General features: G+C 36.7%; 1 protein-coding gene across 5 annotated transcripts; it reads right to left on the reverse strand.

The window, feature by feature from the left end:
* Window positions 1-14,838: 14,838 nt before the first annotated feature.
* LOC118274055 (limbic system-associated membrane protein-like) lies at window positions 14,839-81,011 on the reverse strand. Of its 5 annotated transcripts, none has more exons than XM_050705078.1 (10): window positions 80,868-81,011; window positions 79,376-79,745; window positions 69,924-70,051; window positions 56,164-56,371; window positions 36,783-36,956; window positions 26,011-26,139; window positions 19,169-19,307; window positions 16,149-16,297; window positions 15,599-15,655; window positions 14,839-15,027 (listed from the first exon to the last, which is right to left on the reverse strand). In XM_050705078.1, the coding sequence occupies exons 2-10, from the start codon at window positions 79,446-79,448 to the stop codon at window positions 14,930-14,932; spliced, it is 1,155 nt and encodes a 384-aa protein (XP_050561035.1). In that variant the 5' UTR covers window positions 79,449-79,745; window positions 80,868-81,011; the 3' UTR covers window positions 14,839-14,929. The 5 variants fall into 5 exon arrangements, with proteins under 5 accessions (XP_050561035.1, XP_050561033.1, XP_050561032.1 ...); XM_050705076.1 differs by having other exon boundaries at window positions 80,847-81,011; XM_050705075.1 differs by having other exon boundaries at window positions 79,376-79,723; window positions 80,828-81,011.
* Window positions 81,012-144,179: the final 63,168 nt, after the last annotated feature.

Genomic DNA, 144,179 nt, shown 5'->3' on the forward strand with positions numbered 1-144,179 from the left:
TGAGTTTGTAAGTAAACGAAACGAGAATGCATTCGGCGCTCTGATAGGTTGGTGTATTCGAGCCGGCCAATCAGAGCTCCGAACGCGATTACTTTAAACGTAAAACAAAATCGTACTAAGGATACTGACTAATTTCTAGACTTTATCTTAAACACTATCTTAGGACAGTCGCACGACAAATCGCAACGCTACACCTGCTCTAGCACACAATTGCACGCATATCCGCACTTGCCTTGCAGCTTTCACCGTGTCATGTATGAGACAGGCTCGTTTGAAGCGGAACGGGATTAAACTATATGTATGTATCGTGCTAACGTGTTGTGTTTCTCGAATGTTCTGTATTAATAGTCTTCTCTAGACGTCTGATGGTTGCAGGGCCTAGGGTTTGCTTGTTAGGCAGTATTTCGAGGTAGATTTGTAAATTAATGGGGATGTGCTATATCACAGTTGTGAGGTTGATTCTTAGAATATTATGGTTCGGGAATGATTGGTTCGTAACACTAGCTGATTGTTAGTTGAAGATTCCAGAAAACGTACAAAGATACCATAAGTTGCTTCTTTTCTCTTAAAAAAATGTCGCTTATTTTAGAATTTTTCGCCACATTCATCTTTATCTACTGCAGGTAATAAATACTCCACGCTTAGACTTTATGCATCCTTTGTATTAGAGAGTTTGTGCAAACGTTGCCGTACCAAAGTCATTTAATGGTTACTTAACCCAGTCCTTACCAATTTTTTATCGATACAAAATCGTTACTAAGAAATAGTTTAAGTAATCATTAAAGGTTTCTCAGTACGGCAGTAACAGTTTCGGCTTGACCAGAAGATGCTACTGATCAACCTTTGTTTCACACATTATTTTAAAAGCCGTTTCTGCTATGTATCTTTAAGTTAAGTCATATAATACAGTCTATCTGTGATTTAAACTACAGATTCAAACTTAATTAGAAAAAAGAAATCCCAATAAACAATACTTAGAAAATGAAACTACATTTAAAAACAAATCTGCAAAGTATTATACGAGTATTACCTACACATAAAAATCCCACTCACAAACGATACACGGCAGAAGTTTCCATAATTGTTTTAATTCGTGCACAGTTTTTGTGCAACTCACTGTACGTAGAGTGGTGCAACGTCGACGTTTTTACATTTGCAAACACGTAGTTCATTTGCAGTGTATTCAAAATGACCCAGTTCTATTTAGTTTTTAAAGGTAGCCCAACTTTTAGACTCGCTTTTTTAATGTACTTTTCGTTAGCCATTTACATGTGTCTGCAAATGAGCTTTCTGTTAAAAGGGTTTTATGTTTTGGCTTTGCTATTAAAATGGATAATTTTGTTTAATTATTTTTTGACACCTTTTTTCGTTTGTCGCCGTTCTTGTTGCAGTTTTGTTACTTGTAGCGTCTATGTTAGTGTTAAGGCTGTGTTTATTATGACTGCATTATGCTATGTGGGTATTTTAAGATACACGAAATCACACTAATATTATAAATGTGAACATTTGTTTGTTTGGATGTTCATCCGTCAATCATGCTGAAACTACTGAACGCATTTTGATATAACTTGGTATAAAGACAAAGTTTGAGCTGACTTGGGTGATAGGATACTTTTTATGCCTTCAGAACGCGGGCGAAGCCAGGCAGAATCTAGTATTATATAGTTTAATGTTATTAGCATCTTTCTAAGACTCTAAAACTCAATGATGATTTGGTCTACATACTTATTCTTAATTCAACTACTCCATAAACAAGTCAAACCAAATTATATCATATAACGTACACATAAAACAGAATTCTCCCGCATCATACCAGTAGACAGTTAAGATTCTTAGCTGAATGTAAGTACCAACTTTTATAGAGTATTTTCTGCTCCGCTAGAGAAACTCAATAACAAGCCAGAGCTAGTATTCTTTGATTCAGTTTGCAGGCAATAAGTGTTTTCCATTAGGGAGTAATGTAATGAGATAGTAAGCCACTTTAGACATTATGCTGCTCTGGTCAGCTCTGCTAATTATTGTCAAAGGAAATTACTTTTTTCTTGTTGTAGGACGAGGTATTATTGGCGTTTTTAATTGTGGATTTTTAGTACTAACATTTTTTCTTGTACATATAAGCCGGTTAACGAAAACATAATCGACCGCTGTCCCGTGGTCACCCGAAACACCAAAGGGCGTTGCCGGCCTTTTGGGGGTTAGGAATTTAAGGGAATCGGGGATTGGGAAGATTGAGAAGGGGGTAATTGGGTCTTCGGTAACGTCACGCATACTCTCGCCTGGCCAAAGGCGAGAGAAGTCATTGGATGATTATTATTGCCTCCTAAAAAAAGGAATCATCGACTCTGCGGCTCCCGCAGCTTGAATGAGATTTAAAAAAAATGTAAATCATAGGTACAGATACAATTAATTTTAACTTTGGCAAATTAAATAATGTCAAGTTAGCTAAGTAATAAAAGTACTAATTAATAGTTCTAAAGTACACTCCTAATTTTTTAAGATAAAAAGAAAAGATATTATTATCTTAAAGTCTTTGAAGTTCTAAGATGGATAATTGAATCAATTAATTACATAATATCTAAATTGTTCGGTGTAGTCTAGGTTTTTTCTTTAATAACGTTTTAAGATCATTAATTAAGGCCTTAGTTGGCTTAATTTTTTTATTACTTTGAAGTATTTTTTATTAGTTTTAAGAGTATTTCTTATGCTGATCGTTTTTATAAGAAAATCTATATTAAGTTTAGTTTTGCATTGTTTCTCTGTGGCATACATTTTTTTTTTATTTAATCTTCTATTAGAAAGAATAGCGAATTTTATTTATTTTGTTCACTGTTTTAGCTGAATATTTTGACTTGGTTTTAAATAAAAAAGTGGTCCTTTAATGACTTCCAGAAAGGCCGAATGAATTTGACTTGCATTTTTTATGGAATAGAAGGCAAACGAGCAGATGCGTCACCTGATGGTAAGAGAACAGCGCCACCCATGGACACCTGCGACATCAAAGGAGTCACAAGTGCGTTGCTGGCCTTTTAAAATGGCCTGGAATACGAATTGAAGACGCTAGATGAAAACATCAAGCGTCTTCCAGTAGCCTTCATCAGGTTATCTATCTACCTGGTATTGAGTTTTTGGGCTGCACTTATTAAGTTTTAGGAAATTATAATTTTCGGTAATTCTTCAAAACAATCTTGCGGAGGTCATATCGTCGATTTAGGTAATCCCATACAAGTATGGGCCACTATTTCCTCTTAGAGCGAGCTGGAGGGAAGTTATTATTTAAGCCGGCGCTTGGCGCTGACGGGTTTAGCTAGGATACAAGTTATGAGCGACCAACTGGTTTATTGGTCAGTCATTTTATATACTTGCTCGATGTATAAGACGTATTGATAGGATACTTGACAAGTATTTTGCTAAGCATGAGCTTATAGATTTACTAGAAGGTACCTATTTTTTTTTATATCATTTTATTTGGAAATACCAAAGAGTTTAAAATGGAGATCAGTATATGGCAGACGTGTGGCATTAGAAAATATTTGTAATGAAAAAGCAGATCGTATATATTTATTTATAGAACTCTAATATTTATTTAAACAACATACGAATTTTTTTTTCATGTGACAAAATATCCTATTCATGGAGAAAGGCTGTACTAGTCGAGTCACAGAGGGACTCTTCATCATGAGCAGTGTGCACTAACGCGGCACCGTTGCGTAGCCAACTGACGTAGCTTTTCTCCATTTGCACGTGAGCAAACCGTGATTTTTTTAGTTAACATGGTGAATAACAACACATTATATATACTCATTCTTTCAAATCGTAAAGTTAATCGCTAAACATTCACAAATTGGACCATACACCAAAACTAGACGACAAATCCGTTCAAAAAGCTACAGTATGATAAAATGCAGTTTCCGTGCAATATGGCGTTTGAAATTACGGAATGTAAAGCTAATGTTTGACATTTTCTATACAATCTGTCATACGGAGTAGTTTATTGAGGTTATTAGTTACAGTTCTCAGTTAGAAACTAAGGACTGGCTTAGTTGGAGGGAGGTGTCCCATTCGTGTTCTTTATTGTTACCAGTTATGATGAGATTGTATTATACTAATCTTGGAATTTATACTTTTAATGTAGTATCTCTCAACATTAAATAATAAGCTGTGTCATATTAGAATAGAAGACTAAATAAGAATATTTTTTTGACTAATTGTATAAAATATGTATGTAATGCAGAATCCTCTGGTTAAGGGTGCTTTTCCACCAGAAATGTGCTATGTAGCTATGCTACGAAAATGTAATACCTACCTAAGCTGGGAAAATATGCCTCGTTTCCACTGCTATGTAGATGTGCAAGACAAATACGCAGGCCGAGTATGTGGCGTATTGATAGTAGGGAAGCCATCCATGGCAGACATCCATAGCAGACATCCATAACACGCATCTTTCCAAATAAAAACCATAGCTTAGCTGAGTCCGTTTCCACCAATGCTAAGCTATCTGTACCAATGAACATGATTGGTGGAAGCGAAACGCATCCACAGCAACGTTGTATGGCACATAATTTTCTGATAGAAAAGCACACTAAGACCAGCTGTTATTTACAGTTGATTCGTATAATTACCTATTTTTTTTTAATAAAATATGCCATTACCAAACTCTATTCTTACCACTCAAATAAGTAAAATCTAAAATAAATCACGACAAACCATACAACCTTCATAACCAAATACACGTTTAGTATTCAAAAATCTTGTAAACCGTAAATGGGAATCTATTGTGTCGAAAATCGCTTAGCATTTGCATAGGCCCGTACCTTCGTCACGCGTGTTCTGGCACAACGTATTGTACCGCGCAGCTGGACAGAAATCGCATTATTTTGGAACCCGAACTATACGTGGAAATCTCCACTGTATTATTATATTATATACTAGTTTCTACCCGCTGGTTGGGCTGCGTAGAATATTGACATTAGATATACCGGTTTTTGGTCCATTTTCTAAAATAAATTATACCGTATCTGTTGCCCATTGCCCAGGCCTATAAGCAATTTTTTTGTCAATACTTTTTTTTAAACATTGCCCCACATTATGATTTTCTCTTGCGTCGTAGGTGCGTATACAAAAATATAATTTCACATACACATGACACCCAGACCCGAAACAATAATTTGTGGATCACACAAAAAGTTGTTCCATGCGGGAATCGAACTCACTACCCGTTGTGTGGCAGCTAGTTGTCCAGCCACCGCGAGAACTGTGCAGAATTAAATTATATATTAACACAGAAAAAAGAACAAACTCCACTCAAACAACACTCACTTTGCTTCATAAGATAATTTAAGCGCTCAGTGTCAAAAATATTTTAGTGAAATATCACGAAATATTTCATCGAATACCTTATGTATAGAATGCATATTCGCAGAATACAATATTATTCACTAATAGTAACTCGCCTCCGATACGCACGGGTGCAATTTCCCGGATTTTCCGATGAATTATTCGAAAAATGTTTCATGTAAACTTTATACCGATAATCAGTAATGCAACACAGCAATCAGTCAAATTGCTTGTGTTGTTTTCATTTATGTGTGTGCTTATTTCATTCATTTATAGATTTTGACTGCAACATCATTTTGACTGCAAGTTCATTTTACACAGCTTTGGTTTTCTACTCTCGTAAGATATCTAATTGCTGCTTTCAATAACCGATCTCAATTTAATTTTTTTAGGATTTTAGACTTTGGGATTTAGATTGGTTATTGAATTTGGCAGTAAGTTATCCGAGTACTTTTTTTGCTGTCAAAATTAAATTGTTCTCCCAATCGCAATCGTTGAAGTTGAATCAATCGAAACAATGTAACCAAGGATTATATTGTGAACCTGATTGAAAAAGAATAACTTATAGTTTCTTGTTTTATTTTTTGGAATGAGCAACTAGAGGACTAACCGACAGACAGATATTTTTAATATAATTATGTTTGCTTTGACGTTCAAAAGTGCTTACTTGGTCTATTTGAAATAAATAATTCAGATTTTTTACTTTTAATATCAATGGCCTTCTATTATCAGTTCATTCAGGATAACAATCAAGAATCATGACGTTTCATTCGCCACTGTGAATGACTCGTCTCTCATAATTCTTGACTTTTCTTCTTTCTTGGTTCTTGACTTAGAGTCTGTATCAAACTTGTAAGATACTACAACTTACAAGTAACGACTGGTAAGATAGCATATATATAGTTTAAAGTGTTCTTTGAACTATATAAGAGTTTTGAGCTCTTAGCAATGAAGATAAAAGACCGCTGTTGGACTGGATCCTTATGCAACAGTAATTCTTAAGAAGAACTTGGAATAAATCTCTTGATCTATTTCGACCATCCTGGCAAGTCTAACTAGACTAGCCCACTACGCAGGACATTTTATAGTGCTTAAGTGTTTGTACAAACACAGGTACACTCTCTAAACCCGATAGGACGACAGACCGAACGGACGCAGATCAGGTGCAAAACCGTTTCACATGCTTTACGAGCTACAGGTGTAAAACACCGCCAAACTTCCTGACTCTGAGCTAATAATGATCATTCTACTCAGGTCAGAAAATGTAATTGTTGGTTTTTGTCCAATGCTGGATTCGAACCCACGACACGTTGTACAGCAGTACGCCAACCACTGCGCTAACTGTGCAGTCAAAACACTTGGAAAAACTTTGAAAATACTCCTAAAATATGTGTATGTCGCTTTGTAATGTAAAGCTATTTTTGGGAAGAATCGGTATTGCAATCCATATACTTTCTATAATGGTTTCTAAAAAAATACCTTTTTATTTTTGTCAATTACAAAACTAACAAACTACAAAACTTTACCCGTTCACAATCTACTATTTAATCTAAATCCCATTCAAAGCATATAAACAGTGAGCTATTGAAAACAAATTCGTTTATTGACACAAAATATTTAATTCTTTACAAAAATCAGTGTCATACAATTTCTGTAGCTTTATTTAACACGATTTTCATTTAAAGTTCAATATAAAAGTAAAATTTCGTTAAAACGTGTCGTTGTGAACTATTTTGAATACGTGGTCTAAGGTTGTGAGCACACAGGTTGAAAAATAATAGTAATACGTAACAATATAGAAAAGAGGCTATACTAGAGGAGTCAGCAAATAAAATTGGTTTCATTATTAAAGATATTTTATGTCATTATTTAAAACGCATTTCTACCAAACATATACTATGCTACAATAGGTAATGTGGATGCATTTGGCTTCTACCAATCATATTTATTGGTGGAAACAGTATCAGCAATGAATAGTAGGGAACTATTGATACATCGCATACTCGAGCTGCGCATTTTCTTCCTACAGCTACTTTGCTGTGCGACTAAGATGTGCTATGAAGATGCGCCTTCATAGCACATCTTAGTAGCATAGCTACATAGCACATCTCTGGTGGAAAAGCACTCTTAAAATATATTTTGCATTTACCATTTCTATAATAGAACGCAAATCGGCTATTAAATATCAGTTATCAACAGCGAACCGAATTTATATTATTTTAATTAAGATGACTTTGCCAATAGCGCTTGCTGCTACCACATAAAGAACTTTCAAGAAATGCCTACAACTACAATCAATAGCCAAAAAATACACCATCTAATTTCACTTTACTCGCAACACTACAAGAAAATTCACTCTTCGAAGATTACACCAGCCCATCCAAAGACAGGCTGTCACACATCGCCACAACGTATTGCCACAAAAATGTGTCCCAAGCCTTACATCGTCGCAGACATGTCACATCGGTTTGAATACATGAAATAAACGATAAACATTGTGTTTTCGAAGAAATCCCATCGGAATAGAAGAGGATATTTCAAAAGGAATTGAATTTTATTTAGATTCAATGTAATGAAATTGTTTTAAACTGTTTTAGTGTTTGGGATTGATTTTTTTAATAGAGTTTACTATTTTTAGGGGTGTGTTGTTAAACAACATATTTTAGCCCAATAGCACAAAATAATATGTGTTACTTTTTTATGCAATTAGGGCAAACCAACATTTTCTTTTTACCTGATGAGCAGTGATTAGTTGTTAGGACTTATGAATTAGAAACAGTGATTCAAGAGACACCAAAGGAATTATGAGCGCGTTACTTACCTATGGGTCTCAGGTAACCTCACCCACACGGTGAAATAGAAGGCGAGTGTGACGCAAGTTTTTCGTAAGGTTCTCTTACGTGAACCTACAAAATACCTTAAAAATTAGCTTAAACAATAATATACATTATCAAATACTATAAAACTAAGTTACCAGTTTGCACTACTTCAAACAACAGACAGGCAAAGCATTATCTATAATATTATTTTGACAAAAACTCGCCGGGTCTAGTTGCGATTTTGTCTCCATCTTTGTTAGTAAAGTAACAAAATTCAAACTGTCACGATTTTATTATAAATCTTACAGATAAGTGGCTGTCACCGCAACTCCTTGGTTTACACTAGTCATTTTTTTAAAAAAAAAAGAACAAAATAGATGAAAAGATAAAAGATGGTACAAGTTCTCGGAAGAGTTTTAAGTTTTCTTTCTTTTAAAGGGTTATTTAGCGTTTTCGTTTTGGGGTTAGCCGGTGGAAATTATTTAGTTATATTTTATTTTTGTGTTGTTGATCGCGTCGAGATCGGGTTAAGTGCGACTATTAAAGAAGGGGTCTTGGATTTGATTTACAGTTCGGACAAAGGGTTGATGGGTTTTTATTAAGTTTTGTTTTTAAAAATCGTGTTTATGGATTTAAAAAATAAAATCATTGCCCTACACTATAATTTTCTTCTGTGTCATGGATTTTTTTTGCGGGGTGAAAATCATCCAATAGCTTCTCCCGCCTTGGATGAAACGAGAAGGAGTGTCAGACTCTTACTGATTAAAAACCACCCCGTTCTTACTCCCGCTTTTCTCTCCAGAGCCCCCGGTAAACCCGTTAGGTAGTCCACATCTCTGGATCAGGCATCAGCCCTACTGGGCCCCATCTGTGGCTCTGGTCTGATGGCTCTTTAAGGCGCAGGCAGAGCGCGATACGCCATACCCTGTATCATGGGCGCGTTTACAAACATACAATTTCACATACACAGTTGTGCTCGGTATATTATTATGTATAGCAATAAGTTTGTAACTGTACCGTATTTAACTGATATAACATAACCAGTAAAAGTGGGTATTATACTCTATACTTTCACATAAAATATACAGAACAAATATGAACATAACAACCACAGCAAATGGATACAGCATTTATCAAGAATAAAGACACTTTATATCAGTATAAATTTACATCAAACCAAAAATAATGGATCAAAATAATTACAAGCATGTACCGTAATGATATAACGCCTTCAATGCCATCTGTCATGGCCGACACAAGATTGATGGAGACGCCCCAAGCAAACATGTTAGGTTGGTACGGAGAAATGTTCCAAACAATTAACGCTGCGAACATTACTCAGTAATGTAGCAAATTTATGAAGAAAATTGAGTGATAGTCTTATACCCCTTGATCTATTGTTGATACTTTTTGATGTATTCATTTTCGACGGAACAGAATCATTAATTTGTCGAATGGATAATTTGTTTGGTTTATGAAAGTAGGCTCACCTTTAGTTAGTTTGTAACGTGGGATTCTGGCAAATATAGTATTTTTTTTTTATTATTAAGGGTGGACAATCCAATGGCTTCTACCGCATTGGGTGAGGCGTGAGAAAGTGTCAGACTCTAACTGACTAAAAACCACCCCGTTCCTACTCCTGTTTTTCAAACCGGAGCCCGGTAACCCGCTAGGCAGTTCGTAGCTCCGAGTCCACATCAGCCTTACTGGGCCCCATTTGTAGTGGTCTGATGGCTGTTTGAGTGGCATAGCATGAGTAGAGTCGAAGTCAACGCAAGGATTACTATTATCTTCACTATAAAGACACACGACATGCGATGGAGCACACCAGTCCATAAGGAACCAATACACTCGCGCCTTAGACATATAAATGTTTTATTTACTTATAACAACTAAAGGAACATAAACCATTGTTCACATAACTAAGCCTATATAGAAACTAAAGGCCCCTTAACCATAGAATTGTACACAGATTAATCACAGTTACATCACAGTGGTAATGCGGTAATAATACTGCGGTAATATTTCATTCGACGCCCATGGGAATGTCTCGTGAATCGACGTATGTCAACTTGATTTACGTTAACGACTATCGCATTTGATACTAGTTTATTTTTATTTATCGCTTTTAAATTTTGTGGTTGAATGTCGGCTGATTTGATCGTTTAATTGTGAAAAGTTGTTATTTTTACTGCCAAAAGAAAAATGTTGAAGGCAAATCCTCCTTTAACGTCGGTCACCGGTGACCACGACGGTGTTTAATATGTTCAATGTCCTTTGTGTGAGTAAACACCATTTTTTATGGGCAGGGTGTTTTGTATTGTAAGTACAGTGGAAGACAGTAAAAACATATCAAACAAAACCCTATAAATGTCTTAACTAATAAAAAAGCCATAACTTCGCAGCTTAGTGACGTAACATGTGTAATTCCTTAGTTATTGCGTTTGATGTTATTCAACTACCTGCATCGGTGGTTCCATCACCCACCACGTGTTCATTCGTCAATTCAATATCATGAGGCGGGGCTAGGAATTAGATCGCATTAGGTGCAAGCAAACTTTAACTTAGTGGTGGTCAGGCGCATGTGTTACTGATTGATCATTAAAATAAACATACGATTTCACATGCACATGACACCCAGAGTCCCAGACCCGAAACAACAATTTAAATCACAGAAAGAGTTGCTCGGTGCGGGAATCGAACCTGCTACTATTACGGTGAATATTACGAAAATTGTAATTTTGAGGAACTGCATTACATCTTCAATTGTAATGGCAAATCAAGTAGTGATTCATTTTCAATCACATACAAAAAATATCTTAGTGAAGTAGGTAGGAATTACAACTCTATTTAAAACAAACACAACTGCTTAATAATCAATACATTAGCGATCATACACAGCCCCTTACCAAAGCAACCACATCAAAAGGATAGGTTGTGTACACACGCTTACACATTGAGCTAAACATAACCAGTTTATTATGGTCTTGCCTTCTACGATCTTTATACACATTGGACGGTCAGTTTACACTGGTTATGTATAGCTTGATGTGGTGTAAGTGTACAATTTGCTAGCGTGACCGAAACAGTCTTTGTTCATACAATATTCAAGTACATACAAGTTAAATATTTTGACCTCACTTGTGAACTATTGATAGCATTTTTCAAATATTCTGTTGGCATAATAATACCAACAGCATATTTGATTCAAACAACGGGGTTTCATAAATTGTATTGTAAGTCAATAGTCAATGAATGAGGCTTATTTTTTTAAACCGTTGAACATTGAAACGTATTCTTTAAAACATTTGGTATACAGTACCAGTTGATAAAACTCCATCTCTTTAAAAGTGGAGTTTTATGAACTGGTACTGTATACCAAATGTTTTAAAGAATACGTTTCAATGTTCAACGGTTTAAAAAAATAAACCTCATTCATAAAACAATAAGCGAGATGTTACATGCAGGACACCTGATTGGAACAAAGTTCCTTTCGTTTTGAAATAGTTATTTTAGAAGGTATTTTTTAACTATTTATTTTCCACGTATTTATAGTAATTTTTTTTTTTCAAATCGATTTGAATTATTGAATCACATTGTCACCTTCCCCCTTTTCTAAAAAAACAAATAAATGTGCCTATCACTCCCGGTTTTCGATTTTTCATCCTAGATCCTTCCCTAGCGCCAGTCACCTTTAATACATTGTGTGCAAAAAACATAAATTGAAATCACTGCATCCGTTCGGGAGTTATGATGCCACAGACAGACAGACAGACACGTCAAACTTATAACACCCCTGTTTTTTGCGTCGGGGGTTGCAAAAAAAAAAAAAACTCGATAGTATCTAATGCAAATACAGTAACAGAACTAAACAGTCCCAGCTGCATACTTTTACAACGTAGGGACTCGGAACAAAACTGCGCAACTGAATATTTTAGCAAACAAATTGCATTTTCTTCGTTTTGCATCGCCACCGTAGCTAACCACGACCGTGCAGTGTTATTATGATTATAATAATGCTGTAATATAAAATAATAATAATAACATTTTACTATGTACACTATAATTACACTAAGTTTATGTATCCTGCATCAAAAACGCGTGAATATAAAAATTAATAACATTTCATAAATCACTGAAATTGCGTCATTATAAAAACATAACTGACGAAGAGTTAAGGAAAATAAAAGTCTGTATTAATAATTTATAACTCATTCATTTTCTTTTCTGGAATATAAAATCGTTGAAAAACCATTTTTAATAATAGAACTTGACACAAAACCTTTAGACGTCGCCGTCGGCGCGACAAAAACAAAAGGAAATGTCTTGGCATTTTCTTAACGCGGTCACGTTCGGAAATTGTAAAGTATTCGAATGTTTCGTGCGAAAATATAATATTACATATATGTATGTAAGAGTGTGTATGTAAGTGTGTGTGTAGGTACTAGCTATTCTCGCGCGGATTCGCTCGCTGCTCGGCTGCTATTAGTCGTATAATGAAGTGTTAATTAAAATGTGACGCATAATTTGTTATTTAGAAATAGTCTGCATACTAATTTTTAGGTTTCAACCTAGATAATTGCGGAATATTCCATATTATGTATGGCAGAGCCATGGTTCCTGACTACTGACTGGAATGATACCATGGCCTCATAGAGAACCGATGTGAAACAACGCTTGTGTTGTTCTTCGTCCTGTGAATGAGGATATCGGAGACCCAATCATCTTTTCCTTAGTCATCCCTAATACTCAAATCGCCAACGCACTTATAAAGCCTTTGGTGTTTCAGGAATCTATGGACGGCGGTGATTGCTTACCATCAGGTAATGAGTCTGCTCGATTATAGGCTTATCTCCTCAAAAAACTTCTAATCCTTTTATAGAGACAAAAAGTAACCTATGAAATATACCCCTTCAATTGTTCACTTAAAAAATCACGTCAATTCAGACGATGAATAAACAGACACACACTTTCACATTTATAATAAATATTAGTATGGACAAGACACGTGAGGCATTATGTGTTTTAATGATTTCACTTTTGACGCTCCCTTCGGTGTGAATGTCGGCTTAATTTATTTTCTTTTCCGATTTGAATTTTTACTTTTTGTTCAACGATTATTCTGATTCGTTTTGCGTGTCTAATGAATTATTTTTTATAAGTGAGAAGCTTTGGTTCTTTGTTCTTTATTGTTTTCAGAATATTCTTTGCCAATTTATTGATTGTAGATAGAATACTGAATAGATGGAATCGAGCAGACGGATCATCTTTTTTATGATATAAGCCGGTAAACGAGCAGACGGATCACCTGATAATAATATTAGAGCTATTGTCAAATACTGACATAGGATCTAAATAATTCATAGACCTAAGTGAAGAGGTACCGCAAATATACCAGACACCTATCCAAAGATAGCTGACTTATTGACTCTCGTGTTGCGGTCCATATACGGCACTCACTTTGGACTACTTAGCGGATTACGAAGGCTTCGGCTGAAAGAGCAAGAGTAGGAATAGGGTGGTTATAGGTCAGTAAGAGTCTATACACTCCCTCTCGCCTCAGCCCAGGTGGGAGAAATTAATGGATGCTATTACCCCTTGAAAAAAAATCAGGTAATCCTCGTTTGTCCTTGCTTATACACCTTGTTCTATAAAACTGAGGTACAAAGCAAATCCACGACTAGCTAATTAATAATTTCATTGTTATTAAAAAGGAACTTGACATAAAAAAGACACAAAAAGGCAAATGAAACAAGAACATTTTAATACATTTTTTATTTGTTGTAAACAGTCTTATATTCGAGCGATGAGTTTACATTTTTTTTTTTATTATAATACATAAACAATATTTCAATTTGGCTGGTTTTTTGTCTAAGCGAATACACGATCTAATCTCACAATTAATTATATCGTTGTCTTTACATAAAGATACACCCTATATAATAATATTTACAAGAATTGAAACAATGTAATTGAATTACGGTTCACCAATTTTTCGAAGCGTTTCGCGTTTTTTGAATGTGATGTTGGTTAAAGAATTTTTTATCTAAACATTACATTAAATAAAATGATCAACTGTACAATTTTATAACAATTGAGAATGACTACCGTAGTCAGAGTCATTTTACTTCATACTTAACAAATAAAAATAAAACATAAAGTTACATTTTTCCCAATGGCGTACGTAAAACAGAACGTCACTACGACAAATAACAAACTCGCTTCCTCTGATTGTATTACTCATATCAACACTTAAACAATACTTACAACTTGTTCTTTTACATGACTAGAAAGAACAGAACACAAACTTTTTAACACTACTCAAAAAGTAAAAAAAAAAACTTACCGCTAAAACAATAAAAGAAATAAACTAAAAATAACGGTTTACTCACATAAATATACTGAGAAAAGCTCTACTAGGTATCAAACTGATTATCAACGCCGCTGGTAAACTTATTAAGCGTCGTAACTTCGTCGCACCAGAGTTAGAAGATAGCGCGCGTGTAGCAAATATGCGCAAAGGCAGATGGGCACACAACGTAAGCGCCAGCGCAAGGATTAACCAGTAGACACGACGTCGCCTGCTCATGATGAAGAGTCCTTCTGTGACTCCAAACTAGCAAACTAGTAGAGCTTTTCTCTGCATATTTACCTTAAACCTTTATTTAAGTTAATTTGGTATGTTTCCTACAGTAATTACAAAGATAGAAAATAGCTGTCTGCACCACCATCACACTCAAACCGCGCCCTAACAATTATGTACAAAGTCACAGTAACTACGATAACAACAGTAGCGCGAACACGTAACACAACACAACAGTCAGCGTTCTCTGCTCGAGAACTGAACCACTTCCCTTGGCAGCCTCTGTTAGACCTGCAAATAAAATATAAATATTGTACTAATTTATTCATTACCCTTATTAAAAGGAGGAAAAAATAGAACTAGAACTTTTTCTAACATTAGAATTTAACACGCCATGATCACGGTTGATTTCAGTTCATCCATGATAATGGCGCTTGCAACTGTGCCGAAATATCGGAAACTCGGACATAAATAAACATGGCAAATATCCCGTCTTAAGTACTAATGTTAGTGTTAGTGATCATGTCAGTTTAAACACATTAGAACTTTTTCCTTTATCGTGGATGCGTTTTTCTTTTCTTAAATTCTTGTTAGATACTATCCATTTCGCACTCAGACTACTATTGGTGGATCACATAAAGAGTTGTTTCATATTGTAATCGAATCCGCAATACATACCACACCAACCGACAGCCCAGCTAGTATGAACTGTGTGTTCAAAGTTTTTCTGTTTCCATTTAATAAACTTTAAAACACTAGTTTTAAAGTTAGGAGTTAGATATAATTATTCAAGTAAGTCCACTAGGACCTACTAATAATAATTATATCGTTCTGTTAACATAAAATAAATTCAAACACTCACCGCCCGCGACACTGATCTGGTTGCCGAAGTCCTCAGCATATGAGTTCAGTTTTATTTCTGTGAACAAATCGTTTAGTTAATAACTTAATACACATAATTATAGACATCGCTTTATGTGTGCACTTCTAGATGCCCATACCATGAATGACAAACAAACTAATGCAACGTCACGCCTTTTATTCTCCACGGGGTAGGCAGAGGTGCACATTACGGCTCGTAATGCCATTATGCAATGTAGACCCACTTTTCACCATTTGTATTATAAGTCCCATGTAATATGGGGTGAATCTATTGCCATATACTACCAGGCCAGTAATGATTTGCCCGACACGGGAATCGAACCCGAGACGCCTTGTCCGGCCGTCTTAATTGCAACTACTCGATACATCAATAATCTCAATAATTTCGAAATCATAGTTAATTAAAGATGTCATTCCAAACAGCGATTGTGACTTAATTGAAGATAAGAAGAATTTTCTGTCATGGAGTATACAGTTAAAATATCCGTATCTATTCAAGTTTAAGTAATAGTAGGCAAATTTTCACTCACCATAAAGTCTAAGAGTGCCCTCACTCTTTCCTAAGGAGTTGGTACTGACACAGTTGTAAGTACCGATGTCATTTCTCGAGAACTGCCTGATGGTGAGCCACATCGTCACTTGATATGACAACTTTTCTTCTGTTATCGTGTACTTGGGTCTGTAACAAATGATAATGTTATTAATTATTATGTTATTGGCTTAATCACGTAACTGTATCAAACAGTTAAAACTGATGGACCGGCTCCTCATCAAGAGGAACTCAACTAGTTTCAGTACAGTAGCAGCGCGACTATCGCTGCGTCGTGTGTCGCGGAATGCTGCTCATGAAAATGAGCCTCTAGCATGGCTTGAAACTAGTCGAGCTCCTGGTCCAACAGTTACGTTAGTAAGCCGATAACATACTAATTAATTTAGGATGTGCCACGAAAGTTATAATAAAGATAATGTTATTTCACAATCACATCAACAGCCTATATAAGTGGCCACTGCTGACCAAAAGCCTCTTCTTACACAGAGAAAAATTGAGCATTAATCACCACGTCAATCAGAGCGCCAAATGCAATCTCGTTTCGATTACTTTAAACGTAAAGCAAAGTCATACTAAGGGTAAACACCTAATTAGTTGTTTACTAACTCTGTATAAACTATGGTTCTTAGCTAAACAACCCACGACCGATTGATTGTTCTTCATTTTTTATACTCCAAGAGAATATTTATACACAAAAACAAAGCCTTTACTGGTGTTGTATTGCATAAGTCCATAGCCTCCCACAATAAGCTTGTTTACAATATCACTTCTAAAAAAATTCAGCCCAATTTCTGAGAAAAAGGATTTATAAACTGCCATCTTAATATAATCCCTGTCCGTTGACAGAGTCGGAGTTCCTTTTCTAGGAATTCGAAATACAAAGAAAATACTAACAGTTTTTCCTAGTCCCTTGTAACAGGAATAAGTCAGATATCTCTAAAATAACAACAATAACTTCAGCTTAACTTTTTTGTTCAATAAACTTTGCCACACACTAGAATTTTCTTCTGTGTGTGGGTGTGTTTACAAACATACAAGTTCACATACACATAACGCTGAAACCCGAAACAACAATTTGTAGATCACAAAAAGAGTTGCTCCGTGCGGGAATCAAACCCGTAACACGTTACGTAGCAGCCGGTTGTCTAGCCACCGCGCCAATCCTGCAGTCTTAATGTGTGCAATGGATAAAACATAATAGAACTTTTGGGGTTGAAATGATATATAAGATATATACATACATAGCCTGTCTGACATGGGGTAGGTAGAGACTATGGAACGCCAATAGCGACAATTATTACATAGTGTCTCTTTCGCTTCATCAACAGTCATCAGTCTTTTCATGCATGCTCCTCAGTTAAGGGTACTTTTAATAAAACGTATAGTACAAATACCATTTTCCAAAACCAACCTAAAAATACACCTTTAATGACAGCATTTCCTAATATTTACAGTACATCCAGCTACCGACAAGTACCACTTTACTTTATAAATATTTACGAAGAGTAATTCCAACAGAATGACTGAATGTCGATACATAAAACGTAATGTATGAGTGGGTTGTGTAAATATGCCTTAGGGTGTATTTATAAAACAAAACAAGGTTCTAAATTTCGAGGAGAGGTTTGTTAAGTTCATTTCTTTGATACACTCGAGTAAGTGTGAATTGTATATTGTATTATTATTATAAGATGAAGTGACGTCATGTCGCTTGCATTGTGGTTTGTAATTTTGGTTCTTACTACTCAAGCAATAAGAGGTAAATAAGTTGCTAAAGTGGACGTTAATGACAGTTTGTTTTTTTATCATTTATTTAAAAAGTTATGTCAGTTAATTAAAGCCACTTTTCATGTAACTATGCTCAAAGTTACCCTAAAAATCACGGTTCACTGATATACATGAAGAAAACTCTACTAGTTTCAAGTCACAGAGGAACTCTTAATCATAAGCAGTGTGCGCAGACCCGTGTCTACATGTTAGGATGTTTGAATGTTACGATGTTTGTCCGTCAATCACGTTGAAACTACTGAACGGATTTGTATGAAATTTGGTATCAAGACAGGGTATGCCCTGTGTAATTTTTTAACACAGAAACACCACTGAAGCCGCTGGTGCATTGGCTGGTGCATTATTTCTACGAATACCATCGAGCTTCATCACGTAATATTTGGAAAGTGTATTCTGATTACCAAATATAAACGATTACGAATATTTAGAGGAAATATCTAATACCTTTAATGAGTAATTCTAACAACTTCCAAACAAACTCACAAATACTAGTTTTACAAGGAAAATTGAAAATTAAATTGTATTGAAGCTGCTGTTTCCTATGATTTTCGTTTAACAAAACCCATTGGCAAGCTTCCTCGTTATCGACTGAACAAAATAATTGAACGTACGCTTGTGATCTTTTGTGTTGACACTTCACAATCATGGAAAACCAATGAATTATTTTAGAAACATATATTTCTCTTTTTTGTAACCAAATTTGTGGGATAATCTAGATTAGATTTGATATTTGTAATCGTGGTTTGTTGGTCGAGTCGATAGTGTGAGTGAGAAACAAGAGGCATTAGCTATCCATATAGTATTACATTTGATTATTCACAAAAACAAAACTTAATTAATTTAGTATGTCTCACGAATTACTAGCTACAATAAAAGAGGTTGTTCTCGGAATTTCAAAAATTTTCAACTTTTCGGTAAAACATAGATAATTTTTTTGACTCCTTAGGGATATAAATAACATAACCAGTGAAAAGAACGTGTAACAACATATATATTAGTCAATACATTGGAAATGTGCAGTTTTGATCATGGAATAAAGAGGCGTACCTCTGACGTCAATATCTCAAGACCTATTTCTACTTTAAGTTTTGTGTATGTTAAAGGGAAATCCAGTTATGACATTTCCTCTTTGTATTTGCTTCATGGTTTTCTGTATATAATTTGGAATTTCTTTATGATACTATTTTCCTATTTAAAACTATACCAACTTACCCATCAAGTAACATCTCTCCTCTATTCTTGATCCAATAGTTGATCGTGTTCGGATGCGCCTCCACGTAGCACTTTAATTTGACGTCAGTGCCCAGTGGAGCACCCAGCAACTGATTTGGCACTTTCACTGTAGGTGCAACTGTTGACAAATAAACACATTTATTAAAAAGTTGAAATTGTGGTGGTGCTAAATACTATTGTTAACGAGGATTCGAGCTAAGAGAGGTTCTGCTTCTATCATCATAGTATTCTTGGTAAACTAGCTGTAGTCTTCATAATATAACAGCATAGAATAATGTCACAGTATGTTATCAAGAATCTCTCCTGCAATCCAACGGGTTGATCGTGTTCGGATGCGCCTCCACGTAGCACTTTAATTTGACGTCAGTGCCCAGTGGAGCACCCAGCAACTGATTTGGCACTTTCACTGTAGGTGCAACTGTTGACAAATAAACACATTCTGATCTTACTCCTGCTTTTCAAGCCAGAGCCCTGGTAACAGGCTAGGTAGTCCGCATCTCGCAATATTGGGGCTAAGTTGAATGAATGAATATTTCAATAAAAAAAAAATGTAGTGGACTGCTTTATCATTGCTATAGTCATACTTTAAGTACAACAAGGTGATAAAAATGACTAAAGTTTTGTTTAAAACACAACATAAGACAAAAATTGACTGTCAAACCAATGTCCTCTAATACACATCCGCCATCATTATCAACTTCAAAAAAAGGACAAAATCTGTTTTCATTTTCCTCCGACCGAAGAGTAATGTTCTCGCTATAGGAACTGATGAGGGCACGGCGAGATCTTTATTGAGGTAACAGCTGTTCACATCGAGACATTGGGACGGATCCCAAAGGAATCTAGGAGTGTTAATTTTTTTATATTCTCTAGTTTTTTTTTTGACGTCCTGGTGAAAGTGATTTAGCGACATTGTTGCGTTATTTAATAATAGTTTAGTATTTACTTTAGTATCTTCTTTTTACCTTATAGAACAAGAATTTACAATTACTTTCTGCAATTCTTTCGTATTCTATTCGTCACGCCTTTTTCACCAAAGTTGTTGGCAGAGGTGCACATTACGGCACGTAATGCCACTATAAAATGTACACCCACTTTCCACTTCCTACGTAGGTAATAGGGGGTGAGTCTATTGCCATATGCTGGGTATAATTCCAGGCTCCGTGCTACTGCTGAGAAAGTTTTTTTTTTATGGAATAGGGGGCAAACGAGCAAACGGATCACCATCATGGTAAGCGATCAGCGCCGCCCATGGACACCCGCAACACCAGACGAGTAACAGGTGTGTAATTAAAGCGACCTGGAGTATTATTAACAGTGAAACAGGGAGGTCTAAAGAGAAGAGTAGTGAATTTAGTCTTATAATTGATAATAATGTAATTAAATCGGATGCAGAAGGCAGGTGACTTCTTTTCGGACGTTCCTGTATCCACTATAAGTCTTTGAACTCATTCCCACAGTTCAGAATCTTTACTAAAAGAAAATGTTGCAGCTTGCAATTTAGGCTTCTCTTTCGAACACATAGATTATACAGATATTGTCAAAACGTTCCAACCTTGAACAAGAAAAAGACTGCAGATCTGTGGGGTAATTCTGTGTACATTACCGGCTCTGTAATAGATATTGTAGCACCCGTATTAGCTCTAATCTTTAATAACTGTGTCGATCGTGGTGTGTTTCCTGATCTCATGAAGAATAGTAAAATAACTCCGTTATTTAAATCGGGTAGTACTTCTGACCCCACTAACTTTAGACATATTTCAGTACTACCAACATTCAGTAAAATTTTTGAAAAAATTATTCTATATCAGTTGCAAAGATTCTTTTATAGAAATAAATTATTACATGGAAACCAGTTTGGTTTTACAAGGGGTCGTTCAACAACTGATGCCGGTGTTGAACTTCTTAATAACATTTATGATGCATGGGAGGACTCGGCCGACGCATTGGGTATTTTTTGTGACTTATCCAAGGCGTTCGATTGTGTCTCTCATGAAACACTGATCAGGAAGCTATCCCATTATGGAATACGGGGCAGCTCTCTGGGTCTTCTTATTTCATACTTGAGTGATAGGATTCAGAGAGTCGACATTAACGGAAAAGTTTCCTCCGGGTCTATTGTTAGGATGGGTGTTCCGCAGGGGTCAATTCTCGGCCCGTTTCTCTTTCTTATTTATATTAATGATTTACCTTACCTTGTGAAGGATAACCATGGGATAGTACTGTTTGCTGATGATACATCTTTATTGTTTAAACTCAAACGTGGACAATTAGTCAGTGATCATGTAAATAGTGCTCTCTCAAAAATAGTACGCTGGTTTAGTGCCAATAATTTATTACTTAATGAATCAAAAACTATTAAATTTAAATTCACAACACCAAATGTTAGACATGTGAAAACCAGCGTGCTAATCAAGGGCGAGGAATTGGACCCTGTAGATTCAACTGTCTTTTTAGGTATAACTCTGGACGCTAAGCTACAGTGGGCTCCACACGTAGATAAGTTGTCGAAAAGACTCAACTCTGGACGCTAAGCTACAGTGGGCTCCACACGTAGATAAGTTGTCGAAAAGACTCAGCTCTGCAGCATATGCCGTTAAAAAAATTAGAAATTTGACCGATGTAAATACAGCGCGATTAGTATACTTTAGTTATTTTCATAGTATCATGTCATATGGTATCCTCCTGTGGGGAAATGCTGCTGACATTCAGTCTGTCTTTGTGCTGCAGAAAAGAGCCATTCGATCAATTTATAATCTTAGTCCGAGGCACTCTCTTAGGGAACTATTTAAAGAAATTAATATATTGACTGTTCCTTCTCAATACATTTATGAAAATGTAGTGTATGCTCACAAAAACATTAATTTATTCAAAAAGTATTGTGATAAACATAATATAAACAATAGAAGTAAAAACAAATATATTGTTCCCACTACTAGACTTAAGAAAATAAGTGGTTCGTTCAGGTGTCAATGCATACGCTTTTACAATAAAATTCCCAGCGATATTCAAAGTTTGAGCCTGAATAAATTTAAAAATGTTATTAAAGAAAAACTGTATAGTAAAGCTTTTTATAAAATTAAAGACTACTTAGATGATAGTCAGGCTTGGGAGTGAGCCGCTATAATGTCCACACAGGTCATGTTGACATGTTTGTAACACAAGTTACATTTTTATACAATTTGACATGATATACATTAATATCATTCGATATTTTTTTGTTTTCACATATTATTTTTAAAATTGTTAGTTTGAGGACGGTGCGAGAGTTTGCCTAGTCATTTCACTTTTAGTTAATTATATTCTGACAGTGTGAGCATTTGTGTGGCCTACCCAAATGTTCTTTTGGTAGGTATTGTTCGTCGGATCATTCAGCAACAGCCGTCAGCTGAGCTCATTGTAAACTGACACATGCGTGCTGCCATCTGAACAGGTCCGCTCAAACTGCTGTGGTTCTTTCCTCAAAAGACCACTACAGAATAAACTTGCACGGTTCTCCGACATCTTTAATTGATTTTGTCTGGACTTTAAAAGAGACTATGACCTCTGAGTTTGTTTCGGCATTTCTTCTCAGAGTAGTCGGATAGGAAATGCCGGCCTCATCTAGCTATTTGAAATATTGACGTGTAAAAGTGTTATTTTATAATCTATTTACAGAAATAAATATCATTTATCATTATTTATCGTTGCCAACTGCTGTCGGTTATATTAGATAAAAAAAGAGCGCATTCCTTTTAAAAAGGCATTCCTTTATTCTCCTTCTAGCTCATTCCATACAACATTGTCCTTGAAAAAGGTCTCCCATTTTTGTAACAAGAGCTTCGAAAAAAAAAAGACTAAAAGAAAACTTTTTAACGTCTGCAACTAAAAGATAATTCTCAGTGGCCTGTCTTTTCATTATACGTCATTAAAATTCATAGAATATGATTAAATCTCTAGTTTTATACTTGTTTGAAATTTTAATACAACTTCTCTAAGCCGTTGTTGGCTGCAGTTAATCTTATGCCGTCAAAAGTTCTTTCAATTTACAGTTTCAAGATTATTAATATATTTCTTGTTGGTGTAAATGTGTACGAAGTTTTCGTTAGTTTCATAACGTTTCTCATTTATCTTGAGACGACTTGCTGAACACGAGTTATTAGTACGAGTAGTGTTTGTTTAAGAAACTTTCTTTTCTGCTTTTTCTCTTAAGATTATTAAAGATAACAGTTGCAGTGTAGATAATCATCCATTGTTACTATCGCATTGCTCATAGTACTCATGATTATGAGCCCTTCTTGTGGCTCGTAACTAATCGAGTGACTTCTTTGAAGAGTTGGGCCACTAAAACTTCAGTGTCTATTTTTTTTTCAAGCGTTACTTCGCAGTAGGATTTTCTCTTGTGTTGTGAGTGCGTTTACAAACAACTCACAACACAAGAGAGAAAATACAAGTTCACATACACATGACACTCAAAACCGAAACAACAAGTTGTAGAAAGTCAATCACATAAAGAGTTTCTCCGAGCAGGAATCAAGCCCGCTACACATTGCACGCCAGCCGGTTGGCTAGCCGTGCAGTCTATTAGGCTAATAATAGGTATCAATATCAATATACTATCGAAAACGTTAAAACCCTACTCACATAATATTTCGCCTAAATAATCATCAGTTTTTGCAGCAATTATACTAACGAGCCACTTACCGGTCAGACTGATTCAAGATTTTGAAAAGAGCTTCACAGAAACTATTGCGTATGAAAACAAGCGTTTCGAAAATTGAAAGATAAATCTTGCATCTATTTCGAAGCTGGTATCCGTTGTGAAGTCACGTATCCTTGTTACTGCTAGAGAGAAACTTATATCATTTTGGATGCTATCCAAATTCGTGACGGTTGGTACCGTGAACGGATTATATTATTCAAAGTGACAAACAAAGAGGGGTGTTGTTATATTGGTTTGTGAGGGAGAAAGGTATGGTTGGATGATCCCCAAAATCAACCATAGTTGATACTCCGATGACTTCTCCCGTCTTAGGCGTGGAGAGAGAATGTTTTTTTTATGGTATAAGCCGGTAAACGAGCAGACAAATCACCTGACGGTAAGCAATTCCCGCCGCCCATGGACACCCGAAATACCAGAGGGGTTACAAGCGTGTTGCCGGTCTTTTGGTAGTTAAGAATTTTAGGGTTGTTGGGATTGGGAAGGGGAATTATTGTGTCTCCAGTAACCTCACTCAAACAACGAAACACAACGCAAGCTATGTTTCACGTCAGTTTTCTGTGAGGCCTTGGTATCAATTCCGGTTGAGCCGTCCCATTCGTGCCAAAGCAGGGCTCTCCCACACTTAGAGTGTCATACTTCATTCAATGACTTCTACCGCCTTGGGCGAGGCGGGAGGGAGTGTCAGACTCTTACTGACTAAAAACCACCCCGTTCTTACTCCTGCTTTTCGAGCCAGAGCCCTGGTAACCCGCTAGGCAGTCTGCTGTAATTTTGGGGCTAGCCTGATAAGACTGTGATAGAAATCATGAAAAATTACTGTCTCGTGGGTCTAGTGGCTGGGAAAATCAGTTCCAAACTTCTTGCACATTCTCTAATCCGTGATAGTGCCACTGTAATAAACTCTGTAAAATAAGACCCAAACTAAAATGTCATAACAGAAGATTTGCCGTCTACAATTTTCCTTACTTAGCAATAAAACTTATAAGGAAAGCTGATTCGAGTACCTACACAGTTATTATTCTAAAACTGACATCAGATTCAAGGAAAATTTAATCAAAATATCTGATATTAGTAGTTGGGAATAATCTTGATTATTATATATTATATTTGAAAACGAATTTCAACGAAACCGACGTAATCCTGGAATCAAAGTTGTGTTACTAAATACTTCAAAAATCTGTTGGTAGATAATCCGATTTTACTAGGAAATTGCGAGCCCCTATTCTCTTGAAAGGAAATTTGTTTGATTTAATATTAAGGGATCTTTAGATAGGGTCACGTTTCACTCTAATACTTTTGAATATAAAGAAAGTATTTGTTTCAATAATTATACTAATATATCCAACTGACTGCACGGTTCGTGCGATGAGGCAAAGGGCTGTGGCGCAACGTGTAGCGGGTTCGATTCCAACGGAGCAACCCTTTATGTGATCCACAAATTGTTGGTTCTGGTCTGGGTCTCATGTGTTTGTGAACTTGTATGTTTATTGACATACGAAAATATAAGAGTAGTGCAACATTCATTTTTTAAAAATCTTATAAAAGTGCACTTAGTTTTCATTTATTAACATTAATTTCGAACTCAAATAACGCGTAAGAAAAAAAGTACATAGAATAGCAACTTTGCCTAGAGGAAAATAAATATATTATAGATGAGAATCTATTGTGAATTTCTGAGTTAGAATAAAGCGTCAATTAAACAACTAAACAATCATAAGATCTAATTGATTTTCCGACAAACCGTAGAACGAGAAATACGGAGAATTCATTATGGTTGCAATCAAGTATTGGAAGATATTATATCAATAATTAATGAAGTAAGTATTTACTATAATAATAATGCCTTAAAGTAAATTAGCAGTGATTAATAATAATATAAGTCGCAAGTGCGACTGCCAGGCAAGAGGTCCTTGGTTCGATTCCCGGGTCGGGCAAAGTATTGCTGGACTTCAAAAATCTGTCAGCAGTAGCACGGAGTCTAGCATTGTGCCCAGTATATGGCAATTGGCTCACCTCCTATTACATGGGACTTATATTGACTGTACATACATTGTACAGTGGCATTACGTGCCTTAATGGGATAAAAGGCATGATGATACGATAAATAATATGTACTTACAGTTAACATTAAGTATGATCCGCTTGCTGACGGCGGGCGGCACGTCGTTGGCCGCGATGCACAGGAACGCGCCCATCTGCCGTCGGTCCACGCGCCACAGCGGCAGCGAGCTACCCACGTAGCTCTCCACTAAACAAGAGAAAATAACAAATTAGTAATTGTCGTGCTTCATTATAATTCTAAAAGTAACAATACATGTCAATATTCAAAGGTAAGTTAAGGAGCCCATTGAATGTAACCTAGATTTTTGCAAGTAGGGCTGAGCCCCGATCCGGAGCTGCGGAATACTTAGCGAGTAATCGGTGCTCTGGCTCGAAAATCAGGAGGAGGAACGGGGTGGTTTTTAATCAGTAAATTTGAGATTCCATCACACCAAGGCGTGAGAAGTCATTGCATGATTTTTGCTCCACAAAAAATCATCAGACTTGTGGGTTATAAATACTACAGCTCAACTGGAGTGATACCACGACCTCACAGAAAACCGACGTGAAACAACGCTTGCGTTGTATTTCATTGTGTGAGTGAGGTTACCGAAAGCCTAATTACCTTCCTAATCTCCCCAACACACGATTCCCCAACAACCCTAAAATTTCTAACCCCCAAAAAGCCGGCAATGCACTTGTAATGCCTCTGGTGTTTTAGATGTCCATGGGCTGAGATTGCTTACCATCAGGTGATCCGTCTGCTCGTTTACCGGCTTATACCACATAAAAGACCAGCGTACAGATTACAATCACAGACCTAAGTACGCTACAAAGTCGTTGATCATAATACCTAGTGCTAAAGCAGGAAATACCTATATTCTGTAATGGAGGTTTACCGTTTATAACCTTTGCGGAAGTCGTAACAGTTAACTGGGGGAAATAACTGCTTCAGTAATGAAAACATTTTATAAATAAATCTCAAACTAGTTGCAAGTATGAGTTGGTATAATAGACTAAGTTTTAGTTGAAGGAAATTTTGTTAGTTTTAGGTTATTACTGAGTTTTGTTTTTGAGTAAAGGTAATTTTTAGATTAATGTGGTTTTTTGATAAAATAGTTTATATTCTTGTAGTGGACCCTTTTTATAGAACAATAATAAAACTTATGTTTTAAAATGTTTGACAGTGACTGTACAGTTGGTGCTGCAACGTGTAGCGGGTTGGATTCCCGCACGCAGCAATTCTTTGCGTGATCCAAAAATTTTGTTTTGGGTCTGGGTGTCATGTGTATGTGCAATTGTATGTTTGTTAAACGCACTACGGCACAGGAGAAAAACCTTGCGTAGGGCAACGGTTAAAACAATCTTAGTGACTATGCCGTTCTCAGCTTGCCATCAAAACTTTGATTCAATTTCGTATACCTACTGCTTAGGATATTAACGTTATAATTATATTTGCATTTGTCTTGTCATATATCCTTTCGTTAACTATATTTATAAACCCAACTACTCTCACTTTTCCCATTCATTTACCTACAAAATAACAAATCAAAGTTCCTTTTAAACAAATCCATTATCTCACACTTGTCCTACATACATCATATATTACATAATGACCAATATTAAAGTAATTATCACAACGATAGCGTTTGTAATACTCATAACTTAAGTAGGTTACACGCGAGCATTGAACGTCGGACTCTCCTCGTTGTGAATGCAGTAAAAACTAAGTAACTTCAAGTTGGAATTGATAATAGTGGGTTCTGTGTGCAGTTTATTTAATTTATAGGTATAGGTGTAATTATCTATTTAAACCATTTTGAGTGTTCACTTTCTACAAATTTAATTACTATAAATACGTATTGTTATTGGATTTAATGGAGAAAAGCTCTACTAGTTTCGAGTCACAGAAGGATTTTTTATAATGAGTAGCGTGCGCAGACGCGGCGACGTCGCGCAACCGACTGTCGTCGCCGTTGCCGACGTAAATTTGACTGTCATTATATCAGTTCGTAAAATTCCGAATTGTGTCTAATTTTACTTTAATATTTACTCTTATTTCTAGTGTATGTATTATTATAATTTTCCGAAGTAAAGAAAAATACTTAGAAATATGTTTTTTATTTATTCTAATCGTTTTAATTTATCATTGCTAAAGCAGCATAATTATTTTCATTTTAAACTACAGAGAGGAACATCACAAAAACACAAACTTGTCTGAGTATAAGTGCTGAATATTACACACGTTTCAGTCATTCATTCAATATATAGGGTGACTGGTAATTAGTGAAAGATATTTATACACCTGATTGTACTCATGATTACAAACAACTTTCCCAAGGAAACATTTTTTGTATAGTCATAGTTTTATTTTTATCACTATAACAAAACAACAAAATATCAAAGGGAAAGTTGTTTGTAATCATGAGTACAATCAGGTGTTTAAATATCCTTCACTAATTACCAGTCACCCTATATAATTTTACTATACCGTTTCATATTTTCTCAAGGGAACCCTAAACAAAAGCATGTTTTACAATAATATAATATTTATTTAAAGCTATTTCTACTTCAAATAACGATAAAAAGAAATTTATACGTTGACAGGAATGCAGTATGCACGTGTTTGCAGTTCAAGCGTAAAGAAAAAGCATCTATTAATGTTTTGTATTTATTTTACTTAGAGAAAATATGTTATTAATGGAATTCCGTGTTTGTTGAACATGTAATTTTTATTTCACTTCGTTTTCAGTTTTCTAAGCTGACTTATTATTTATGGTGAAGGTAAGAACTGACGTTGCCCCTATTCTGTTTAAATCTTCAGTTAAAATGTATTTCTTTTAAACATTATTAGGTTTTCATTTAGTTGTTGTTTATTTACAACAACTTTAATAACATAACTAAAGTTAACAGTTTCAACAAATGTGATTTTATGGTATAAGCCGGTACATAAACAGACGGATTACCTGATGGTAAGCAATCGCCGTCGCCCATGGACAAAAGTGCGTTGCCTTTTGGGGGTTAGGAATTTAAGGGTTGTTTGAGAATCAGGAATTGGGCCTCCGGTAACCTTACTCAAGAGTTATTTCACGCCGGTTTTCTGTGAGGCCTTTGTATTACTCCGGTCGAGCCGGCCCATTCATGTCGAAGCATGGCTCTCCCACTCTTGCGATTTTGCAGTGTACAGGTCCTACGTCCAGTTTTTAATGAATAAAATACATAATAATATTTCATAATATACTTTTAGTGATAATTATGTAGAAAAATGTTAAAATCCCATTAAACAGACTGAAATCGTTCACAACAACTACTCTTACCTACTTAAATCTAAGCATGAATGTAAAAAAAACCTCTTATAAAATTCCTTTATTATTTTCTATTTACTTTAGCTTTCTAAACTTCATTACATAGTCAATAGTCAGCAAAGGAATAACTCAACTACTTATAACAAAAGAAATACCGACCTACGAAGGTTTAACCAAGTGGATTTATCACAATAGTCCATCTATTTAAATCTAGATATCAGTCAATAACACATTGTCCTATTTAAATTCAACGAGCATTCAGACCATAAAAAGATTTTATTGAAATGAATACAATAGATCCTCAGTATTAGATAAGGGTTGAATTTTTATTAGAATTCTTTATTTTATTTGTATGGCTAAAGGTCGTTTAAGTTAAATGGTATTAGTCTCTTGAACGATTATCGATCAATTGTAATAAGTATGAAATGAAAAAGCAATCTAAGAGCTCTTACACACGAGCGGCATGTTGCTGGTAGAGGTAACTGCAGCCGTCGCCTCGCCCAAGGAGGGAGAAGTCACAAGATGACTATCCCTTTGATTACATTAAAAAAAAATCTGTAGACGTGCCTTGACGGCAGCTGTCGATATTTCAACTCCGAAGATCTCGGATCTTACCTCTGCCGTTGGCAATATGCTGCTTGTGTGTAAGAGCTCTAAAATGACAGGAGAAGTAATGCTGACCATTTCCCAGTTAGATTGATCTCTGCCGTTCTCAGTCAAAATAATGTGTTTTAAAAGCATGATCAAATTCATAATGAGATGGTAGTTTCATCAATTGCTGCTCGTACTGTCTCAAACTGGTCAACAAATTTACATTAAGAAATATTATCAAATTGTTGTAGTATTCTAGAAAAAAGAAACATTATTTTTGTAGTAACTATCGTGTGACATACTAAATTAACTAAAAACAACGGTTTACTCACGTAAATATTCTAAGAAAAGCTACTAGTTGAGTAGGCTGGTCGACGTCGCCACGTCTACACACGCTACTCATGATGAACAGTCCCTCTGTTTCTCAATACTAGTAGAGCTTTTCTCAGAATATTTACGTGAGTAAACCGTTATTTTTAGCTAAAAAGAAAACAGAATCAAACATTCTATAAACAAACAATCTTCGTAGAAACACAAGCGAAACCACAAAGAGGAACTAGTCCCTCATTAATTCATGGATTCCAGAGTGGCACACGAGAAATATTGACTTAACCTCCTAAGAACTTCCCAGTAAATGGAAAGCAAACATTTTAGCGTTTCAAATAAGTTTCACATAAAATATAAAGCGATGTTAACGATAGGAAATGACTTAATATACTGCTAGGTGCCTCGCGTGACTGTGGCACATAATACCCGAAATTTGGCAGTACCGTATCGAAACACTGCCATTAGTTCAGCCTTTCATGTTACGATTGAATTATGAATTAGTATGCAAAGGACTTTTAAGTTGGTTGTTAAGTATGTATTAATACTTAAGGAATAGTTTTGATTGCCATGATTTGTATGGGTTTATTTGTGTATACGTTATAACATTGTTGTTATTTCTTTTAAAATCAAATAATTTATTATTGCATTCATGTGTACATTTGGATAATATATAATTAGGGGCATTTGTCTCAACATGAAACCCGGTTAGAGTACTTACTCATATGTAGCTTAAAATCTAGTCTAAAAGGGACGCTTCTTGGCATAAGACAGAAGTTAAAAAATACCTGAGCTCCATCTTAGTCAAAAGACTTGCATCATATTTTGTTCGATTGGAAAATAAAAGCTAAAACAGAAATCCTTTCCAAAAACGAAAAACAAGAGCCAAAACAAAAGACGAACAACATATCTACATAACTTATCACAGCTATATTGATCAACTTCATAACTTCATCAGAAGCAACTCGAAAGAACAATTGAACACTTAGTCTTATTTTCAAGACTTTGGTCCTTAGAGTACAGTATGGATAAAAGAAAATGCTAAGCTCTTTATTTTGACGTATCATTTTAACCGACGCCTTAACTTTCTTTTATCACCCCGTATAATCGCCCCCAAGGACCATAAAGTGTGTTCAACCCTTTTTATACGTCTCTTTTCCTTGAAGTTTTTGACATAGTGTTTTGGGAACTTGGTCTTTTGGTACGGATTTATCGTTTAATGGTTCAAAGTGAATTTCAATCATTATTGTTTTTGGTAAAATGTGTTTTAGATTTCCGGGTCAAATTAGATTTTGTTGGATGTAAAAGGGGGCTCGTAATTTTAGCACAAAGCTTGCAATTACTCTCAAATTAACTAGAGATAAATGAAATATTTATTGGTTTATGGTTTGGAATTTACTCATGAAAATTTGACGTTAATTACCCGACTGTGTTAATGAATACCTTCATAAAAAAAGTTCGTTCTTCCGTGGGTTCGTTTACAAACATATAAAGCAGTTCTATACTGGAATTGAACCTGCGACACGTTGCACAACAGCCAGTTGCCCAGCCACCGCGACAACTGTGCAGTCTTATTACAACATAAATGATAAATAGTGGGTGTTACTGCTAAATTTAGCAAAGGTACTACATATTCAGATTAAAATATGACAATATTTATATTCTATTGTGTTTCCTAGTTTCTACACCTACGTCTTTACCTATTTGCCATAGGTGAAGTCGTGGGTTGAAGTCTATTAATAAAACCTTCTCACTTACAAATTCCCTATCAATCAGTTATTACGCGAACAGACGTCATTTCTCAGTAGGTTTATTTCATTATACATATATTAGGGTGTCCCAGCCAACAAGGGCGAAAAAATTTTTTTCGATTTTAAGTACGCATACCCTCTATATTTTTTCTATTTGACCCTAATAACTAAAATAAAAAATATCATTGGTATCGGACAACGGGAACCCGTGCCGACTTGATGTCAAAGTTTCAAGAAAAATTTTGTATGGAGATTGTAAGGAAAATCACTTGAAGTTAGCTTTAATGTTATAAATTAATATTTTTAATTATTTTTAATATTTATTTATTATTAAAATAATATTATATATAAAATTTCCTCTTTAATGGCATTCTTCTACAGTCAGGATATTTCAATATGTGTTCCTGTGCGCAATGTAGTAACAACTGTTTTTTGTTCCTCTTCAAGTGTGATTTTTTTTGTGGAAATCTTGCATTAATTTCACTGCTACCTCATTGGCTGTATCATTAACGGCTTTCAGTATTAACATTGGTGCCTTTACTTGTAGAAAAATAACATTCTTTGACCATGAGTAGGACACTGTCATCAATTTCAAAATGATCAAACAAAGCCTTGCTTTTGGACGAGTTCCATATGGAATAATCGTCAATGTTGAGTCCAAGTGCCTCAATAGTGACCGCCTGAAGGACACGTTGGAATATATTAGTGTACAGGTGGCGGTATGCCCTGTATGGGCTAAGCACCGCCGTGTCCTCAGGATGTGCTCGGTGACGGCGAACTCTCACGTCCGGCATTGGTTCAATCCATGGTGCGGAGCGAGGGAGACTGGGATGCGATCTACTCCTTCGGTGCATAAGTGTCATGCTAGCTAAGGAAGAAGCGGGACGCGTAAGGAAACGAACTTCCTCAAGACCCAGCCGTCGCGAGAGGCACTCTGGGCATCGGGGATTGCGCAACGATCTCTGGCCACCGTAAGTGCGGGTCTGCGGACGGCGAGCAAAAGGTAGCTTGTCGTCCGACCAGAACCAGACCCGTGCGGCACAAAGAACCATCATACCACCAAAGATAGGCCCAGTAGGGCTGATACCTGATCCGGAGTTGCGGCCTACCTAGCGAGTTTACCGAGGTTCCGGTTTTTGTCCACTCCAGCTAAGTGACCAGGCCTGCCAGACTCTTTCTGTCGCTGCAAGAAGATCGTAGTGCATGATCAATCATCTGATGCATATTTTAATATTTTATAAAGAACATGTACTTACTTACAAAAAGAATAGTCAGCGTACCATTAATTAAACTAATTAATACTTTAACACATAAGTATTTACTATGTAAACTTCGCTAAGTTTCATTTTACAAACGAACAATATTTTTTGAACGCACTAAACTCCTAACTTGAGTTAGTAAGTGTTGCACGGAATTTGAACAAAATGATCCTCGCGTAACTCCGCTAATAATAGTTGCGTAATATAAACGAGTGATTTCAAAAAGTACCTTTACTTAGCGTTTTATAAGATTTGTAACTTTCTTATTGATTAGCATATTTCTTCTCAATTTTTTTATGACGTATGTAAACCCACATTTTAAGCAACTTGGCATAAAAAATGTTTTTTCCAAATTTCGAGTTAGCCGGTATAAATTGCTGGTGTCGAAATTTACCACCTATGAAAAAGTGTGGATGTGGCAGTTAGAGTATTTTGATACATTCTAAGACCCTGTAAAATTATCTCTGTGATAAAACAAAACAATAAATGTTTACTAACAAAATTTCTTGTAAACATAAACTGTACTTAATTTTAAACTCAGTTACCATAATTTCAAACCATAAATCCTTAAAATGACAAAGATATGACAATTTATAATTTTTGCAATCTTAAATTCGCTCTCCTGTAAAATTTAACTTTTTCAGTTACTTACTTATACTTAGGACGTGTCGGTTTGTTAATAACTACCTATTGAAGCCGCTTTCCTGGTAAGATAATCCATGACTCAGCTGTTCTTTTTTTTTAACTGTGTATACAACTAACTCTTCTGATATGTGACTATGTATGAATAGTAGTGCTAATCATTTATCAACAAGTAATCTGTCTGTTAGTTTGTCTCTTATACATTTTGTTTGCATAATGTATAACTCTAGGCACTGATAGTTGTCGTACATTCTAATTTCGACCTACATGTCGATATTACATTATATACTGTTTAGTAATGTTTTTCCTTTGAATAATTTCATGTAGTATGATTTCAGTAATGAGTTGAGCATTACCTATTACAGCTGGTACAAAAGGTTGCACATGGTGCTACACAAACCAATTTATCAAGGTCTCGTTTTGTATGATATTTTAGTTCATTCGACGGTCAGTTTATACTGGTAATGCATAGTTTGAAGTGTGCAATTTGTTCATCAGTAACAACCTGTTAGCAGAATCAAACATTGAAAGTTTGGAACTGTTTATTGTCGAACCTATTTGGTTGGCAATGTTTAGTTTTCATTATTATGTGCAGGTTAATTTACTGTGTGTTGAATTGTTTTTAAACAGCGTATTAGGTTGTTGAAATGTAAGACTTTTTTAACAGCGTATTAGGTTGTTGAAATGTTTTGAGGCGGCAACTCTCCTGGCTCGCTTTCCGCCGTTGGATATCCTAATATTTACGCGAAGGTCTACAACCTGTCTGCGTTCCGACTCAAAACGGCGGTTTAGAGTACCAAAGTGGCGTTCGTTTGGCTGACACGGCAAGATAGTTACACGCGCTCGAACATTGTGGCGTGATTTCGACGGCTACAACAGCCAGATATCTCATTATGTAGCGCGTTGTCGAATGCCATTTTGCCGCACTTCGATTGAAAATTTCAGGTAGCGCATTTCTTCAGGCTCACTCAGGTGCTGACCTATTACATGGCTGCTTCGGTACAGTACCTGAACAAGATTGGGCGAGACACCACGGCAAATTGCCACCACTGCGGAGGTTACCTGGATTCGGCACAGTACACGCTCGAAGAGCACCCAGCGTGGGTCTCGGAGCGGCGGGTCCTGGTAAGATCGGGCAGACCTGTATCTGCCAATTTGCAGTAGTACAAGGCTATGCTGGCAGAATACAGAAAACTGGAGGGAGGTGGCCTCCTTTTGTGAGACTTTATTGTCCCAATCTAGGAGGCTGCTGTACGGGAGTTTTCATTAGAGGGCCGATCCCGAGACACTCGTCTCCCTTGGATTGTGCCGTAAACAGGCGTTGCACCATTGGGGCTCCGAAAGTAGGTCTATTAAGAGGACCCGGTGCCCCTTACAGGTGTTGAGGGTGGCCACCGGGGTGGTTTTAGTGAGGTAACCGAAAATCCCACACCAAGTCTTTCTCCCCAAAAAGCTAGGCGCAAAAATTTGAAAATTTCCCCCGTGATAAAAAAAAAGCTTTTAAAAAGGTTGTTGAAATGTATTTTGAGTCAGGTTTACTAATTGGTTGATTGTTTATAATTTGTTTTAATGGAATCTCGAGTCGGCTTTTGCTGTATTCTGTGGTATCAAAAATTATTAATTTTGTTTAGAAATTGACAACATATTTAGATACTCGTAGATATGTTTAAATTAAATGTCTATTTACCCCGTAAAAATATTATATAATAGATATTTTCTACTACTTCGAAAAATCTGTGTTACATTTGTATACATTTACACCTCTAGATACCCCCACAAAGATTACAAGGCGTCACGCTACATGTATACGCCTGTATGTTATTTGGTATTTCAACACAAACGAAGGAAAACCACAGTGTGAGGTTAGCTTATTAAGCGGGATACGTACACCTATATACATACATAGGGAAACATTATAAATATGTCTGGCTAAGCCGGCATCTCCGCTCATTTTCCACTTTGAATTAAGAACAAGGGCATGACATAGAGCTACGAATGTCATAAACTTACCTTAGCACTGGTCCTTTGTTTGTGAAAGATTTAGTTGGCTAGATTAGTAGTATAATGTATGAACGTGAGTTTGTATGTAAACAATGTTGGGAATAAAATTGTATAGGATTCTTACAGCATTGCATTGTAGGTAACACAGTCTATAATAGACACATCAAAGACTGGTTACTAAGTATATTTAATTATTTATATTTCTAAGATACTTATAACTAAACCTCTTACTGTAAAACATCTAAAAAAGCCTCTAATTCGAAGACATTAACAAAAAAACAATCCAAGAGATCGAAGGACCAAATTATGGAAAAAGGACCAAAATATTTAGTACCCAAGATTTGTAATAATTGTAAGCTTAAAAATTATAAAAACCGAAAATTTACAAAGTTCATACAATTTTTAATCAAAATTGTATACTCTAATAACAGAATCAGAAACGCAGCACAGTACCTACAAACTCACCTCTATTTGTACCCCCGCTTAAATTTACCTTCGTACCTATCTAGTATTTTAGGTAGGCACCGAGCCATGTAATGAGAGCAACACGTTTCCTTTACCAACCAATTTGTTCCGCCACCTGTGCCCGGGTATCCCATACATGTCGCGTTTAATCTTAAGATTAAACTGTAAGATGTAAACAAAGTCGTGTTCACACGAACGCTTCTAGTTTCGACAGGGAAGAGCTTCTCTTGTGGTGTGTTGTTAGAGTAGGTGATTAAGGTATTTGTGTTGTTAGTTAAAGGTAGTTTGGTTTTATGTTTGAAAATTGAAAGGTTTTGCTTTTAAATATTATAAAAAAACTCAACCTTTACTTGGGTCGTAAAAAATATAAGTAAACGTGTACATGCATGATTCCATTTTAAATAAGTTAACTATATAACAATCTGTAGATAAACCAATAGTAATAAATTAAAACAATTTAAACGTTTGGTTTATATTTTTAAACAAAAATATTCTTAAAAGGTAAGGCCTTACCTTTATCAAAATCCCTGGACTGGGGTTTCTTCAGCAGTACAGGTTCGTGGTCCTCTCTTCTCCACGTGATCTTTGGAGGCGGATGACCAGTTGCCTTGCAGGTCAACGTCGCGTTCTCCAACTCTTGGACTGACACGTCTCCTGAAGTCTCGTCACTCATGATGTCTGGCGGTACTGTGGACAATACGATAGAGGTTATTAAATACTTTGCTTCGGGAAATTTTGGATTGGAATTCCTGGGTTTCTTGAGAACATAGGATCAGCATTAAATCTTAAATCATGGCAAATTCGTAGCTTTAATAATATTACCAGAAAATAGTTAGTGTAGAAAATGTATTGCTTGGATCCAAAATGAGCCTAATTTAGTAAAACTAGGTGAGTTAGAGCAGATTCCATGTCTGTAAGACAGTTATAAAGCCTACTACTAACATTTGTAACATTACTTTTTAAAAAGAAAGTAATAAAATTCCAAGTAACATACTTGTATAATTCAAGAGAGGAACAAAGTATTGGAAAATTAACCTAGACTATTGTTACAAAATGTAGTTATCTAGCCGAATGTTGTTAGAATACAATGCTAAGGTCTAGTTGGAAAAATGTCCAGAAGAAAGATTGTCCTGAATAATGTATCGTATACAACGTAGCAGTACAGGTAACTGTATAATTTATTCGGGACATATCTCGTTTTTAGTGCCTCGTTAATCTAGTGGTCGACTACTGAACACGGTATCTATTTGGCAAGAATGTGTTGGGTTTTCGTTTTCAAATGTTCTAGTTATATAGTCTGTATCTCTTTTATTGTACCTATTTTGTAAGGGGGAAAACATCATCCAATTACTTCTCTTTAACCAATTAATTCTCTCGTCTTGGGCGAGGCGAGAGGGAGTGTCAAACTCTTACTGACTAAAAACTATCCCGTTCCTACTCCTGCTTTTTGAACCGGAACTCCGGTAAACTGGCTAGGTAATCCAAAGCTCCGGTTATTGTACCTATAACGTTGCCATTTATTATGTTCAAAAGACACAGTTTCTGAAGGAAGAAAATATGTTTCCCTTCAAAGATCCCAAGGTGTTAAACCATTTCAAAGACTAAAAAGTTCTCCACAAACTCCCTTCAGAAACACGAACCGCCAAGTTAGGCATTTATACTTATAAACCGGATCGTAACACCTTCAGAACTTAAACATAAATAATGTACGTTATTACCTAAAACAAAAACTGGACCTATAAAAACGTACGCACGATCCACCACAAGAGGCTGGCAATTTTTAACGCGAAAACTTTTTGTGCCACTGCCGCGGGTAAAACCACGTCAGAGGGGTGAAAAAAAGGTGAAGAGGGGGGTGAAAAAAGGTGAATTTTCACAATATTGTTGTGATTTATCGTGGTGCGAGCGTTCTAGAAACTTTCGGCACTTCAACCGTTTTCGTTCGACGCCGCCGATTTGCATTTAAGCGAGACTAAAAATTTTCTAAGTTCGTCGTTTTTTGGTCTCGAGTCTTTGTGAATATCGTATATTCTTTTGTTATGGCTGTTGTTGGGTTTAATAAAATGATTGCTTGTATTTTATTTAGTTCTACTTGGAGACGTTTTTATAAGACTTCTTTCTGTTAAAAGTTATTGATGTGATAAATAATGTCTGCTTTTGTTTGACAAACCTATAAAGCCAGTCGCTTTCACTCAATACAATACAATTAAAAATAACTTGACCTAGTAACGAAACCGAATAAATAATTCCATTAATTTCCGAACCAAAATTATCAGGAATAATTCATAGCCACCATTAATTAGTTTTTAAAAACCGATTCTGTTTCTAATTATGAAAAAGGTGGGCAAGAAAGTTCTACCAATATATTTTTAATTAATCAATCTGACCTGATTCTGGGTAGCGTGACTAAATAAGGATATTCTGCACGCCTTAGTAATTTATATGCCAGTTACTAATGGATATAATATATCAGAAATTTAAAAAGGCTTGAAAGTTGCAGATTTATTGTATTAAGACGTAAGCTTGTTATGCACTGGAAATTTCCATTTTGAAGTGTTTAAGCAACGACACTTGTGTGATGTGGTAGTTTATCGATTTTGTTTTTAGTCTTCAGTAAGGTATAGTTAAGTTAATGACCAATAAAAACACAAAAATTACAATAATCTGCTTTCCCTATGTTAAAATAGGTATCCTTTTCGATTTTAAACCTTTCTCTCTCGTTCTCTCTCCTTTCTATATTTTTCCAAGCTAAAGTACTTGTGTTACTAGTAAAATAATTACAAATCAGATTCCAAAGCTTTTTGTTCAGACAACTATCAAAAACAAGGTTCATACCGCACCAATCAGAGGTGTTTATACATATGACATCCTCTTCTAATCTGCTAATACAATATCTATGCACCTACACTTGAATACAATACACGATTTGACTTTCAGTTTGAGTTACCTTGATGAACCTAAATGCGTCAAAATAGCTAGAACCACTTACAAAGTGCCATCGAGTAAAAAAAAAGTACACATTACAATAAACCGTAACAACACATACTTAAAGTCCTTTTTGAAGTAAAATCATCGATTGTACAGTTATTTCCGTAACTGTCGTGTTGCAGTGACCGGTCAATAGCATGTTTACGTATTCTGCACTATTTTTATACCTTCACCGTATTTATATTGTAGGACGGCAACGAGTCATATGAAACAAAAGGTTTTGTGGGTCTATTTTAATGTGACTAACACGATTCTGGTTTTGTTATTGATGAGACTAGAAATGTAATATTTTTTGAGATAAGTATGGTAAATAATCTTCATTCAAATTATGTTTCTAAGAGGTGAAGTTTTTAGTCTGAGTTGCAAAAATTATTGATCAATGTTCATATTTCTTATGATCAGAACGATTTTTTTATGGTATAAGCCTGTAAACGAGTTGACTTATCACTTGATGGTAAGCAATCACCGCCCATGGACGCCCGAAACACCAGAGGCGTTACAAGTGCCTTGCCGGCCTTTTGGACATTAGGAATTTAAGGGTTGTTAGAAAATCGGGGATGGGGAAGCCCATTTCCAATACGGGAAGATTTTCTGTGATTATGTGGGGAGGAATTGTCATACAACGAAAAACAAAGCAAGCGTTGTTTCACGTCGGTTTTCTGTGAGGCCGTGGAACTACTCCAGTTGAGCCGGTCCATTAGTACCAAAGCATGGCTCTCCCACACTTAACCATAACAGTCAATAAACGAAATACGCAACATTTATACACAAGACAAAGACTTAGACTCAATTTCCTCAAGTTAGACAAAGAAAGAGCGGGACAAAGATATTATTAGGTCGATAAACAGTCTAACATTATGGACATCCCCTACAAAATATGTCTACATTATCTGACTGGGACGACCTACAATTTTGGTCCAAATTATTCAAATGTCCTATTATTTATTAGTTAACCTTGTACTAGGATTTATATAATTAATTTCACTTCGTTGGGTTACTATTTACTAGGAATTCATTATGGGATTTAAACCTTTGATTCGTTTAGTGTCTAGGTGCTATAGAGATCAAAAGTCGAGTATTTCTATCACTTTGTAGAATATAGAATATAATTATATGCGAGACGAAAATTTAGTTTGAAAAATATATTACTTGTGCTTTTCTGTATACCTACATATACACAATTATGTCAAACCATGATTATTGACGGCTTTTATATTAGTTGATAAAGGTAAAGAACAATTTTATTATAACTTACGTGAGACATACTAAATTAATTATTATGTTATCGGCTTACACACACTAATCGCCGCGTTGTGTGTTGCGGAATGCTGCTTCTGAATATGAGCCTCTAGCATGGCTTGAAACTAGTCGAGTAACTCTTCAAATAGTTACGTGAATAATTCGATGAAATTTCAAGTCATATTGCATCAATATTGATCTTAGTACAGATTAAAAATCATATTCAACCGTTTTTCAAGGATATATTTTCCCTCAAATCTAACCAACGACAGATTCCCCCATAGTAACTGTCGTTTAAAAACTTAACGTGTCGTTAAAAACGTATTGAAACGTGAAATGGTTATAAGTAACATGCATTTGCAACCGCCAATCAAAACCTGACAGGGACGATCAACGTTTGATCAATGATCCGTGGTTTAAAATTTTGTGTCACTCACCAGTATGGTGACTAAGTTTTATTTGTATTTGAGACTATTTCCAGGTAAATAGATTTTTATTAAAAATATTCGCAATATATGATAAAAGTGGGATATGTTTTAATCTTTACATTTTGTTTATATGGACTGATGACCTATTTTTAAACATCACGATTGTTTTATTGCTTTACTAGCTAACCTGGTAAACTTCGTACCGCCTCCAACATTTGTGTTTTTCAGCTTTCAAACCTTCCCTGGACTTCCACAAGTCCTTCAGGACCAAAATTTGCCAAGTCGGTCCAGCGGTTCTCGAGTTTTCGCAAGACTAACAAACGGTAATTCATTTTTATACTTATATCATAAAATGTCAATTAGGTCAGAAAATCTTATCCAAAACTGTTGGTTTGTATAAAGGACTGATGGCAGAAGGTCTATAATGCTCAATTTTGTATTTAAGGTTCCCTTCTAATTCAAATCTAGTTGTGAAATCATTAAGGAATGTAGGGTCTGGTACAATATTCCCAGTTTAAGGATTTGTCGAAATGGTACTGATGGAATTTTCCTTTGTTTAATTTCATTAGGAATGCAATAAATTAACACTGAGCCTTTTTAATGAAACCCGCATAGTGGCATACTTTGACCCTTATAATTTAGGTTTAATTTCACTATCAGGTGACCTCGAATCCCTACAGGCTTAGCATAATTTATTAGTCTTTTAGGAAAAACTATTTTGCATAGTATGTATGATAATGATAATACTTGTGTTAACCTAGTTCTATGTTTAATAAAGACTAACCTATTGATTTAATGAGGACTAAAATTAATAACTTAAAAATAATAAATGAATTAACACAACGTGTCTGAGTGATTAAAATAAATTTCTATACCGCCCCAAATAAAACCGGTAAAAGAAGCATTTAAATCAAAAATAAATTTCACCTTAGCAACTGTTACTTCTACGAAAAACTCCTAAAATATCCTGAAAAAGGCTTCAAAGAATCCCATTTGAAATACTAAATACAAAGGGATTATTTTTTAAAACGATCTATACCAATAAAAATCAATAACAAAAACATACCGGCCGAATTGGCAACCTCCTCTTTTCAAGGAAGTGGGTTAATAATTAGCATAACTATAATCACATTATAAACATCGAAATCTCTCTTGATTAATTTAGCATAACCTGTCCTAATCCCAAGCTTAAACTATGGAAACCCTTCTCTCGTTACTCCCAAATTCGGTTCCCTGAGTGCAAAAACTGGTCGATCAATCATTACGGATTTAACTGTATAGACTGTGGAATTAAACCTTCATTGACACGTGACACGACGGGACAATCTTTTAACTATAATTTATTTAAAAAAACCCAACCATTTTAGTTACATTTGAAAGTTTAATCGAGGTTCAATATTCATTGTAGTATGTCACGTATGAAAAGTTGTAAGTGTTGTGCCGTGAGGAACAGCGTGTTTTAAAACACGATTAAAATTGGACTGAATGTTTATTTGCAATTGAGTGTCGGCTTTTATTTCGATCTGAGTTTAATGGAAATGTTACAAATGTCAATTGGCTTTTGTTTGATTGAATAACAATGTTTGCTGTGTGAAACTGGTTGTTGTCATTTGAATAGTTTTTAATAACTAGAAAAGTAGAAATAGAAAATTATGTAATTCACTGAATCTAATCTATAAAATCGTAGTAGCAACATACGTTTCGAATGTTCTAGTGATAATAAAAAACCATATCATAAAATCAGGACCATTTTATTTGGTCCTTGCGGCAACAAAAGGACCAACACTTCCAAAATTTGGCAACAACAAAACGAAATACATTACAAATAAAAAACAGTACAAAAACTAATCGAACGGCTTGAAGTGCCTTCAATATAGAACAAGTTGGAAATTGGAAATACTGGCGACTTCCCCTCTGAGTCATGCAAAACGGAGGTGCGAATAAAAATAAATTGGTAAACTTTAAGCAAGCTGCGGCCTGCAACTAGTAGTGATGGGAAAAGGGGGAAGTTATCGACATGTTGACGGTGCTTCTTATGTCGATAGAAACTACATGTTTGCTTTTACTTGTATTCTGTTTATTTGTGCATTAAAATTACTGAAGGAAAGGTTTACAAGTATTTTATTCCATTCCATTTCCATTGAAATAATGAATTCAGTGTTTGTCAAATCCAGATAATAAATCTAATCAATTTAATAACTTTAATGTCATGGTTCACAAAGTCGTATGAGTTGTTTCCGAACTTTGAAATCTCTAACTCAAACTTGAATAGAACGTAACATATTTCTACTGAACTTATACATTATTAGGAACACTTAAACAATAGAATTAAAGAAGATTCCGTCGTATTACGAATTCGAATAAAACAGGCATTTCCAATTAATTAAATAGAATACTTTGTAAGTTTCGTTGCTATACTAAAACACAATTTCCCAAAAACCCAAATAACTGAGCCTGAACAAAAAGTAATTATAATTAAAAATGTAATTAAACGTCTTTGTGTTACGTTAAATGAAAGCCCGGTAAAGAATGGCTAACTTTGTATCGATGTAGCCGCCATATTGTTAATAGTGCTGGGAAAGCGAGCAGGTGACTTCAGTTCCTGATCGATTTAATTCACAAGCTACTTTTATTCGTTCATTTAATATTAAATAAATATGGCCGTTCATTCGAAAAGCTAGCAAAATTATGCTTATTTTAAAATTTGTCTTTGTAAACATTAATGATGCTGATTCTTGATAGGTGTGAGATGAAGTTTGAAACGACAGAGTTGAAAATAATTGTATGTATGTATAATTATTGGTATAAACGATTTCATTAATTATTAATTACAGGGTAGTCTCTAGATTTTGGTCCCATTAAAAAGGAATTAAGAAAAGAACGAGTTTATGTTACATTATGTATCAGAAATTACAAATGATATTGAACTAGACTCAAAAAAATATATAGAGAGAGAGATATATATAGAGATATTAAACCTGATACCAAACGGAATACGCTGGTAGTATATTGACCTATATAACATATACCAAAACTCTCTCAGGTTTCAATGATAGTGTAAAGTCATCGGTCTCAGTTACACAGTTATACATATGTATGTATATATTTATGTTATAGAGTAGCACAAGAGTATTTTGAAACTTGAAACTCTAACGAAGTTATATTTGTAAACAAACATTCATAAGAACATTAAATAATATCTGTTTCTGGTATTTATTCTGTAAACTGGTTTAGATATATAATATAGAATGGTTAGGTACAAATACATGACTAATTATAGTATAACACGCACTTTCCACTATCTTACCGCTTAATGATTTCCGCATAATAACAAGCCATTTCCCATCATACTACATACCGTATTGTTACTGAGAAATACAAAAACTGTCTAAGTGCCGAACAAAGCTAGACACCTTCGACCAAAAGTCGAAACTAGTATATAAATAGGTATCCTATTTCTATCAGCCACAAGTTCAGCAACAACTGGGCGACGGACGCAATCACTCGAGTATAACAAATTGATGTCATATCATAACATCAAAGAAACTTCTCCTTTGTGTAAACGTGTTAACAGTAACTTAGTGAGATACAGTAATATTTTTCTAGTATCTTTCTATTAGGGATATTGATGACGTCATTTTTCCTTAAGAGATAAGGAAAAGTGTAAAGTAGGTGTGTTATTTATTGTTAGTTGTATTGTTGGTTATTACTCGAGTACTCGAGGCCATTTCTTGATATTTCGTATTATCGTGTGTATTTTTCTTCTTAAAAGAAGTCTTCAATCTAATAAAGATCTTTAAAATATTAAAGAGTAAGCTATTTTATCATTAGCATAATTTTCTCGACTGTTTTCTAAAAGACACTATTTTTTACCACTCTAAACATCAGGAAAAAGACATAGAAAAATATATTTTCCACATCTCGCCACCCACTTAAACGAATCACACAAATATCACCATCGGTCCTTTTCCCCATGAAAAGACCACTGACAACAAATTGAGTGCAAAATTTGGTCCTCCGATCCTATAAACAGAGCTATACAAAACTCCTTTTCAACCGAAGTTTACTCTATGAAGGAAGAAAACATTCGATTTTCAGCGAATACAAGTTTAGATGGGAAGCAATCTTAAAGTTTTCACACTATTATGTTTCTATATATCAGTGTTATGTACGTCTGTGTCGCCACTTGAGACCAACAGATGGAGTTGTATACAAACTTTATTTATACCTAAGTTACTCGGAAAATGTTTAATGTTGAATTTTATTCCCTCTTTGAGGGGTCGCGTTGTACTTAAGAATTTTTCATTTCAAAATGCAATATGTGCTGGTTATTTGATATGCCATGTAGGATGTTATTATGTAAGAGTTTTGTTGCAGTTTTCATTGATTTTCGTTTGGTCTTTTTGGCTTGGGAGCTGATATTATATTGATAAATACTCGCAACGCAAATCGGATACCTGGCCAACTAATTGAATTTATAAGTTTGAAATCGCTAAACCAGAGCAAACGTGGTGATTAAGGCTCTTATGTCCTCCGTATGAGATAAAGCCTTTGCTCAGCAATAGGTTCATGATTATATGAAAACTTCATGAATTAAGTAATGGTTTCAGTCTAAACTCAAAAGTATTAACATGAAATAAATTATTATGCATAATTTTATTATAACTTTCGTGAGACATACTAAAATGCTGCTTATAAATATGAGCATCTAGCATGGTTTTAAACTAGTCGAGTTCCTCGTCAAACAGTTACGTGAGTAAGACGACTACTTAATTAATCGTATTAATGAAGTATTACGCATTTTCTATAAACTTTGAAGTCAGTAATTTGGCAAAATTACTGACTTCAAAGTTAATAAATTTTTATCATTAAGGTATTAATGATAAAAATTTAAAATGTATGCGAAGAGTGAAAATAACAGTAGGCAATTGTACATAGTAACACATAAGCAGCATTGTCTTCGACGCCAAAGACCAGCAATGCGACATTTTAAGCCCCACGATTGTAACCGTGCGGTAAGTTTTAACAAGTTTCAGAACTTGTCCATTGCCTTCAATAAATATACATTGAACTTTGCACAAAATAAGGTTTTCAACAACTTCAAGGTTTTGTTTTCATCTGAATATTTTATGATTTTATTTTTAGGGCGACTTTTAGGTTTTTTATTTTGTTATTTGTTTACTTCGGAAGAAAAGTTTTTGAAATGTTGATGTTTGTATTGGTTGGTTTGAATAGAATTGTGTGTAAACTGATTATGTTACGCTTTTAATAACTTATGCTTGTGTTTAGACTGTTTTTATTGAGCTTAGCTTATTTATTATCCTCCAAATTACGCAGCGGACTGCTTAGCGGGTTACCGGGGCTCCGACTTGAAAAGCAAGAGCTGGAACGGGGTGGTTTTTAGTTAGTAAGAGTCTGACTCTCCTTTTCATAAGGTGAGAAAAGTCATAGGATTGTTTTCCCTCTTCAAATGAGTCACTTATAATAAAAACTAGTCTAATACAATGCAAGGAACAAATAAAGGTGAACAAAATGTCAAACAAAAACAAAACAATTAACAACCACAATTTTAACCCAAACTAAAACTTTTTCAAGAAAATACCTCAATGAAAAAAAAAATCGGTTTTACTAAAGAAATAATTTGTGTAATAGGGTACCTAGGTCTTGTCTAAAGTCTGCAATTACCTGTACAAATAACTAGACAAGTCTAGACTAGAATAAGATCTAGGTAACTATTTGCTTTGATCTATCACTAAAGTTAGTTTAAAGTGAATATGAAGGTTCATTAACGAAATGACAATAATTTGGAACTCTGTACTGAAATTCAGTAACTTTCTTAATTATTGTATCATTGGATACTTCGTTGATCGTATGGTTGTTGCACAGAGAAATTCAGGTTTGATTTCTGGGTTAAAAACATTTTTTTGATTCTTCTGAACATGATTTTATGTTAATATAGAACAATTCCATATTCAGGGTCGATAGATGATTTGGTGGAATATAAACAACGCCACCGATGGATACCCGCAACACCAGAGGAGTTACAAGTAATTAGTTTAGTAATTGAATTATTATACACAGGTGTGTGTGTGTGTGTGTTTCATCATCAGGGGGCATCAGGGTTTACTCTTAAATACAATTCCGATCAATCGACATTGATAATGTGAAATTTTGTCCACTAATTGCATCTGCATTGCGTGTATATTTAATGAACTAAATAATATTGAGTTTGGTTTTCAAGTTTCGTGCTCTGATAATGCACTTTCAACAGCTAGAAATTGGGGTTGTAAAGTTTTGACATTGTATAATTATTGAGATCCGAAATTGGTTTCAAAAGTAAGCACCCTTTTTTTTTTTTTTTCGGCGTGGAAAATCATCCAATGACTTCTCCCGCCCTGGGCGAGGCGAGAGGGAGTGTCAGACTCTTACTGACTAAAAACCACCCCGTTCCTACTCCTGCGAGCCGGAGCCAGGAGCCCCGGTAAACCATCAGGTAGTCCGCAGCTCCGGATTAGGCATCAGCCCTACTGGGCCCCATCTGTGGTGGTCTGATGGCTCTTTGAGGCGCGCGCAGAACGCGATGCGCCGCACGCACGGGTCTGGTTCTGGTCGGGCGGCGAGCTACCCTTGCTCGCCGTCCGCAGACCCGCACTTACGGTGGCCGGAGATCGATCGCGCGATCCCCGACGCCCGGAGTGTATTCGCGACGGCTGGGGCGTGAAGAGGTTCGTTCTCTCACGCGCCCCGCCTCCTCCTGCATGACTGCTTCGCAGAAGGAGGAGACGGCATCCCAGTCCCCCTCGCTCCGCACCATGGCTTGTATCAGTGCCGGACGCGAGAGGGCGCCGTCGCCGACCACATCCCTGAGGACACGGCGGTGCTCAGCCCACGCAGGGCAGACCGCAAGCGTATGTTCCACCGTGTCCTCCGGGCGGTCTTCGCAGTGATGACACCCGGGCATAAGTAAGCACCCTGGTGTGGAATCTACGACAAATTTCGATTTTTCCATAATGCCTATTATTGGAAACAAGTCTAATAGCTAGTATAATAACTATCGTAAGACATACTACACTAGCTAAAAATCACAGTTTACTCACGTAAATTACAGCTCAACTAATTTCGAATTGCCATTTACCTCAAGTGACCTTGTATTAGTGTTTAAGTCCATTTACTTTCTTTCTGTCCATTTACGTTCTTTAAGTATAAACCACACATAACAATTGTATAATATTTAAATCAGTTTACAATAAATTACGTTTTTCACCGTAAAATAAAGGCATACAAGTAAATACTATTCACAGAGAGCTACAACCAACGTCTCCAGTATCTCAAAGACAAAGACAGTAAAAAACGGTTTGCTAAGCGTCCGTCGTTAGGGTTGTCACAACTTGGAAACCACAAAATATTTTATAGTTTAGGGAAAAAAAATTCAAAGCTTTTTTTGGATGTGGGTGTTTCGAGTGGGTGTGTTTATAAATGGGACAGTTATTAAATACCCAATTTGTGCCTACTTTGGAATTTATTAGGATGTTTAATTGATTGCGATAATATTTTTTTTATGATTATCAACGTGATTTGACAGTCTAGTACCCTCGTAGGAGGGTAATGTCCTACAGTTTGACCTGTATAATATGTACGTATGGATGTTTGTATTTGTGCGCGATTATCTCGCATTTGCCTGAACCGATTTTGATGTGGTTTCTAGCCTTTACCTAACTTAGAAAAAAGCGCGAAGCTTAGGAACGGTAAACAAAATGGAAGGCGGTTTCCTGTTTAAAAACAAGGATTTTTGTTTAGTTGCCACTTGCATGAAAAGGCTTAACACAACATTAGAACTATACTCTTCTTTACTAGTGTGCCAACCCTAGAATGTGATATTCAATTCCAACTAGTGGCAGTCCGCACTAACAAGGTATCGTTTTACACGGTAAACTCGTAAACTCATTCGGTAAACGAGTGTCAGTGCACCGCTCAAATGTTACTCATTGAATGTATTAAACCAACCGAATTTGTCCTTATGTGTCTACGGTTAACTATTTATAATTCTTCTTAATTAAAAAGATATTGATTATAACATTATTATTATATTATATATCTTCACGTCTTTTATGCCCGTAGGGGTAGGCAGAGGTGCACATTATTGTACTGTACAATGTAAACAGACTTTTTACAATTTATGCTCGCAGTGCCCTTTAATTATCGAAGGTGAAGGCTGAGGGCAGATATGAGTGAGGTTACTGGAGGCCCAATTATCCCCCTTCCCAATCCACGATTCCCCAACAACTCTTAAATTCCTAACCCCCAAAAGGCCGGCAATGCACATTTTAATGCCTATGGGGTTTCGGGTGTCCATGAGCGGCGGCGATGGCTTACCATCAGGTGATCCGTCAACTCGTTTACTGGCTTATACCATAAAAAAATGACAAATTGGTGTGTTCCATTCATTTAATGTTGTCCATAGTCAACAGTCATAAGTGATGTCCATGAACTGGACAAAAATATTAGAACCATTCACTCAGATGCCCGACATTAAGGTGAAATGGCCCAAAGTAATATACCGCTTTTTGGATAATCCTTCGAGTAAGCAATGTTGATGTTCCAACCTATGACATGAAATTGGGCATTGTTTATAATGTTTAAATGTGACATGTTTGCTAGGAAAGTGTATTAAGGTGCTTTTAAATGATTTTATTTAGCTTGCCTCCGTTTGTTTGTTTGGATCAATGTAAGTCATTGTAATTTTACTCCCTCCCTGATGACAGGTCTATCTGATATTTAGAACCATAGAATATAATTTATGTTTTACCTTCGTTATCGACATCAAACGAAAGAGCTTGATTGGGAGAATACAGCTTATTAAAACCGATTAATAAAAAAAATATGTTTGTCGATCCGAATTGACTCTGTATGTTTTGTAAAATGTTAACTCCTATCAACGATACTAAAGATTGAGGAGACGCAAAAATAATATTCAACAGCCCGTGTCAGTCCAATGCTGGACATAAGAGGGGTTACCATAATCTCGATCCACACATAATAAAGCAGTTTAAGAGAGAGCTGCCGATATGTTTGACACCTCGTTTCGATTACTTTAAACATAAAGCAAACTCGTACTAAGGCCGGGACTCCACCAAAGCGGAGACGAGACGAGCGGAGAGGAGATGTTTTTTAAACAACCAATAGAATTGAGTTATTGACACGTCTCCTCTCCGCTCAGCTTCAGTGGAGATCGCTGTGCGGAGATGTGTAATATTTGTATGTCGTGATGGAAGCGGAGATGTGAGCTGTGCGCGGACGACGCGCAGTGGAGACGAGAGATGTGAGCGGCGTGCAGTGAGCGATGTCACCCTCCCCCCTCTCGCCCGCTAGCAACCCGCAGAACCCCGCGCGCGTCTACCTTTCGTGTCAGAATGCGTATTGAGCACTCAACGCCCCGCACCCGAGCTGAAAAACATCTCTTCTCGCACAGCACACAGCACACCGCACACATCTCCGCTTTGGTGGAGTCCCGCGAGCTGAAAAACATCTCTTCTCGCACAGCACACAGCACACCGCACACATCTCCGCTTTGGTGGAGTCCCGGCCTAAGGGTCCTAAACCGGGCTCGCTGTCATTGCAGCGGTAAGTCCCCTCTTTGAGGAGTGGCTAGAGAGGCGCCACGGCGTCCTCACCTACCGCCTGACGCAGGTGCTTGCCGGACATGGAAGCTTCGGTAGGTTCCTGTTTCTGATTGGGCGGGAGGAAACGCCCGGGTGTCATCACTGCGAAGACCGCCCGGAGGACACGGTGGAACATACGCTTGCGGTCTGTCCTGCGTGGGCTGAGCACCGCCGTATCCTCAGGGATGTGGTCGGCGACGGCGCCCTCTCGCGTCCGGCACTGATACAAGCCATGGTGCGGAGCGAGGGGGACTGGGATGCCGTCTCCTCCTTCTGCGAAGCAGTCATGCTAGCTAAGGAGGAGGCGGGGCGCGTGAGAGAACGAACCTCTTCACGCCCCAGCCGTCGCGAGAGACACTCCGGGCGTCGAGGATCGCGCGACGATCTCCGGTCACTGTAAGTGCGGGTCTGCGGATGACGAGCAAGGGTAACTCGCCGCCCGAACAGTACCAGACGCGTGCGTACGGCGCGTCGCGTTCTGCGCGCGCCTCAAAGAGCCATCAGACCACCACAGATGGGGCCCAGTAGGGCTGATGCCTAATCCGGAGCTGCGGACAACTTAGCGGGTTTACCGGGGCTCCGGCTCGACGGGCAGGAGTAGGAACGGGGTGGTTTTTAGTCAGTAAGAGTCTGACACTCCCTTTCGCCTCGCCCAAGGCGGGAGAAGTCATTGGATGATTTTCCACCCTAAAAAAAAAAAAAAAGGGTCCTAAACAATAGTTTTCGTTAACACAAAACCCCATTGTAATAAGTTACAAAAACAAAAGAAGAAACACAAATCGGCAACACCGAAAATTTAATCTGCCCGCGCCTCAGGAATCGAACGTTTACCATTCGTTACCGCCTTGTCGGCCCAAGTGACACGGAGGTCCAATAAAGTCGCGAACAAGTACGAAATTGAAAAAGAAATCCCGACCGAGGCATGCAAATACTGAGGGCGAACACGAAATTGCTAAACTCTGACCGGTCTCGTTGGAAACTCTGCCATAAATTAGACAAAAACTTGCGTAATGAAATATGATTTCAATAAGATGTTTTGTGAATTTGTGTGGTGCGTTTGTTTTTTTATTGTTTTTATGGTATATTTAAGTTTAAGTGTGGTTAAATGCATGTTTTGGAGTTGTGTGTGAGAGGTCGCAAGTGCAACTGCCGGACAAGAGATCTCGGGTTCGATTCTCTGTCAGGTTCGGAGTCTGGAATTGTGCCCAGTATATGGCAATAGGCTCACCCCCTATTACATGGGACTTATACACAGATGGTGAAAAGTGGGTATGCATTGAAAAGTGCCGTAATGTGCACCTCCCCTTCGGAGATAAAAGGCGTGTTGTTGCATTGAACTGTACAGTTGGCATGGTAGATGCAATTGGAATTTTAGTCTGAAATTATTGGCACTTTAAGATTTGAATAATGATTAGCAGATTTTTATAACAGTTCTATCTGTTTGGAAAAGACACAACGACACAAATCGCACAAACTAAATTTACAGCCAAACATGGTACAAACTAAATTTACATCTCTTATAATATTATAATCTCAAATACTTTAACAGACTTTTATATCAGAACTTGACAAATAAGGTCCATAAAAAAAAACCAACATGCTAAATATCTCCATTACCAAACACAGGCTTCCTACCAGACGTTTTACACCACTTTATTCCATTAAGCCACCTCACATAAAAGTGTATAGTGCTTAGCGATACCTCACTAGCATGGGCGCGCCCATTTTATTCCATTTCCAGTTTCTGGGACATGTAAGTCCAAGGTGATCGATCGGTGGCAGAGGGCCGCACCACACGGGCGGATTCTGATTTCCGTAGTCTATTATAATTTTAATATGGGCCCCCACTATTATAATGTGTTGACCTAGTGTCATGATTTGAAAAAGGTCGGATGTTATATTTTTTCTGGTTGTGAACAGAATTGGGTTCGTATTTTGGTCTCTGTGAATTTTTTTGGTCATTTATCGCTGATTTCTTTTCGCCATTTTAACACTAATAGTGGTTATTGTTGCAGTATTATTTCTAGGTACCTCACGTTTGACATTAAACCAGTAATAACTGAATATCAAGTCAAGTACTGGAAGGCTTCCAAATTATCATACTACCAAACCAACATTAAACTGTCTTTCGGAAGTTAAGTAGTTTCCTCATCTATAATTTACCCCATTTTCAAGGTTTGTGCCCAGTGTAAATTATTATAATTAATAAATAATTGTAGATAGGTACTTATCGTTCATTTAGTTCAGGGTCAAAAATTGTTTACAATTTATCTGTGTACGGAAGTGTTTAAATTTAAATTGAATTTGTAACTTTCTACTGTTTTGCTATTTTTAAAAACCTTACCTCACTCTGGGATTTTCTGCTGTACCGTGGATGCGTTTACAAATATACAAATTATTCTCATACACATGACACCTAAACCCGGGACAACTATTTGAGGATCACACAAAGAGTTTCTCCGACCGAGAATCGAACCCGCTACACGTTACGTGACAACCGGTTACCCAGTCACCGCACCATTCGTGCCGTCGAAGTCTTTAAAAAGCATGTAGTGTATTTGTGCTCTCTCTATCTCTCTATCTATGTGTATAGGAATATTCCTATCTAACTTGACACTGACTGACTAAAGTATCAGATGACTAAGCAGGGGTGTACAAGTTGTAGTTTTATTTTATTGTAACAACATCTTTAAGAGTCTTGATTGACCATCGGATTTAGAAAATCGTCTTTGATATTCTAGTAAACCTGGATCCTACTTTTAACTCTTCAAATTGTCCGCTGTGTAGTAAGTAACACTCAAAACTATATAAACTATACTAATAGCATGATATATGGCTCATGTTAATCATTATCATCATCATAATATGATAATTATGATTATGAAAGCTACGTACATAAGATTACAAAAATCATCCAGTTTAGAATATTTATCCAGCTGAGGTAAACTACCTAGCATGTTTACATATCAAAGCTATATACATAAGATCACAAAAAACCTCCAGTGTAGAATGTTTATTAAGATATGCGGACTACCTAGCAGGTTTACCGGGGCTATGGCTCATAAAGCATGAGTCAGAATGGGGTGCTTTTTAGTCAATAAGGGTCTGATACTTCCTCTCGCCTCGGCCTAGGCGAAAAAAGTCATTGAATGATTTTCCACAAACAAAAAAAGCGTAGAACATTTAAAATCCTTTACACAACCAAACTTCCAACGAGTAATTTAACCCCACGAAGAAGCTATAATCCCATAAAACCTACCTCGTACGGAACTGCACCACACGCTATCCAAGAAGCCACACCTGTCACTTAAACTGAGTGACCTATATATTCAAGACGTTTCTAATCTATTCTTAGGCGGATTAAGTAGGTTTAGGCACGGTCGCCGCCTAATACCAGCCGCGCACTGGATAAGCCTCCCTATCCATCACTTTGAATAGATAAAAAGACCCGTTTAAGTTGTTAACCTTACGTTAATTGGTTGATCTATGCTGGAATTAGGGGTGAAATGTTAAGTTTGCGGCTTTTGAATGTCACGTTTTTGTGTCCTTCCTTACATGGTAGTATGAAATTTACAAAATGCCATATTATTTTCTTGACAAAAGATTACGTGCACGTTCCCCAACGAGACGAAACGATCAGGTGAAAGACTCGTCCTCAAACACGTACAAACACGGTTTTAAGAGACAAGCTAGATAGAAGCCGCTGGAAGTAGATCATCTCCTCCAGATGCAATTCTGATGCTGACCACAATCCTCAGAGTAGAGAGTGAGAGAGACTTAGGAAGAAGAAACAGAAGTTATATCACTAGCTCTGTCTAACAAGGATCTTCCAATAATCCAAGCAAGATCTTCCAATCACTCGATCAACCGGATAGAACGATTCAAAAAAGCTTTTGGCCACGAGGCGCTCCCTCACGCGCCCACGTTGATTTAGTTTAAATTGACATAGGCTTAAGTTTATTAAATAACATCAACTGTATATTGAAATATTTTATGCTAGACTGTAAGATACGTCCATGGGCAGTTACCTCACACAAAATAAATTGAAAAACAAACTTCTAAATGTTCTAAATTGAAAAAAAAACTTCTAAAAATTCTAAATGAAAACTAACTTTACTCTTCAAACTTAAAGTTTAAATTTCTTTAACTTAATCACTTTACGAAAAGGAGTCACCATAAAATAAAATCAAATCAAATTCGCAGTGTCGCGGAGTTATAAGAGCCGAGACCTAACAGCAAAAGGTTGACAGGTGACGAATGGGTTGTCAGCCCTCGTTCACCAACGGCAACCAACTGAATCTAGATAGGGAATTTATCTCACCACATTAGAAGGAAAAGGGTTAAGTTTAATACTGGTATGTCTTGGCATTTTCATTATTGTTGACTTTGATATTTTTCGTCACAAATCGTGTTAACTATTAACGCTATTTAGTAATCGAAACAATGTAACCAAGAATTGTATTGTGAATATGATTCAAAAAGAGTATCTTGGAGTTTCTTGCTCGTTCTTCTCCATAGGAATCTACACTTTGGAGCAAATAGCTTCACTAGAGGACTGACTGATAGACAGCCATTTTTAATATTATTATATTTACTTTAATGGTCAAAAGTGCCTTTCTTGTTTATTTGACCTAAATAATTTTGACTCTGACATTATTTGAAGTGAAGTGTGAACATAGAGGTAATACTTTCTGACTCAGATTCCTATAAGTAACAGTACGTACATAACAATAACGTTTAACGTTTTTTTTAGTTTTCAGTAAGGTTTCCATTTATAAACAATGTTTAGTCAACAACATTATCCTTCCCTATTTTTCTAGCCGTTAAGAATAGCCAGGCATGGACCGAAACAAATAATATTGTACATTTTAAAAACTTGTATCAAATACAGCGTTGTTAAGAGACTTTAAAGTTAGTTATTCCAAAAACTTAGCCCTGTGCTTCTCTTGAGAATGAAAACGTCTCATAATTTGAGCAGGGTATCTACACAAATCCTAATTTATCGATAGCCTAAAGTATTGGCAAAATGAATTAATGTGGCACTGAAGTAGGTGTTTGAAAATTTACTAAGAATATAAGATAGGAGCAGAATAGAAGTTCCTAAAATGGATTTTGTGGTATTCTGATAAAGTTACTGGTTTTAGGACTGAGTCTGTTATAAGTACATCATATTCCAATAAAGTAGTTTCATCTTATAGTACAATGAAACTAAAGTAAAACTAAATACATGAAAGTTTGGCGAATTGAATAGACTTTGCGTGAAGATAGACAGATAAGTCTAAATAATACGTGGAAAACTATACGAATTTTCTTAATATCAACCCGACGGTATAACCTCTAGAAAATTACACACCTCTTTGTAGATTTTTTAAGTGTTCTTTATCGCCTCCTTTTTATTTAAGGCAATTAAAATCCATCAAACCTTCTCCTAAGTTTGAAAAGTATTACGCTGAAAACCGCATCAAAATCCGTTCCGCCAAACGCGAGATAATTGCGCACAAACATACATACAGAACAAACTATTAAACTCCTTTTTGAAGTTAGTTTAAAAAAAAACTTATACTACTGATTACTGCTTACCGTAAACATCAATACACCCAATCTGCCACTTCATATTGGGCTGCGTATTGATCTGGCACATGTAGCAGCCACGGTCCTCTGCCCTCAGAGGTCTGATCCTCAGCTGCCAGGTTCTTGGCGCATCCATGTGTACTGAGTACCTGGCACTCAAGACTGCTCTGTCGTGCATCGTGAGGACTGTCTGGTCTTCTGCTCTTAACCAGCCTACCTGGAAAAGAAGGAAGAGTTTAGATCTTATTTAGGAACGAAGAAAATATCCTACGTCTTCATGGAAATGGCGATTTATATTTCTTTAAGGATTTTACAAAAAAATCCCAATCAAGCTTACGATCTGCTAGATTAAAAACATTTATCGAGTTTCATATTATACTATTCCAGATATGTAGCAATAATATCTCATACCATAAAGGTATGCTTTTTTACTTTGATCCAAAAGTAAGCTTCTCTGACTCTTGCTGCCGACTCCCTCCAGTGAATACAGCGCGATGGCAAACTAAAAGCTTAATAACGCAAGTTGTGCACATTGAGTGAGGGCCGAGTTTAAAGTAGGCCTTATTAAACTATAAAGTAACATCGCATCATATCAACAGTCTATAAGTGGCCACTGCTGACCAAAAGCCTCTTCTTACATGGAGAAGGTTTGAGCATTAATCACCACGCTTACTCAATGCAGGCTGACGATTTTAAACTTATAATTACAAATTATAAGCTCAGGTTTCCTCACGATTATTTCCTTCATCTTTTATTACTGGGGTCTAATAATTTTAACTATTATGGAAGAAGTCACATTGGTATTTGCCGTTAGTAGGCTTCGAACCCTCATGCATGGGAAACGTCTTAAAACTCCAGGCTACTACGACCTTAAGGTTATAAGTAAGACTATTTTTATAATACAGGTCGTCAGTCGTCCATTACCAGTTACAACATTCCGAAATCACAGAGTTCCTAAATAGATATTAAGCACTGAATAATAACTTTTGAGTTCAGTCAAAATGTTTGTTGGTTCAACTGTGTTTATGCTGAAATATAGAAGCGTTTCCTCCCAAAGTAATTTATACTAGAATAATTTTAATGCCAAGGTTAGTTTTAAACTTTTTGGTCTAAATAAAGGTTTACGGGAGATTAATTTTGGGACTATGTTGCTAACCTGTACCGTTAGTATGAATTTGCTTTACGTTTCACGACAACAGCGCGTTCGATGCTCTGATTGGCCGGTTCGAATAAACTACCCAATCTGTACCCTTAGTTTTTTGAGATTCGGGAGTCGGTCTGCTAAATTATTACTTGCCAGACTGACAGTATTTCCAATATGGACGATTTGTAATTAGTACTTAAACGTTGCATCGATATATTAAGTCTCAAAAATGTCTTCATTCGTATTAACACGGAAGTATATCAGAGTTGTTTTGAAGACTACCGTCAAACACTCTTTGTATAGTCTATACAACAGACTGGCCAAGGAATGAACAGTTCGTGTCATCCAGACTTCAAATATCTATATGTTGTAGTGTTTCCTAGTCAGTATTTCCAAGTAGTCGGTGGCTCCAGCTACTTACTACTCTTTCCTACATGTTGCATGATTACAACATGAGTGTTGTATCGAAGACAACCGTCAAGAAACTACAAATTCATTCGTGTGACCTTTATATAATCATTCTTCGGAATTATTTTTTTGTGCTGTGCGTCAATATTTGTGTAATGAGCTATATTGTCTTCATCTATGTTATCAGAAGCAATGGCTGAATGTTGAACGGTCAATGAACTCTTTAAATATTGTCCCCAGAGACATTCAAGCTCCCGATGAAGTTTCTCTAATCAGTATGTCCACTACTTACATGGTATAATACAATTTCCCCACTTACAACTATTCGCCGTGCTAAGTGGTAATTTTATATTTCAATGTCATTCGCAGACATTTCTAACACATTTAAAGAATTAAGTATTGTATAAAGTTCTATCAAAGAACAACCGACAAGAAACTTGACAACTAATGAAAAGCAAAAACGCTTATCCCAATCATCTCTACTGTCCAGATCCAGGTTTAAACACATTTTAATGATTTAAAGTGATCATTCACATTGAATATTTCTCAGATGTTTACAAGGCGGGGCCATTCTTCATTTTGTCGTCTTGTTGTTTGTTACGTCTTATAACCGACAAATGAGGTTCCTACGTTTGTTCTAATTGTGTGTAAAGGTCTAAAGGTCTAAAGGAAACTCGTATCCTTTACGTTGAACGAACATGAAACTAGAACGCTTTCGGCGCTCTGATTAGCTGACGCGAATGATCCAACCAATCAGAGCGCCGAACACGCTCTCGTTTCGATTGCTTTAAAAATAAAGGAAACTTGTACTAAGGGTACCTACTGTTAGTCGGCTTCATACGACTTAAAAGGTTGAGTGTCAAAAGGTTGTCTGGAATTATGTGGAGTATTAAGTCGGTATAAAACCACATATATAGACTTATTGGATAAGGAATTATTGATAAGTGACTACAGTTGGTTACCTAAGAGCTTTTTGGAAAGCCAGAAAATTAAATAAGGCTTACTAGATGAAATTTTTAACAGAGAAACTTTGAAACAAAATTTGCCAAATCGGTCTAGCCCATTTCAAGTTTTGGGGAGGCTAACAATCATCATCATCATCAGCCGAGAGACGTCCACTGCTGAACAAAGGCCTCCCCCTTGGTCCTCCACGTAGAACGACAAGCCGCCACCTGCATCCACTGGCTCCCCGCCACTCTGACGATGTCGTCGGTCCACCTAGTGGGAGGTCTGCCCACGCTGCGTCTTCCGGTCCGCGGTCGCCACTCAGTCACCTTCCTGGCCCAGCGGCCATCAGTCCTCCGAGCGACGTGGCCTGCCCATTGCCACTTCAGCCTGCATATTTTGAGAGCTATGTCTGTAACTCTTGTTCTTTGGCGAATTTCCATATTTCGGATTTTGTCGCGCAAAGATACTCCGAGCATAGCTCTCTCCATCGCGCGCTGGGCGACTCTGAGCCTTTCTAAAAGGCCAGCAGTTAGGGACCATGTCTCGGTACCGTACGTCATCACTGGCAACACACACTGGTTGTACATCCTGGTCTTCAGACACTGCGGGATTTTTGACGAGAAGACTTCATGCAACTTCCCAAATGCTGCCCATCCGAGTTGGATTCTTCGAGCGACCTCTTTCTCGAAGTTGGACCTACCTAGCTGGATGATCTGACCCAGGTATGTGTAGTGGTCTACAACTTCGAGTATATCGCTCCCAACGACAACCGGTATAGGTGCAACATGGACATTTGACATGATTTTCGTCTTGTCCATGTTCATTTTAAGGCCCACCTGTTGGGAAACGGTATTGAGGTCGCTGAGCATGGTGTTCAGCTCTTCCAGCGACTCTGCCATTACGACTATGTCATCGGCGAAACGGAGATGAGTGATGTATTCGCCATTAATGTTGATGCCGCGTCCGCTCCAGTCCAAGAGCTTAAAAACGTCCTCCAGTGCGTTCGTGAACAGTTTCGGAGATATAACGTCTCCCTGTCTCACGCCCTTCCGCAACTGGATTGGCCTCGTAGTCTCTTCCTGGAGTCGGATGCGCATGGTGGCGTTGTTATACAAACACTTCAAAACCTCGATGTATCTATAGTCGATGTGGCACCGCTGGAGAGACTGCAGCACCGCCCAGGTTTCGATTGAATCGAAGGCTTTCTCATAGTCCACAAACGCCAAGCATAGTGGCAAGTTATACTCCTCGGTCTTCTGTATAACCTGCCGCAGCGTATGAATGTGGTCTATGGTACTGAAACCTTTTCGGAATCCGGCTTGTTCGGGAGGCTGGAAGTCATCAAGCCTGCGTTCGAGACGGTTCGTGATGACCCTCGAAAACAGCTTATACACATGGCTCAGAAGTGAGATAGGTCTGTAGTTCTTTAGCAGACAGTTGTCGCCTTTTTTAAAGAACAGAACCACCACACTCCGTTGCCATGCTGCCGGCGTGGTTCCCTCGAGTATGACGGAATTGAATAGCTTCTGGAGGACTAAAAGTATCGGTTTTCCACCCGCTCGCAGAAGTTCCGACGTGATTCCGTCATCGCCCGGCGCCTTGTTGTTTTTAAGCTGTTTTAGAGCCATCCTAATCTCGTACAGGCTGATGTCTGGGATATCCTCAGTGTAGTGCCGCGTCAGTTTAGCTCTTGGGTCCCGAGCTGTACCGACGATGGGTTGCCGTGTTGAGGTGTATAACTGTCCGTAAAACCTCTCGAGCTCTCCGAGGATCTCGGACTTCGACGAGATGACGCTGCCATCCTCGGTCTTCAGCCTCGTCATTTGGCTTTGCCCAACAGACGAATTCTTTGCGAAGACTTTTGAGCCCTTGTTTCGCTCAATTAAGTCTCTCTAGACACTGGAAGCGATTTTGCAGTTGGAGTTGAAACTGCTCGGGGTTTTGGATCTGGGCACGTCCAGGGCGGAGCGTGGACTTCACCAGGCGTGACCGCTCTAGTTTTATATTGATGTTCAGTGTGCCCCTGACAATACGGTGATCGCTACCGGTTTTCACCTTCGCTATCACAGAGACATCACTGAATATACGTCTTTCGGTCGCCATGATGAAGTCGATCTCATTTTTGGTAGAACCATCAGGGCTTATCCATGTCCACTTCTTGGCCGGTCGCTTCTGGAAGAAGGAGTTCATCAAATAGAGTCTCTCCCTCTCCATAAAGTCGACCAGCCGCTGGCCCCGATGGTTTCGCTGCCCATATCCAAATGGCCCTATTCTCAACTCATCGCTATTCCGTGTGCCCACCTTTGCATTGAAATCCCCCATCACAACGGTGAAGTGTGTTTCGGAGGAGTGTATGGCTTTTGAAATTTCCTCATACAGAGCCTCTACTTCGTCGTCACAATGTGTCGAGGTCGGCGCTAAAGGAGGCTAACAAACAGCAATTGAATTCAAAGTCAAAGTCAGTCCGTTACTAAGGAATAGTTTAGGTAATTATTAAATGTCTCTGAGTACGACCGTAAGGGACTTATCATATAAACATTTTACCAATAAAATCAGGTCTTAAGAAGGTCTTAGAAAAGATTTCTAAATAAATGGTTAAGAAAATCTACAGTTTTAATGCTTGTGCTTATCACAACTGCAGGTGGTAAATAATGGTTCCACTTTTATCGAACAAATTGTTCGTCGGTAATGGTCGGGAAATCACTGCACCTGGTCACAGCTATAGTGTCTGATTTAGAAGAAATTGTGGGGAGAATATTGGATTTTGAACCTCTAATTTAAGATGTTCGATTGATTTTTTTTCTGTAACTTATTGTAAGTTTATTTGGATAATATTATATAGCTACTAGCGGACCCGACAGACGTTGTCCTGTCTACACGTCTTTAATTTGAAAATTTTAAACTTTTTTTAATAAGCTAAAACATTCTGGACCATTTTGATGAAAATTATTATTCAAATGTTATGACAATATCTAACGTCATTAATATTTGACACTGCGATGGTAGCGCCGTCTGTCAGATCCAATGTAAAACATGCCAAAATCAACAACTACTAATAAATTATAAATTAATTAAAAAAACATTGTCCAGCGGACAAAATTGTGAATCTAAACCATTCTCAGATCCCCTTGAACACACACAAAAAAAAAAATCATCAAAATCGGTCCAGTCGTTTAAGAGAAGTTCAGTGACATACACACTTACATAAGAATTATATATATAAAGATTTATCAATAAACCTCACTAATTCAATTTTGTTTGAATAAGCCGGTAAAAGAGCAGACCGGTCGCCTGATGGTAAGCAATCGCCGCTGCTCATGGACACTCGGAACACCAAAGGCGCCACAAATGCATTGCCAGCCTTTTGGATGTTACGAATTTAAGGGTTGTTGGGAAATCGGGGATTGGGACGATTGGGAAGGAGGGTATTGGGCCTCCGGTAACCTCACTCACAAAGCTAGCGTTGTTTCACGTCAGTTTTCTGTGAGGCCGTGGTATCACTCCGGTCGAGCCAACCCATTCGTACCGAAACATGGCTCTCCCAGACTTGTTTGAAACAATAATGAATAATATAATAATATTTTATTAAAAGGGACATTCCAGACAAACAATAAAGATAATTTTATTCGCGACTGTCAACAAAATAAAATAATGCTAATATTACTAATAAAATACTATTAGATAAAACGTAATATAATTGTATTCCTTTAACAGTCTGAGGAGGGTAGTACATTTGCGACCTAATAGTTACGTGATTAAAGTCTATTTTAGATCAAAGACAGTAATGATATAAAATATTATTTGATGAAAGGGAATTATAAATTATATTATGAGTTATTTTATTTATTTTACTTAGTGAACTAATAAAGGTAGTTAAGTTAAACATTATACATACGTACCTACATACCTACATATATCTCACTTAAATTGTGTGTACTATTTTATTTTTCTAGGAAGTAGCCGCTATTATACGGTACAGTAAGGGCTATATTTCACCGAGACACTATGGCGGTGCAATCAGATGCACGACCATGGTGTCCGTAAGATACTATACAGACACCAGAGTCGCCACACACATTGCTACAGTATCAAAATTGACCTTGAAGACATAAGCCTGACAGCCGGACTGGCAGCTGAATGATTGACACAGCATACAGGCTTTGTGGTGACGCAACCAAGGTAAAAGTGCGGCCAGTAGCATTCTATGCTGCCGTCCGAACTGGTTGCACATGCACACCCAGGTGGACACCAGGTGAGTAGTGACTCTCTACAGAGCTGTATATATTTTGTTGGTAGCGGTAACTAGTTGCGCCATCATGGTGACCCAGTGAAATATAGCCCAAAAAGCAAAATTATTAGTCTACTTCTGATTAGACACATTCAAATAAATATTCACATGGCTATGTTTAGAACATTAATCACCATACCTGCTACAAGGATTGCAAAAATCATACTAAAAATTCGATAAGATTCAAAGATTCTATTCAGTATTTTGAAATCAAAAAGCTATAAAAAGTGAACGACTCTGGGCGCCAATAACACTGACGATATTTTTCTACTTACATACCAATATAGTTCAGCTACCGTTCTTTTAAATAACATGCCAAACCATTTCAAAAACAAAATCTATCACACGATATTAGTTGAAAATCACTCCAATCACTTCATATCACTGTCGAAGATTTCTTTACTGGGTCAGAGTCCCAGTTAAGTCCGCGGCCCTTCGAATCCCTTTGTGTTTAGCCCTTATCTTCAATTCCTGATAGTTTTCAGGCCTGTCAAATTTCTTCCGGGGGATCGATCGTCCATTTTGTGCCGTAAATATCGCCAGTTTCCACATTTAGGTTAGGCTTGTGTTATAGGAAATTCTTTGAGAAAGCTTTTTGTTGTTGTATTTTTGGAAGGTGATGTTTTAGGGAAGTGGTTATTGTGTTTTTAACTCTAAATAATGATACTAAGTAATTAATTGTGATGGCAGAGTAGAATATATTTGCAGAGGTAACCGGAGCTGCGGTTCGAAAAGCAGGAGTAGAAACGGGGTGGTTTTAAGTCAGTAAGAGTTTAATATTCGCTCTCGCGTCGCCCAGATCAAGAGGCAAAAACAAAAGAGTAAAATATATTATTTGTCACTAGACTTATTTTCCCTTAAATTCTAGTAAAAGCCAACTAAGGGAATGCACATTTGACAGATACCAGATAGCAGAAAAAAATTCCGGAGCTGCGAACTATTTGGCGAATACCGGGGTTCCGGCTCGAAAAGCAGGAGTAGGAATGGGGTGGTTTTTAATTAGAAGGGGTTCAAACTCCCTCTTACGTCGTCCTAGGCGGCAGAACTGCAAAGTCATAGGATGATTTTCCACCGTTAAAAAATGCAGAACAATTCTCAAAAGCAGGAAGAAATCATTTCCATAAAGCTTTTAATTATAAAACTCAACACACATTTCATTTCAAAAACCAACTCATACAATCATGGCAGAAAAGAAATAAAACCGCCACAAACAATAAGATAAAATCACGAAAGGAGCTAAGCTAAAAGAAAGCAAGAAGCAAAGGCAACAAAGAATTGTACGGCATTCAGCCTTCGCATGTACCGACCGGTATTAAAATTCACGGCGTGGAAAGGTGCAGCACTATTTCGTGCATTGTTATTCTAGACACCGAAGCAACCAGTGTAACAACTCTTAATGAAGGATAATCGGTAAATTTTTGTGGCTCTAATTGCCACAGACAAAGGCAGAAAGATTTTGTTTCCAGTGCCCGTTTTCCGTAAAAGACACGGCCATTTTGACGTTATTTTTTTTTTCGCGAGGATTTTTTTCCCTCTTTCGAGATTGTTTCGGGGTTTAAGGTTTAAGAGAAGCTTATTACGAATTTTGTTTTGATATTTATCGGGTTTTTTCTCTACTGTTATTGTTTAAGATACAGCTAATCACGGTCTTTTTATAATCCTATTTGCGATTTGTTTGTTATTTTTTAGGGCACTTTTCGACGAAATGTGTAATATCCAATTATAATAAAAGATGTAGAGGTAACTACCAGCTATTCCATTGTTTGTTTTGATGCTTTCTTTTGTTCCATTTTTATCTTTATTTACATAATATTGAAGATGCGATGAGGTCGTTGTACTTAAGTATTCATGCTTTCATTTGTGTCTGTAATGTTTATAATACTTTTTAGACTTTACCTAAAGAATTAGAGCATAAAATACTTTTTTCTCAGTACCCAACAAATCTTGTAAAACACTAACTTACTCTATTATTTGAACTATACAAACAATATTCTTCTTTCCAACAATTTCACACTTCATTGCGAAGCAAAAACTTAATAATTGTTCCAGAAAGTTCCAGACGATATTTATGGCTCTCTAAAGCTGACGGTACGGCAACTTTCTTAGAAAATACGGCCATTAATTTGCGAAAAAAAAAACATTTGAATATTAACGTTCTAAATACAAATTGATGTTAATTTTATAGGTGGAACAAGTTGGGCCATGTACGTTGGTTATTGGCGATATATCAAGATAAGTGTGGAACTTTGAAACATGTTAGCAACTAGCTTACAAGTGGCTTTAAGTGTTGGCTTCCAAGGTGTTATAGTTGGCGGCCATGTTGGCGTAATACAGGCTGTTCTACAACTTGTGGATAGCTAAACTGTGACTAAATACAGGGTGAATTATCTCTGGAAAGTTGTTAAAGTTGGTGCATTTACGTGCACTGTCTCAGCTGGGGCTTTTATACTAAATTGTCTTGAAATAGTATCCATGGCTTAATTTGGACTCTTACTAAAACTTATGTTCTAGCTGTTTTATCGCGGAAGTTGGTGTTTTTGCAAGTCATTCATCGTTAAAAACTTTCCTTGGTATACTACTCGTATGATCCTGTTTGATTAACCAACACATGATTTCTTACTCCAGTTTATGATATTGTCCTTAAAACTTTCACCAAATGACCTCTCATTACTACTATAAACCCAATAACGTATCTCCCAATTACTTTCTAATTACACCTCTGCCTACCCTTTTCTGTAAATAAAAGACCCCAATATCTATTACATTAGTATAGTATAGTGTTAAACATACCTATATCAGACCTTGATCAGCGATACTAGACCTCAACCGACAGGTTAGACAAAAGAAACAATATCAAGGTCATCGGTCTAGATAGTCTTTTGTTTGGACCTAAAAGGCTGAAACACATAATACCTATACATATACCCTTACTTGTAGGTACTACAGGCATAGGCAAAGTGAAGTGTGGATTTTTAACTTTATTGCCTTTCTAATAGAGTAGACACTCGAGGAGTTGCTGGTCTTTTGGGGGTTAGGAATTTAAGGGTTGTTGGGGATTTGAAAGTTTGGGAAGCAGGGTAATTGGGCCTCCGGTAACTTCACTCACACAACGAAACACAATGCAAGCATTATTTCACGTTGGTTTTCTGTGAGGCCATGGTATTACTCCTGTTAAGCCCATTCGTGCTGAAGCATGGCTCTCCTTCACTAACAGTTTTCAAATGATTCCTAATATTATAAAGGAGGACAACTGATTGTTTGCTTCTCTTTTGTGATAATGCAACATGGAACATTTTTGAAGCTGTTGTTTTTTTATATAGTCACGAAGCTAGAGAATAGCATAGACTCAATTTTTGCTTTAACCACGTGACTAAAGCCTCGAGTAGAAAGCTAGTTTGGTCATAAATCAAATCATGAAATATTATTATTGCCTAAGTTAGGAATATTTGTAACCATAGAACAGACTTGAAACTTAGTAATTAGAATTACTACATCCTAGATCCTAGATAATGTAGAACTACTATCATGTTGTATTCTGAGATTAGAGAAATCGTATATGGATCTTGATGTGCCTTTTATCACAGAAGGTGCACATCTGCATATTATAGCCATATCACTGTATAGTGTATAATCCAATTTACAAAATGTATGTTATTTGAAAATCCAGAAAATCCTGCAATACTTTGACAGATCCGAATCGAACCCGAGACCCCTAGCCCAGTAGTCACACTTGCGCTTCAAATATTGTAATATCTATAATTGTAAGTACCAACTTGTTTACATGCAAAGTAATAAAATTACTTCAACACATAAGATTTCTGATTTACCACCACCAATCTCTCATTAACAATGATTCCAATCAAAAACACGGACACAACAATCATTTTAAAATTAAAATCCATTAACGGACCTGTGATAATGGTTACACCAGGTTGGGTGGTTGGGTTAATGACGTATATCGTGATAAACCGACATTAACCGAACGGGTATGCATTGAAAACTAGAAACTTTAATCATTAAGCGACCTATATGGTTATAGAAATGTTTATTACGTTCCATATTGGGGGTGAAGTTATAACTTTAGATGTTATGCCTCTTTTTGGGTGAAGGCGTGGGTGGACCTTACGTTGCTTTGAGGATAATGTTGATTACGGTTATCAGTAAGTCTGGTGATTAATGCGCGATCCTTCTTCATATGAAAAGAGTCTTTTGGTCAGTAATGGAATTTACAGGCTGTGTGTGAATGTGATTAGGACAGTATGGGTTTTCGAATTTGATATTTGATTCTGCATCTTGCAATTGATTATAAAATACAGGACATTAGGCAGATATTGTTTTTTTTTTTCTTTTATAAAAGAAACCTAATCAGCGTTTACTAAAAATAAAGGTTTAATCACGTAAAAACGCGGCGATGCAACGCAGCCTTTCTAAGCCTAATAGTCCAGTCAAATAAGGTTAAACTGGGAGACGTCACCGCGAGATGCCCACGCTGCTAATTTTGTATATACTTGTATAGATCCCAATACTTGTCTTAAAAACATATGACGTTAGTAAACCAAAGGGTTATTTTTAGTTAATATTGTATGTGGTCACGTATTCAATAGCAATATTGTAGCATAAAAAACTAATACAACTTTTGTTTAAAGTTTTTTTTATTGAATATTTTCGAGATGTGCGATAAGCGTGCGGTCACTTATCTCTTAAAATCACCTATCCGTGATGGTTGTCTATGGATAGGACATTAAAAAATACTTTATGGTTCCTACCAAGATTCGTCAACATCAATCGTTTGAAAGATAGACGCTTCTCAAAGTGGAAAAATGAGGTCTATAGAATGTGTCCTGCCCTTTACATTTATAAGTGAGTAAGAAATCTAAAAAAAATATATGCTGTAGATTTTAATGGAAACTTTCAATGAAAATTGGTTTGAACGAGATATCATAATTAGTTTTTAAGAATTGATTAAAAGAATTGAGAAAGTGGAAAATTAAGTGTGTTTTTATTAAAAATGTATCAATTCTTAAAAACTAATTATGATATCTCGTTCAAACCAATTTTCGTTGAAAGTTTTCATTAAAATCTATAGCATATATTTTTTTTAGTTTTCTTACTAACTTATTTTAAAAGTTAGGGGGCAGGACACATTCGATAGACCTCATTTTTCCACTTTGGAAGCGTCTATCTTTCAAACGATTGATTTTGACGAAAAATGCTTTTAGGAACCATAACGTATTTTTTATGTCCTATCCATAGACAACCATCACGGATAGGTTAGACGAAAAAAAATTTTTTTGAAGAGATGCAGTGACCGCGCGCTCTTCGCCCTCTATCACGAAAACGGTTCACCGTATAAAAAAAAAGTTTATACAAAAGTTGTAGAGAATTTTGTATGCTACAATATTGCTATTGAATGCAATTACCAAAAACCCATAGGAAATGAGAAATTTCGAAAAAACCGCAAAAAAACGATTTTTGGGCCCTTTGACCCTGAATTTTAAGGGTTGCTTACACCCTACCATATGTAAGTTTTGAGACAAGTTTTAGGGGGTCAAAATACAAGTATAGACAAAATTACAGCTGGGTATCTCGAATTCCGAGGTGAATTCCTAAATTGACTGGACTATAAGTATAGGCTGTGCGACATCACCGCGTCTGCGCTCGCTGCACATGATGAAGACTCCCTCTGTGACTCGAAAATAGTAGAGCTTTTCTCAATATATTTACGTGAATAAATTTTCAATTAATTTTGTAAGTCTCACGATAATTATTATAAAAAACTAATCAACGTATTTATTGAATATTCTCTGTGCCTTAATGTGCTTTATATTTAAAATAAAAAATGACTATATACAATGTGATAGGGTTGAGACTTTGGGCTCGCTATCATTGCAGCGGTAAGTCCCCTCTTTGAGGAGTGGCTAGAGAGGCGCCACGGCGTCCTCACCTACCGCCTGACGCAGGTGCTTACCGGACATGGGAGTTTCGGTAGGTTCCTGTTCCTTATTGGGCGGGAGGAAACGCCCGGGTGTCATCACTGTGAGGACCGCCCGGAGGACACGGTAGAACATACGGTGGCGGTGTGCCCTGCGTGGGCTGAGCACCGCCAAGTCCTCAGGGATGTGGTCGGCGACGGCGACCTCTCGCGCCCGGCACTGGTTCTGGCTATGGTCCGGAGCGAAGGGACCTGGGATGCCGTCTCCTCCTTCTGCGAAGCAGTCATGCTAGCTAAGGTGGAGGCGGGGCGCGTGATGGAACGAACCTCCTTACGCCCCAGCCGTCGCGAGACACTCCGGGCGTAGGGGATCGAGATCGATCTTTGGACCGTAAGTGCGGGCCTGCGGACGGCGAGCTAAGGGTAGCATATCCAGTCCAAAATTGCGTCGTTACTCATAGAGCCATCAGACCACCACAATGGGGCCCATAGGGCTGATGCCTGACAGCTGCGGACTAAATAGTTTACCGGGGCCGTCGAAAAGCAGGAGAAGAACGGGGTCGTAGTCATAAGAGTCTGACACTCCCTTTTGCCCAAGGCGGGAAAAGTCATTAGATGATTTTCCCCCTCAAAAAAAAAAAAAAAAGGGTTGCCACTTCTAACCCGTTAAGGCTGAGTACTACATCTAAGTTGCCATCACTAAAAAAACTATGGGGGTTGAACACTAAATCAAAACTCATTGAAAAATCAGTGATTTTCTCCGTAGACCCAATCACACGTGGATTTTTTTTTTCACCAATACATTATCAAACATATGAAAAAAGTAATGAATTACTTAGCCAAGGTTATTAGCTACCGTTTGTCGTTTTTTTTTTGTTTCTGACGGATACAACCGATATCGAAAAAGTAAAAAATATATTACCAAATAGCCATAACTTTTAGGGGAGGGGATTCGACCCCTTCGACCCCCGACTTTTGTCGATAAAATTAGATGTAGTACTCAGCCTTAACGGGTTAGAAGTCTCAACCCTATCACATTGTATACTTACTTTATGTTTGCCAAGATTCGTGACAGCACAGCCGAGTACAGCTTCTCTTCCCAAGAAGAACGTGTGGTTTCCTATTGGACGTTCAAATTCAGGCTCTTCTGAAAACTTCTTTGTTGTCATTTGTGAATCTGAAACAATACAAAAGATGTTGTTGGTACTTGTTATTAAATTTATTCCCTGAAAATAGCTTTATTCGATTGATGATATTGTTTTCTTATATTGCGGATGCGAGACGTGATATACAGAGTAATATTGATGCACTTCTGGGCAAAAGGCAATCATCATCATCAACAGCCTAGTCGTAAGTGGTCCGACTATTGCTGACCAATGGCCGGGTTCGTTTATCTCGGATGAAAAGTGGTTTGAGCTTTAATCATTGTCTCAGTAGTGCACAATGTCTGGATTGGCCCAGTATTTCAATAGGCTTACTAATACATGGGACTTATAACCCAACTGTACATTGTACAGTGGCATAACCGTGGCCGTAATGTGAACCTCTGCCTACCCCTTCGAGAGATAAAAGGTGTGATATAACAGCTTCCTGAGACTCTTATCGGATCCTTTGTGAATAAAAGTCAACTAATACATATACAGTTAAAATTGAGTCTACTATAAAAAGAATAAAAGATATGAGCCACAATTAAAAATAGACCCCGTCAACAGAACTTCGTATCATCAATCTTTTCCCTTTTCCTATCATGGGATGCAACAGGCCATTAAACACTGAACTAATAAAGTTGCCAGCACTAAAAAAAACTAGTTAACACTTCAAAACTCAGTATCAGGTCTCCGAGACCCAATCAACGTGGATTTTTTATACTTTTTTTCAACTTCCAACACAGCTCTGACGTCATCCGATCGAGAAAGTGTAAATTGTACCAAAAGGCTTTTGCGTTGCGTATTTTTTTTTTTTGTATACTGTATAGTGCGACAGGTATTTTTCTCCTGTATTTTGATACTCTTGATTTTTGGAGTTTTTCGCGTGACATTTTTGAAGTATACGAGTATATGCGCTTGTCTCTTGTTTGGTAGTTCGCTTTTGATTACAAAGGAACTTCAGTCATAGCTTTTTTTTGTGTTTTCTGTGTTTTGCGGATGCGGGACTGATATACAGAGTGATTGACGCATGGGTAAAAGGTAGTTAATGACCTTCCAAATCTCTGAAACAAAATGTGTCGATCCATGCGCCAAACATCCTGTATATCGTAAGGTATCTAATAATGACTCTATTGTAAAACAAAAATAGGTATGAGACGTGTTTCTTTTTGATAAAAACTACTTCATGCCATTTTGAGGAAATTATGACTACAAGGGATCTAGGAATTAATATTCGCATAGGAAAAGGAATTGAAGAGATTTTAGATTTAGTTGTTTATTGTACTTGATCTCTTTAAAATGCAAGTCAATGGTTTATTCATCGTCATCATCAACAGCCTATAAGTGGCCACTGCTGAGCAAAGACGTTTTCTCACACGGAAAAGGTTTGAACAATAAACACCACGCTTGCTCAATGCGGGTTGGAGATTTCAAACTTATAATCATACAATCATAAAGTCAGGTTTCTACACAATGATACCTTTACCATTTATCAATGGTTTTTAAATAATCTTAGAAAGTACATAAAACTTGGAAAATGTCACATTGATACTTGCTATTGGTAGACATCGAACCCTCATGTATGAGAAGCGGACGTCTTAAACCTCCGGGCTACCAAGACATAGCGTTTATTACAATTGCCTAATCCAACCTAATCATCTACAAGTATACAGTCTAACCCTCAAAGCCCACTAGATTTTACGAAACCATGTTTCATCCCTCAGTACCCTTAGGGGTAGGTAGAGGTTTTTTTTACGCTTAATGGGTCGACGGTTGGCCGCTATCTCACCTGATGAGGTGCACGTTATGGTATGTAATGCCACTACAATGTACACCCACTTTTCACAATTTATGTTGTAAGTCCCATGTAATAGGTGGTGAGCCTATTGCCATATACCGGGCACATTTCCAGACTCCGTGCTGTACTGAGAAATTTTCGAAAAACCGAAAAAAGCCCAGCAATACTTTGCCCGACCCGGGAATCGAACCCGAGACCCCTTGTCCGACAGTCGCACTTGCGACCACTCGACCAACGAGGCAGTCGTTTCGATTACTTTAAACGTAAAGCAAACTCATACTAAGGGTGTAGTTCCGTTACCTCTTCCAGTCTCATTATAATTCACCAAATACAAGCGGTTAACTGCTCTGTGTTTTGACAGCTTCCCGGAGCGTTCTCATTTACATTGATCACACCAAAGTTTGCCACATCTAGGGATGTTGATCTATGTAGTTCTGATTCATAGTAGTATATATAGGTACTTGGTATAACATTTACTTAGATAGTATTGTAGAAGTTGGGAGTTCATGGTTTGTTTTATATGTTGTTAGAGTGTAAAGTGATACCAGTACCACTTTTTGTATGTATAGATTTTTTTAAATGTTGCCTACATTAGGATTTTTGTGTATCGTGGGTGCGTTTATAAACTTACAATTTCACATAGATATGACACCCAGACTCGAAACAACTATTTTTGTATCAGACAAAGAGTTGTTTCGTGCGGGAATCAAACCCGCTCCACGTTGCTCAGTAGCCAACCATACAGTAAGATGTATGATGAAGATTATTTGATTAACTTCGTGTAATTTTTTAGTATTTTGGCACATTTCCATAAGCAAGAGATAGTCAATTATTTGTAGATACAATTTATTTATAAGTAAAACTAGCAAACCCCGCGAAGTCAGTTTCGCCAACAATGACTTTCCATGTCTTCCTGCTTTTCTCTTGAATTTTTCCTGAATTTTGTTATAAACCTCACGGAGCCTTTCCAAGAATGCAACGTGCGTTCTGGAGTTAAAGCGTCAGGAAGGAAAACCCAACTAATTTTTATATTATAGAATAATACAACAATTTTGAAGCGAAAAATAATTCGAATCGACAAATTCTGGTCTACTAACATAATTTGAAAATTCCACTAAAGATTCTAAATGTTATTACATACCATTTTTAGGTTTTATTAATAACTAGTATAGGTTAAAGCGAGAGGAATGTCAGTAATCCCTTCAGGAATTTAAATGTCCGCACAACAAAATAGTAGACAATGCACAAATCGTTGAAAATGCGGTACACCCAGTCCATTAAACGCATTAAAATGTAACCACAGCAAATTGTATGAAAATAAGTGAATTAACATCGAATAAAATGATTTATGTATAAAACTATGTATTATTTATCTACAAATTACTCTGTTTGGCGGTTTTCCAACAATAGATTAAACATTGATGTGTAAATAGTCAGCGGATTTTAAGATTAATCGCTGTTTTTGTGTAAATTTGTTGTTTTTGATGTAAACAAAATTTAACAATAGTACGCTCTAATTAAAGTTTATTATTCTTTGAAAGTATGTAGAATAGATAATTGCAGTTTTGAAATCTATATTATATTATTATAGACTGATTAATAAAATTGGAGTGTCTGTTTGTAATGTTGAAATAACTGCTTTTTATTACATGCTTATGAATATACATACGATACATACACCAAAATGACTTTTTTCTCTGTCTGTCAGTCTGTTTGTTCCGGCTAATCTCTAAATGGCTAGACCGATTTGTCGGGACTTTTATTATTGGCTGGTAGCTGATGTGCTAAGGAGTAACTAAGGCTACGTGTATTTTAGAAGAAATGTTTTATTTTAGGAAAAATAAAGACCTAAAATTTTGTCCGCAGCAATTTATTTACGCGGTTGAAGTCGCAAGCAACAGCTACTAATAAATAACATTAGAATAGAAAAACTAAGTTTTGAGACTGACAAAACTTCTGACATAATTAGTTGAATGTCTGCATCAATTCCATACCTTGAATTATCTATTCACTATCGACTTGTACTTAAAAATATCTTCCACCTTACTTAAAGCATTACCGTAATCAATTCTCTTAAATAATTCACTCCACAACTTCTTGTAAGCAACATCAAGACTAAGCACTCAGTAATAGAGTCTATATTTCATTATCAATAGCGCATCATTGATGAGGCGACTTTATAGTACCTAAGTCTCTCAGTTGTAACCTAGTTTTGAAAGTTTGAAAATTTCAGGTAGTTTACAAATGATCCTTTGTTTTTAGGACTTTTTTGTACGAATCGAATCGAGCGCTGAAGTTGGGAACTTTGAGACATTTGTATGTGAAGGCAATTTGAATTATTATAATTTCTATAGATATTATGATGGAATAGTTGGGTATATTGATTTAGAAATTCCCAGTAGTGGGATGTTAAGGTGTTGAGTGATGTGTTTTGGTATATTTTCTGGTTTCAGTGTATGTCTTGCTCTTTCTTTAACATTTGCCACAAGTTCGGGATGATTTTCCATAAAAGTAAATTAAAGGTGATAAGTGTTATTGCTGGGTTTTCTATAGGTGCCAATAAGTTTAAAAAGATACCTACAGTTCATTATAATCGACGTATGACAATATTACAAGCAAAAAATAATGTTTTACAAACATGACCACCTAGCAACTAAAATCCAATATCTATTTGGGTGAGTAAAATAAAAAATAAAACAGAAAAACCACACCATCAAAGGTGAAAATGCTTTGGGCATTAAAAAAAATACCTTTATAACTTCTTAGAATTCCGTTAAGTTAATTAAAATAAAATATTCCATCCTATGCCTCATTACTAGGCGTGTGATGTGTTTATCGTCACAGTTATAAGTAAATATTATAATATACTGATAGTAGATAACAGTTGTTCAAGCTGGTATAACTACCGGAGCTGCGGACAACGTAAAAGATTACCGGGGCTCCGGTTCAATGCAGGAGAAGGAACGGGGTGGTTTTTAGTCAGTAAGAGTCTGACACTCCCTCCCGCCTCACCTTGGGCGGGAAAAGTCATTGGATGATTTTCCCCCCTCAAAAAAAAAGCTGGTACAACTAACAAGTATTATAGATACAGAATAGCAATTCTTCTCGCTATTAAATCACAGCTCAAATATAAGTCATAGTTCAAATAACAGCCAACAACAGTATTACCTGTTATTAGAATTAACAGATATACTACAAAGTGATCTGCTTCCATTTCATTCTCAGAGTAGTCTGATAGGAAATGTCAACATCAAGTAGATACTTTAATTTAATAATGATTAGTTAGTGCAAAATAAAAATAAATAATTTCATCATAAAACAAATCAACAATTTCATTTCACAATTTATAATAGATTAAAATGAAATGGAAGTAACAGTTATTGATAACTGTTATTTTTATGGAACAATTACAGAAATAACAGGTATCGCGTTTGACTTGGTACAACTCAAATCTCCTCGCTACTATATTATTCTCTTGGGCTGGCCCCGCTTTGTTGTGCGAGCCTTTGGTCAACCCTTTATGGCAAGATTAGGAGGCTTAGCTTTTAAAACGGTGATAATGTGTCACTTTTTGTCGCTAAATAAATATAAAAGATGCGATGAAAAGCTTAAGCTGAAATGGACCTTATTATTATTTTTATATAGCCACCTTTCTTTATCTAAAGGTATGATGACTTATTGTCTACATCTAAGGTACAAAATCGTCTGCTTTTGCCCTGAATATTTCGAAATATGTGTATTTTCAGTATGACCCCTTTACACAAGTTAGTAACCCCTATATAATTTGGGGTGAACCAATCGCCAATCACCGGAAACTATTTCTCACTTTGTGCTATTAGGTACTGATTAGACCCGGAGCTGCGGACTACCTAGCGGGTTACCGGGGCTCCGGCTCGAAAGGCAGGAGTAGGAACGGGATGCTTTATACTTAGTAAGAGTCTGACACTCCCTCTCGCCGCACCCAAAGCGGGAGAAGTCAATGGATGTTGAAATAGTTCTGATAAGAATATTTTGTCCAACCTTACCACCATAATCCTAAAACCATACAAATTCTAAAAGAAGCTACATAAAACTACGTAAAACATACATTTTATCGCCATCAAATTGTAGAGAGCTACGTTCACTCATAGAATATGTGTCGAAATCCACTCTAAAAAGTCTGTTATCATACAACACTGATACAACATTTTTACAGTAATGTAATATGTATGTACAAAGATATCAAAATCCATCAACGCTTTCCCAACCCTGCAATCTAACCAGAGTCTTCATACTCGCAACTACTTCGTCAAAAACTCTCTAAAAACAATACACTAAACATTGGCGTTTATAAATGTGAACGATAAACAAAAGAGGTCTAAAAGAACAATAAAATAAAGTTACATAAAATGAACAAGGCCGGTGTGACGGTTCCGCGGCAGTTTGCACCTGTCACCGAATGCTAATCCATGGGGCTCACACAAAAACGCCTTCGTTCGTGTTTGGGAGGCGAATTAGGATAGAGGAAGTTTTGTACTATGTGTGTAAAGTTATGGTAGTTGCTATGTATGTATGTTTGTTATAGGCTTTTTTTGAGGGGGAAAAATCATCCGATGACTTCTCACGCCTTGGGCGAGGCGAGAGGGAGTGTCAGACCCCGTTCCTTCTCTTGCTATGAGCCCAGGTAACATGTTACGTTGTCCGCAGGTACGGATGTTTGTTATGGGCTAAGGTTTTGTGTCCCAGAGAGTTGATTGAAGTGTCTAGTGCACTTTCTAAGGGCAGGAGTAGGAGCGGGGTGGTTTTTAGTCAATAAGAGTTTAACACTCTCTATCGCCTCGCCTAGAGCGCGAGAAGTCATTGGATGACTTTTCCCATTTAAAAAAAATGGACGAATTTACTCCGTCCATGTCAAGAAGTGTATTTGGTTTTGACCATGATCCTCAGTTTAGGCACTGTTGTTGGGGTTTTTATTATAGTTTTGGTAACACTAGTCCATACTACTAATTGCCTGATATTTTCCAGAGGCCTCTCAACAGCAATTAACAACTTTATTGCTTTGTACAATAAATCTAAATTCAATTATCACACTAACAACTCAATACAATAATACCCGTTCATAGTTTTCCAGTTCAATGAAATTGCAACTATAAATACAATAACACAAAGTAGAAATTGCAGCACAATCTCGTCCGATTACAGAAAACATGGAACCGTAGATTTATAACAGGTTCGAACGTGCGTAACGTTGGTAGTGGGGGGAGGGGGGAAATAGGTGTCATTACCTGTCACTTGTAGTATGAAATATTGAACGGACGTGGCTAGTTCTATGGTTGACAGTTCGTTAAATTATTGAGGGAAAAATTTGCTAAGAATATTTGTAGGTAACTGTGAGGTAATTTGTAAATGAAGTTACTTCTATGGTTAAAGTAAGAGTTTAAATAAAGAAGTGTTGCTTCGTTTTTGCTTTGTGTCAATTTTTTAGATGCAGAGGCGTTATAAAACTTTTTGGGAGTTAGGAATTTAAGGCCTGTTGGGGAATCGGGGGTTTTGAAGAAGCAGTGCATTTCTTGTGACGTTTCAAAACTGCCTAATTTAGGATTATTTGAAATAAATGCTTTGACTTTGACTTTGTTATTTAAAAACAACACGTAAAGCACTGATCAGCACTGATTATGTTAAATTAATTAATTTATAATCAAGATATATTAATCAAGTTCAGATATAAATCTTATCATAAAAAAGATTATGTATCAATATCGTATCATCACGTTTGTACGTATTTCCTTTAACGTAATCAGAGTTACATAACTAATCAAAGTATCGTGTTGGCCCAGAGGGTCAAAACGCACGCTTCTCATGCATGAGATTGCAGTTTCGAAACCCACCAACGGCAAGTACCAATGTGACTTTTCCGACTTATAAATATATACAGACTTTGACTTTGACTTTGATGATATTGAAAGTGTAAATCTAGACAAGAAAACCTAAAAAGATTTCTAAATTCACAAAGAAATAGAACTTAAGACATAATCAAAGAAATCGACGAAGCACTCAATGAAAATCAATTAGAGGGATAATCCAAAAATTAAGAAGCACTTATATTAGGTGCGGTTTATATAATAATTAAGCTCGACTAAGTTACGAGTTAGTTTGTAAGTGGTTCTTAGCTTAGTTAATAAGATATGAATTTTAACTGCCGCCGAAAAGCTTGGCGTTAATGAATAAGTTTGAGTTTAAGTTTATACTACGTCTTGTGTCGTGGGTCTGTCTGTCTTTAACGTTTTAGGTTAAAAGTGTGGATATGTCTGACTATGATTATATGATTTTCAGCACTAGCCAGTCTTGAATTACGAAACCCACGTTTTTAAAACAAGAGGTCATAACGTGGTGGAAAATGTCATTCTATTTTGAAAACGAGATCATTATGAACGCGACGTAGTAATGTCCGAATACTCAAACGCTACACAATTTTAAGACGCTACTCAGAAAATAGTTCTGTTTAGAACATTCTAATTATAAACATGACAGAGATAGCACTATATTAAAGTCTTACAACTTAAAATTTATCAGCAATTTACTATTCGAGCGTAAATTTTATAGTCAGGTAAATATCCTTAAAGAACTGAGTCTCCTGAGTCATTGATAATCATACATACATACATACATGAAAACGAGTATCAAAATTGGTTCAGAACGTCGGTTAATCGCGCATCATATCCCCATACAGGTCTAACTTTTAAAAACCTCAAATATTTATCTATATCTATATAAATAAAATATAAGGAAACTAGTTTGCTCAAACATTTAAAAATATGAGTATGGATAAAATTAAGCACTTAATCCTTGGTTCGGTTAACATACGTGCTTAACTCTCGTATCTTTTACAAGCGTCCTCTGGGAGCCATAAAAGACGGCTGAGAAATTATGCCAGGTGTATCAAGAGCGAAATTACCTAGATATATTTAGAAACTACTGTTTTTCTTATGTAGTTGTGGTAGGAAGTTTTATGTTTGGATTTAATAAGTATAAGATTCTCAATATGTTATTTTGTTTGACAATAAACACAATATATTTTGTAAGATTAATACTATAACTACATCAACTCAATATCAGTTATGTTACCTTAAAAAAACCTATGTTGTTTTTAATAGTAGTTTAGTAACATAACTGGGGAAAAGAGGATTACGAGGAGATTTAAGAGGAGGCTTAATTTTTAATAGAGATAATCATCACGCTTTCTATCCCCCAAAGGGGTAGGCAGAGGTACACATTTCGGCACGTAATGTCACATTACACTGTACAACAAGTCCCTTATAATGTGCCTATGCACCTATTACCATAAACTGGAACACAATTCCAGACTTCATTCTACAACTGAGAAATTTACAAAAAGTCGTATAAAGACCAATAAAACTTTGCCCGACACGGGAATTGAACCCGAAACCTCTTGTCCAGCAGTCGCACTTGCGACCACTCGACCAACGAGGAAGACACGATCTACTTATCTTTAGAAATAAGTAGATAAGTAATCAAAGTGATGTTTTATTGTTATGTTACTAGTATTATTGTTACTCACCTTTTAAAGCCATAGTAGGTAATAATGCTAAGGCCTGGAGCATAGACCAGAAGTAAGTCTTTCCGTTCTTCATGCCGTTCCGATCAACATTCGATTTCACCCAAAACAGTACATTTTACACTTAAAGTCACTTTTATATCGTGTTCTTTCATTTAAAAACAAACGTTCATTTAATTTCAGTCACGATTCATTTAATCTCTGCACTCTTTCATTTGTTTTTTTACGGCGGACGCGTGTTTGCTTACGTGTCGACTTTTATTATTTTTTTTTTTTTTTGCTATGTACAGCGTGTGGTGCTTTTTTGCTTTTTAAAATAATATGTCGACGTTGTAATTGCGTGTTGAGGCGCTGTGTTGATATTAGAAAATATCTATGAACAAATGTAATTGGTTTAGTACAGAAATATTTTTAAGTAAAAATTACGTTACAAAGTGTTTTAAACTAGTTATGACTGTAGCATCTTTAGTATTTCCTATGCTGAATAAGCAATCACCTTCCTAAATGTTAAAACCTTGAGCATCAACAATTGATAGAGGCTAATTTGAGTGCAAATTACTATTAAAAGCTATACTATCCATTCTGATGTACAATACGTAAATACTGGCTACTTCCTTAGCCAAAGGTTAATCATTGCTAATCAACGTGGCAATGCTGCCAGTCTTTTAGGCACTCTACCTCACGACTCCGATGAGGACAATTTTTTCGACGCTTTAAGTTAGTTTTTATTTATTTTATATGTTTCGTATGGTCATTTTAATTTCAAAGTGTAAAATGTTTTAGTCATAATTCTTGTTATTATTTAGTGAATATAATTAAAAAAAAGACGTTAAACATTATTTTGATTTGTAAATTACAATGTTTCTTACGAACGTCTACGTACTATAAATAGAACCAAACAAACAATTCACTCAGAATATTACAAGTTGTAGTGTTTCTAATTACTTGAAAACTATTACAGTTCAATAATTAATCGGTCTCTAATTGACTGCCTGAATAAATGAAGCCTTTCCTTTGTTGTTACTTTGAGTACAATATTGAAAATTCAATGTAATTTGTACCAATTTATCAACATTTTAAAGTATTATAGAGTTGCTTTTGCAAAAACAGAATACTTTATGTATGTAAAAATTGTTGTTGTAATATAGATACCTATTTTATGTTTAATCGATTTATACTGCGATAGAGATTTCTCAGAAACTATAGACCAAGTCCTAACTCCAAGTTTGAGATAGAATTCTCCTCAAAGTTGAATTGAGTCAGTACCCGCAACTAACTTAATCGAAAAGTAAGACCTAAATTACGGTTTAGTTGTATTTGAACAAAGCGCTTTCAGTATTTCACTGAAGAGAAGAACACATTTTTTCATCATTAGTAAAAAAGAAAAAGCACCCAAGACGTTCACATCTTTGTTTGAAATAAATGAACACAACGGAGCTTTAAGAAACGACTCACACAAAAAGAAAATATGTACAATTCTATTTTAGCGTCTAACCACCACTGTTCACTATTACACACTCAATGAAAGCACCCTTTCATTTAAAGCCGGTAACTTTCATTTAAAATACACAACTTGTAATTTACGCGGACATCGCGGCGTAGCGCTACGGGGAACGTGACACGACCGCCCGGCTCGGGGTCTCGTAGCAAACTGGAATGTAGCGCGTAGCACACAGCTACGGCGTAGCCCCCTCTACGTCATGAAAAGGTTATCGTTCAAACCGTTATACATTGCGTCTTTTGAGTGAATAGGAATACGAATGTGTCATTTTTGTCTGTTCCGTTTTGTGTCACAAAGTATGTTTGGATTTCTTGCGTGAAGCTGAATGCTTTGCTGCAAACGTGTCTGTGTACAAAGGAATGACGACTGGAATGGAACTGCAAGAAACGGCTTGCTGTTTTAATGACTGTCTTGTGCTTTTTTGTACTAGAGGATTACAAAGATAACGAATACGTATTCTTATAATTGTATATCGACGACGATACTACTAACAGATTATTTTGTCAATCTAACAAGCAGATTATTATACGATTATAGACGATTATTATACGTGAAAATTGGGTGTTTATTGTACAGTGGAATAAAAGGCGTGACATTGTCTTAACAAAAACCTCCACATCGACCGGTAAATTGGTGTCATCACACTCACACCTCTAATACAAATTAACAAAAAAAAAATACAATCATAACCATTAAAGTTATAACCAATGTTCGTTAAAGACAATTACGCTTTAAAAATTTCAGTACGAACTCCAACAACGAAACGTAAACTCTATTATTAAAAAAATAGAACTGAAAATTACATATCAAATAATTTTGGGCAGTCCCAACTATGGCTATATTTTATCGCAAGCAAATACAATCAAATATTCATACTAATCTTGTGGGTATTGCTATGAATTTTTGATGTTAGGACAAACATACGACGAACACTTTCTTGGAAGGGCCAAAGGCTTTGAACTTAAGGTCCGTAGTTCAATAAAAGCCGAAACATAAGTTTACAAGTAAATTACTCATTCTATAGTACACATGTACAAAGAACAAAGAACTCTTTGAAGTTATCAGAACTATTAGTTTTGTCTAAATGTAATTATTATAATAACATAATAAAAAAACTTATTACTTAATTTTGATCGTCGCTCACTGTATACAAACATATTGATTTTATTCAATAGCTTGGAATGTTGTATTAGCTCAAGGCTCTGCGGACTGCCTAGCGGATTACCGGGGCTCCGGCTCGAAAAGCAGGAGTAAGATATGGGGTAGTTTCTCGACAGTAAGAGTCTGACACTCCCTCAGGCCTCACCCAAGACGGGAGAAGTCATCGGATGATTATCACCAATCAAAGAAAAAAATGAACCACTTTCAAATGAACTGTGACATAAACATTTCAAAAGTCAACTGCTGGACTATGAGTCTCATATTATTAGGAGGTTTTGTCATTACTAGTGGTCGCCTAGTGGTTGAAATTCAACCATATACAATACGACTTAACATACGTTCAAGGATAATTTTTATTTAACTCAAACTCAAACAAACTCTTTTATAAAACTCTATTCATATGAGACGTCAATATCATCGCAATGTCTATCGATTTTGACGTTTTGTCAAATACGATCAGATACTATGCATGTGTGTGTAATGTTTTATTTATTGATTTAATGTATTTTATAAGCATTATTTTTGAAAAATATTAGCGTGCTGCACTTCTCCTACACATAAACTATAAGTGTACCAAATTTTATGCTCCTACGTCCGCGCAATTTTCGTAAAAAGCGGTCCAAAATTTTTGCATCACGTATTAATATATAGATTTCTACGCCTAGCAGACAGGTTACAGATTACAATTTAAAGGATTCAGGTTTATTAGAGAGCACTGCTGTCCAATCACTGTAAAAATATGTATTTATTTAGCTTTATGCACAATCGTACACAAGGCGGACTTAATGTCATTGGCATTATCTTCCAATCTGACCTATAGGGTATGCAGATTAAAGTATACAAGGGAAAACAATATACAAATTGCAGATATATAAAAGTATATGAATACTTCTACTGGTAATACACATATATTCTCTACCCTTAGTAGGTTTCGAGTTTCCACCCAAAACCCTTCCAGAATACCTTTAAAGCCTTAGCTTATTAAGTTATTAATTTTCACCTATCTCTACAAAAAAGGGCATATACATTGTACAGCTTGCATCACTCATAATAATTCATATGCAACAATTACGTGAGTCTCATGAGGAGCAGTTACCCACAAGAAACGTTACAATCATACTTGACGAACAAGATTGCGCCACATATCACCACAAAGCGTATGAGAGCAAGCACTAATGAGCTAGGACTTACAGCCGTCTCGTTTGATGGTATATTGTGCGTGATTTCTATGAAATGTGTGGGATGGGGGTTTTTATAGAAATAGTTCAAATAATAAGACATATATTTTGTTAAGTACTTCATTAGAAAGTATTTAAATAGTTGACACTAATAACAGTATAAAAATAAACCTTCAATAAGCATTTATTTTCAGCTTAACTTCATCTTTAAATATCAAGTGTCAAAGTGAAAAGGCCAATGTAATAGTCTCCTGTGAGTCGCAAGCAATTATTACCTTTATTGACTAACAGTTCCTACCTATTAGTATAAAGAACACCCACATAAACGTCGGTTTTTTTTTTTTTCACCGGGGGAAAATCATCCAATGACTTCTCTCGCCAGGGCAAAGCGAGAGGGAGTGTCAGACTCTTACTGACTAAAAACCACCCCGTTCCTACTCCTGCTTGTCGAGCCGGAGCCCCGGTAAACCCGCTAGGTAGTCCGCAGCTCCGGATTAAGCATCAGCCCTACTGGGCCCCATCTGTGGTGGTCTGATGGCTCTTTGAGGCGCGCGCGGAACGCAACGCGCCGCACGCACGGGTCTGGTTCTGGTCGGGCGGCGAGCTACCCTTGCTCGCCGTCCGCAGACCCGCACTTACGGTGGCCGGAGATCGTCACGCACCCACATAAACTTACCTTCGTCTTTATTTTACTTAGTAATATTTCCAATATTATACAAGTTACTACCTCGTTGATTGAATATTGAGCATTTAAATTCTTAATATCCCTAAATTAGAAATAGTTTAGATACCATGACTACTAGCACCATCTATCGGTACGGTGATGGAATTTGTACAGTGTACATTTTACAGTGGTTTTTTATGGTATAAGCCGGTAAACAAGCAGAAGATCGACAGACGGACGAGGATCACCTGATGGTAAGCAATCCCCATAGACACCCGAAACACCAGAGGCGTTACAAGTGGGGGTTTGGGGGCTAGGATTTTAAGGGTTGTTCGGGAATCGGGGATTGGGAAGATTGGGAAAGGGTTCTTTTGGACAAGGTAGAGCAAAAGACTTTATTTATTTATGAAAGTTATCTACAGAAAATACCACAAAACCTACCCTAACCAAAAATTTGCGACGCTTTCAACCTACAAACACGGAACTAACTAAGCAAGTAAGACGAAGACAAAACCAGTTAGTTACTAAAATATTCTTCACTCATTCCCCATTATCATTTCACATAACATTAACGCTTATGACAGGAGTGGAGTACACGACATGAAGCTTCTAAGCCACTTTATAGGACGAGGACACATTAGTGGGCCGAGACGACTAATGAGCAGGATTTGCCGTTGCGGTGCGTTTGAGTTATAGCTCAAGACGCTAGTGTGGATCAAGCTTTAAGAATGTTAATGACGTCATTTGATTAAATGGAGGACGCCATCTTTGAGATGCGTTTGGTGTTTGGGCTCAGTTGATGTGTGTGTGTGGTATTGTGTTAGTGTGGGTTTAGTAGTTTGTTAAGTGACTGCAGAATGAAAAATGTGGATTTTTCCATAAGATTTTCGAATTAGATAAAAGTACATACTATCGAGTGTTCTCAAATGCGATTGCTGATCAAGGTTTCGCGGGTATAATACCTAGGGGAGCAGTAATATTAGGACGCTTTCAAGGACGGTTTTCAAGCATGTTCCTTACGGAAAAATACTATTTACAACCATATTTGATCGATAGCCGGTAGATGCCATCGATCGATGGTAGAATGGATTAGTTAACGTCGATCGATAATTTCTACTAAATTACGTTTCAAAGTTAATCGATCTACGTCCACCGATGCCATCTACCAGCAATCAATCGATTGGCGTAGTAACACTCTAAAAACACGGAGTCAATCACCAAATTTGACCCCTATTAAGTAAAACTCATAACTTAACTGCTGAAAAGTGTGTCTTTACCTGGTACATAAATTCTAGGTAAGTAAGTGGCACAAACAACCAAACCTTTATGTAAACAATCTCCATATTACATACACGTGTTAATTTCAAGTACTTTTCATTCACAACATCAATTTGACGTCACAATAATATGTTCAAGGTCACTCCTGGAACAAAAATAGTTTCTCAAACAATTTTGTTCGCAGAAATATGAAGAGCGTTGCGTGTCATACCGCTATTACGCACGGTCTTAAGTGTAGTTTATTAATGTACTCAATTAATATGAATCGGTATGAAAAATAGGTATTACGTGGTATTTATTTATGAAGATGATTCAGTGACACAAGTTAGTCAAAGTCGAAGTCAAAATTATTTATTTCGAAAAGACCAGGAAGGCACTTTTGAACTTCAAAAAAAGTTGAGGAAGGTATCGCTTTTATGGCATATACATAAGGTTAGAATACTTAGATAAAATGGAGTTAAGTTTAGAAGTCACTCGCTACGTCACTGTACCCTATAAAATGAAGTAAATCGTGACGTTACATGATATTTCGAATCAATGTTGATTGATTGGTTAGTTAACCAATGAAACAAACGTTCCCGCAAACGGCTGCCCCGCAATATGTAGCGGTTTCGATTCCCGCACCGATCAACTGTTTCACATTCACAAATTTTTATTTCGGGTCTGAGTGTCATGTGTATGTGAACTTGTATGTTTGTAAACGTACCCACGACACATGAGAAAATCCTAGTGTGGGGCAATGATTAAAAAAAAACAAAACAGAAAAATATTACCTCGAACGTATTTAATTTTGTGTATAAAAAGAAAAAATACTCGTCTAATACTCCCCTATTCATCAACATAAAAACACAATTTAACTTTAGCCTCTAAACCTAAGCCCCTCCTATTAGTTCACAAACAACCAACCATTTAAAACGTACCATTTAACCACCTAATAACGCAAAAAGTAAACTCTAGTATCGTGTTAGGTTCGAAGCTCGTAAAGCAGTAGTTGCTTCATTGTTTACGAGTTAGGCCCAACTCGTTTGACTTGACTCACAAAACACAACCAACGTACATACAAAACCACTTACAATGTGGTCAGTAGGTATTACTAACCTATGTTTTACCTGAAATACTTGCCGAAGCCTTGTGATATTTCTATGTTAAGAAAGTTCTGTATCACAGGTATTACCTATCACAGACACCATTCTCTATTAAGTGTTTAATATTCATGTGACTCTGTAAAATTGATGATGAGAAAATACATAAATAAATTATTAATTATGTATGTATGTTGACAAAAATTTATTTACCTGACTTAAAATTCATTGGCCTAATTAGTTAAGATATATTTGTTAATAAGTATGGCTTCTTTTGAAAGTCAGAAATCATCCAATGACTACTTCTGCCAACTCCTGCTTTTCGAGCCGGAGCCCCGGTGAACCTTAGGTAGGCTAGGTAGTCCGCAGGTTCGGAACAGGCATCATCCCTACATGGTGATGTTTTGACGGCACTTCGAAACACGCGCGGAATATATTCCTCTAAGGAATATTATCCCAAAAATTGATTTCGAAAAATTATTTGAAGTAAATAAATTGCCGCCTTTGTACCCTACCATCCACTTAGCGCTACTTATATTTATTTGTCTGAATTGTAAGAGGTGTACAATAAAGTTTATATTTATTATTATTAAATAAACGAGAATTTCCCTAAATAATTTGATAATGAATTCCCTAAATACGAGCACCATTCACAATGTTACACGACCATTTTAGAAACCAAAAATTTTGAAAATACAACAATCAAATTTAAATATACCTATTAGTAGTATGTATCAAAAATTAACAACCTCACCTCTTTAACACAACTAACAATATAACCAGCCCCCAATAGGCGTGCATACACACAAAATAACACCAACACACATTAACACAGTAACAAACCAAACACGATAACATACGAGTATTTAGAAATCAGGTACACAACATTATGAGCTCAAAAGTCAATTTGATACTAATGTTCTATTACATAAGCACCATTAAGCCTCCATATTATAGGTAGCTATGGTAATTTTGTATATATTAAGTTGGTAGCGCTGAAAACTTTGGTCATTAGAACAAGGGCAGTGTGTAAGTGCTCTGAGACTCGTATCTACACACCGTGGGCAGGTGTGGACCGCAATGAGTGGGACAAGCGATCAGTGAGCAGCGGTTAAGAGATGTATAAAAATGGTTGACGTAAATATTATGAAAATACATTATATTTTTTTATGGAACACGCCATAAACGAGCAGACGTATTATCTGATGGTAGTCAGTCGCCGCCGCCAATGGACATTTGAAACACCAGAGGAGTTACAAGTGCGTTGCCGGCCTTTTGGGGATTAAGAATTTAAGGATTGTTGGGGAATCGGTGAATTTAATTTAAATCGGCGATTGGGAAGATTGAGAAGAGGAGATTTGGGCCTCCAGTATTTAACCTCAACGAACTGCCCCCATGAGAAGTCGATGATTTTTTATTAAACGTAATGAATCTTGTTCTAACTTGAACAATAAATTATCGAATACGTCAACAATTATAATCTAAATATTATTATACAGATATGTGTTTCTGTTCGTAGATAATTCAGATAAAGTACGGTAAACAACATTTTTCCTTTAGTCTTCCTGCTAAATGATAACAATAAGTAATCTAATTAATTTCCTTATATTTAAATTCAATATTTATCAATGAATAAAAGATAAAGCAACTACACTTGTGATAACAGAAATGTCACAATGAACAAACTTGTGTAAGTATAGGTTCGTTTACTACTATAAAAATGATATTATAATCTTCATCTCAAACAAAAGTTATTGAATTTCGATACACTCAGTCTAATTTTCAAGTATGGGAGAGCCATGTGTCGGCTTGACCGGAGTGATACTACGGCCTCACAGAAAACCGACGTGAAACAACGCTTGCGTTGTGTTTAATTGTGTGATTGAGATCACCAGAGGCCCAACTATCTCCCTTCTCAATCTTTCCAATTCCCTTACAATCCTTAAATTCCTAACCTCCAAAATACCGGCAACACACTTGAAACGCCTCTGGTGTTTTGGTTGTCAATCGACGACGGCGACTGCTTAATTAGGTAATGCGTCAGCTCGTTCACCGGCTTATAACATAAATAAAATAAAGAATTCTTTAGATAAACCATTCACATATTCATGAATTTAGATTCTTACTTTTTTATTATGGAAATAGTTCATTAATTGCAAGCCGACCTAATAAAACGCTTTAAGCAAATAACTTGTTCGGCGACATTATGTTCTAGGCGCGCTAACTACCAAACTTTCAGCTATTATATGTCAAAACAAGTTTCATTGGTGCCTTTTGTATCATATACACCAGTGTCTTAGTCAACTATGTAGCAATATGTTATACATTGTAATATTTCGGGTGTTAGTTCCGTGGCAACTACGGAGGTCGACGTTAATTAGGCAAAACTTTAGTTTCACGTGATAAATTGTTGTATTCGTTGTCAAGTTTATGGTACTGTTTATTTACGAAATTATCTTATTGGGGTTATAATCTTATAATATTGACCTATATATATAGTCTTATATATGCAACTATCCATATAAATAGGTTGTAAAGTATATGTATAATTATTCCGGAGCTGCAGACAATGTAATAGGTTACCGGGGCTCCGGCTCAAAGCAGGAGAAAGAACGGGGTGGTTTTTAGTCAGTAAGAGTCTGATAACCTCACCCAAGGTGGGAAATGTTCCCCCCTTAAAAAAAGAGTCTACAATTTTATTATGGACTAAATTTTACAGAGGTACCCACTATGAAATGCAATCTAAAATTGTGAAACAATTTAAGACGAACAGCAAATTTTATTCCAAAGAATTAAGAAATTAAAAGACCTAGTAATACTAATTAACATTATCATCGTATTTATGTAGGTACCTAGTGATCACAAAATAAATCATGTTTTACAACAACAACAAACTTACTCTGCACCTACGACGATCGATATTAAAATCTTTGAGAACATTCCCCCTACCTTGAAGAGCCCTTATACTTTCAAACCCCCGTTGCTTTGCAACGTAGACAGAATCCCCCTAAGAAGTTTGGTAGTCATACCAAACCAGTATTCGTTACGTCATTCCTTACTTTGAAGAAACACGTTCTAGTTTAAATTAAAAGTAAGTATAAAAAAATAACTACGAAATTAATTAATTATTATGCTATCGGCTTACTCACGTAACTGTTTGACGAGGAACTTGACTAGCAGTCTAATAGCTAGTAACAACACGACAATCGAATCGAATGCTGCTCATAAATATGAGCCTCTAGGATGGCTTGCAAATGGTCGAGTTCCTCGTCAAACAGTTACCTACGTGAATAAACCGATAACATAATAATTAATTTAGTATGTCTCACGAAAGTTATAACGAAATTAATTGATATATTCCAAAAATAGTACAAGAGAAGTAACAAATTACACGCGATAGTAATCAATCAAAAAAGAACCGAAAGATTTTAACACTCGAATAATTTCGAGGCAGCCATTTTGTCCTATTATAAATGCAGCGATCAATTTCATATATCCTCTGTCAATCAAGGAATCAAACCTTCGAACCGGCTTCAAAATTCAACCGCTGATTGACAATAACTTCATTCACACCAAAATTTTGATACAAAAGGGAAGAATTTTTCAAAGGGCACAGCCAAAAATACCAACCACATTTTTTATTTGATCAATTTTTGTTGCTACCGATTGATGGCTCGGAGGGAAGAGGAATTTGGGAGGGAAACGATCTCATTTGTACGCGTTCTTTGATGAGATGACTGACTCAGTATCGATGTATAAGAGGTTCGTGGTCTTATTCGGAAACGGAATTGAGATTACGTCGATAAAAACGCTTACACACATGTTTGTTATTGAGATTTTAAGAAAAGGCTTTTTGCAAATGTTCATTTTGAAAAATTGAGTTTATATTAAGATGTTCTAAATATATATCTGCCACGGCTTTAATGGGCGATAGCGTTGTGTTCGAAGATTACTACTATTTAAGGACACCCTATATACTTACATTAAAAATGTTACGTCTATTCGCATTTTATGTCAGAGAATAAATTATGAAAAATCCAATCGAACAAAATTTAGTATCTTATTACAACGTAAAAACTTGTAAAACAATTTAAAAAGTTTGATGTTAAGTTACAGGTCAGGTATATCTATATTATATAAAATACCTATACATAATTTATCCTCCAAAGGTTTCATTAACTCGAAAAAAATTACGTTTAATTTGCTTTCTTGTCTGAAGGAGTGACAGATGTGACGATTGAAAGTGCCTTCCACTTTTTTTTTACTTATAGAGTACTGGCTACCACCCCCAAATTCGCTGAGTGTGAAGTGATATATTATGCATGTATGAGACATAAACCTTCCTTTTAACAAGATTATTAAAAGATAGAGTGATTATTTTACCAGATAAAGTGATTTTATTACCACATTAAAATCTGTTGGGTAGTTTTAAAGATTTAAGCACACAAAGCGACATAGGGACAGAGAAAGCGACTTTGTTTTATACTATGTAGTGATGTTACGTGTTACGAAACTGATCCCGGGTTGCCAAACCTACACTGAGCGCGAATTCAGGGTTCAAACTAAAACTGAGAAAATCATATTAAATTATTATTAAACGATTTTACACAGCTTGCCCCGTTTGTTTGTTTAGGTCTTTAGTAATTGGTATTTGACCCTCTTCCTCATTACAGATCAATATTGGTACACACTTGATCACCATATGATATAATCTAATCTTTTCCATTATGGATATTAAAGGACTTGATTGGTAGAAAAGAGCTCATTAAAACCGTTTAACATGAACATAAGAGAGGGAGAGCCATGTTTCGGCACGAATGGGCCGGTTCGACCGAAGTGGCACCACGGCCTTACAGACAACTGACGTGAATCTGTGCATGACTTTCCCACTCTTAATATACTCTTTTATAAACAAAACATATATAATTTAATGAAAATGAAAATTTGATAGTAAGTTTATAATGATAATATGATATGATAATATATAACGAGGTATTAATCCCAGCCGGGTTTTTAGGAAGGGTGACGTCAGCACCGCTGACGTCACCATCCGTATTATTTGCACTCATGATGTCTCAGATAAACGAAACACAATTTAGAAATATAAAACAGCTTTATTTTTATAACTTCTTTATCATTACAGTTTTGGTATACCTATAAAAGTAAATACACTTTTCCACTCAATCAATAATCACAATAATCAATAAACACAATAATAATTATCAACAGCAATAACAATTATAAGTATCAAAGCACTCACCAAACGACCGTTCGGTCCAATCGCCACGAGCAAAGTGTCTTAGTGAACTCAGTGAACGATGCAAGAAATCAACATGGCGGCTGAACGTCACGTTTAGGGAATTTACAATAACACGTGTTTACTTTTTAATTCTAATAATTCAAATTGATCTTTCATAATTCATAAAGTAATTTTAAACGAATTGTCGAATAACTAACACATTTTAAAACACAGTAATAACAAAACGGATATTCAAAAACCAACGATAAACAATGGCGGCTGTAACAACTACTAATATTTCAAATCCTTTTAAAATGATCGTTGCTTTTTGAACCTTTTAATTGATCAAAATATTCTTATAGAATTACCTAATTAATTATCAAGTTCATTAATAAATTTATTTATCAGAACAAAGAAATGAAATGAATTAAAATTAATCATAAATTAGAAATAAGAATAAACTTTAAAACAAATGCGTCGACACGGCCATTCTGCGGGGCGGTGCGTGCTCTGCGCCTGCCTCGTTTCTGAAAGTAGAAAGTTTTTATCTTTACTAGGTATCTGGACGGCATACCTAGGGTAGGTATTGAAATATAATTTTAAATTTGCACATAGGAATGAGCTGTAATAATGATAAGCAAATATGTTCTCGTAGATCGTGTTTATAATGCTCCACGCATTTTACACGTTTCATATTTTTGTTATTTAGTAAATGCAAATGTCTCCACGCATCCTTGCATTTTTGATTGATGATGTGGTCTGGGCGGTCATGTACGCCGTGGTCCACAGTACATCTTTGTCTTAGTAATGTGGTTATGGGCGGTCATGTACGCCGTGGTCCACACAGTTTATTGAGTTAAAATTTAAAAAGTATTGTGGCTGTGGTCTGGGCGGTCATGTACGCCGTGGTCCACAGAGGCTCTAAAGGAAATGGGTAGGACGATGCTGTGGTCTAGGCCTTTATTTGACCGTGGTCCACAGAGGCTCTGAAAATGACAACTTAGGTGGGAGATGGGACATGTAAGGATTAATACTGTCTTGTTATGTGAAAATTTTTAAGTTAGTTCATTATTGTTATTTTAAACTGGGTTGTTATGTCTCTGTTAATTCTCTTTGTGTTTAAGTCATAGAATAAATTATGAAATGAACTCACCGATTGTTTAACAATCAAACGTCATCGCAGCCTGTGACGTTGATGGCTGCGGGTCACTTGTGTTCGTCTGGGGCTGGAGGTCATCAGGGTTGTTTTGTTGGTCATCATCAGAGTGCGTCGACATGGCACCCTGATCACCAGGCTGCGGTGCCCGCCGAAGCTGGTCGTGAGCAACCTTACGAGGTCGTCCTCTTCCTGTTACTCGTTTAACGATGTATCTGTCCTTATCTTCAACCCTCACGATCTCATAAGGGTCACTGTACTTGAGGTCCAGGCATGTTTGATTACGTGGGTTATTTTTAATCAGTACGTAATCACCTTTTTGAAATGGCCTTATCTTAGCCTTATTTTGATCAAAGCGTCGTTTGTCATACTGAGCAGCAGCTTGCATTTTCTGTTGGACTTGTTGGTCGAGTATGTCAAAATCAATAGTTTCTTCATCAAGGTTTACTAGCCTCAAAAGTTGTGGGGGTACAGTATGCTGTCTTCGAGTCAGGAGAGTGAGTGGCGCCATTCCGGTTATACGATGAGGAGTGCAGTTGAATGCCAATTGCAGGGCTTCCAAAGCAGTTTGCCAGTTCTCGGTTTCATAATTTTTTACCATGGTCAACGCGTTCTTCAGTGTAGCCATGACGCGCTCAACTTGTCCATTCGCTCGGCTAGCTCCTGGCGCAATCGCGTGAATGTTGATACTAAAGTTGTCACAATAGTTTTTGAAATCTCCCAGGAATTCTCTCCCTCCATCAACTATAACTTGTACGGGTGTTCCAAATAAATGGATCATGCGTTTTAATGCAGCGAGACAACTGCTTGGACTTTTATCATTTGAATAATTAAGGAGTAAGTATTTGGTAAAGGCGTCTATGATAACAATCACATACTCGTCCTGACCATTTTGGTTTCTAGAACCCAATTTGCCCGTAATATCCATATGGATAACTTGGAACGCCGTAGTTGGTTTTTGTATAGGATGCAGTTGAACTTGTGTAGCACCAGAAGGACCCTTTGACATTTTGCATACAATGCAATTATCCACGAACTTTCGAACGATTGAGCTCATCTTGTCGAACCAGTAGGACTCTCGTAATTTACATAGCGTCTTCTCCCATCCCGGGTGTTGTAAAGCAGTGTGATACGAATTTATTAAGCTCCATTGAAATGACTTCGGCACCACAATAGCTTCATAATTGCCGAATCGTGAGTCGGTAAGACGTTTCTTGAGTACGCCATCCACCAGGACATAGTTCTCTACTGGATTACCGCTGGCAATACCATCAATAAGTAAGCGTAAGTCACTATCTCGTCTCTGCTCTACCTGAACCCATTCCGTATTTCTGGTCAAAGTATTGATTGTACTCTCCATATTTGGGTTTCTACTAAAGAAATCGGCATGCTGAAGATTCTGACCCTTACGATATTCTATTTCAAAATCATAATTTTGGAGAAACGCCCACCAGCGATGAATTCGTGGAAGTAAATCTTTCTTGAATTTGGACGCTTTAAGCGCATTGCAGTCAGTGATGACCTTAAACTTCCTCCCGTACAGGTATTGACGAAAATGTTTGATTGCTTTAACCACCGCCAAAGTTTCAAGTTCGTAGGAGTGGTATCGACTCTCTACTTCAGTGGTACGCAGGCTCATGTAGGCCACTGGATGATGTCGCCCGTTAACTATCTGCACCAACACCGCCCCGTAGCCGATGCTGCTGGCGTCGGTGTACAGTTCAATAGGAGCGTCTTCCTGGAATATCAAAAGGGTAGGCGCAGTGGACAAGTGTTGGATGACATAATTCCTAGCCTGATCATGCCTTGTATTCCATTCCCATTTTGCGTCTTTTTTAGTTAACTCGTATAGTGGTGTCATAACACGAGAAAAGTTTGGTATAAAGCGTCTAAAATACCCCGCTAACCCGTTAAATTGCCGTACTTGTTTAACAGTTGTGGGAATGGGGGCTTTCGTTAGGGCTTGTATTTTTGTCGGGCTAGGACTAACTTGTCCGTCTGATATGATATTACCTAGGTACTCAATAGAACGCTTAAAGAAGGCCGTCTTCTCCACATTGATTGAAAACCCTGCTTCCTGAAGAGTCATGAGTATTCTCTCAATGCGTGACAAACCCTCTGAAAAGTCCTTACACTTTGTGAGTACGTCATCTACGTATACTTGACATATAGGATTAGGCCCGTAAAGTAGAGGCCCCAGAGCTCTATTTATACATCTTTGGTATACAGAAACAGCGTTACTTAAACCAAACGGCATGGCCAAATACTCATAGAGGCCATCGGGCGTTACGAAGGCAGTTTTTTCAATAGAGTTTTTGGACACCGGTATTTGATGAAATCCCGCTGCCATATCAAATGTTGAGTAGTAGAAGCCCCCTGATAGTTGATCGATTTGGTCAGAAATTATTGGTAGAGGGTAATGATCCCTAAGAGTATTTTTATTCAGCTCCCGGTAGTCTACGCACATGCGATTCTGCCCGTTCTTCTTTTTCACCAATATAATGGGACTAGAGAAAGCAGAGGTACTCTCTCTAATGATATTATGTTCTAACAACTCGGTCACGATTTCTCTGACTTTTTCTCTTTCGACAGGACTCAATTTGTACGGCCTACGCTCTACATACCTGTTAGGATCTTTTAAACGGATTTCTAATTCACCCGTGTTAACCCGCGTACGCGGATATCCATGAATGAACAAATGTGTATACTTGTTCAACAGTATTTTTAACTCGTTTATCTGATCTTCACTAGATAAGTCGGTAATAAGTCTATCAAATTTTTCATCATGTGAATGCATGTGATAGACCACCGGTTGGTGCAGTAATTTGGCACCCTGGGCCGTAACTAATACACTTAGGTATGTGTTCTTAATAAGGTTAGTACCGATCAACATATCAGAGCATATTTCGTAATCCGGAACCACATGAAACTGTAGTTCCACGCGTAAATTGTCTATCTGACAAATGGTAGTTAAACAAGTTAACGACATCAATGTAAACTGCCCAATGCCCTTCAAGTAATGGACTTGATCAACGCGTTTACCCGGAATTTTCGCAGCCACCGACTCGCGTATCAGTGAACATTCCGCTCCACTATCAAAAATAGCAGTAAATTCAAAATTTCCAATAGTGACAGGTAACCAAGTAAGATTTGGTTTGCCAACGCAATTCACATTTGAAACCACTGAGCGTTCACGTTTAAAACACGTTTCATATGTATGCCCAGCTTTGGAGCAAAACGTACAGGTAGGTTTGACAGTGTTTTGCGTTTCACTATTTGAAACCTGACGCGGCTGTGGAGCTGTGTTTTTGTTCGCAAAACGACAATCACGTGTATCATGGTTAGTCCTCTTACAAACTTGACAATATAACTTTTCTGCCAAACGTGGGCGTTTGTTTAAATTCTGTGACGTCTGATTCGAATTTAAACGTTTTGTTGGACGTATTGATGAAGCTACAGAAATTAATTCAGGTACAGATTTTGCACGCGCATTTAATAATTCAATTCGTAATCTTTCGTCACTAACGCAGCCAATAACAGCCTCTACCGCGTCATCACTAGTCAGCTTATCTTTGGTGACACGTTGCCATAATACCCAGGCCTCGGATAGAAACTGTGCAATGTTTTTGCTACTGTCGTAAACATGTTCTCGAAACCGAAATACATCTCGCGAATACCGACTTTCAGGTTCAAATGTCGTGATCAACACATCGCGCAGCTCCTCCCAAGACCCCGTGGACACCAACCAATTGTCTACGTATAACCTCGCACGACCTTTCAATAAACTACCTACTTTCATTCGAACATCATAATCACTGAGGTTGTACGTGTCCATTGCAGTGCTAACATGCTTGCACCACTCGCGAATTCCTATATTACTGTCCGGGTCATATGACGGTAAAAATATATCACTGATTTTCACTTTAGAATCGACCTTCGTCATACGATCCGATACGTGCTTCATCATCTGCATCATTTGAGCAAAGAACTCGGCTGGAACCCCGCTAACAGAAGTGTTAGCTATGGGAATTGCATCAGAATGACTAGGAGAAGTGGGTGGTGATCCCACTTCTGATAACGAGGTATTAATCCCAGCCGGGTTTTTAGGAAGGGTGACGTCAGCACCGCTGACGTCACCATCCGTATTATTTGCACTCATGATGTCTCAGATAAACGAAACACAATTTAGAAATATAAAACAGCTTTATTTTTATAACTTCTTTATCATTACAGTTTTGGTATACCTATAAAAGTAAATACACTTTTCCACTCAATCAATAATCACAATAATCAATAAACACAATAATAATTATCAACAGCAATAACAATTATAAGTATCAAAGCACTCACCAAACGACCGTTCGGTCCAATCGCCACGAGCAAAGTGTCTTAGTGAACTCAGTGAACGATGCAAGAAATCAACATGGCGGCTGAACGTCACGTTTAGGGAATTTACAATAACACGTGTTTACTTTTTAATTCTAATAATTCAAATTGATCTTTCATAATTCATAAAGTAATTTTAAACGAATTGTCGAATAACTAACACATTTTAAAACACAGTAATAACAAAACGGATATTCAAAAACCAACGATAAACAATGGCGGCTGTAACAACTACTAATATTTCAAATCCTTTTAAAATGATCGTTGCTTTTTGAACCTTTTAATTGATCAAAATATTCTTATAGAATTACCTAATTAATTATCAAGTTCATTAATAAATTTATTTATCAGAACAAAGAAATGAAATGAATTAAAATTAATCATAAATTAGAAATAAGAATAAACTTTAAAACAAATGCGTCGACATATATTTATTTGCGTAAAACACGGTATACAAAGTTGGTAATATAAATATAAGGTCCAGCATGTTTTGCTTAAAATTAAAGCATGCAAATTAGTAAGTGCCTAGTCAAACGCTACTAACATATTATGATACTAGCTTTTAATATATAGAAACTAACTATGTCACGTGAAGCCCAAATATAGACCCATATACCATATAACGGAAAAGTGACGAAAAAATACATGTGTCATTGCACCGCACGTGGATTTGAAGCCATATTCCCGAAGGAAATATAAATACCGAATTGAAATATCGTATAATGTGTATCGGAATCTCTTCCCTTGGTGAATAACAGACGACCAAAATAACAAGAGCTCTGCACCCGTCTACGTTAAGCCGTATAAGGATTAGAATGAAATTGTGAGTGCGTGGTCGCGGCTCAGATAAGACTGGCTAAGTCGTAAACGTTCGATAGGTCGGGAGCTACTTATGACTATGAATATTTATAACGTATTAGCTGAACGTCGTTTGTGTTGCTACCGGTGAGTATTAAGGGTGGGTTGCAAAAGTAAAAAATGTATTTTCTTTTATTCATGATATTATAAAATATCTGAGAAAATCGTGGTTTGCGGTTACGCTTTTATCTCGTTTTCTGTTTCGGGTTAAGTCAAATTATAAAATCTTCTTGCTATTTTTAACTTGATTACATTTTGTCTTGTGTAGGTGTTAATATTAATATGCTGTTTTTCATTTCATGAATACGAGACATAATATAACAAATCTGTAATAAATAGATTGCAATAAAAAAAAAAAAAATTAAACACCTTCTTCCTCGCTTAGCTACTTTGCAGCGGCGCATCTTCATAGCACATCTTACTCGCACAGTTATACCTACAGCTGAGTATCGGTTGGAACGGTCACATCGTTTCGCAGTTTAGCTGTTACATCTTCTAAGCATAGCTACATAGCACATCTTTAGTGGAAAAGCACCCGGAAGCTTGGTACTTGTTCGAAGAAGGAACTTAGCTATGTAATTGTAAATAGCTTGAGGTCCATCCCCAATCCCAATATGGCCTATGGCCCAAAAGATCAACAACGCAATTCTAACTTCTCCGGTGTTGTGGGTGTCTAAAGATACTCTGATTGCTTACCATCATGTAATCTGTTCACTCTAGTCGTTTCCCTACTTCATAAAAAAAACTCCATGTTCGGTCTTTTAAAGCTTTGCTATTGGTCAATAATCCGCCGAGACTACATAAACCAACTGAATTCCTTAAGTTCTTCAGTTACTTAATATACTTACAACTTTCATCTATGATCATCGAGGCAAACGACACCTTAAATGCAAATTATAAATGTTTATATAAAGAGTTCAATCTATATTCTAATTCGATGGCTTGCCGCTAGAGGGCAGGGTGTTCGCGATGACGGCACTTTTCAAAACTAAATTAAGCTGTTATGACGAAACAGCGGCTTAAGCTGTGCGATGTAAGATTGTATCCTGTCTTTAGCTGAGATTCTTGGAAATATACTGAAATCTTCGTTTTAATATTTTGTATACGTTATATACTTAATCACGGTTATTTTTGCTTGAAAATGTACCCAATTTTTCTGGTTATGTCTCGGTCTAAATAGACCTTTTGCACATATATGCATTTTTATATATTTCATGACATAGCAAGTCATTCAAGACATAAATAAATCTTATTTTTTTAGCTTTTTTTAGTGTAGCTAATTACTCATTCCAGACTGTGATCTAACTTTATGTTACTTAGCCAGGACTCTTTAGAAAAGCTGAATGAAACTTGCCAGTTTCAAAGTCGAAGTAAAAAAATTAAATACATTACACCAGAGCACAGTGTTTTAGAAACCCTTGGGGATGGACATTTTTAGCTAATAGCGGATATCGATGTAGTTAGTCCTAATAACACAAATTGCAAAAGAAACCCCATGTCAATTATTTTTAGTTTTCGAGAAAAAAAATACTAAAGTTGCTAATTCGGAGTGTGGTTAAAATAGGATTTTTTAAAATTTTTCTTTTATCTTTAAAATAAAGAGCAAAATTTGATATCCGGATTTCATCACATATATTTATGTGTTATTCAAGCTTTACAACACGAATGAATTGTAACTAGGTACAAAGATATTTGCAAAACATCCAATTTTAGTTTCTATTTTTTATTTTTTTATTGATATTTTCTTATTTAATCTACCATATAGATATGTTTAATATATACATGTTTTAATGTGTATTTCTTTCAATTACGTAGGTCCTAGTAATAGTCACCACACGATTTTTAATTGCAAACTATCATGACATGACTTTTGCTATATGGTAGATTAACTAAGAATTTATTTTAAGCATCATCTTCTAAAATGTCGACTTCTCTAGATAAAATTATTGTATCATTTAAAAGCAAAGTGCTGATTGTTGACTTTGCTATTTGTAATAATAAAGGTGCTTAGATTTTTTTCAATTGTACATAATTTTGTAATACCACGGATTATGTGGCTGATTTAATTTAAGTACATAGTACAAAAGGCTAACTTTCATTTACCATGAAGATTTCGTGCGGAAACTATGTCAATAAAAAAATAAAAAATAGAAACTAAAATTGGATTTTTTGCAAATATCTTTGTACCTAGATACAATTCATTCGTGTTGTAAAGCTTAAATAACACATAAATATATGTGATAAAATCCGGATATCAAGTTTTGCTTTTTATTTTAAAGATAAAAGAAAAATTTTAAAAAATCCTATTTAAACCACACTCCGAATTAGCAACTTTAGTATTTTTTTTCTCGAAAACTAAAAATAATTGACATGGGGTTTCTTTTGCAATTTGTGTTATTAGGACTAACTACATCGATATCCGCTATTAGCTAAAAATGTCCTCCCCCAAGGGTTTCTAAAACACTGTGCAGAGGGCTTAGTACGAGTTGGTTTTACGTTTAACGTGGGTGCATTCGGCGTTGTGATTGGCCAGCTCGAATGAACCAACCAATCAGAAACGAATAACTTCCAATTTCAAATTTGAAATCGCCAACTAGCGTTGAGCAGGCGTACTCGTTCCTGTTCAGTATGAGAAGTAAAGGCCTCTTCTCAAAGCTGCTGAGCGAAGTCTTAGTAGTAGGCCAATATCGATGATGACGGGGTATTAAAATTAAAAATCTATTTAGTCCGTCAATTAGTTAATTAAAAATATTAAACATGTTTTTCTTTTTATTTTGTCATATATCTAATAACAATACGTAGGTAAATTTAATAGTGGAAGTAAATACGACATTACTAGGTATAAAACGTACCTAGAAAAACGTTACGCGATATTTCAAATCAATATATCTTAGAAGGTACGGTATTTGCTTTCCATAAGAAACTAAAAAATACACGTCAAATGTTTTAAAATAATCTACAAGATGGACATTAAAATAAAAATTAGTTATTTAACCTATTACAGAATGACTATGATGTGAGCGCCGCGACGCCGGACTAAGTTAATCAATAAAGCAATCACGTGTGTGTTATCAAAGGTCTGTGTACTATATTATCAGTTAAATGATAACTTTGGCAAATGACTAACAACTGATGACGTGTTACTTTAGTAACTCATATCGTTTGAGTTATTTCATTTACTTTATGGTGAAGATGCAATTTGTAGATCAATTCTTCTCCATTCCAAGCTACACTTCGGAACTAGCACCTGGCTTCTCTGACGGACAGACTGACAGACTATTATTTATTTCTTTCTTTGTTGACGTTTTAAGAGTACCTAAGTATATGGTTTAATTGGAATAAATGATTTGATTTTTGACTTTGTCTTTGAAGTATTAATAACACCATTGATTCTTTTTATTTTAACTTTCTTGAGACATATTAAATTAATTACTATGTATCGGATTACTCGTATAACTGTTTTAAATCAAGAGTGAATAGGTTACTTCTAGGTAAGCGCGCTCCATCGTCGACCGCATCGTCGCTTCCCATCAGGTGAGATAGCGGTCAAGCGTGAACCTATAGATAATATTAAAAAAAACTGTTTGACGAGGAACTTGACTAGTTTCAAGCCATGCTAGAGGTTCATACTCATAAGCAGCATTCCGTAGCCCAGTAGCAGCGTGACAGTCACCACGTCGTGTGTCGATTGGTTGTCAAGAAAAAACTATAAGGCCTATGAACATGTGAGCCGGTCCTAGACACTATTCAAACAAATTATATTAAACAAATCGAAAAGGATTTTAAAAAAGTCAACAATAAAACCACTATTTAAAAAAAACATTCATTTATTGTTATTTACTTTCATGATACCCATCTTACAATTCTTAGAACAAAGGTATTATATATAGGCCAAAATAACTTGACCTGTCAGGTACACCCAAATTAAATATGTATACTTGGTAAATTTATCAAAGAAGCGTAGCTTTAGAGAGGTCAAGATATATTGGCCGATCATAAACGAACTATTGCATCACCTTATAGAAATAATCACGTTCATAATTTAACATTAAAATCTAAAATATTTTAGCTTCAGTAGTAACATAGTAAACAAAGAATGTCAACATTTATTGTGAACTTTTTTACAAACAATTTTTTTTTAATGTCATGCATCTAATTTATTGAAAATTTCTTTAATGAAATCACAGTTGAAAATAAAAATCAGACACTGAGACAAAAGATTGTACTTCAAAATTAATATATCTCGTTCATATAGTTTTCAAAAAATGAAAAAATGCCCTATTTTTAAGAATTCACAAATTCACTTATATGAAATAAAAATAAAATATTTCACCAATCCACGTATTTTGTATGTAAGTACACAAACTCAATTATTTTCTGTAAGTAATGAGGCACTTGTGAGAAACAAATTTACTCTTCATAAAACAGCACAGTCACTGAAGCACTTTATAAAATCAGGTTCTGGACTAACACCGAATCATCACCATCACTCGGAGGTTTATTCGTAGTTATTGGTACTTGGGTGGCTGTTGGTGTTGTTTCAATGCCTGTTGATGATGTTGGTAGAATAGTCGTGGAAGTAGTAGTAGCATCATGCAAGGCGTTCCTGCAATCTGCCAAATCTCTTTGGTATCCATTCTTCTGTGCAGCCAACGCCCATGTAGAAACAAACAAGCAGAACGATAGAAGAGACAACAAAACAATGACTTTGTTGTTCAACATCCATCCTAGCGTCCTCTCCATATAATATTTACAGGAATTACTCATTTTTATTCACTTCTTTTCACCGTCTAACACGACTTCTACTTTCGATACTGTTGTTACAATTATTTCACAAAGAATACTGTATTATATCGATGTTCCAATATCTTTTTTATCACTTGATAAAATACGTCCTCGTGTTTTTGTAACTTCAATACTAATTCTTTTTACTTTACTCCTAAAGGCGAATTTAGTTTGATTCAATTGTCGACTTACTGATATCAAATTGGATTAGATTAGAGGTTTGCCTATTATTTGTGGATACAAAAGTGTGTTATTCCGTGTTAAATTATTTATGTTCTATTGCGTCATTATTATTTTAAGGTTTTACCACCTTGTTGGTTTCAACTGTTTTTTTTATTTAAATCGAAATTGATAATTTGATTTTTTAACGCGACATGCCCGTCGCAGCCTTCCACAACGCTGCAACTGCTGTAAGCCAGGATTTAAAGTAGATACAACCATGAAAACACACAACACTGAAGTCCGGCGCGTCGCAGGGACATGAATGACTGACTTGGATCCCGCAACGAAATAAATCAGAAGATATTATTAGAGGAGAAGAAGAGTAAACAATGACAATTATTGTATTACAGACCAAGATAGTTCTTCGGTTCATAAAAATATTCGAATAGTGTGATTTCTGCCTACCCCAATATGTACTAGACAGATGTGTCGATATCTATTTGTGTATACACTTTAAAGAAACTAGAATGATTTCCTACACTGTGCCGTTTGTAGGAGTGAGTATAGAAAATTTGTTCCCCTCGTTTAAGGTTAATGACGTCATCCGTATAACAAATTGTACGAATTTATATAAAACCCTACGAACCCCCGCCCTATGTCTTCAAATGAAGTAATTTCTAAGAATAATCTGATGGTTTGCTATGAAATAGACGCGAACATTTATTTTTTAGGCAGAAATATGAGTTAACCTATTTTTTATTTCTACTGTCATGAACGATAGTTGTCATTTTTAGAATAAAGTATGCCTTGTTATTCAAAAATTCTTCAAAGTTTTGACACAAATTAAGTCTTATGGTTATCTGTCTAACCGCCTCGTTGGTAGAATGGTCGCAAATGCGACTGCCGAACAACGGGTCTCGGGCTCGATTCCCGGGTCGGGCAAAGTATTAATCGGGTTTTTTCGGTTTTTCGAAAATTTCTCAGTTACCAGCACGGAGTCTGGAATTGTACCCAGTATAGGACAATAGGTTCACCCCCTACTACTTGGGATTTATAAAACAGATGGTGAAAAGTGAGTGCACATTGTATAGCGGCATCACGTGTTGTATTGTGCATCTCTGCCTACCCCTTCGGGGATAAAAGGCATGTGTATGTATATTATTGGTTACCTCATTGTGTAGTATTTGGCTCTTATTACCATTTTCCAGCTTCGTATAATAATGGTTACCGGGGCTCCGGCTCAAAGCAGGAGAAGGAACGGGGTGGTTTTTAGTCAGTAAGATTCTGACACTCCCTCCCGCCTCACTCAAGACGGAAGAAGTCATTGGATGATTTTCCCCACATAAAAAAAGGTTTGTATAATAATGGTTTTCCAAATATTTTTAGCACGCGCGGTATTACCACACAATAGTATAGTATCACACAATAATTCACCAAAATCAATAAGCTTATCGCATAGGAAGTCTAGTTTATCAATAATGTCTATATACTTTTTGTAATACATACATCGTGCGTCACAGTCTACGAACACAAGGTGGGAACGACAGGTGGAAACATGAAGCAAGTGCAAAGAGGAGATTCTATAATATGATTGTACATACTGACAAAACAAATGGGTCCTTTTTTTGAGGGGGAAAATCATCCAATGACTTCTCCCGCCTTGGGTGAGGCGGGAGGGAGTGTCAGACTCTTACTGACTAAAACCACCCCGTTCCTCCTCCTGCTTTGAGCCGGAGCCCCGGTAACCTTTCACCTTGTCCGTAGCTCCGGAAAAACAAATGGGCCCTGCCAAATGATATTATAAATAAACAGGTGTAGATAAGTTACAAGTGCTCAGAAAGTGGACAATTGGCAACGTGTTTGTAGTATGGGACTGCATATTGGAAAATAGAGAGAAGCATGGTTTGTAACGTCGCGCGTTCAATCCAATAAAATCTAAATTATTATTCAATGTCAAAACGATACAACCCCAATCTTAGCTGTTAAAATAGCATTCAGAGTACGGAATATAAAACCAAACTTAATACCATTTAGTTCATTGAAGGATAGATGCAATGGGCGCTAGTGTTGCAAATCAAGAGTACGAAATTTCGACACGAAAAATACATGTCTAATAATTTTTCATTACCTAACTGACGGACTAAAGACTAATTGTGTCAAAATGTATGTTGCCGTACCCTAATCGGGTTTCATGTTGAGACAAATGTGCTTAATTATGTATTATCTAAATGTACACATGAATACAATAAATAATTTGAATTTGAGTTTACTTAAATAGATTTTTAATGTTCACAGCCCATTTTCATTCCTATTAAATAGGTGTTTTTTCTTTACCAGCCTTTTCTAAGCATTGCATGTGTCTACTTCGCAAGTATTCGTCGCGCCATTCCCTTATCTAACTGAGCTCATTCCTTACATCGGACGAACGACAGTCGAACATTTGTCTACGGAACCCTTTGTATTAGCACCGATGTGTAGAGTTCGTTCAACCTTTATTAGCTGGCTTGTTTTCGGTTTTTGGTTGAATCGAATAAAGAGATCTGATTTGATTGTCTAGACCATACTTTTGGTGGTTGAAAGTGTTTTTATTAAACGGTTACAATTAGCTGTCACGTTAGTTTGTTTGGGACTTTTTTTATGGAACGGTAAACAAGCAGACGTATCACCTGATAGTAAGCAATTGCCGCCGCCCATGGACACCTGAAACACCAGAGGCGTTACAAGTGCGTTGCAAGCCTTTTGGGGATTAGGAATTTAAGGATTGTTGGGGAATCGAGGATTTGGAAGATTGGGAAGGACGGAATTGGGCCTCCGGTAATCTCAATCACACAACGAAACACAACGCACGCGTTGTTTCACGTCGATTTTTTTCGGTGAGACCGTGGTATCACTCCGGTGGATCGGCCCATTCGTACCGAAGCATGGCTCTCCCACACTTTAGTAATTATGTTAGCATTTAACCCACTTTCTGGCGACAGATTGGTCTGATATTTGATACACACAAGAGTATATCAAAATTAATTGTAATTAAGTGTATTTCAAGATTAAAAAATCTTGATGACCATACCATACAGTTTAATAACTACCTAAGTTTGGCACATCAAAAGAAAGGACTTGATTTAAAAAATATTTTTATGATTTTTTTGTTTTTATTTTTAACTGTTGTTGTCCAATATTTGCATTTTTAATTATTTTTCTCCGGCATTGTTTTCGAATTAGAAACATACCCTATAACACAAAATAAAAGTAGAAAAACAAACACCTCCAATTTCCTAAATCAAAACAGTACCTACATAGCTACAAACATATACATAAAATTGAAATCAAATTTTCTATCGGTGACCGATTCCCGTGGGAAATCAATGACGTCACACATCAGACGGCTGATTTCGTGTTTCGCTTGCAAAATAAATATTTTATTGATGATCGCTCGAGTTTTGATACACATAAAGTTTTTAATGTTGATTACTTTTGGAAAATTTTACCCTCGTGCCCCGAAGAACACGTTATCCATTCCCGGTAGTCGTATGGATATCTATCTCATTTTGTTATGGTTAATCTGATGCTAGGTAAGCGTAGTGTGGGGCGCCTTCCAGCTAGGTGAAGTGACGATATCCACAAGGTGGCTGGTAGTGGTTGGATGCGTAGAGCTGAAGATTGAGCTCAGTGGCGTGCCATCGGAGAGGCCTATGTCCAGCAGTGGACGAGAGCAGGTTGACGATGATGAATCTGATGTCCTAAAATATGACGCGGGTCTTACCGAATTATAATGATAGGTAGTTATAATTCCTAGTAAGTATTTAGGTATCAATGAAAGTTGCTTCTTATAAAATACTAAAACCAGGTTAAACTAAGGTTGAGAACCTCTGGTCTAGACAAAATTGATGATATAACATATGTCACATTACTTCCTTAGTCATTAGAAAGTCACCAGATATCTTGATTATAACTCGTAATCAAAGTCTCGTACCGATTTTTTTATTATTATTATATGTCAACTGTATATTATAAAAATGTCCCCATTTTCATTCTGGGTTTTTAAGTGTTTTATCCTAAATAGTCTTCATTAATTCAGTACAATAATAACTACCTTAAACACGACACTAATCACACAACCAAATAACAGTTAACACACTAAAAACCTACTCGTTCAAAGAACAATTAATCTCAAGACTACAAATCAATTTCAACCTTACTTCGTTAAACAAAAGATTGAAAATCTAATCCACAACTCCGTTACTCAGTACACAATCCTTTGATCTGTTGGTTCAGTCACTTTGGGGATCCTTTATTTAGATTAAATATGGTTTTCAAATGGTATCTTAATTTTACAGCACAGATCGTACGGATTTTCACAGCTCCGAATCAACTTTGAATAATTACGAACGGGTTGCCGAATAAATGTTGTTAAAACTATTAAATTTATTCATTCATTGAATTATCTTGGAGGAGTCTGTACTGCTTTCTGTTTAGGCTTTAGCTAAAATTAAGAGTTAAAGGCTAATTTCATTTTGTTGCTATGTGAACTTACCTTTTTTAATTAGTCTAGTTTGTTGGTCGAGTGATTTTAACACCGCGTCACCGCGGCTCCGGCTCAAAGCAAGAGAAGGAAAGGAGTGGTTTTTAGAGAGTAAGAGTCTGATACCCTCGCCTCGCCCAAGGCGGTAGAAGTAATTGGAAGATATTCCACAATAAAAAAAAAAAGTAGTTTAACACGATAATCACACCTGAAACTGTAATTCATGCTTAGTCACGAACTAAATGAAAATATTGTGAAAATACAAAGTGAAATCATAACGTACAAACAATGCGATATCGTATTATTTAATCCGATTCTAACAAGTAACAGTTACATTGTCTGACTTAAACACATAGTTCCGGTGTTAGCTAGGGCTGGCTCACGTCTGCATATTTCGAAATCACATATTTATCTTCGAAAGAGATGAAGAAAAACCTATTCAAACTATGTTTTATTTTTTGAGGGGGAAAATTAATCAATGACTTCTCCCGTCTTGGGCGCGGCGAGAGGAAGTGTCAGACTCTTACTGACTAAAAACCACCCTGTTCCTTCTCCTGCTTTTCGAGCCGGAGCCCCGGTAAACCCACTAGGTATTCCGCAGTTCTGAATCAGATTCAAACTATGATATCTTGCTGACAATGAAATGAAACTTTTCCTTGCAGCCACTAGTTGGTCAACGAGGTGGTTACCAACCAAAGTTTTTTTTCCCTTGCAACTTTAAAGTAACATACTCTTTAGGAAAGTGATCGAGTGGAAGAGAAGAGAAGAAGAGACCACTAGGTGGACCGACGATATCGTCAGAGTTGCGGGGAGCCAGTGGATGCTGATGGCGGCTTGTCGTTCTACGTGGAGGACTAAAGGGGAGTGCCTTTGTTCAGCAGTGCACGTCTTCCGGTTGATGATGATGATGATTCTCTTTGGTAGAAAATTTATCCCTTATAACAGTCAGATCAATAATTATATAACTGACACTGCATTGTCTAACTGAGTTACACAAATAATAGAGTCATCTAACTCTAAAAACACCCAAAAAACACCCAAATTTTTTTCCAAAGACTTAAAGTGCCAACCCTAGAACCTACAGTATAAAGCTTCAACCGTTTGCCTTTTCACTTGAGGAGTTAAGCCAGTGCGCTATCAGGGCTGGCAGACCGCACGATTGTTGGCTCAAACGCTTAATTACTTTCGGCTCGATTGAACACTACAGCTCAATTGAGCAAGCTAGATTTTTAGTCGCATATTTTTTCCGTCATAAGTGGGAGAGATATTATGGAGGAGGGGGAAATAGTTGAAGGGAGTCAAAGTCAAAGTATTTATTTCAATTAATCCTAAATTAGGCACTTTTGAAACGTCAAACTAAATTGTCCGTCAGTCTGTCTGTCAGTGAAGCTCGGTGCTAGGAGATGGTTGAATAAGCTGTATGAATGTGAATCTCCTTTCCTTTTCTTGTGACTGCCTCATTGTTATCATTGAACGCAAGTCAGACTACTCACTCCAAATTTGTAAAATTTTTCTTTTTTTGGAAACCTTGCCCCACATAAGGTATTTCTTCTGTGTCGTGAGTATGTTTACAAACAATTATAAGTTCACATACACAAGACACCTAGACTCGAAACCACAACAGCTTATAGATGACACATAGAATTGCTCGGTAAGGGAATGGAACCCACTACACGTTGCGTAGCAGCCGGTTACCTAGTCACAGCGTCAATCATAATTCTGCAATTGTGCAATCATAATTTCTTTTAGTATCTCTTTAGTCATACAAAAGGTTGGCGTTTATGTGAGTAAAGTACCATTCGGATTTTATTCTGCTCACATCATGACACATATTTCACAGTCTCATCGTGTAATATTCTTTTACCATTATTAGCAAGCACAATGTACAATTTTACAGTTCCAAGATAAAAGCTACTACTGAGAATTTTGGCATCAAAAAAATCCATTAACACTTTACTTGGTCGGTCGTCGTAGGGATCGTGCTCGGTAGTCGGTAGTCCCACTAGCGACCACTCCATCAACCGGCCAATCTACAATACAATTTATCAGGTACAATCTACGAACCTAGATTTACCTTTTAAGGTTAATTGAGGACCCGTTTCACCTTTTCTAAAGAACTATTTTCTGACCTTCAGTAAAGGTAGACTTACTTACTACCTACCGAACAAAAAAAAAACAAAACATTTGTAACAAATCCAATTACATCAATTTATTACGCTGAAAAACAAAAACGCTTGCAATATAAATCTTTGTTTTCTAGGTAGCAAAAGGTTCAAACCCATAAAAAGCCTTGAAGGAGTTGTGACAAATGTCGCCTCGCGGTTTCACTGACGTGAAAAATGATCCTTTTAGATAGGACCAACCAATTGTTATGTATAACTTGACCAGCCATCCTTGATCTACCACCTCCCTTAGTTTTAAAAACTCTTTGGGTGTAATCGAGGGGGTTTGGGGAAGTCAGAGAGGTCAATATAAGTGGTCGTATGGAGCCCAAGGGATGTCCCTTTAGATCGAAGCGTTCCTTAACTTTGGATGTTTGAAATTATTTCCGACCTATAACGTTGATGTTAAAGGTTTCTTGATAGTTTTACGTGTATAGTTTGTGAATATTGTTACTTTAAACGATGTACTGTTTAACTGGTGGGCTTTGTTGTGCAAAAATAGCTACCGAGGCTCCGGTTCGAAATGCGGGAGTAGGAACAGGGTTATTTTTAGTCAGTAAGAGACGCGTCTCACCTTGCCCAAAGCGGGAGAAGTCATTCGATGATTTTTCCCCTTTAAAAACAAGGTTGGAATTTTTTGTCTTTACTTCACACTAAAATATTTTTGATTGTAATTGAATTAGAAGAAGTACATGATAACTTTGTAGGTTTTACAAGATCATAGAAAAGTTAAAAATATTTCCTAATTTTTTTAAAAATATTTTTTATAGAACAAACTAACTTTACTTTTTCACAATAAATACCTATCTTTCAAAGTATATAGTATATACTACTATCATATATGGTTCCAAATATTTATGCCAAATGAATGACTCCAAAGACGGCCATGGCCACATCTGTGCCTTATTAAACTGAGCACCACAAACAAGTCATGTTTGTCTAATATCAAGTCAATAAGCGAAAGGAAAAATATTTGTGAGCAGATGTAAAAGAGGGCCTGAAGCTAGTTTGATTAGCTTCCCTGCATTTTTTGTAACAGCTTGTGTACACAACGTTTTTACACAGTAATATTTTGTGTACTTTATATATATTTTTTAAATTTTATTTTCATAAGAAGTAGAAATAGTTTTGTATCATCAGGTAATTAAATAAGAGGTACAGAGGGAGTTATTTCTAGACCTGCGGACTACCTAGCGGGCCGGAGCTGCGGCTACTTAGCAGGTTTACCAGGGTTCAAGCTAGAAAAGCAGGAGTAGGAACGGGGTGGTTTTTAATCAGTATGAGTCTGACACTCCGTCTCGCCTCGCTCAAGGCGGGAGGAGAATTTAGATAATTTCCCCCTTAAAAAAAAGCGTGAGTTATTTATTTTATACTTAAATTTGTATGGCGATATTAGCACAGGAGCTGGACTAAAGTTCCCAACACACAATAGTGGGATCACCACTACCAATAACAATAAAAACAAATACGAACAAAAAACTGTATAAGTCCATTTCAGCCTACCCCTTCGGGGGTTAATATAGATCCCACATAAAACCCTTAAGCCTCATTACCTCCTCAATTATCCGGGAATGATCCAAGAATCATCCAATTAGGCTTATTAAAGCCCACGATGCTTTTATTCAGTCAGCTTTGAGGGTGCTTGGCAGTGTATTTGTGAAGCGTTGTTACTGCACCTTGCATTTAATGCGAGTGGTGGATGAAAAAAGATAGTTTTGATATGGCATTCTTATTTCATTTGTTTAAAAATGCATCTTTCATGTTTGAAAAGGTCTTTTTATGGTATAATCCAGTAAACGAGCAGACGGATCACCTGATGGTAAATAATCGTCGCTGCTCATGCACACCCAAAACACCAGAGGCGTTACATGTGGTTAGGATTTTAAGGGTTGGAGAATCGGGGATTGGGAAGATTGGGAAGTGGGGTAATTCTGCCTCTGATAACTTCACTCACACAACGAAACACAACGCAAGCGTTGTTTCACGTCGGTTTTCTGTGAGGCCGTGGTATCACTCCGGTCGAGCAGGCCCATTCGTGCCGAAGCATGGCTCTCCCACACTTAAAGGGTATTTGGGCCTTCGGTAACCTCACTCACACAACGCAAGCAAGTAATAAGTTGTTCCATATTTGTAGGTGAGTCGACCACACCAGGTGCAATTTTATTCTAATTTACCTTGTTTTGTGTAGTAACAACAGTTTATCTGAGATATAGTTTAACATAGATTTATCACTATACAAGTCCATTAACATACCTATACAATAGCTATTTCAGATTAGAGAAGATAAGATTAGCTCACAATATATTATGTACATACCACAACATTCAAATATCGATCTACAGAAATAACACTGACGTGAGTCGAAAATATCAACGTCCAAGACGGAAGAAGTTACTGGATGATTTTCATCCCTCAAAAAAAATTTTCCAATTATAGTGTGCGGGGAACTAGATGGCCGCTCCTTAGGTGATGACAGGGATGAGAGGGATTGATTTCTGCTTCCAACGCATATAAGATGTGACAATGATGATCAATCTGAAGATATCGTAAACAGTAAGTGTTTAATTATTTAAAAGAATAAATAATTAATAAGTAACTAGTAAACCTAAGGATCTTACTAATATTATAAATACGAATGTTTGTGAGTTTGTGAATTTGTTACGCAATCACGTCCAAACAGCTGTAGCGGTCAGGATGAAATACCATATAGAATACTTTTAATCCCACGGGAACGTGGGCAAAAACGCTGGCAGAAGTTAGTTACTTATAATACACGGTTCTCTAAATACTACCTCATAAAATACACAATTTGATATAATTAAAACTATTTTAGTGACTGTTCGCCAACATTCGTAGTTCTTTGAATGCAGGTTATGTTATGAGAGCATAAATCGTGGCGGCTTATTAACTTGGCAATGTTGTTTGGCCACTTTATTAAAATTGTGTTTTATTTACATTGCACGATGAGCTCATTTTAAGTGTTTGTAATGGTTGCTACTGAATTAAGTTATTATGTGTTTATTTTGCTTTAATAGACTTATGTCTGCTTGTGAATTTGTTTAACAAGTAACTTATCTGAGTCCTAATAGAAATGTATGATGACATTATCACTGTTATCATGCAGTTTTTAGAGTAATCTTATAGATATGTACGTCATGAGTCATGTTTTTGTTATGAACTTTTAGGCTGTTTTTGACTATGTAGCTAAGCTTTGAAACTATGTGACCGTTTCCACTGATACTAAGCTATGTAGCTGTACGAGTAAGATGTGCTATGAAGATACGCCGCCGCAAAGTAGTTGCTGCTGTAGATACTCTACACCATGCTACACCACTCGTGACCATCTAAAGCATCCATAGCACACATCTATAGCACACACCCATAGCACGCATCTTTCTATATAAAAAACATAACATCTTAGTTAAACCCCTTTTCAACAATGCTAAGTGTGTAACAATAAATATGAATTTCTTTCAAGACATTCGATTTACTCGTGTAAATTACAAGCATATGTTTAACAAAAAACATGTTGTGACTTGACTGCAAAGAGTTTCCACTTTTACCATTCATACCTATTTACACAATAACTAAGTATTGTATGTACATTGACCCCAGCGCAGGTATATATATATATATATATATATCAGATATCTGCCGTATCAATTTTATCTTCGGCTCGAAAAGCAGGAGTAGGAACGAGGTGGCTTTTAGTCAGTAAGAGTCTGACACTCCCTCTCGCCTCGCCCAAGGCGAGAGAAGTCACTGGATGATTTTTTCCCCCTTAAAAAAGTCCTCTCTTTAAGGCTTGAGAGACATGGTCATTGAATGATTTACCCATCTCAAAAAAAAAAAAAGAAAATAGGGGGCCCCCAAACAAATTTTTATACAGGAGCCAAGACACGCTATGCCATTGCCCTTTTTTTTTGAGGGGGTAAAATCATCCAATGACTTCTCCCGCCTTGGGCAAGGCGAGAGGGAGTGTCAGACTCTTACTGACTAAAAACCACCCCGTTCCTTCTCCTGCTTTTCGAGCCGGAGCCCCAGTAAACCCGCTAGGTAGTCCGCAGCTCCGGATCAGATGCCATTGCCCTAGTGATTCATTCGTTGACTTATTCAAGTATGCTCTCCACAATATTTATGATGCAATTATCTGATAAAGATTGAAATCATATATTTATTTATGACTAACTTTCAGTGGCTCATCCAGTTATCAGGCAGATGTGAGATTAGACTCTATTTTATTAGGATGTAATAAGTCATCTACGCAGGTGTCATTGTTATGATTCATGATGAAATGAATTAATATCCTAGTGTGTAGTAAAAGGGTATTTCTCCCTAACTTTTTCCGTGTGAGAAGAGGCCTTTGGTCAGCAGTGACTTATAAGCTGTTGATGATGAGGACGACTGAGTATCCGTTCACCTATAATAGGGCGTTATATTTAGGTTGTATTAGGTATTATCCTACTAATACCTATATAAATGCAAAAGTATGTATGCTTGTATTTTTGTTTGTTAAGCCTTCACGTCACCACGGCTGAAGTGATCGCGATAAAATTTGTAACAGGGGTAGATTATGGTCTCGAATAATCCATAGGGCGTACATTTTATCCCACAGAAATGCGAGCAAAGCCGATGGCAGAAGCTAGCTTATATAAGTGTAAAATTGACAGATGCTTGATCTTGCCTGAGTTATATATCAGATATTAGATAATCATTTGATTCTTTCATATCAGTGCAATTGTGAGAAGTTATCTCTACTATCTAACGCAGATAAAAATGCGTTCTTTGCGTCACTACAAAATCCCCTGACACAAAAGCATATAATATGATTTTGGCATGTCAGTCGATGAGAGAATCGTTTGAAATCCGACATGCTATATCAGATAAGATAAAAAAACCCATATGTACGAATGTTATCTTTAAAAAATGGACTTAGTCATTACTTCAGATGTATGAAACTTCATAGTTTGCAGATAAATATTATCGCCATTGACCTTTTTTACTATCATAGATAACATTTTTTGTTGTACGTCCATGAAACTATACCGTCAAGGATTTTAGTCTAAATTAGTGCTGATTTCAGTAAAGCAGAATGTTATTAAATAGTTTAAAGAAATAACAAAAAAAAGAGATGTTATATCTATAACACCTCTCTATTAATCTTAACTAATATTTCATCCGTATTTCTACTCATTAGATTTAAGCAATAAAACCAACAATTCCAATGCCCCTTGAAAGAACAATAAACAGTAGTACAACAATGTTATCATGAGTTTATATCATAAATAGGTTAATCAGTACCTACGTGATGATAGGAATACCTTGATGATATTATTAGCACAATACGCACTTTATCTCTGATAAAAACGTGTTAGAATCGTTTACTGATTGCCATATATGGCAGTTTATTGGTGTACTAGATTTTGTATAATATCACATTTTTATCATTCCTGTTGGTTTCTGTTGGCAGTAAGCACGCGGCCCGCGCGCTTCCAGCGTGCGGCCAACGCGCGGACGCCTCAACTACAACTCAAGAAGACCGCGCACAGGCGTGTATTAACGTTATGAGATATATCATAGGTCATACAATTTAAAGTTCAAAATTAAATGACAAGTTAATTGCCGAGTTGGAGCGGTGCTTGTTAAATGTCTTAACACTTAAACTAACCATGACATCGAAATCTAGGAATTTTGTTCGAATACAGAAACGGTGAACAACACACCTATTACATTTTACTCTAAATACAATACAACAAATATATACAGCTATAGACAAACTATACCACAACAAAAATAGATGAGAGAGAGAGTCCCGAAAAATAATAACAAAGTGATGTACCAAACATCTAATTTCGAAGTCTACTCGTTACGCGTATCGGAAAAAGTCGATAATACCAGTTGATACCGGTTTAATCTGGTAACGGGTAAATTACGCGCGGTAATCCCCATTCGGGAGAAAGCAATCAGTATTAAAGGAACTGACATCCCGAAGTGCGTAACAGGTACATTCGTACGTGGAAAAAGTACTCCGGCCCTTTGAGATGGGGAATTAAAATGTGAAGAGGTATCAGGGAGGGATAAATACCTGTTCTTTGTACCTGATATTTGTGTATTGATTGCTTTTTGTCATGTTGATTAGCGTTGTGTGAAGGCTATTTTTAAACGACTTCAAAAGAAAGGAGGTTCTCAGTTTGAGCTGTTTGTATGTTTGTGCGCGATTATCTCGTGTTTGACTGTACCGATTTCGATGCGGTTTTCGGTTAGTATTTTTTAGACTTAGTAAATTGTTTTCGGTATTTTGCCCGGCCTAAGGATGGAAGTTTGCACGTTAACTTTTGAAGGCGTTTTCCTTTATTTAATCATTCCTTTTAACAGATTCCTTAACAAATACGACACATGTTATTGATAATGATGTACAAAATGCATGCATTATGCTTTATTTTCACGTTGACATGATGTTTGGTATTTTTAGTATAATCATATAGATTACAGACTGCATTTTGTGATTGGAACTTTGATTATTACGCAACTCCTGATTACTGGCTCCATCCAAAGGTAAGAAATTGCATTCCACGATAAGACCGCTCATTGTACACAATATATTGTTTTTAATCATTGTTCTTTATGTTTTAAGATGTACAATAAAGTAACAATATTACAATTTTCACATCACTATGACCTAAAAACCAATAAATATATCACAACTCCGCAACATAAATCAAAAAGCAAATTACTCAAAATCCTCATTAAGCTAATAGCACTTCATTAACACTAACGTTTCCAGTAACAAATTAATAAATGCTCGCGTCTCTTGCCTAGATATTATTCCCATTGATTTCCCCTGAGCTCCGACACCTATAGCCGTAGACACGTAGACTACGCTACGTAGACATATCTATAGTCACGTACACACGAAATATCATTAGGCTCCGTTCACACAGACCGGCTCGGAGAGCATCGGCGCGCATTTTTCTTTTCACACAGACCGGGTCGTATACTCTTGGAGTCGGTCGCAGCGGAGTCGCCAACAATTTCACACAGACCGGCTGGAAGCGGATGCGCTCAAAGAACACGCAATCGGAGCCGATCGGCTGCTCAAACGCACAAATCGTATCGTTTAGGCTTGGAGTCGGTCGCAGCGGAATCGCCAACTATTTCACATACACCGGCTGGAAGCGGATGCGCTCGGAGCCGATAGGATGCACGAGCGAGAAAGAGCACGCGATCGGAGCCGATCAGCTCCGTTTATTATTTCACACCAAGCGCCGTCAAGCATTTTTAAACAAAAAATCAGTGCACATTAAAAAATAAACCTTAATACAAATGCTTAAATCTCTATTTTCAACGTGACAAAAATTTGCTCTCCTCTCCGAGCCGGTCTGTGTGAACGGACCCTTACACCCCGCGCCGATTCCCTTCATTTCCGAGGTAGACTTCCTCAAATCATTTTAAGGAAAGAGTTGATCAATCAAAGAGGATGATTATCTTTCAAGTCTATTCCGCGACTTGGAAATGAGGTTTTAATGATCGATTTGTGAGTTTAAATATAGCTTTAGAAAGGTGTGTATAAAGATGGTAGGTACACGTAATGTTACGTTTGTGTTTGTTTAATAAGAAAAATATTTTTAATGGACTTTTATAAACACACTTCGTTATATGTTCCTATAGTTGTTATATACCAAATGATAATCAGTTCGCAGATGGATGGAAGGAGATTTTTTTCGGAATGCCTGAAGTACTGTGAAACGTAAAAGTACTGTGTACTATGAATGCTATTAATATCTGTTTAACCATATTTTACTTTATTTTATTTTAGTAATAATATCGTCGTCGTATCGTCACGCCTTTTATCCCTGAAGGGGTAGGCAAAGGTACACATTATGGCATTTAGTGATAATATTACTTTTTAATTTGTTTTATAACGTAATTACTGTTAAATTAAATTAATTAATTAATTTACCTAAACAATAGTTTGGATTCGATCCGAAAAAGTGTTTTTAGCTTACAATGAGTTAAAACTACACATAACTAAAGAATGCACTTTAACAAAAACATATAAAGAAGATGGAAAACCAAAATTGAAGCAAATTTTCTAGAAAACTCGACAGCACCACTTCACCTTCTGTATAAAAACCTCAAGCATATACAGTAACAAGCATTAATCACATACAAACTCAAGTTACACACCGACTTCGGCGAACAAGCAACATTTTTCGCTTAAACTCCCTAACACCTCAAGCGGGGCTAAACAATTAGGAGCATCACAAAGCTTTGAATATGCAGAAATAATGCTTTTCATTATAAAAATCTAACTTTCTAATTAGCCCTTTACGAAGCTTGAGCGTAAAAACTGTGACCACAGCGCTGTGCTTGGACAAAGTGCTCTTTATGCGACCACTGTGAGTGTGGATTTGGGCTAATTTGTTTTATTGCAACTATAACTATGTCTCTATTTTTAAGATATTTTTACATTTTGTGTACTTTTTAACTGACCTTTTTTACACAAAGTACATAAATATCTTATATTTTATACACAATAAGACATAATATTATAAATCTGAAAGTTTCTCATTGATGTCTGTTACTCTTTCACGTCAAAACGGTTGAAGGAATCGGAACGATATTTGGAACAGGGGTAGATTACGGTCTGGAATTACACATACGCAGACAAAACCATTAACAGCAGCTAGAATCTTATGAGTAAGCAATTCATCAATACTTAACTTTAGTTTCGGATTAAGACACAAAATCTAAATTTCTAAAACAGTTCTGTAGTCAAAGCCTTCAATTAAAACATGTATTTACAAAAATACATGTTACAATTGATTACAATACGAGTCACAGTTCACAAGGTCTAAGTTCAGACATTACCTAAAACAAAAACATTAGTCCCCAAAACTCCAATAAAGGCAGCACTATACGACAAGTACTAAAACTCATCAGGACCACAGTCCAAAATACCTAACGAATCAAGTCGTTTTCACAGATCGTTAAATCGAGAGCAACGTATCACTTCACGTGGGTTGTGGAGGACAGATAGAGGACTCTTAACCTAGACAAGAGATAATTATTTCGTTTTATACCTCCAACTTAGTGAGTTTTAACTTAAAACATAAAAGTTTAGTTTCATTTGACTGCATGGTTGGTGCGGTGAGCCCGATTCCAGCATGAAACAATTTTTTGTGTGATCCACAAATTGTTGTTACGGGTATGGGTGTCATGGGTATATTGTATCACTTCTCTCTTGGAGGGCGGAAAATATTCCGAATGTTCGATAATTATTTCGTTTTATACCTCCAACTGTTTGTAATCTGTAAGTTCTGGGATCTTTCAGGTCCTTTTCTTTGTGCAACTACGAACTGTCAAGAGTTTGATGCCAATAAGTTCAAATTAACTGTCAGTCTATTCAGTGAAACTAGGTGCTCGTCCGAAGAATTGCTCCTTTTTTTATCGTTCCAATCACCAAATGTATAAAAATTGTTAATCTAGTTCTATATTTAATTAAAAAGTTTATATTATCTAGGGACCTCGTATTAACTTCGAATTATAGAAAGATACAGAAGTTTCGAAGGTTTGAATTAACGAAAGTCAACGTAGCGGCCTTTTAAAAAGGAATGAAAAATCTAATTAACTTCTGCCTTCAATCTCTCATTCTAGCTTAGGATAAAGTCTATCGCAAACAAGTTCAGACTATAAGTAGTCGCAGTATTTACTAAGCATACATTCCCGTCGACTCTCATTAAACGAAGCCGACGAAGAACTTTTTGCCAGTTTGCGACCATAAAAATGGCTGGAAAATATAAGGCTTAGCGAGTTTCTTTCTATATAAAACATACCCTTTCGAAACTGTACGACAATGAATGTTTATTTAATTTAATTAAAGATTCCTTGATAAACATGTGGGTTTTTAAACAGGGGTGGATTTAATGCAGTGTGGAATAAAAACTCGTAAACTATTTTTATAGAGAATAGTCTGTTTGGGCAGATTGTTTTGGATTGTGGTAGATCTCCTTCATAGCTCTAGGAGTATATGCGCGCCTCAAAGGACCATTAGAGCTGATGCCGACCTGTAGCTGCGTACTACTTACCGGGTTAAAGGGGCTCCGGCTCGAAAAGCAGTAGTAGGAACGGGGTGGTTTTTAGTCAGTAAGAGTCTGACACTACCTCTCGCCTCGCCCAAAGCAGAGGAAGTCATTGGATGATTTTCTTCCTCAAAAAAAGGAGTATGTAAAGCCTAAATTTTTAAAATCTCTACTAATAATACGTAGTCATCGTCTCTATTCCAGAAACAAGGAGAGCTGCCCATGTTACATGGAAAACATAAAAAAACTGAATAATATATTACAGTTCACTAATGCTTTCGTCTAAAGGTACCTATATTGTGCATATTTTGGTCCGTAATCAAATATAGTTTAAATAAAGATACCGATTTTTAAAAATAATTATACAAATATAGTTTTAATAAATACAGTCTGATTTTAATTGCAATGGAAGTTGTATCAACGGGCTGCTCATTCAGATGTGGCCACTCCGCTACAGGGGCTAGTTGGGATTCTGAAAATAATTACACTCACTGAAACTAGAGAACACAATTTTCATAATTTCCATGCTAAAGTTAAAATAAAATCTGTTTTTATTTTCGGTTTGTATTTTTGATAATCATAGAGTGATAAGGAAGGAATTTGTGAAGGATTTTGGTCAGCAGTGGATGTATTGTAGCTGATTCTATGATATACAAATTATAATACTTATGATTCTAAACAAGAGTATTCTTTTTAATAATTTTGATTACCTAGCTTCACTGACAGACGGACTGACGGACAATAGGGATGATGACGGGGTATGAAAATTAAAAATCTAATTAGTCCGTCAGTTAGGTAATGAAAAAATATTAGACACGTATTTTTTTATTTTGTCATATAAGATAACAATACTTAGATAACACGAATCAAAGTTTAGGAGTGGGAGCTAACTACGTCACTATAGAGTATAAAACGTACTCTAAAGTGACGTCACGCGATATTTCAAATCGATATATCTTCGAAAGTATTTGTTTCCGTAAGAGAATAAAAAATACGTGTCTAATATTTTAAAATAATCTACAAGACGGACATTAAAATAAAAATTAGTCATCTACCCTATTCAGTTTGACGTTTTAAAAGTGCCTAATTAAGGATAAATAATTGAAATAAATGCTTTGACTTTATTTTTCTGTTTAATAAGAATTCATTATAATATCATAATCATAATAATATCATTTTGTAATAAGATAAAAATGATATTATTATGATATAACGTTATAATAATATCATGTTTCTAATATTCGAATAAACCATCGACATAAAACCATGTTCCCATAAAAAGCCACAATAATTTTAGCAACGCAAATAAATGTACATTCCATATTTCACTGCGAACGTTAGTCAAAACAAAAGAAGAGGCGACGGCCCGTAAAATTAGAGGTTTTTAAAATCCAATTTTAATATGTTAATTCGAAAGATATGTTCGTTTGTATTTCCATCATTTGTAGCGCTAATTTATAAATGTTGTTGTTTATGAGGGTGATGGAAAAGCTAGTTTGGTTAAATCACGACTTCCATTCTCGAAGGGTTAGGTAGAGATAACATACGTATCTCACTTTTTTGTAGGCGGAAAATCATCTAATGACTTCTCCCATCTTGAGTGAAGCGAGAACGAGTGTCAGACTCTTACTGACTAAAAACCACCCCGTTCCTATTTCTGCTTTTCAAGCCGGAGCCCTGGTAAACCCGTTAGGTAGTCTGCAGCTCCGTATCAGACATCAGACCTACTGGGCCCCATCTGTGGTGATACTTAAGTCACTTGCGAACATTAACCTAATTAGTGCTATTTTTGATCTGACTGAATCTTAGATCTGTCACAACTTGACTACCACAACTTATGTAGAAAGACCTTTGACGTCACTCAGTAGGCGACCGTGGGCGTTTAGTGTGACACAACACCATGGGCCGAAAATAAAGTACGTAGGTAAAATATTAAAAACAGACATTTCGTGGAAAAAACGTAACAAAACATATTTTTCATTTGAGTTTCCTCAAGAAATTACATGCTTATACAAGACCCAATCGGATACGTCGTTTTTAAATTGTAATATAAATATAGCAAATATTAAAAAAATATTCTTATTTCTTACTTAGAACTGTGAAAAACACAAGAAAAACGAAGGATTCGCCTCAAGAAGGTACGCTTCGCTTCAAGCTTCCTTGTGCGAACTACTAGGGAAAGGAATTATTTACCGCAGTTCATGTTTCCTGATGGGTATAACCTAGGTGTCTTCAAAGCCCGAGGGAATAGGTTGCTTATGAGCAGACGTACTCCAACACTTACCATCAGGTGAGATAGCGGCCAAACATCGACCCATCTAAAGTAAAAAAAGGATGGTATGTAATTGAAATCTTGATTGTCTCCTCACTTTCATAATGCAGTTTTACATAACGGTAAGGTCTAAGTATAAACTACTACCACATTTTTATTCAATATTTTGTTCCTCAAAAACAAATCATTTCACCCCATAAACATTTAGGACATCACCTAAAACATTCTAACAAATGAAAACAGAATTTTCATTTCAGGAAACAGAAAAACAAATTCTCTAGTACATGAGAAAAGTAAGGGACAAATAATTTTATTACTTTTAAATCTCGCGAACCGTACAGCCAGCAAAACTAATTAAAACGGAGCCGAAACAAAAACTCCGTGAAGCTTACGGACAAGATAAATTACTAAGTTTGTCTTTTAAAAGATTTTTTTTGCTACCATTGCAAGTGTAAGCTGTTAGGAGGCTTCCGGGAGATTTTATTTGTTTAGACTCTTTGTTGTTTTAAACGTGACGTAATACTAGAATAATAGACCTTTTGTTTCTACGAAATAAGTCAAGGTGTAGTTTTAAGGAACAGTGAGTAAAGTTTCTTAAGAAAATGAGGGTCTTCCAACCAGGTGAAGTAATCGTGTCTGATACCCACAAATGATCACCTGTTCAACTTTCGTACGTTCCAATTTTTTATCCATGTTTATTCGCATGTAGGATTTTATGACGTCATTCGTTGATTTGCTCATCGATCATCTATTCTATGTGCGAGTTCTGTCATCTATCAATGGTAATAGTTATGATATCTATATTCTACCCCTAGTTTTTTTTTCTTATATTCTACCCCTATTTTTTTCTCATATTAGTTAGTCCTTCAGTTCTTTGTAATAGACGGCCAGTTTGTTCACACATATCGATCACAAAAAGATGCAATAAAACAAATATTTATAAACTTGATGTTCTCAATATAGAAACCCCCGGCGAGTGAGAGTAATAAGGGCTACACAGACCTTATGACTGAGGCAACACAACTATTGTCGAAAATTAATGAAGTCGTGCTCGATTCGCGTTTAGCCACAGGCAGCAAAACAACGATCGTTGAGTTAACCCAGCGCGTCACGGGTATTGTCGCGATTTTGGCGGTGAAATCGTCCTGCGTCGAGACGAAGCTGTCGAACACGGAACGCGAGTTGGATAAATTTAAAACGTCATCATCAGTGATAGCGGACAGTAAGCCGGTGCAAAATAAGCTCTCGTATGCCGAATCGTTAAAACTGCGTTTGCCCAACAAGATCGCGCCCGCGATGGAATCCCGCGCGCCGCTTCCGTGTGTTGTCGCCTACCCCACAACCGAGCGCTCAGCTGATTTTGCGTCGTCATCGGCGACTAAACAGGCGCTTATGAAGGCGATTAAACCTTGCGACGACGGTTTTCAAATTGTAGGAGTTAAAAAAACCGCGAAGTCGGGTGTCGTATTGCGTGTTGCTGACGAGCGGCAGATAAAGAAGCTTGAGTCCGTAGCAGCGATTCGTACCGCCGGTTTGCGTTTGGAAAAGCCAAAAGGTCGTAGGCCGCGTATCCTTGTCAAGGACATCCCGGGTTCTATGGAGGACGCCGCGTTTTTGACCTCACTGTATCGTCAAAATATTAGTGGGGAAATCGAAGTAAAGGAGCAAGATTTTATTAAATCTTGTAAAATTACCCGCCGGCGTACTTTGCAAAACGGTCGTAAGTGGGTTGGCATTGAACTAGACGCTAATATACGTAAACATCTTGTTACGACAAAAGATAAACTTTTTATAGATTGGGCTACTTGCCGATTCATAGACGATGTAGAATTAGTTAAATGCCACTTGTGTCAGCAGTTCGGCCACGTTAGGAAACATTGCACGGTTAAAACACCCACCTGCGGTAATTGTGCTGAGGCGCATGAATCACACGACTGCCCTCATATAAATAATAAAAATTTTATTCCAACATGCGTGGCGTGCAAACGTTTCAAAAAACCTCACGACCACCGTTGTGGTTCGCCCGAGTGTGGCACCTACAAAGCTAAACTCGAACAACTCATATTAAACACCACCTATTAAATAATAATATGGATAGGTTGACTATAGGGCAACTAAATCTACATAACGACAGGGTTGCGACGTCCGAGTTAGACAAACTAATAGTCGACTATCAGCTTGACATTGTTCTTGTTCAAGAACAGTATCAAAATGCCCACTTAAGGCACAGGGTAGTGCAGCTGAACAGTAGGTCACGAGCTGGAATTTACGTCACGAGATCATCTAATTTCACAGTAACATCTATAACTAATTTAATGACGTCACACTGTGCCGTGGCGGAGATTGCCTCAGAAAACTTTAAACTTTACGCTGTGAGCTGTTACTTTCAATATTCTGACTCAGTTACTCCTCACATTCATCACCTCCGTCACGTCTTGCAATCGCTTGCGGGCTCCAAAATTATAATTGGCGCCGACGTTAATGCGTCTTCATCCTTATGGTATGGCAAAGTTAGGGCTACTGACATGGAGCGGCGTTGTGCCGTTGAAGAATTCATTGCCGAAATGAATCTCTCCATACATAACACCCCTGATGCACCACCTACTTTTTGCAGCCAAATGGGCGAATCTTGTATTGACGTCACACTTTCTAGTTCGGACGTTAGCTTGGATAGGTGGCGTGTCCTACCGGATGCGTCATGTAGTGACCATCGCCTGATCGTGTACGAATTTGTCTCGGGATTACCCCGGGGTCCAACGCTTTGCAGTAGTGGCTTTAGATATAAAACTAAGGGCGCGGACTGGAACTTCTTTAGCTTATTATTTGCATCTCAGGCCACAGACTTCACTCGCAAAGACCTTTCGGCAGAAGAAGGTGCTGAAATCATGTCGGATACTTTTACTTACTGTGCCGACATTGCGTTTGGTCGGGGATCCTTAACCAGTACGCGCAGATGTGACTGGTGGAATAATTATCTAGTCGAACAACGTAAATGTTTTCGTAAAGCGCGCAAACAATTAAATAGACTAAAAAAACGTAAAGTTACTGGTTTTGCATTTGATGAAGCATTGATTGCGTTTAGAGTTGCCAGGTCACGTTATAGGGCTTCAGTGGAGAAAGCTAAGGGTAACCTGTTGCGGAGAGTGGTGCAGAGGCTGGAAAGCGAGGGTCCGTGGTCGCCTCTGTACCATGAGTTCAAAGCCAATAGATCCGTCGATCTGGCGTTCGTACAGAACATAAAAGTCAACAATGTTCACACCACTGGTATTGAGGAGACAACGGAAGTTCTACTCGATGAACTCATCCCTGACGATGTATCCGAGACAGATAGCGATTATCATCAACAGATTAGGTCGTGGGCGGCTATACCACCCAATTCACCGGTGTCTGATCTACCTTCCATCAATGAGCTCGTAACTGTTATTAAAACGTTGCCTATGAATAAATCGTCTGGTGAGGATAAAGTTTCAAATAAAATGATAATAGAAGCGTGCAAATCTGCGGCTGACGCGATCCTGTCTGTCTTTAATCGTTGTATAGCGGAGGGCGTCTTTCCTCGTATATGGCGACGTGGATTCATTCGCATAATACCTAAGAATGGAAATAAACCACGGCCTATTACGCTTTTACCATCATTAGGAAAACTTCTTGAGCGGCTTATCGTTCCTCGTTTGCTGCCCGGTGGACCGAAATTTCACAATAATCAATTTGGTTTTACTGTGGGTAAATCTACTGTAGACGCAGCTCTCTCTGTCCGAACCATAGTGACTTCGTCTGAGCACAAATATGTAGTAGGCATTTTTCTAGACATTTCCGGTGCCTTTGATAACGCGTGGTGGCCAATGCTACTCCTTAAACTGAAGGGTCGTGGTTGCTTTAGTAACATATACAAACTATTATACACTTATTTTCTTCATGGTTCTGTAAAACTGAAACTTGGTAATTTTTCTCGGTCGAAGTCGTTGTCAATGGGATGTCCTCAGGGCTCGGTTATTGGCCCGTATCTGTGGAATTTAGGGTTTGATGACTTGCTCGCGACCCCCCTTCCTTCTGGTTGTACGTTGACTGGATATGCGGATGATGGCCTTTTGTTAATACAATCAAATACTCGAGCCGGACTAGAGAATTTAGCTAAGGACTGCCTCAGTAGGATCTCGCGATGGGGCGAACGTAATCGATTAACTTTTGCACCCCATAAAACCTATCAATTATTGCTTAAAGGAAATTTGAAATCATGGCCGTCTATTAAATTCAATAACGTTCCCGTCAAACGTAAGGAGTCGGTTTGCTATCTCGGTCTAGTCCTAGAAAAAAACTTTTCTTTTATTGAACATATTAAGACTATTAGTGAGAAAGCCAAAAACAATTTCTATGCGCTCACGCGAATTTCGAAGGCTACCTGGGGTCTCTCTTTTCTTACGCTCAGAACCATCTACGGAGCAACCTACCTGGGATGCGTGTGCTACGGGGCACCAGTATGGGCTGATAGGGCCACAATAGGCGCGGTACGGCGAAAGCTTCTCCAAGGTCAGCGTCTAGCCTTGATCTTTCTGTGTAAGGCTTATAGGACGGTTAGCACAGAGGCCCTACCTGTGCTCGCGGGACTACTTCCAGTCGATCTTGAGGTGCAGCGACGTGCTGCCATGTACTATAATGCGAGACCTAACTTTTCCGCAAACTTTCTAGTACAACGTGATCGAAGCAAAATTGATAGATTGCTCAAGCCTTTAACGGACGTCTGGGATGAACTTCTGACTGAGTGGCAGTGTAGATGGGAATCTTCTACCAAGGGCCGCCACCTCTATCAATTCTTTCCATCCGTGCATGAGCGTCTGGAGAGGACATGGTTGGAGGTGGATCACTGTGTTGCCCAATTTCTTACTGGCCATGGCAACTTTAAAAGCAAATTGTTCTCATTTAAACTCGTTGATTCACCATGGTGCCAATGTTCGACAGCGGAGTTGCAACATGAGCAATCCGCCCATCACATACTCTGGGAGTGTGGTCTCTGGCAATCTGAGCGTGACACTATGTTGGATAATTTAATTGTTTCATCAGGTGTAGTTTATTACACGGACCTTGTGGAGTCTCGAGCGAATTTCCGTGCGTTTAGGCGTTTTTGCCATACCTATTATTGGAAGCAAGTATAACAGCTCACGCATAGGACCCATTTAGTATTAGCATTTAATATTTTAGTTTTAAGTAAAATTTCCGTGGTGCTTGGCGACTGGGCTTCTCCCAGTTGTGCAGTCTCTTTTGTGCCTTAAGGCTTAAGTCATCCTGTCTCCTGCATTAAATTCACCGAGGGAAGTGGAAACTATCGTTTTCTTTTCTTCTCCTCTAATAACATCTTCTGATTTGTTTCGTTGCGGGATCCAAGACAGTCATTCATTTCCCTGGGACGCGCCGGACTTCAGTGTTCCGGTGTTTTCATGTTTGTATCTACTGTAGATCCTGGCTTACAGGAGTTGCAGCGGTATGGGAGGTTGTGGCGGGCTTGTCCCATTAAAAAAAAAAAAAAATATAGAAACATATAGCAATAAGTCTTTAAGTTATTGTGTATAAAAAAAACAGCCAATCATCTTTGGAACCTTATTTTAAAACTGTAGTATGATACAGTTTGAAACAAACTCTCAAATCTCACATACAACACACGCTCAAAACAAAAATAAACAAAACACAACGCTGCATATTTTCTACGCAAAAAAAAAAATTACAAAAGCCAGTAAGATAGCACTCCGGAACAGAAGTACATGGTACCAGCTTCAAGATCACAACATTTCCTTTATTACCATACATTTTGTACATCTCCCGGTCTGTTTGTCCGAGTATTCGTACAAAAGAGGCTGAAATTATCGCATCCGACCGGAACTAGGGGTACGGAACCACCCCTTTAGCTGGAAGACGGTTAAAAGCCATTGCCGCTTCGTTTAGGACGTAATTGAGATGTGTGTTGTCTCAAAAGCGTGGTAGGCTTGCGACTTTTTTGTCGGGAGGTTTGCGTTTTATGCGATTTGATCGCAACTTTATTATGGACGTGAATGAAACCTTACTAGGTTGTAAAAATAATAACGTAAAAACAAAGGACAAGGATGATTTTTTTTTTTGTTATTTTATTTTTAATATTGCCCCAGATTATGATTTTCACCTGTGTCGTGAGTGCGTTTACAAACATACAATTTCACATACACATGACAACCAGACCCCCAAAAATAATCTATGGATCATATCAATATAAAGAGTTGTTCCGTGCGGGAATCAAACCCGCGTAAAATTTCACGACAGTCATTTACCCAGCCACCGCGTCAACTGTGTAGTCTAAACGCATGCAGGAATTACATTGTATCGTAGCAAATACAGTTTTCATGGCAATAGGAGAGTTATTTTACAGTGCTTCTTTTGTTTCTTTGACCATCATCCATGAAATAAATCCTGTATATGCAAGCAAATTTAATTGCTGCACCGAGATTTCACGTGAATTCACCGTAGTTCGCTATCAAGTTCTCGTCTTTCAAATAATTGACTACCCAAAATTGTGAAAGCTACATTGCTGAATGTAACTAGAAGAGTGCAATCTCCCCATGGTTTTACGTCCAAAGCTTGATTAAAATACTGAATCATTATTTAGTACAAATAACAAAAACTGTTACAATTTTTTGGCACTGTATGCCAGATGAAGTTTCAGGGTGCTTTTCCACCAGAGATGTGCTATACTACGTTGCTTTTTTTTTTTTTTTTTAGTGTGGAAAATCATCCAATGACTTCTCCCGCCTTGGGCGAGGCGAGAGGGAGTGTCAGACTCTTACTGACCAAAAACCACCCCGTTCCTACTCCTGCCCGTCGAGCCGGAGTCCCGGTAAACCCGCTAGGTTGTCCGCTGTGAATGCGTTTGACTTCTACTAATCATGTTCATTGGTACATATAGCTTAACACTGCTGAAAACGCACTCAACTAAGCTATGTTTTTTTTTTTGTGGAAAAGTGCGTACTATGCATGCGTGCTATAGATGCGATTTTCTTTTTTCTAATTTCGCAACTGAATCAACGCTGTACAGTTGGTGCAGTGGCTAGGCAACCGTCTGCCAAGGCACGTGTAGCGGGTTGGATTCCCGCATGACCGTGATCCACAAATTGTTCTTGCGGGTCTGGGTATCATGTGTATGTGAACTTGTATGTTTGTAAACGCACCCACGACACAGGAGAAAGTCCTAGTGTGTAGAAGACAAAAAGTAGTTAGTCTGGAAACGACTCTACAAGCGACCTCTTGTGATGTATGTATGTATGTTGTTTCGGATATGGGTAATTTTGTAAGATATTTTAGAAGTCATGTTACATTGTATATTTTAGTATGATCACGGTGTTTCCTTTAAGAGCACGTAACTATGGGAGAATTAAATTGTTTCAAATGATGGAGCTACTAAGTTACTATTTAAAGCGAGAAATAAACCATACATACAAAATATTTTTAATGTTAAACGGCTCTAGTGTGTATAGACAGCAAGAATAAGAGTGTGTACTAAGTATCGGATCGATCAGTCGTCAGGAAGGGGGTAAAATGTCAATATTTTAACTGGGTTACAACGGTTGATACAACCATGAAAACATCGGAACACTGAATAAATTAAATATATCAGAAGATAAAGGCACAAGAGAGACTGCACAACTGGGAGATGCACAGTCGCCAAGCACCATGGAAATTTGACTTAAAACTAAGTGGGTTCTATGTGTGAGCTGTTATACTTTACAATAAAATTTTAATTACTAAGTGGGACCCAAACAAACAAAAACAAACAAACGAAGGAAGCTAAGTAAAACCGTTTAAAAAGCCTTACATTTACAGTAACTCTATATACCCCTTAAAAATATACATATTCCTTTTTACGAAAAGTACCCAAATAATTCAAAACCAACCACTATTCCGACCAAACTGAACAAATCGAAACCTCACTTCAATCCTAACATTTAGTACCCAAATCGTATCAAAAGACAAGGGCGTCTCCATTGTCCAGTTTTCGAGGAATCGACCGAAATACCCAAGGTTTACGTAAAGTGCTGACCGGGGCACTGAGTTGTATGATCCGCCCGTACATTTAGCCGTACGATAGGATTGTCCTGATTCACACGAGATTGAGGGACACACGCATCTATGGGTGGAACGCTTTTAGTATGGAGTTGGGAACAATTTTTTTGTATGTTTCTTTTTTGGATTTTTTGTGGAGTGTGCTTTTGAACAAAGCTTTTTCGTTAAAGTATCAAATCACATACCATAAAATCTTTTTGGGTGATATAAAAACATGCACTAGTTTTCCCTACAATGCTTAAAACCTCCCCTCCCTATTCCTGGGATCCCTTCATCAGATCCTGACCTAGTAAATTTGGGACTACCTGTGAAGTATATACCCTTTCGAACAATGAAAGAATTATCCAAATCGATTCAGGGTCTGCGAATAATTGGTGAACATACATAAAAAATAAAGTTGCCAACAAATTGATAACCCCCATCTTTTATGAAGTCGGTTAATAAAATGGATGGTCCATTTTTAAACAAACGGTTAATATTTTCAGTTTAAACCTATGCTACTAAACCTTTGTAACTCAGCATTCAACTCGTTCATCCCCCAAAATATAGAAAATGTCTCAAGTTCACAGTGTATATACACAGCACATGTGCGATCGGTTTAAGGTAAATTGTATTGAAATCTGTGCGGGTCCAGATCCAAGACTATTTGTTGTCTACTAGAGAACTCTACACCTGGTGTAGGACATAGTCATAGTATTTTGTAGTTTCTCTATTCATAAATATCATGACGATTTTATTTGTTGACTAGCTTCTGTTAGCGGTTTTGCCTACTTTCCCGTGGAATAAAAAGCCCTTTCTGATGACGAGGGGAAACCTTCAAAGGCGCCTAGCTTTTTTGGGGTGAAAGACTTGAGAATGTGCGATGTTTACCTCACTTAAACCACCCCGATGGCCACCTTCAGCACCGCAGCACCGAGACCTCTAGATAGACCTGCTGTGGAGCCCCCAGGAATAAAAAATAAAAGCCCTATCACCCAAGTCTGGTCATTCTTTGCCCGTATACCAAAATGATTATTAATATTTTTTAAAACAGTAAAAAAAAAACAAAAGATATCTAAAAGAAAAAGTGTGTGTATTATGTTTTAAAATAATCTACCAGATAGACATTAAAAACAATTTGGATATTCTATATTCAGTTTTTACTTAAACAGCCAATTCCTAACTTAATTCACGACAACGCACCGAAATACGAAGCCTTATCTCTGTTTTATTATTCAAGAACTTTCTCAAACTAGATGTTCGCTTCGAGATTGATTTATAGTCGTTTCTCTACGCATTTTTTGTACCCAGAAGGGCTGGAGTTTTTACTAAATTGAGCTAAATCAAGTATTAAGTTTATTTTAGAGAAAAATTGCTAATATATGTATTTGTTAGCAATGACTTCTCTACAAATATTATGTACTTGTATTTTAATAACTGCACATTTTAACTGACTGTAAACGAAGATGATTATTGCATGTATTATTGATTCATATCATGCTTTTTGAAAAGCCTTCCTCCCTAGAAGCGATGGAATATATTAAAACTTTTCTACATGGCTTCTGCTGATGCCTGTATTACACGTGCCGCGGACAGCCTAGTAGATTTACCAGGGCTCCGGCTCGAAAAGCAGGAGTAAGGAGTAATATTACACGTATCTTTAGACTTACTAGAGTAACTGAAAAATTAAGAATTACTCACGTACGACGTGAAGAAAAGCTCTACTAGTTTCGAGTCACAGAGGTACTCTTCATCATCACAGCTTGCGCAGATGCGGCGATCTGATTTTTTTAGTTAATATACCAAAGCACCCACTCAAAAATTATCTTAACTTATAAAGATAATTAAAAACCATCCTCATCGTAGATGAGTGCCCTTATTTAGGAAATAAAGATAACTCGTAATAAGGAACAAATTGGAGCTTTTATACAATATTAAAGGTAATAAGTAGGATAAACAAGACGAGGGAAGATGTTTTAATTTTTAATTACGATCAGCTTCATTAACAAACTTGTTATTTTACCCTTCAAAAAAATCTCAAATTGGAAGATTGCTTTTTCTTCTTTACCAAAAAATTAAGGTGTTCCATTTTTTTGAAGTAGGTTTACGATAACGGGTTTTCCTTGAGATTCTTTTTAATTTAATTTAATTATAATTATTATGGAATATTTTTTGCTTGGTCAAGACGTACTTAATCTTGTTTAGGTTCTCATTTTATGAGCTATTGTAGTATTTTTCCAAACCCCAAGAGTTAACATTGATAGGCCTTATATTACATTATAACAACAGAAAATACTTAGACATAGAGTGTAGCATAAATTCGCATAAAACACAAATACACTATCAATTTATTTACGCAAATAAATAAACTCGTAAATCGTAACAGAAAAACTGTTTTAAAAGATTAGCAAAAACGATTCCAATAAATGTTTTACATTGATTAAAATTCGACAAAAAAAAAGTAAACAATAAATAACTATAGCAAAGAAAAAAAGAAATAGAAACACAGACAAGACAATTAATCCGTAGCCATCTGTATCCTAAAGCGGGGTGCACATTATCCATTTAAAAAAAAAATGCGTACATCCACGAGCGAGCCGGTGGTCGCAATAAACTGAATTTATTATCAGTCCTCCAGTATTTTTATGCGATCGTGGGAAAGATTTGTCGTCGGCCCGTGATTTCCCCTGGGGTTACTGTGTTTAGTGATATTGTGTATGCGCCTTTATATTTCAATCAGCCGATTGCCGATGTGGGACCTTGTTACCTGTAATCATTGGTTGAAAGTTCGACTTGTATTAGATATGTAGGAACAGTTGACAGGATTGCCACATTTTCTACGGACGCAAAAAAATAAGGGATCTTTGTGAAGATATTCAGTAGAATCCAGACGAAATGTGGGAAGGCTTTTTTAGACGATTCTCTACGACATTTCTCATTTCTGTATAGAATGGAGCGGGGAAAATGTTTGTATATTTTATATTTCATCGAGTTTTTTATGCTTATTAAGACTGAGATGATATATTATATAAGTTGTACTGACTATTTAGGTGATACGCGAATATTCTAGGAGACGTAAGACTATGGGGAAAGAAGCTAAGCTTCTTATAATAATCGTTGTTTCTTAAGAATGGAATATTCTGAAGCAGAATTGACAGACACCTACATATTTTAGGAAACCTTTCACTTTTAAAAGCGCAATGCAACATCGCGCCTTTTTATCTCCGAAGGGGTAGGCAGAGGTGCACATTACGGTACGTAATGCCTCTATACAATGACAGATGTACATCCACTTTTCACCTATCTGTGTTATAAGTCCCACGTAAAAGGGGATGAGCCTATTGCCATATACTAAACAGTCGCCGCGTCTGAAGAGTCGCCGCGTCTGAAGAGTCGCCGCGTCTGAGCAGTCACCGCGGTTGAAAAGTCGCCGCGTCTGAAAAGTCGTCGCATCTGAACAATCGTAGCGTCTGAACAATAGCAGCGTCTGAACAATCGCCGCGTCTGAACAATCGCAGCGTCTGAACAATCGCCGCGTCTGAAGAGTCACCACATCGCCGCTCATTCACCTCCCGAGAGAAATACGTCGAATTACTAGTCATTCTGTATACGTATATACATTTTTTTATTGGTTATATTATCTTCTGTGGATAATATCATAATTGCTTTAAAACTTTATAAAATAAACGATAACGTTCACATTCCACTGACAGAATCGCTTCGAATATTCATTATATCAAAAATGTTCCACAAAATAACAGCATGATGAAACATTACGGTAATTTAAATCCCGTTAAACGGTGCTTTGAATTCGGTTTAAAATTGTACAATATCGGTAATATGCACCGGCTTTGTGGTAAAATTCATTGTGTTAATTTTGCTATATACCTACTTAACTAGTCGATCATCGCAGATGTTTGCGTGAATCGTTGCATAATGCGTTGTTTGAGTAAGTTACCAGAGACCCAATTACCTCCCTTCCCAATCCCCGATTTCCCAAAAACCCTTAAATTCCTAACCCCAAAAAGGAAGAAAAGTTTGTAGTCCTTTTTAAAAGACCAGTAACTTACTAGTAGCACCGTACACCGTAGTATACTTCTGTGTTTCACGTGTCCATAAGTAGTTACTATGGCCTATGGAGGTCAATGCAAGACCATCAGACGTCTATTCTGGATTACTAACTCTAACAAAAAACATTTTCACACCTTGTTCCACAATCTTCATGTTGTAGCATGCACAACACACCCATTGTTTTATGCAAACCTTGCATACGTTCACATTTTACATCAGCAGGCAGTCCATGCTTAATCTACCTTCAGATAAAACCTTAAAACCTGTTTAAAACCCATTGTCCCCACAAAACATGGTATTCAACTGACAAACAGGGTCGTTATGGCACAAAATGTTACATACACTGTATGGCACACGCAATCTGTATAAATCACCATAAAAATACCATCAAACATTTTATTCTTCCAAAGGTTGTACTCCGTCCAACCTGCACTCTACCAATGGACAACCTAGCTGGTTTACCGAGGCTCCGGCTCGAATAGCAGGAGTAGGAACGGGGTGGTTTTTAGTCAGTAAGAGTCTGGCACTCCCTCTCGCCTCGCCCAAGGCGGGAGAAGTCATTGGATGATTTTCCCCCTCAAAAAAAAAGCACTCTACCAATGATGCAGTAGATGAGAGAAATAAACCTTAAAAACTCTTTTAAAAACAATCGTAGCCACAGAACATGGCATTCGACTGACAAACAGAGTCGTTATGGCACAAAATTGTACGTACACTGTATGAGATACGCGTTACGTTGCACGCTATCTGTATAAATCAACGTTGTGTAAATTGACGGTCCACCAAGCGAAATACGCAGCTGCCTCCGTCGGTTTACTGGGAGGAACGAAGGAGTTGATGCGGTAACTTGTTTGTTTTGTATGATTTTTCTCTAGTAAAAATTTTGTTGTCGTTGTAACATTTAGTGTGCCTAGTCCTCCTGCTGCTTTCGAAAGGAATAGCAATTTCTTTTACTATCTGCATTGTACCTATCGTCAGCGATTCGGTTTTTATGACATCACTCTTCAACTAATGACTTAAGAGAGAAACTCAGCCATTCAACAACTGAACAATCAGACCGTTAGTTAATTGGCTAAACTAGCTATCTGCGATATAACTATATTATTACAATATTCTCTTTACAACCCACAAAAATATTCTCGACGAGTGTTGTCAAAATTGTTCAACGTTACTTTTGTAAGTATCAATTGCCACATCCACCTCTTCACACTCCTCAACATTACATACTTGGATGTGTGCGTAACAAAATAGCATACGATGTTCGTTGGCACTACATTATTCAAGCAGTAAATTTGATTGTCCAACTCTAAATACAAACTTATATCATTTAGTTACGTCTCTACAAATGGTACGTCTGGACTCTGGACATGTGAGAGATTTATTTCTACATGTTATGTTTTATTAGGCAATTTAATGTTAATTTATTGGCTACAAGAAAATAATTCGTCTGTGTTCCACACCTGAGCCTTATCAAGTACAAAATATAAGTGAAATTATTAACGTTTTTCAATGACAAAATAATATTATGTTAAAATTATAATCGTTTCAGACATCTGTCGAGAATAAAATAGACATTTTGATAAAATAAATTCAATGAAAACACGCCCGTTATGTCCAAATTATGTCAGTAAAGAACGAGCCTACTCTAAATGCACCTGTGGCAATTTAAGACTATGCTAATGCGTCATATTACTCCTTATAATAATTGAACGAAATACATAGTGAATATCACAGTGTTCACTTGTAGTAAAAATATCTAGTCAATACGCTTTTATGAGGTAACTTTAAAGTATGAAACAAAACGAAATAGGCAAAATGACTAATTTTTATTTTAATGTCCATCTTGTAGATTATTTTAAAACATTAGACACGTATTTCCTATTTTCTTACAGAAACAAATACATACTTTCGAAGATATAGCGATTTGATATTATTGCGTGACGTCACATCTAGGTACATTTTACACGCAGAGACGACGTATTTGCTCCTTAATTTTGATTCGTTTTATCTTAGTATTGTTATCTTATATGACAAATTAAAAAAATACGTGTCTAATATTTTTTCATTACCTACCTGACGGACTAAATAGACTTAATTTTCGTACCCCGTCACCATCCCTATTCCCAATAATCTACAAGCATACATACATAGAAGCTACTCCTTCATGCAAAAATCTTCACACAATTTTATTTTACAGCGTTGCAAGTCGCAGTGATTTTCTCCTTCATATTTGTGGTCGACTCTTCGAGGAAATGATGACCACTGACTTTAGATTCTGCTCTCAATCCTTCCAACTTTACATGCATTATTTGATCTCTGAAACGTGCTAGTCTATCGTATTTTCATCTAAAATACGTGATTTGTATTTGTTGAAAAATATATTTTGATTTTTAAGTTTTCAGAATTTAGAGCATAAATGGAATCGAATATACTAGATTTTTCACATTAACTTCTTTGCCTAGAAATTTATTCAATGGACTTAGAACAAAAATAAAATAATAGGTTTCTATTTGGTTAAAATAAAAGTCAGACAAAAACATACAAGTCCACATGCACATAGCTAGATACGCTGTAGACCGTGACCACAGGGTCAGCAGGTTGATATTATATCTGATACAATACGTGCTACACGGCTAAATGAGTACCCAGCAGTGGATGATTATCCCCTCTAGAAAAAAAAAACCTAGATACGCTCTGGACCGTGACCACAGGATCAGCAGGTTGATATTGTATCTGATACGTTACATGCTACACGTGACATGCTAAGTGAGTACCCAGCTTTACAAAGACACTAACATAATAACCCAACACTAATTAGCATTCGTAAAACGAACAAAAACTCCAAACAAACAGTTCCCAAAATGTACACTATTATACTACACTACACTACACTACACACAACTGACGACGCTAAGAAATGCCAATTTCTAAAACCAAATTTTGCTTCAATAATCCGAAGCATTCCCTCCCAACTCCGCATAATCCTCTTACGTCGTTTTTGTGAGGGAACGTTCGACTTTTTCTCTCGAAGCTAGAAAATAGTAAGCTCCCACTTTAATCTCACACCCTTAAATGTTCTGCAATGAAGTTTCAAGTATTATTACGCTTTGAGGCAATTAAGTGCACTTGAATTCAGTTTTGAAGGATTTTCAAGTAAGTTTTGTTAAAATCTATTAGTTTTTTTATGAGTAAGTATGTGTTGGAAAAATGTTTTAGTATTTGAATGCATAATATTTTGATTCTGACATTATTGGTTTAATGAAACTTAATATTGATCGACATTGCTTTTAAAACACCAATTGCTACGATTCTTACTTACCTCTTTCGCTTCATCAACAATCGTCAGTATTTTTTTGATTTTGATAAAGGCAATAATTGGTTTTTCTCAAACACATGCTTAACTATGAAGAATTTAGTACTAATAAATATTCCAAAAATAAATAAAATTATACGTTGTTTAAATAGCTATTAGATTTATAATACTTATTCAAAAGCCACAGTTCCAAAAGTCCCAGAAAAAACCCAAATAAAATTGATAAAAACCTAAAAGATATTGATGCATCTACTAAATATCTAACACAAATCAACCCACCAAACTCATTCCAATAACTTACCAACCCCCAAATACAATTCAGATCAACAAATACAACACAAACTGCAGACAGCAATGAATACTTAAACCGCATTTACATACATCAACAATATTCATAGCTCAACCAATAAAGCGATTGAACGACCGGCCCATTAAAGATTCCGCTCCGATACCTACCCAAGACGGATGCCAATGACGATATCGGGGCATTCCGGTGATAATTGCCTTAGATAAACAAACAGACAGCTGGATCGCACGGTAGATGGACACTCGGCTAATTGGCGCAATAATCACGTATGGCTCGACCATCCAAAATGTGGAAATGTGGAAATTCCAAGTCGAAACGGCCCGAATGACATGTGAATGCGAAATTGGGAGGATCTAACTAGAACGAAGAAAGGGGACGATTTGAAAATGTTTTTTGGTTTAGATAGATAGATTGGTGGGTAGGTAGGTAGTCGTTGAAACGGGTTTTTTAGTATTTGTGTTGACAGGTCTGACGGCTTACCGTTTTTTTGGAACGTTTCCTTTTTTCGAATCTTATTTTCATGCTCCCGAAATTCGCGATTTTAACAAGCTCTAGGTATTGAAAGAAATCAATAGATCCAGGCTAGGTTCCTTTTTTTATTCAAACGTTGCTTTCTATTCTTTAGGAAACGGTTTCTTTGATACATTTGTGTTGCTGGGCAAATTGAGGCTACAAAATTACATTAGAAATTAGGGCGATTACTAAAACAATTGTTGAGAAAATGTCCATGTCCTATGTTTTCATAAGAGTGATTCTTTCGTGTTTACAATTTCGTCACCTCAATAATTATCACCTATGATTTAAGAGAAATTGTTTTCAGAGAAATTGTAAACATGTATTTTTTTACAAGAGCAACGAATGGAGTTTCTTCCTCGGTTCTTCTCCATTGGAACGAGCACCTGGCTTCACTGACGGACACACTGCATACTATAATTAATTTCATTATTTTTTGACATATCAAAAGTATATATGGTTTAATTGGAATAAATGATCCCATCAAAAACATCCTGTAAAAAACCCAAGTCTCGCAGCTCAGTCTTTCTACCGTCAAAAGTTGTGAGATCCATGTAATACCAAGTCGGTTAATCTATTTAGTGAAAATCAAATACACCAACTGCATCAATAACTTTGTAATCCCATATAAATATGACCTGGACCGAAATTACAAAATATTTAAGTTTTCCCATGATCCATGATGATGTAAATGAAAATATTTAAGATTTTCCATTCTTAAACTACTGGTTCAAATTGACTGAAATTTTAAATATTCCGTGTTTATACAATGCCGGATTAGTTACTGAAGATTCAGGTTTCTTGCTTTATCCACAACCGAATTATAGGGGGTCGAAAAAGGCCCGAATTGCTTCGAGAAAAGGATGGTACGGCCGTGCCGCTTTTTTTTTGCTCGACTTGGCGGGGGCACTGCCGTGCCCCCAGATTTGATTTTGATTTTGAGTAGGTAATATCGGTGATCACATTTCAAAATTAACTTGTTTTAATTTAACCCACTTTAATAGGTTCAAAATTCAACCTTAATGCAATTTCTACCAACCACATACAAAATAACGCTGATTCACTTCGGTAACGCTTCAACAGGCCCTCAAGAAAAATCGTTCCCTAAAACCAGTGGTTCCCAATCAGGGGATCCGTGTACCAGTGGACAAGACTACACTACAAGACTATTTTGTCCGATAAATACCACGGTAAAACCTCGAATTAAAATTATACCAAAGGAAACAACTGAGAGGAGCAACTAATTACAATAATCCAAAACTTACTATTTTTGTGAATAAATGAGAAAAACAGGAAAATATGAAAACCTATGAAAAAAGTAATAGTAATAGTAGTGGTCCCTAACATAAGAAGAATTATAAGAGCGGTCCTTGACCAGAAAAAGGTTGGGAACATTAGTCTTAAACGCACAATTTTAAGGGGAAATCGAGATGAAAGCATCATTTTCCGTCTCGCAATTATTGTAACTATAAACCATAAACCAAGAGCTATAACTCAAGGGCTATCAATCGACTATAAAATTAACTATAGCTCCATAGCCCATATACGTACGGAATCCTACGCCACTGTTTTGTTTGTGTTCGTGACAAACGGCAGCCCTTATTTATTTTGGAGTTCGGCGGCAATGCTAGCAAATTCGCTCACAGAGCGCTTTGCTCAGAAATAGGGTTACCACACAGATACTATGATGTAATTGGTTGTCTATTGAAATTTTGTGTTTGTTTGTAACAGATTCAGATTTAGGGGATTTTTATTGTGAAAATTGTTACACTTAAATAATAAAAAGGGGTTTAATACAAAAACGTGTGCTAGGACACTTTATATGAATGGATTATCAATTATGTTATCGGCTTACCCACGTAACTGTTTGACGAGGAAGTCGACTAGTTTCAAGCCATGCTAGAGGCTCATATTCATGAGCAACATCCCGCGACACACGACGCGGCGATTGTCGCGTTGCTACTAATGGATGCTTTGAATGGATTATCGATTTAAGATTCAGTTTAAATTAACTAAAATGGTTTGTTTATTAATTGGAAATTGGTATAGGTAATCAATGGTCTAATCAATGGATGCAGGATACCACAGGGGTTTATAATAAAAAAATCCTTACAAATGTCAGCAGAAGTAAATGACATATTTTTTATTTTTAGTTCTCCTATTACGATACTTCATTAAAATGAAAATTAAGTCCTCAAATTATTTTTTTGCCAAACTAAATTAATATTCTATCCAATAACATCGTGGTTCTATTAATTAGTAATACTATTTAATGGAATTTCCGACGCAACGATGCGTTCAAAATATTACGGTACGGAAACGCGTAACTATTTAATTATTTGTTTTGAAATAAAATATTAATTATGATAAAATATCATCATCGGCAACCGACCGTGGTATTCCATTAGTTCTGACAAAACGTTACTCATGTTTATCTCTAAAATTACATTTTTATATAGTTATAAAATACAATATAAAATAATAATTAAAAATATTAATATATTATGAGGCTCACTCAAAAGTCTCATTGGCGGTGGCACGGGCATTGGATCGCTCGATTCCCTGCAACATGGTTGAGTTGGGCGGTGCTGGTGTACGTGTCATGTTCGTGAACGGGCGCTGTCAACTGGGACTGGTCAGCTCCGGACTGCATTAATTTTTATTGTCCTCTAGGTTATTTTCTTTTTCTGTCGCTTTGACTGTATATTAGTTTTACATTGTTCTCACATAGCTGAAGTAATCGAAACAATGTAACCAAAAATTGTATTGTAAATCTGATTGAAAAAGAGTAACCTATGGAGTTTCTTGCTCGTTCTTCTCCATAGGAATCTACACTTTGGAACGAGCAAATAGCTTCACTAGAGGACTGACCGACAGACAGACGTTATTAATATTATTACATTTGCTTTGACGTTCAAAAGTGCCTTCCTGGTCTATTTGAAATAAATGATTTTGATTTGATTTGATTTGATTTGGCGACCAATAGCGGTAACATGGTCCAAGCTACCAGTGGACTAGGTTTCAGAGAGTGAAACCTCCGTTTCATCCAGAAGAACTGCCTTCTGCATCAGGCGCTTGATCCATGCGCCCAACGCCAGTGTCCTAAGGTTGTTGAGGCTATTGGGTATTAACTCATTGGCCGACACGACTATCAGCTCAATGATAGTCAAATCCACATGTCGACAACCTCGTGAGCCAAGTCAAGAATTTTTTTGTTTATCTCCCTCAGCTTTCACGAGAATTATTATCATTATTATGTAGTTATGTTTTCGCCAGACATGAAATTATACAGGTATAACAATTAAACAGATTTTAAGACTTTGATTACAATATTTGTAGACACTGATTGTTACGCAACTGAATAAAACGTTTACCCATCACGTAAATCAAACCTGAGACCGTTTCCCCAAAAGACGCACTATCAACTGCACCACACAGACAGCAATATAACAGCATCACAATAAAAATAAATAATCACTATCGTAGAAAATAAAACGTTATGACGTCATAATTTCAGTCCTATCTCAAATTTAAAGATGGCGAACGCAAGCTCAATAAACACAGACTGTTTGCGTTAGAAAGAGATGGAGTATAAAGTTTACAAAATACAATAGTTTGTGTTTTGTTTTACAGCTGATGGGGTGGAATATTGCTGAAGGGGTGCTTGAGAAATATCGATTTCCTTTTAAATATGGCTTGAAATCGATATATTTTATTCGTTTGATATGGGAGCATCGTCCAAGCTAGTGGAAAGTGGGTCTTATTTAATTCGTGTATGTGTGTGTATTGTGTATATCTCTGCCTAGCCCTTTGGAGATGAAAAGATATGAAAGCGTTATGTTGTGTTTGTTTTATTTTCAGGACAGAAAATATCTAGCTATCATTTCACATCAACTGCCTATGGATCCACTGCTGACTAAAGGCTTATTCCAGCACGGAGAAGGTTTGAGCATTAATAACCACGCTTGCTCAATCGCAACGAGACCACGTTCGACATTCTGATTGGTTGGTTTATTCAAGCCGGCCAATCAGAGTGCCAAACGCGCTCTCGTTTCGATTACTTTAAACGTAAAGCAAACTCATACTAAGGGGACAAATCGCACTTTCAAACCCAAAAAAAAAAATATTCAAAATTGAAAACCACCTATTTTTTTATCTTTGAATATTAATCTAATGAATAGAGCACACTTACTTTCTTCTAGACTAGCTACTTCCACGCGGTTTCACCCGCTCTGCTTGGCTCCTATTGTTTTATAGCTTATAGCCTTTCTCGATAAATGCACTTCTCAACACAAAAAGAATTATTCAAATCGGACCAGTGCTTCCGGAGATTAGCGCGTTCAAACAAACAAACAAACAAACTCTTCAGCTTTATAATATACTTTCTTCTAGATAAGGTCTATATTTTAACTAGTCAGGTAATAAGTTAGGTAATACCTCCAGGAGTTGTTCTCAGCGGCTAGTGCCATCTGTCATGTGGAATAAGATATCGGTGTAACGTGTAACGTGCAACGTGCACGATTTGCAACCTGCATCACTTGCATGCATGCATATATTCTAACCTCTTAAGGTAAGTGGGTTGTGCGGAGTAATGTAACATTATATTTCGACTAGCTCTGTTTCTGTGGTTTTGTCTGCGTTGAACTCTCCATATATTGTAGTATGATGTCCCATTATATACATATAATAGACTCTATGTATATAGTATACATATAATTATATAGTAGTAGTATGTTGCATTATACATAACAGATTGTCACCCTTTTTTAGGGTAACTTGTTAAGTGCAACAAGTAGTGCTTCGTTGGTCGAATGGCCGAAAGTATGACTGCCGGGCAAGGTGTCTCAGGTAAAATTCGGGTTGGGCAAAGTATTGAAGGGCTTTTTTCGAGTTCAATTCTCAGTATAAAAAAATACTCAGTAGTAATACGGAGTCTGTAATAGGAGTGAGAGTATATAATAAAAGTGAATATTGCCAATCTCCGGATACAATTCCATACTGTGTGCTATCAGGAGAAAAATTAAAAAACCAATAAATATCTAACAGCATTTTATTCTTCCATATTCAATAACAATCGATCATTGTAAAATAAACTCAATTTCTCATCTCTCTCAGCTTAAATTCTTGTAAAACCACAACATATAACTACATTTCTATAAGCATATTGGTTTCTATATATACTCCTATACTAGTGTTGTTTATTTCTGAATGTAATTTCCCTTTTATGCGAATGTGAGGTTTAATTAGATGGCGACCAGCCGACGCGACGGCCGCGCTCAAAGCTCACTGCGTTCTCAAAAATTAAAAGCAAGCGCATTTTAGCTAAAATATTTAATTTATACAAATTCTGTGGCTTCAAAGTTAATGTGGCATAAATATTTTGAAAAGGAGTTTACATAAGCTTTATATACTTATATAAAAATGAAATATGGCCTAATTAATATCCTATGAATGGATAGAGGGCGTTGACTAAACATGGAATGTTGACGTCATCATCAGCAGCTAGATGTCACAGTTGGCCAAAGACCTCCCGACCTCCCTCCACATTGAACAACAGCTGGCTACTTGCATCCGATGGCTTCTCGCGGATGTAACGTAACGTAATTTATACTATTGGATCTTAAATGATGATAAATGTAATAAGAGAGATGTCATGGTGAGGTACCATGGTGACCCGGAAGTTAAAACGCCCGCTTCTCATGCAAGAGAGTGCGGGCTTGAAACCAAGTAATAATGTGACTTTTTCCGAGTTATAAGGTACTTTCTCAGATTTTAGACACCACTAACAAACGGTGAGAAATCATTGGCTTTTAATTTCTAATTATCTATATATTAATACGTGATGCAAAAACTTTCGGAACCTTTTTACGAAAATTGCGCGGACGTAGGAGCATAAAATTTGGTACACTTATAGTTTTTGTGTAGGAGAAGTGAAAAATGCTAATATTTTTCAAAAATAATGCTTATAAAGTACATTAAATCATCCAATGAATAAAACATTACACACACTACCATGCATAGCATCGTATTTGACAAAATGTCAAAATTGACAGACATTGC

This window comes from Spodoptera frugiperda, chromosome 3, assembly GCF_023101765.2.
Source record: "Spodoptera frugiperda isolate SF20-4 chromosome 3, AGI-APGP_CSIRO_Sfru_2.0, whole genome shotgun sequence".
Lineage (NCBI taxonomy): Eukaryota > Metazoa > Arthropoda > Insecta > Lepidoptera > Noctuidae > Spodoptera > Spodoptera frugiperda.

Bases quoted from the DNA above. Each gene is read 5' to 3' on its own strand.
- LOC118274055 (XM_050705078.1), bottom strand. From the start codon at position 79,448: ATGAAGAACGGAAAGACTTACTTCTGGTCTATGCTCCAGGCCTTAGCA. The intron at 70,052-79,375 runs GTGAGTAACAAT...GTATTGTTTCAG, and splicing joins ACCTACTATGGCTTTAAAAG to ATTCACAAATGACAACAAAG. The intron at 56,372-69,923 runs GTAAGTATACAA...CTTCTTTTCCAG, and splicing joins CGAATCTTGGCAAACATAAA to GTAGGCTGGTTAAGAGCAGA.